Source organism: Vipera ursinii, assembly GCF_947247035.1.
Source record: "Vipera ursinii genome assembly, chromosome: 2".
Lineage (NCBI taxonomy): Eukaryota > Metazoa > Chordata > Lepidosauria > Squamata > Viperidae > Vipera > Vipera ursinii.
In genome coordinates this window covers 109,215,163-109,348,935 of record NC_139513.1, presented here as the reverse complement: position 1 = coordinate 109,348,935, position 133,773 = coordinate 109,215,163, and the positions used below count along the sequence as shown (strand labels likewise).

Genomic DNA, 133,773 nt, shown 5'->3' with positions numbered 1-133,773 from the left:
TGCATTAGGCTTCCATTGGGGGGAGGTGTGGATAGACATGTTTGGTGTTTTTCTTTTTTTTCTCCCCTATGTTGCAGCTGTGGAGGATTCCCAGGGCTTCCTCCCTATGTTGCACAGAGGTAAAACAAATAGTATTGGTCATGTTTCCACCAGAAAATCCCTTCAAGAAATCAAGGAGCCCATAGCTTAAATGAAAAGATGTATAGAATATTTGCAAAACGAATTTGCTGCCACTGGGCAAACTATTTCTAATAAAACACTGCTCTTTTATGTTTTTGACTGAAAACATTCATTTGGATTTTGCACTGCCTGACGAACAATATATATCTGTTTTTTTTAAGAAAAAGGTTTATACTTCCAAAACAAGCTTTTTGTTTGAAACTTACAAAGATTAAACTTAGATTTATATTAATCTAATGCAGAAAATCAGTGGCAGCGCAATGCACGTTCTTGTAATTGCACTGTTAAAAAGACAAAATATGACACTTTCATTTGCAACTTACATAGTGTAGCTGTGTGGTTCATTAGGGGTGTGTGTCAGTTTATTCTTGCAACAGCCTACTTTTATATTTAAACATGATCCGTATTATACTTGCTGAAATTACTGTCCGCCAGCTTTCATACTTTCTCCCTCATTCTTCCCCCCTTTCCACAACATTAAACAAGTCAGCCAATTAAGTCTTCTAAAGCAGGGCTCCCCAACCCAGTCCTGGGCCGCAGCTCATTCACAACTGGGCCACAGAAGTGGTGGGTAAGAATACTTGTGCGTGCGTGTGTGTGCAAAGCTGCATTTGTGAAAGCAGTGTGCATGCAAAACCATCCCCCTGCCAAGCACAGAGTTGTCCACTGTTCTAAAATTTGACAAGCTGAGAAATTCTCCAAATTTTATTTCAAAATAGAAACTGAAAAATCAATTAGATTTTACAAGTAAGCATTCTACATTACTTTGATTTATAAATCAGCTGAGTATAGGATTCAGGGTTCTGCAGTTAATTTTTAGGATATGCAACTTCGTGTGAGAAAGTACAGAAAGACGATAGCAAAGAAAATATGCTCAATCATTGGTACACCTCTGAGGTTGTAATCAGCACCCTCCAATTAAGTAAGGGAATCTAATCAAGTAAGAAACTGATCACATACCTGCTACTTTCTCTTTTCCAACGAATTACATTTTTGACATTGAAGCTTTTTAATTCCACTTCTGTCTTAAACAGAATAGTGAATGGGCTTTTGCGCTTTTGTAAGGAAAGTAAGGCTTAAGTTGCCTAATTGCCAGCACTCTAGTTGAAAGCATTAAGATAAAAGCTTTTCTCTTGTTGCTGGCAAAAAGTCTGCCAAGATAGCTGCTGCATCATTGGTTGGAGAAGAAATTCAACTATTTGTACATATTTTTTAAAGAAACCACACATATGCATTCTTTGGTATGCCATGGCAAGGATGCAGGTCAGGTGTTAAGTGGTGAGGCAATAAACTAACAATAAGACTTGAGCTCAGAGCATGCTCATGTGCCATCATCTGATGCTATGTTGAAGAATACTGAGAGAGAAGACTTTCTTCAACCAGAAGCTGTACACTTGATGAAGATCACAGCCTTCATAATCACCTTCACTATTTTTCTAGGAGTATTTCTCCCTTTTATTGCCTCACTTTTCAATCTTGTTTGGCTTTTTTTTTTAGATGATGGTTGGTTGCACAATCAGCCAGATGTTTAGACTGGATTTGACATTTTTTATCCAACTACTGAACAACAGAATGAAGGCTCTGTTTTGATCTGGGTCTCTTGTTTTTAATACAGCTTTTCAATACAGAAGATATTTTTGGTCAGGGAGCCATAGTTCAGGACTTTAGTTGATCTAGTTAAGTCTTGATGTTTCTCTGATGAAATATAACACCCCTATTTTTGCATACATATATACATCCATATAGGGACGCGGTGGCTCAGTGGGTTAGGACACTGAGCTTGTCGATCAGAAGGTCGGCAGTTTGGCGGGTCAAATCCTGAGTGCCACATAACAGAGTGAGCGCCTGTTACTCGTCCCAGCTTCTGCCAACCTAGCAGTTCGAAAGCACGTAAAAATGCAAGTTGAGAAATAGGGACCACTACAGTGGGAAGGTAACAGCGTTCTGTGCGCCTTTAGTGTCTAGTCATGCCGGCCACATGACCACGGAGACGTCCTCGGACAAATGCTGGCTCTTCGGCTTTGAAATGGTGATGAGCACCGGCCCCTAGGGTTGGAAACGACTAGCACGCATGTGCGGGGGAACCTTTACCTTTTATACATCCATAACTTTGGAACACTTCTAAAGAGGCATAGACATCTTTACTCATAAAGAAACCAAAATGCAAGTTTCCTTAACCGTGAAGAAAACCGGGCTTCTTTTGTGAATAAAAGGCAGATCTTACTTCAGAAATACTGAAAAAGTAGTAATTTGAACAACTGAGTAATTGCTCCCATTCTAATGAAAGAATCTGAAAAGCATTTGTTCCTGAGGCTTATTTTAAAATTTGAGCAACTTGCTGCATCCAGAAACAGGTGAGGTAAAAGCTTCCCCAAACTGTCCATTGATCTACTTAAATAGGCATTGCCTATTTCTCTGCTTTTCTGTTTGACTAAACTGGATAGTCTTCAATATGTTCTATCATCCCTTTTTAAACTACGGTAATTCCTTACTAGATGTCATCCCAGGCCTATTTACTTCACTTTTTAAAATTTTCTTTTTTCCTCTTCCTTGCCACCAGGTGGCAGCAGAGATAGATATGCTTCCAGTTCAGTATGTTTGAACTGATTGGGTTTCATAGGATTTATTTTACACACAACTGTTACACATAGAAATAGTAGTAGTTTTTAATGAAGTTGAATATCTTTCCACCACAAAGAATAAGAAAAGCATTCTGGCCTAATCTGGGAATTCAAAGTGGCTTCATCAAATAAGTTGATAAAAGATAATAGCTACTGTATATTCAATGCAGAGGGATTCAAACAAAAGGAGTGTTAGTTTCTGTTAAGTGAGGCACATAAAGATATTAAAATAATCTACCCACTCATATATTTCAGTTTGGAGGAGATGGATAGATTATATTCAGAATAAATATGGGACTAAAAAGTTCCATTTAGTTTGAGTAGATTTTAGATTGTTATTAATTCTAGTATTAGTATTGATTATATTTTTGTTTAAGTTATTATGTTTTAATAATTTGAATGTATCTATGTTAAAGGGGAGTTAAAGCACATTATGAATTTGGTTAATTTTATAATGGATAATCTTAGTTAGAATATGATTATTATATCTATAACCCTGTATTCAGCTCTGGGAAGTGGGGGGGGGAGAAGGGGGGTGGTTTGGGGTGGGTGGGTTTTGGGGATATGTATTGTAAAAAAAATTTTTTTGTAAAACTCTTTAATAAAAAAATAATAATAATTACCCACTCAGGCTGTTATAATAGTAACAATAATAATTTAATTTATTGGTCTAATCCATAGGTAAGACTGTAGTTTCTCTTCAAATTGTATAAACCATTCACCTTTTACTAAATATCAGTTATGGCTGTTGCTTTATGCATTTGCCCCTCAAACTCTTGTGCTGCAATAAATGGATTCATGTTGGAAGAATGTTTTTATTTTTTTTGCTACAGTATTACAACATGACTTCCCCACTGGAATGCCAAAGTTTGGAAATGAAAGTTTTACGACCTCTAGGGACTAATACACCAGTTATCTCTCTCTCCTTCCCTTCATCTCTTTGCCCTGTTGCAAGCCCCTTGTGTGGTGAAAGCTGCAAGGGCAAGGAATTGTTGGTTGGCTCCGAGAACACTGGCTGATCAACAGCATTTGCCTGGGATTCCCTCAAAATCTGGAACTGACTTAAATATTGTAAGTTATGGTATTGTAAGGATGCCCTACAGTACAGTATATAAAATATGGCAATGGCCAGAGCTGCCATTTTTTTTTAAAGATTCTCATGGTTCTCACCAATTTACCAGGAGGATGAAACTGTTCTTTGGACTTAACTTCCCAGAGATTCTAACTCCCTTAGTTTTATTAACACTGTACCGAGGCAATTTATGAGGCAACTTAAGTCCAGTTCAGGTCTGAGAAATGACTTATTGAAGGAAATAAAGGGAAATTAGGATGTCTAAATGTAGGATGTGGGAAGCTGTAAGCGAAATTAAATATATAAACACACTTGCAGTCTCGCTAATGGTCCTATGTTAAATGTGTGTCTCTGTGCCTGGAAGAGAGCTGATGTAGTTCCCATCTTCAAAAAAGGGAAAAAAACAGATCCAGGAAACTACAGACCTATCGGCCTGACCTCAATACCTGGGAAGATTCTGGAAAAGATAATCAAACAACAAATCAGCGAACACCTTGATGCAAACAAAGTCATCACTAAAAGTCAACATGGGTTTGTCAAAAACAGATCATGCCAGACAAATCTTATTGCATTCTTTGACCAAGTGACAAAATTAGTGGACCAGAGGAATGCTGTAGATATAATTTACTTGGACTTCGGTAAGGCATTTGATAAAGTAGATCACAACCTACTACTTGATAAGATAGAAAAATGTGGGTTAGATAGCATCACCACCAGATGGATTCGTAGCTGGCTGACAGGCCGTACTCAGCATGTGGTCCTCAATGGAACTACATCTACATGGAAGGAAGTGTGTAGTGGGGTGCCCCAGGGCTCTGTTCTGGGCCCAGTGCTCTTCAACATCTTCATCAACGATTTGGATGAGGGGATAGATGGGGAACCCATCAAATTTGCAGACGACACCAAGCTGGCAGGAATAGCCAATACTCCAGAAGATAGGCTTAAAATACAGGAGGATCTGGACAGACTCGAACACTGGGCGCTATCTAACAAAATGAAATTCAATGGTGAAAAAAGTAAGGTTCTACACTTGGGCAGGAAAAATCAAATGCACAGGTATAGCATAGGTGGTACCTTGCTCAATAGTAGTAACTGTGAGAGGGATCTCAGAGTCCTAGTAGACAATCACTTAAATATGAGCCAGCAGTGTGCTGCAGCTGCCAAAAAAGCCAACACAGTGCTACGCTGCATTAACAGAGGGATAGAATCAAGATCACGTGAAGTACTAATACCACTTTACAATGCCTTGGTAAGGCCACACCTAGAATACTGCATCCAGTTTTGGTCACCAAGATTTAAAAAAGATGTCGAGACTCTAGAAAGGGTACAGAGAAGAGCAACAAAGATGATTAGGGGACTGGAGGCTAAAACATATAGGGAACAGTTGCTGGAATTGGGTATGTGTAGTTTAACGAAGAGAAGGGTGAGGGGTGACATGATAGCAGCGTTCCAATATCTCAGGGGCTGCCCCAAAGAAGAGGGAGTCAAGCTATTCTCCAAAGCACCCGAAGGCAGGACAAGAAGCAACGGATGGAAACTAGTCAAGGAGAGAAGCAACCTAGAACTAAGGAGAAACTTCCTGACAGTTAGAACAATTAACCAGTGGAACAACCTGCCTCCAGAAGTGGTGAATGCTCCAACACCTGCCGTTTTCTTGGCAAGATTTTTTAAAGTAGTTTTCCATTGCTTTATTTCTAGGCATAAGAGAGAGTGACTGGTTTAAGATCACCCAGGTAGGGTCATGCCTGAAGCAGGGCTAGAAGTCGCATCTCTTGAAAACTGGACACAATTGAGAGGAAGAATCTCTGTCTCTACCATCTCCCCTGGTTGCTTCAATGCCTTTGAGAAAAGTGTGAATCATGCAGAATGATGCAGGATTAACAATTTGAAACACACTGCAGAACTACAAGAACGCCGTGAAAACACACAGCATTGCTCATTCCTTCTAGAATGAGCTGAACAGCACTGCTGTGGCAATTCAGACTTGTTCTGCCACATGGGTGTTTACATTTCAAGTTAGCTGAGGATGGGACCAGAAATCCAGAAGATCATAAGATCATGCAGTAGCACTCTAGTTTCACAATAGTAGCCAGTCTTAAGAACCAGTCTGTTGGGGAGAGAAGCAGGTGGGAGCCCCTCACACCTTTAGAGATGACAGGCCTTGGGAAATAAGCCAAGGGTGTGCCAGGGTGCACTTCAGGGATGGGAGAGGTACCATTTTTAAGGCCTGCCAAGACCTGTATGGCCCTGAAGCCTGAACAGGGTATGTGCCTGTATGTGCCCAGGTGGAGCCCAGCTGCACGTGTTGGCAAGTGTGTCCTATGTAAAAATTCAGGAGAGTTGCCAAGTAGCTACATTTTAAGCATACTTCTTTAGAATCTCTCATGAGCTCACAAAACAAAAATGCAACAGTTGTCCACCACACCTCATTCCCACTCAGGAAATCTTTCTGCAGCTGGGTATGAGTTCTTTTTAGCTCCACCTATACGTTTCTTCCAAAAATTGGGGAAGCCTAAAATAGGTAGGGCTCAAGACTAAGCCATTTATTAGCCTTCTGGGCTGCAATTCATTAGTGATATATCATCCCCAAAATGACTGACAGATTTTCTAAATTAGCAGTGTGAAAATGTTCTAGATGGGATATAGCTTGAAAAGCCATACAGTATTGTACCTAATTTATTCTATGATGGGGGTCAACCAGGGAATCCCAGGGCTGCAATCTAGGATAAAGAGTTGGGGAAAAAAACATAAACAAAAAACAGAAAGTCAAATCACTTCCACAGCGTTGCTAAGAAAGAACACACGTTACCGGAAGGTAAGCTTGCCTTGTCAGAAATTTTACCTTGGTCCAAAATTGTTTCAAGAAGCAGAGGAAAAGAACTTCCTTGCAACCGTAGGAATCCCAAATTATTATAATAAATAAAAATGGCAGAGTAGGGAATTTGTGGGATTCCAGTATGATTTTTTTAAAAAAATAAATAAATTGTGCTTATAGTAACAGAAGGAGAAAGAGCAAAATTATTTTTCTCGTCTCCTTCGCTTGCCTGTGGCCCTAATACAGGAAAGATGCCCAATGAAAAGCTGCTCCAAGTTTCTTCCTTTTTCCATCATTGTTTCTGAGATTATAGGAGAATACCAGGTTTTGAAGTCTGCTGCAAGAGAAAGCCAGGCATGAGATGACTGGGAAACTCAGCATCCAACTCAGGATCTCCCGGGAATGCAAACGTGTTCTTTTCTTATTTTTACCTCTCAAAGAGAAGTGACAGGGATAGCCTTGAGATTTTTTTAAAGATACATGAATATGCTCAGTTAAATTCCTAAGGTTTCTGTGACTATGGCTCAAAGAGAAATAAACAATATATGCCTTTCAGAGAATTTGCTATAGATGGTGTAAAATTATATTTTCCCATCCAGTGTATGATCTCACTTCAAGGGATACATTTGATAGCCACTTCATCCTAGTCAAGAGGCCCAGAAGCCTGTTGATAAATAAGGCAGACCTATCATTCCATTTTCAAATAAACATTACGCGAAATACAGAAGGGACATAAGGAAGAATAAGCAAAAAAAAGTAAAAGGGAACACAAAACACAGTTAATCTATGACTTGCACCAATATCATTATCTTTCTCCATGCTTTTCTGTCCTTGGAAACCATCTTTGTTTCCACCATGTCTGTACATCACCACTTCATTTTGGCTTTTCTCAGTTTTCCTCTTTCTCTCAGTTCAGCCACTCTTCATGTCACGTATTAGTTTTGCAATTCAGTATTCAGCCAAACCTCTACAATGTCCTTCCCTACAGTACTTTTGTCTTCATACTCAGTCCACATTCATCCAGGGCCTCCTCATTCCTGTTCTGTACCAGCCTGCTACCGGCCCTGCAGAAAAGGCAGGGACAACGGCAAGAGGCTGGAATTATGCCTGCCAAATTTATAGCTACAAAAACAAACAAGACACGAACCTAGAAACAGGAGCTTTAAGAAACACAAACTATCCAAGCAGTTGCCTTCAGCAAACCAGCCCTCCCCACACATTCCCCTTATATAGAGTTCAGGGCGTGGCTTCTCTCTGCCTCCTTCCGAGAAGCCCCATTGCCTTCCTCTGTTTACTCCTAATTGACTGCCTCCTGCATCGGGCGTCCTTGAACAGGGCCAGCTGTGGGTCATCTTCATCCATGCTGTCAGGCTCACACAGCTGGGTCTCTGTGGTGACCAAGTGGGAGGGGCCTGGCTGAGGGCTCTCATCAGCAAGATCTTCACCCCCCTCAGCAAGGTCTTCAACACCCTCCTCCTCCTCCTCTGAGTCGTCCAACCCAACTGCCGAACCCACAGGCTGACCCTGAATCACAACAATTCCTAACCCTCTCTCTTCTGAATAGACTTCCACAAAAAGAAGTATAGGTGGTCGATTTGAATCACAACTGAGCCCAAAATATCCACTGCTAAAGGAGATGGTTGTTGCTCCATTTTATGACCTTTTGTGCCAGAGTTGTTAAGTAAATCACCGCAATGGTTAGGTTAGTAACATGGCTGTAAAGTAAATCTGGCTTCCCCACTGACTACTCTGAAGGGGGGGGGGGAAATGTGATCACATGACCCAGGGACACTGCAAACATTGTAAGTACATGTCATTTGCCAAGCATCTGAATTTCTGATCCCAAAACCATGGGGATGCTGCGATGGTTGTAAGGATGGAAATAGTAACAAGAATCACTTTTTTCAGTGTTCTTGTAATTTCAAATGTTCATTAAACAAATGGTTGTAAGTTGAGGACTACCTGTATGCAGAAACATGTTCTTACATGCAGGTATTTTTTGCTTGAGGGTTTTTTATTATTATTATTATTTATTATTATTAATGTAGAACTTGAACTTGAAATAAGTCCTTCCATTTTCCCTGTCAATCACCACGACATTCGTCTTTGATACATTAATTTTCACATCCATGCTCCTTCTTGCAACATACGCTCTAATATTCGTTGCAACTATTTGGCTTCTCAGCCAACCACACAGCATCACCTGCCTACGAAAGTACACAACCTTAATGTCCCTGATCAATAGCACCTCTAACATTACCATCGGCATTTCTTATACATTCATCCATGTGTATGTAAAACAATCAAAGGAACATCAGCTATTCTTGCCTTACTCCTTGCACAATGATGAACCACTTGCTAAACTTTTAATCTACTCTCACGAATGCTTTGTCTATCATATGTCATTCTTAATCACCCTCAGCAATACAATTTCAACTCCATATTTGCTGTAACCATTACACAATTCAGTTTTTTCCACTTTATCAGATGCTTCATCTGATCAACTAATATGAGATGCATGTACAGCACCTTCTCAGATTCATACATTTCCCCGTAACCTCCTGAAGAGCAAAAATCTAGTCTGTACACCCTTTGTCCATCAAAAAGCTACCCTGCACTTTGTCAGTCTTATCAGGTAGACCAGAGAGGAAACGTGGCCAGATAAGCTAATTCTATATTATTGTAACGCTGCATTAACAGAATCTTGCAACTGTGAAAGTACAGGTCTCCTGCCGTCACCTTTACATTCTGATAACTTAGGGAGGGTTCCTCCAGAGTCTTTTGCTCCGCCCACTATGCAGCTTTGGGCTATGCTCCTTCTTATCTGACCATTCTTCGATGGGTTAATTTAATTTTAATGAAAAATGAAAAAATCAACAAAACATAAAAATATTAAAAATAATGAATTAAAAAAAGAAAGCAAAAAAAAAATCCTCAAAGGGAAGACTTGATGGAGTACTACAGTAGATTTTTTTCTAAGTTTCTGTGGGTCTCCCAAGGTCATTGCCATACACCATTACAACTTCCCAAATTTTGTTATTTGCTACTTCTCACTACATTCTTATTCTTAATAAAAGAAATACTAAACTATCCATATAGTCTTTCGTTTAGGAACTGGGCATGTTCAGTTTTGTCAATTGGGAAGCTTCCGAGATATTCTTGAAGCCAGAACACAATCGAACACTCCAAATCCTTTCTCACCTTACATCTTACTGTAGAGAAGAATTATCAGGTCAAAATGTTAGCAAAATGAAATCAGAAAAATAAATTTTTAATCAATGAAATGCAGCATTAGCATATAATGGAAACTTGTATAAGCCTCCAATACTTTTGATATTTATTTGATTTTCAGAACTCTTAATAGCAGATATAGAGATTCTAAAGTTAAACCAGAAAGGAAAGAAACAAAATGGTATTGTTAATTAGTGCCATAGTGATATTTTTAATCCCAGTGATGACATGCTACTGATGGGTCACATCTAACGACTGAATGAAATTTGTTAAACTATCCATAATAATCAGAATCGTTCAAGAAACTATATCAAAAATTTTCTCAGTATTCTAAAAAACTGATCAACAGGAAAATCATCAGGAACCTTCCCGCTGCCATAGATTTAATACAAGTAATCCTCAATTTACAACCGCAGTTGGGACAAGGATTTCTGTTGCAAAGCAAGGCAGTTACTAAGTGAGTTGTGCCCAATTTTACAATCTTTATTTGCTATAGTTGTTAAGCAAATTACTGCAGTATTAGGTTAATCATTCAGTTGTTAACTCAGAAAATCTTGTAAAATACATGCTAGTTTCCAAGCTTGTGAATTTTTACCAAATAATTGCAGTGATATTGTGATGGTCGTTAAGTGTGAAAACTGGTTGTGAATCACTTTTTTTCAGTCTTTTGTGACATTGAACGGTCGCTAAACAAATGGTTATAAGTCAAGGATTACCTGTAATCATAATTTCCTGATAAGAAAATGTGGTGAGCAACCTGGTTTTTGGTAGCTTCACATTCTGTAAAAAAATAAAAAAATAAAATAAAAACCCTTGCCTGTTGATGAGACATTGTTGTTTAATAGTTCGATTGCTTCCAACACTTTGTGACTCAACAAACTTTGCTTTTCCAGGTTATGTGTCACAAACTGCTTCTCTGAGCTTGTGTAATCTCATGTTTACGTCATCAGTGATATCAAATTGTCTTCTGTCAGCCTCTTTTTGTTACCTTAAATTTTTTCCAAAATTTTCCAAGAATGATGATCTTCTCCAGTAATTCTTCCCTTTACTTTATCTGTCCAATGTATTTAAACATTAGTTCATTATTAATTCTACCTGATTTTACTTCAACTGGTTTTGAATCATGTATTCTTTTTACAGCCCAAGATATTATTTTTAATTCTCATGAGCCATCTGCATTTGTTTTTTTTTAAAAAAAGTTGCAATTTTATTAAAGATTACAAATACAACAATAAAAACTAATACAAACTAAAAAAATAAAAGAAAAAGAAAAATAGAAGGTGCAGAAAAGGAAAAATAGAAAAGAAAAACATATTAGTGGAGAAAAGTGAAATATATAAAAAATTGACTTTCCCCTCCAACACAAGTATAAACAATTTTAGTAACATCACCTTCTCTTAAAATATAACAAATGATCTCTTCTTCCCATATCCCATTTATTATCCATAAACAAATCCATAAAGTCTCATCATTTTAGTCCTGATGTAAGCGAAAATCCATTAAGGGTTATCAGAGAGAAAATATATTTTATCTCAGCTTGATAAAATGAATCAACTTTATATACCTTCTTTTTATTTCTTACAATCTAGATTTTTAGTACCCAATTTATTTTCATTTTTTTCTTCACAAGTCTTTTTTTGTAAGTCCAATATGGGAAAATTATCCAGGTAATCTTGGTTTGTTATTTCTAAATCACTTTTAATTAGGAAGCCACCACCCAGTTTCTTTTTTATGTCCAATGTAGCATCTTTTTTCATATCATTCTTGTAGCCTGTCATTTTTTACTTTTTACTTTCAAATCAGTCTTGATCCTGTCAGGCACAACTTGTTCCTCTTCCCTAACATATTTTAACATCTTTTAAGGATAATCTATTAAATAAAATATATACTATTCAAATTAACTTTGGTGTCCACTGTTCAAATGTAACTTTCAAAATGTCTAATGTTAAAGTACTTTGCTTCATTCTGTAACTGTAGCTCAAGATTACGTGTTTTTTTTAGTTCCTTCTAGTCCCACCCCCCCATATCCAATTTTTAAATTCTTATTTTTAAAATTCAAAACAAAAGCATTTCCCCATCTTTATAATTAATTCCAAAACCTTTATTTGGACCCTTAGTCCATTTGTAATTTTTCAAAACCAAAGTTTTAATCATGCTTTTATTGTTTATTCTCCAATATTTTTAAAATTCTTAAATTTGTAGTTAAAACTTCTTTCACCAAGGAAACTCACCTGGTTTTGTGAAACTTGTCGATCCAAAGATTTGTAATAGCTGAAAAGCAATTAACAATGTGTGGAAAGTTTCATATCAAAATAAATGTTGTTCCTTATACTGTTTCCAACTTCCCCTTAACTATTAACAGAATCTACAATTGACAGACTAGAAACAATGTTGCCAACAAAGATAATACATTGTTGCATAAGATCACTAAATCACATCTCCAATAGATGATTGACAGCTGTGACAAAACAGATTAAATCAAGTGCAGAACATCAAACAGGAAGAATCTTTTACACAAACTTCCTTGACTCTCCAAATAGGTGAACCAGATTTAATCCATGCAATAAGGAAGAATGGCTGTAAATACACATAAAGTTAATTACAATTTTCTCAGCAAACTATAAGTCCACTGGAGTACACATCAAGCAACACACACACACTCAAATAGCATACCCCTATCCAGTGCTTTTTTTGTAAAAGAAAAAGGTGCCGGAACTCACACGTCATACAACCCGCCTTGCTTACCCTACAAGGTTCCATCCAAAAAAGGTGACGGAACTCCGTTCTGAGCGTTCTATGAGAAAAAAAACCCTGCCCCTACCACTTTTTCTATAAATATGTCTAATTTCTGTACGTCATGTGTAGCTACCTTTCAGAGGGTGGACTCTGTGCCCTTTGTCAAGCACCAGAGAAATCAGGAGATTCAGGCCATTCAAATGTGCCTCCAAGAGATTCATTGCAAGCTTAAGCTCTACAAGAATCTGAACTACTAATGGTCGAGGGAATTTAGTGGGAGTTAAGAACAGAAGGAATTCAAGGTGGGTTGGACTTTGGGGCGCAATGGGATTCATGACCGATGAAACATTTGATCCCCTCCCTTGGACTCAGCCTGGTAATCTCCACTCTTGGAATAAACCAACTCTGTTCCACGCAGCATGTTGCTCTTCTTCTTACAAAAGCTCAGCTTCAATTGGGATCCTCAAATTCCTTGCACAAATGATTTTAAAAGGAAGTTGGAAACTTAATGTCCTTTCAAAGGCACCAAGTGAGCAAGATGATAGTCCGTCATGTCCCAGAGCTGTAAACCTGCCAGAGACCACTGTATTGTGGTCTCCTGTTGAGAAGAATCCTTCTGAAGCACTTGTGGGCAATCTCAAGTCCACTCCTTGTTCAGAGAGGAATTACAAAGAGCTGGTATATTTGCCGACTCCTTATTCCACCATGCTCATCAGCTCCACTTTTAACAGATCCATCTTCACTCCACTATTTCTTCTATGGAAGTCCCAGTCCAAGGTATTCTTAACAGATTCCCCCCAGCAGCATAGTTCAAAAGGCATAGATTGTTTGGGTTCCATTTTTTTTAATGGTTAAGCTTTCATAGCCAGATGTGGGAGACACATAGCTTCAACAATGCATCTCTTTGTCAATGTGATGTCTCTATCTAGAACTGCCACCCAAGTAGCAGACATCTGTTTATTTTATATATTAGCAACTCAATACAGACTTACAGACTAGTCCTCGTTCTTTTTAAAAAATAAAATAAAAAGGAAAACAGAAAACTGCAAAGAAAAAACATGCAAAGATAAAATATCAGTGAACAAAGAAATTGTAGAAATTGTACTGTTAGTGCTCAGTTATGATCAGTTGATAAGGAATTAACCATAAAAACAGAATAGGTTGAGTTTTTTAACCAAAGAAAAGGGATTTTAAATATCTTTTTAAACTGAATGTCAGTACACGGAGAGACAAATTCCTTGTGTGTCCAATCACACTTGGCCAATAAAGCTATTCTATTCTGTTCTGTTCTGTTCCGTTCCGTTCTGTTCCGTTCTTTCTATTCTATTCTATTCTGATGGGCATCATATACATTTCACGTATAAATAATAAATATAATTTAAAGATGCATTTATCTTTAAATTATCTATACAGTCACCATTCTTGTAAATGTTAATGCTTACATAATGTCTTCCTAGGTGAAATATTAAATCTGTACAATTTAGTGTAAAATATGAAAAAATAATGGTTGATCTAAAATCTTTAAAAACTTCCCAATGTATATCACAAATAAACAATTACATATAATACTTTAAGTCTAAAAACCAGTAACTTACTGTACTCCTTTCCCTTCTGCAATACAATAAAAATGAAAAGTTTCAGAGATCAATAACTTGTTAAGTGTTTAACAGAGACTAAACAAAAGAGAGAGAGAGACAGAGTGAGAGAGAGGCTATATCTTTGATTTTCTCCTATAACGATTTTACTTTACTTTACTTCCTTATATGAGAAGTCTATTATAGAACATCTACACTATATCCCATTTCAAGACAGTTATGAAACTAAGTCCTCATTGATATGAAAAAATATGAATCCCTGTCTGATTGTTTAATAAAATATTATCATTCAAAGGCTATTTCAAAAGTGTGAATTGTTTTCTAATAAGGCCAAATGAAATAGTTATAAGATCTGTGCCAAAAACCAGGAAATAATGCAAAAGATACACAATTTCTAGGTGCAGAAGAAGATATATTAATATTGGAAAGGAGCACAAGAATACAACTTTGGAATTTGAGAACAAAATTGAAGAGAGTAGGACTTACAATATGAAGAGGCATCTAGAGTTATCCCACAGTCATTATTGTTCTCCAACCTAACTCTGTCTAATAAGTCTAAGAAACCATCTTGATGCCTATCAGATTAATTGTGGGTGAAGTTTTGTTCAAGAGCATCCAATGTACGTCCATGGGTAGAGCTTTAGAGAAAATGAGGGGGAAAAATCACTTACCTTTAATAACTGCATACTATTAGCATGAGAGCTCTCCTGGGGTTTACTTTTCTTACAAAGTCCTTGACTTAATCTTTTCAATGGCTTCAGAAGCTGCTATTGTTCGTTGTTTTCCAGCTTGGCAAGCTACTCTTAGGGATATGGCTTATGGCTCATAATAAATTATAAAACCACAACATTATCATGCTTTATGCAAAAGATTAAACTAAAATACAGTTATATATTGCAAAGCACAAACATACCCAAAGAGATTGCATCAGGTATTAAAAAACAGTAATGGCCAATTAAATGTATGTACACCTATGAATATGGACACAAGCAGCACAATAGAAAAAGGGAAAATTAGTTCAACATCAAGTGTTTAAATGTTAATAATTAATAAATAAAATAAAAATGTTCTTAAAAATCTCTTAAAAGACATTAGGTTCAACACTTGAAAGTCTCCCAGTTAAATCCTCCTCAAGGATACAGGTGAAACTCAAAAAATTAGAATATCGTGCAAAAGTTCATTTATTTCAGTAATGCAACTTAAAAGGGGAACTAATATATGAGATAGACTCATTACATGCAAAGCAAGATAGTTCACGCTGTGATTTGTCATAATTGTGATGATTATGGCGTACAGCTCATGAAAACCCCAAATCCACAATCTCAGAAAATTAGAATATTGTGAAAAGGTGCAATATTCTAGGCTCAAAGTGTCCCACTCTAATCAGCTAATTAAGCCATAACACCTGCAAAGGGTTCCTGAGCCTTTAAGTGGTCTCTCTGTCTGGTTCAGTAGGAATCACAATCATGGGGAAGACTGCTGACCTGACAGTTGTGCAGAAAACCATCATTGACACCCTCCATAAGGAGGGAAAGCCTCAAAAGGTAATTGCAAAAGAAGTTGAATGTTCCCCAAGTGCTGTATCAAAGCACCTTAATAGAAAGTTATGTGGAAGGGAAAAGTGTGGAAGAAAAAGGTGCACAAGCAGCAGGGATGACCGCAGCCTGGAGAGGATTGTCAGGAAAAGGCCATTCAAAAGTGTTGGAGATTTTCACAAGCAGTGGACTGAGGCTGGAGTCAGCGCATCAAGAGCCACCACACACAGACGGATCCTGGACATGGGCTTCAAATGTCGTATTCCTCTTGTCAAGCCGCTCCTGAACAACAAACAACGTCAGAAGTGTCTTACCTGGGCTAAAGAGAAACAGACCTGGTCTGTTGCTCAGTGGTCCAAAGTCCTCTTTTCTGATGAGAGCAACTTTTGCATTTCATTTGGAAACCAAGGACCCAGAGTCTGGAGGAAGAATGGAGAGGCACACACTGCAAGATGCTTGAAGTCCAGTGTGAAGTTTCCACAGTCTGTGTTGATTTGGGGAGCCATGTCATCTGCTGGTGTTGGTCCACTGTGCTTCATTAAGTCCAGGGTCAACGCAGCCGTCTACCAGGAGATTTTGAAGCACTTCATGCTTTCTTCTGCAGACGAGCTTTATCAGGATGCTGACTTCATTTTCCAGCAGGGCTTGGCACCTGCCCACACTGCCAAAAGCACCAAAACCTGGTTCAATGACCGTGGGATTACTGTGCTTGATTGGCCAGCAAACTCGCCTGACCTGAACCCCATAGAGAATCTATGGGGCATTGCCAAGAGAAAGATGAGAGACATGAGACCGAACAATGCAGAAGAGCTGAAGGCCGCTATTGTAGCATCCTGGTCTTCCATAACACCTCAGCAGTGCCACAGGCTGATAGCTTCCATGCCACGCCGCATTGAGGCAGTAATTGCTGCAAAAGGGGCCCAAACCAAGTACTGAGTACATATGCATGCTTATACTTTTCAGAGGTCCGATATTGTTCTATGTACACTCCTTGTTTTATTGATTGCATGTAATATTCTAATTTTCTGAGATTGTGGATTTGGGGTTTTCATGAGCTGTAAGCCATAATCATCACAATTATGACAAATCACGGCTTGAACTATCTTGCTTTGCATGTAATGAGTCTATCTCATATATTAGTTTCCCCTTTTAAGTTGCATTACTGAAATAAATGAACTTTTGCATGATTTTCAAGTTTCACCTGTAGGTCTTTCTGCTGGAGAAGAACTAGGCAAATTGTCTGAAATGGTATAGGGTTTCCTGCCTGAGCAGGGGGTTGGACTAGAAGACCTCCAAGGGCCCTTCCAATTCTGTATTCTATCCTATCCTGTTCTGTTCTGTTAAGGTTTAGCCTAAGCTAAGAGGTCCTTTTCTCTAACCACTAGTAGCCAGAGGGACTGAACAGGAATGTGTTTTGCAACAGGCTGGAAATCAAAACAATTAGACCCAAGGCAAAAATTAGACTAGAATGTTAACCAAGTCCAGTGATGGAAGATTAGAATCCAGGCAGCTGGTCATGGGATAAACATGTTGCCTCAAATCCTGGGTGAGTGCCAAATTACAAACTTTATCTCACAGCTTAAAAACCTCTTTGCAGCAGGTCTGCTTCTACCCCATTTAACACATAGACCAACTCAAAAGCAAGCAGAATTCTTGAGAGGTTTCTTCAAAAGCCTTGCTGGCACACTATGGTACTTCTTAGCCTTCTGAATGATGGTCTGTCAATGCTCTGGAATCCAGGCAAATTTAAATGCAATAGGTGATTCTTCAGGCAATTTGGTCTTACATTATTTTGAGCTTTAAAGGTTTTTCAACCTAGAAAAAAATGGACAAATCAACACAGCTTTTACAAACTAGGTATAATATATTCTGACTGCCTGGAGTAACAAACAATATGGATATTTTATTCTGTCGAAACAAGCATGCAAAGTGCACAATATTCAAAGCAGACTTGCAAAATGGAATACAATAGTCTATTTTCCATATAACTAGAGCAGAGGTCCCTAACCTTTTGGGCACCAGGGACTGCTTCTGTGGAGAGAAGTTTTTCTGTGGACCGGAGGGTGCATGGTTTTGTGTGCTGCCTGCATCCCGCGGATGGGGCTTTGCTTGTTTGTGCGGACCGGCTGCTAGCATGCTGTGGCCCAGTACTGGTCCACAGACCGGGGGTTGGGGACCCCTGAATTAGAGGATAGGTGGTTTGGGCACTATTCCTAGATAATAGCTTTCTCTAAATGAGGCATATCAAACATGTGGCCCGCGGGCCAGATGCAGCCCATGCAGGCCACGCCCACTCTGGTCCCGCAAAGGCAAAAAACATCCCAATACATCACAATATCGCCCACAATGTAATTGGGCTTGACACCCCTGCTCTAAAAATTCAGCCTTTCCTCACTAATGATGTAATGAACCACCAGCTCTTGCTTGTGGTTAAAACAGTGATTGCTATGGTGTGCCTGGCTGAGGAATTTTGGGAGTTGAAGTCCACAATTCATAAAAGGGCCAAGTTTGAAGACCCCTGCTTTACATGGGGAACTATAGCCCTTTAAGTCATAAAGGGGCCACAGCTGCTCACCTCTGGTCTAAAGTCTTGATAAATACCTTGTCCTTATGGGTTGGCGCCAATATTTTCAAGTAAACATTTCTTCAGTGGCAAGATTGACACGCACCATCAGCCAATGATCTAAAGAAGGGGGCACGATAACACCTTCCCACAGCTCACATCCTGCAGTAAGTTACCTTACCTGTCCTTTCTGAAAAAGGATGCTGGAGCACTACACATTTTTCACATTTAAATGTTATGGGCAGCCCCATCAGCTCAAGCAGGAAAACCTGTTCCTTTTCAGGACTTCTCCAGACTCTTTGGGCTGGGAACAACATGAGATCAGCATCATGCAATCAAAAAGCTGCCAAGTTGTTCTGAGACAGAAAACAAAGAAAGGACTAAGGTCAAAATGGCAAATCAATCTAAGTAGATCAAGGCTGCTTCATCCCACTATTGAAGCCATCTCAGCTTCTGCAGAGCTTATTGTACTCCTCCATCCCAAATAGCAAATTATCCCAACCATAGTGTCATCTTATCTAGATATTATTTTAGTTTTTTTATGAAATGGAAATGGACACCTGTTTAAATCCCCATATCTTCCCTGCACTAGTAGGAACACAGAGCTAGAAGTACATGTCATTCATAAGCTGAAGACAAATCAGCTAAAAGTTTTGTCTGGTTTTTATAGTAGTTAACAATATGGGTGGTAAAATGTACCTATAGCAGCTAAAAGTCATCAAGTCATGGAACACAGTAGTCATCACCTTCTTGGTTACAGCCATCATTAGCCTTGGAAAGCCTTGCCAAGCACCATGGGCCTGAAGCTAATTCATTATCCCTTGCATAGCAGTTACATCCGTCAACTCTTACAATCCTTCCAAAGATCATCACCTCCTACAGAGACTTCATGACTCTCCTCTGTAATAACACTATGAAGCTGGATCTCCTGGGATATTTGCAGATCACAACACTTGAGATCATGACATTGGTCTAGTGTTAAAATACCAAGTACATAGGGGAGATTTCCTCTTCATAGCTTTCTCATTTTTTAAAAAAATAGGAGTCCTACTGTATTAGGTGGGACCAGTGGTACCATAATAATTTTCTTCTTTGGGAGAAACTGAAATTTCTTTATTGCCCTTCCCATTTATGTGCATTAAGGAAGGAAAATTATGAAAGAGTGAGCACCCTATCCACTTACACAATGCCATCTTCTCCTAGAGAATGTTCCCTTCCCCTCACTCTACCCAAGAAATCATCCCAAACACATTTCATGTTCATTTTATAAGAACTGAAAAGAGCTGTAGGGGATACATTGGATCTAAACTCCAAAAAGTGCTTTGGAGTGGGGGATGTAACACCAATCAGGGACAGCTAAAAGGAATCTGGAAGCACCTTATGGAGGCTGAATACAAAGTGCTACACAGCTCTGTGACAGAACAGTTCTGATCTTCATTTATCAATATCCACATCAGGGATCTTCAAACTTGGCCCTTTTATGACTTGTAGACTTCAGCTCCCAGAATTCCTCAGCCAGGCATGCTGACTAAAGAATTCTGGGAGTTGAAGTCCACAAGTTATAAAAGGGCCAAGTCCGAAGACCCCTGATCCACACATTAGAGGATGGAAGAAGAAACATATTTACATGGATGAATGGAACCATCTTAAAACAAGTTCATTTTTAATGTGGGTTTGGGACTGCCTCTAAGGACAGAGAATGTTGAAAAGATGGGCCCAAGTTAATTTAGAGCAGGGGTCTTCAAATGTGGCCCTTTTATGACTTGTGGACTTCAACTCCCAGAATTCCTCAGTCAGCATGCCTGGCTAACAAATTCTGGGAGTTGTAGCCCACAAGTCATAAAAGGGCCAAGTTTGAAGACCCCTGATTTAGAGCCTTTCCCCCTTTAGAGTACTTTAGAGAAAGCTGGTCTTTGCTGTGACAAAATTTGCTACAGTATTTGGGCATTGTAGTAAAACAGCCTGAACCTCCTTGCTCTCCAATCCAGCTATCCAAATGTGTTGTCCATGTGGGTAGAGGACAAATAATTTGTGGTTGCTGGCTAGTGAATGAATGCAGTTATGTAAGGTATTATATATTTTACTACATTGTAATACAGGCACTTTTGAAATTGCACCACTGCACAGTATACAGAGTTCACATGACAGAAAAGAAACATAAAGTAACCACACAAGCTACACTCATCACAAAGGAATGGTTCTCAAAGAGTGCATGGTGAACTCCTGGAGAGCCATAGAGTCTTTGCAAGAGTTCTATGCACCAAATAAGGAGATGGTTTTTTTTTTAAAAAAACCCTACTTACACAGCTTTTCCAGGGGCACAGAGGGATACTTCAGTGCCTCAGATGCAGTGGGAGAGAGAGGAATGCTGGGCTGTCCTAAGAGGAAGCTTAGAAGGAACAGGATTCAGTTAATTTGACTGATTCTTCCTTCTTGCCTCCTGCACCAGCTGGGATTTTCCCCCTTCTCAATATAGGCATTACTTTACCCAGGAGGGCCATGCTTCATGCATGGTGCCTGAATGCAATTCCTGTAAACTGGTTGCAACTTCATCTCTAATCATGCACAAAGGGCTTCTCCCCCAAAAAATGAAAAGTGGGGGAGGGGGCGGAATTCATAACAAGGATATATTTGGTTGTTTCTTCTGAACAAGTGTGGTGTGTGAGGTAGGGGAAAGAATGGGGAAAGAAAAATCATTGTCACTGCCTTTTCGGATTATTTAGCAAATTGCCAATGAGATTTGTTTGTGTGAAAAAGACTAAACTTCTGTAGCCTGAGTAGATATTTGTGCATAAATGTGATAGTATTTTTCTGCTATTGCTGTTGTTGTGAATATTTAAAATACAGGCAGTCCTCAACCTATGACCACAACTGAGCCTAAAATTTCTGTTGTTAAGAGAGACATTTGTTAAGTGAATTTTGCCCCATTTTATGACCTTTCTTGCCACACTGCAGTTGTTAAGTTAGTAACACGGTTGTTAAGTAAATCTGGCTTCCCCGTTGACTTTGCTTGTCAGAAGATCGCAAAAGATGATCACATGACCCCAGGATACTGCAACCGTCATAAATATGAGTCACTTGCCAAGGAGCTAGATTTTGCTCACATGATCAAGGGGATGCTGTATAAGTGTGAAAATCAGTCATGTCACTTTTTTCAATGTCATTGTAAATTCAAACAGTCAATAAATGAACTGTTGTAAGTTGAGGACTACCTGCAATTACTCATGATTTCTGAAATCATAGCCTTTTTTGTCACTATGTTTTAATTCAGTCAGCAAAGGACAAGGTGAGAGTCCACAACATTTTTGATGTTTTTAAGAAAAGTTTTTAAAAAATAAAATAAAATAAAATTTGAGAACTACCCACCTAGTTAAAAGCTGACTGATTAGTGTTTTGCCTGAGTGCATCTTGCAAATGCAGCCATACCTTGTTTATTTGAATGGCTGCCTTTTCTTTTTCCTTTGAAGTAAAATGGTTTAGAAATAATTAATCCAAGAAGTCTATTGGAATGCTTGCAAGAGTTGGACTGACTGTGTAACAAAATTGTGTAATTAGCTTATCAGGCTGTGAAATGCACCAGATATTGAGGCGAATAATAACCTGATTCAGCACAGGGAGCACTTTCTTAGCTGAGTTATGGAAATCAGCAGAAAGGTCAGGATATAAAGTTATGATTCACTCTCCACAAACTGCAACCAAATTAAAAAATATTCAAAGTATTTCGAAATCTATCATTGTGCTCAAGAGTCTAATAGTGCTGAGAAGTACCTCATTCAAAATGCCAAGAATAGAAGGGTGTAGTGAACATGTGAAATCAGAAAATGGCAACATGCACCTTAATTGCACTATCCCTACATATTGAGTAGCAGTCCCCCTACTAATAGTTGGACTTATGCAAAGCTGTGTTTTGTTTGTATAACTACACTTGGCTGGTTTCATTGCACTAAGCAACACACTATAAATGATATGCCACATGTCTAGGTTTATTTCACATGCTAAGCCAAACACACACACACACACACACTCCACCTTATTATTATCACGGGAACCTGACCAATGGCTAATTTTTAGCCTATTATGGAATATTAGGGCTAAGAGCTCTCCATCCTTTCATGGATTCTCTCCTCATATGCTAAGTTGCTAAAATATGAATGAACCTATTTGTATAATTCTCTGTCTCCACATCTAGACCACAAGGAAAACAGCATTGCAGTGATGGTTTCTCACTGTCTATAAATACTTCAGACAAAGATTTTTTTCACACACACTCATCTTCCCCAATTTAATCAACTGCAATAAGGACATCTGTTTGTTATTCCATTATTCTGTCATTTCAGCAGACAGCCATTTCCTTGTATTTCTTACATGGATATACAGACTATAGAAATGCCAGTAAAAGATGGGAGTAAAGGTTTTTTGCAAGCAGTTTAACACAGATCAGGTAGTAAGAAGGGAAGGGAAAGGGAAACTTTCTCTTATTGAAGGGAAAGTTCTGGAAATGCAAAGAAATCTGAAATTGACTTGAAAACTGTAGAAGCCAAAACTGCCTTCCAGGTTTTGTGGAAATCTCCACCCTATCACTGATTGATTATTGCTTTTTCAAGCATATATAGATATATTTACTCTGTTTATCTTAAATTTTGCGTATGTGTTTCCTAACGTCAATAACCTTAGCCAGCAAACCACATTTCCACCCCCCCAAAGGCAGCTGAAATTGGTTATGTGATTACACAAGCCATATGTTGCCCCCATCTCCAAAAAAGAGATGAGTGAACACAAGTCACTCCTGTGCTGTGCATCAGAAGTGTTTCCTCATCCCTTGAGTAACATGATCTAATTTCTCTGTTGGACAGAAAATAAACTCTAAACTGCAAAACTTGGTGGATTTGTCAGAAATATTTGTGGTTCCTTAGAACCCAGATGATAAGTGTCAGTTTTGTAAGTAGCCAACACTTGCATTCCAGATCAGTTCAATTTACTAAAACTACTTAAAAATAAAGGAAAGATGAAGAAAGAGAATTATTCACAAATTCTGATCCAGAAAAAGCATAGGAATGTAAGCTGTGGAAGAACATGGCTTACAAAGTACTTCTATCCCACTCACAATATGTGAGAACATTATTTGTGAAATTCACAACTTTCAATAATACTGGAATGCACAATCAACCGTTTTGCTGTAGACACATCGCGAGTACTCCACTCATGCTACAAATTTTACAGGGTTCTGTTCCTACTATCTTCTATTATGTCCAACTCTATTTTTGGGACACAAACATTCACGGTTAACTATATTTTATGGAATTAGCCCAAATCCCTGGGTTGATATATCTGCCTAATAGGTCTAACAAATATGAGGAGAGGTGAATGGAAGGAGACTCATATAAAAGGTCTATCAGATGGAAATCATATGACCTTAGAGATACGGACGGGTAAGTGGGATAAAGAAACAGGAAATCTACCAATCAAAGGTCATTGTAATATTTAGCAGGACAAGCCTTTAATCAAAAGTTAAATCACAGAGCGATCACCTGCATGATGTAAAGTGCTCTTGTGAGTTGCACAAGCAGGCAGAGGCAGTACAGACTTTCAGTTTGGCTGAGAAAAAATGTTGCCACAATGAAAATGCTAAATGTGTGGTTTCCATTTCCTTACAAGTAATGCTAGAATTCAAAATGCCCTTTCAAGTTATCAGTTTAAAAGTCCAGAAATATGTAGCTGTTTATTACAGGACTGCAACTTTTTCTAAATTAGGAACTTCTACTGCAATAGGAGAGTATATAATATTTTCCTAGCACACACATTGCAATACCCAATTCTTAGGAAAATATAATTCTTCCATTCTACACCACATTATGATCAAACATCAGTTCGGAAAAATTATTTGTGAAGGAACTGAAACTGTCCATTTCCAAATCTCACTCTAGAAACAAATCTCTAAGTAATCATGGTAAGCTATTTTTTTTTTAGCTCTTCACTATCAGAAAAGTAATAGTCTGCTTTACTGAGTTTGGAAGGATTAATGTGTTCATGTTTTGGAAGTGCTGTGAATCTTTGCAGTACATTGACATGGCGTCCAAGCCAACACCAAACTATTCTGTCTTGGTGTACTATGTGGGCCTATTTAGCTACTCTTGCACACCAACGAAGAAAGTAATAAAAGACATGGGGGATAGTCACAGAAGTGACATTTTGTGGCTTGTACATCCATTTCTTTTCTTACTTTTGCACAATCTGTGACACTCTCAATTCTTGGAGTTGAATAAGTGTTTGTGTCCAAAGGTGAAACGCCTATTGAGTTTTCACCAAGAGGAAGCTCAGGGTTCTATGTGCACTTTGGAGCAAGCTATTTATACAAAGGGTAGCCTTTGTTCATAACTTCTGTATAATCTGGGAATGGGAGGAAAGCTATTAATTAGAAACAGTAGTTAATCATTTCTAACTTTATTTAACACTGCAATAAACTGATATGTTGCTTTTTAAGGCATCAGTATTTTTAAACATACAAGAAGTTACCAGAACAAGAAGCTTCCTTCTCTCTCAAGATATTAGATTTTTTTTATGATTTAGCACGAGGTGTAAAGTTTTCTAATGACCGTAAACTGCTTTCTACTTCCCACCTCATGTTGACCTTGGGAGAACTACAATTATTCCAGATAGAGATGATTTCCAAACAGGATGGAAAGGTCTAAGGCTAAGCAAACAGGGAAAAGGAAGAAGATACCAGTTAGCTGCAGGTTTTGAAATAGTGGTTATCACATTCTAGTGACTTTGGAGATAGTCCTGTTTGCATGGGACTGAATAGGCACTAATAGCAAACCATGGATGAGATTCTAAAAAGCCTTACTGTACTCCTTACACACATTTGATAGCGTCAGAATTTATTTCAGGCATTTTAAGCTCTCATAGTTATAAGTCATGTCCAAGTCAGTAAAGATGATGTGGATTCCTACGAGGTCTGATGAGCATGTCTTGCTTGCTTTGAGTGACTTCCATTCCTTCTCCTTGCTAAGGCCCCCTTCTTCCTTTCTCAAATGAGAGTGAAATTAACAAGATAGAGCCTCAGTGTCCAAAATAGTTAAGTAGAGGTTTGAAGGAGTACAAGGAACAGGAGAAAGGCTACACGGGAAATGTGAAGATACAACTACTAATTTAAAAAATCTTGCTTCCCAGCCAAAAACAAAACAAACATATCAGCACCCCCCCCCTTTAAATTTACTTTTCAACAAGCATGCTTCCTGGCATTGTAATTTATAGGTAGAGATGTGGTATATTTTAATTAGGGAAGAAATCTTATAACTGGAGATGTGCCAGCTTGGGGAGGTTGGAGAGGGAGACCAAACAGCTGGCTATGACAGCTGTTTGGGCTATTCCAGTCAAATGCCTCTAATACCCTGCAGAAATAGCTAAAATTGATCAGAGTTGAGAGAAGACAGGGAGGAATAATTCACGTGTAATCTTACAGTGCCACAACCATGCTTTTGTGGACTATGGAACTTGTCCATCAATACCAGAGGTGCAATGGGGAAATTTATTCATTAAAATGCTTATATGTGATATAACTGATCATTGCAAGATCAGTTAAAAGAAAAACAACAACAGCAATACTACATAACGTTAACAGGAAAAAAACATACCTCAAAGGTTCTACCAGATTACAACATTTAAGAGAAGAGTCCTGGAGCATGCCCACACTATCAAGTCTAGAGGGGTGGGCAGATAATATCAGGGGGAGGTAGTTCCTCAAATAACCCGGCCCTGTGCTGTTTAGGCTTTATAGGTGATAACTAGCACCTTGATTTGGACCTGGAAAGAACCTGGGACCCAGTGCAGCTTGTACAGCAGCAGTGTAATATGGGCAAACCACAGGACAACCAGAACTATTGCACTCTAAACTAGTTGTAACTTCTGGATGGTCCATGTGTGGAGTGCATTGTAGGAAGAAACCAGGGTATGACTGTAAGGCCTCCCAGTCCAGGATATGCACAATACGAATACCAGATGAATTTGTCTAAAGACTCTCCTAGACACGGCTACCACCTACCTCAGGAGCTGCACCCCTAAATTGTGCATTCGCCCTGACCAGGGGAGTGCTATCCCATCAAAAGTCAAACACAGCATCCAGGAAAACCAAAAACCCAAAGCCACTGCATCTTGCCAAGATTGAATATGAGCTGGTTCTTCCTCATCCCTCCCTCATAGCCTCCAATATACTAATGATACTACACCTCATGCTGCTGAATTGCCTAGTGGTTTTTATGCAGGTGTTAAAGAAGAGTGGGGAAAGACCTAATCCCTGAGGCACTCTCTTCAAACCAGGCCTCTCTCCCCCAATAGAGACTGAAACCAACCATGAAGAAGTCCTTTCCATTCCCTCACTTGCAACTTGGTAAATGTTATTGAAAGCCACTGACAGATCAAAGAGGGGCAGGAAAGATACACATCCCCATCCCAAGCCATCCATAGTCCTCCTAAGTGCTGCCTCAGTACTGTAATTCAGTCTGAAATCTGACTGAGAAGGGAGCAGATAATCTGCCTCTTGGTGGTGGTGGTGGGCAGACCTCCAGGCCTGTTGATTATGTGGTTTTGTCTCCTGCAACCTAAGTGAGAGTTAGGTTAGGGGTAGGGTAGGGAGAGGGTTTGGTGGATGACCATTGATTTATTAAACTTTGTATCCACCCATATAAAGTGGACAGGTGTGATCTGCTATGCTCCTTCCAACAGCCCTGGAGAGACTGATATAGTTCCCATTATTCTTGGCTATGCTCCATATAGTATGATTCCATTTAACAACCTTTGAGAACCACCTATGTCCCCATAATTATTTATCAATATTCAGGATTTTTATCCTGTCCATTTAAGTAATGTTCTGATCTGTTGCTGAGGAAAAGTCAATGCTTGCTAAGACAAAGGAAGCGTCTTGCAGCAGGATTACATGAGTTCATGACAAAGATACTGCAATAAACCTACATGTCTGCTTTGCCCCATATTTATATCAACGATTTCACATAAAAAGCTAGAGGCTCCTTCACATACTCTTCCTCCAATATCTGTCATCAACTGCCAGCAATGTTTCTCTGGATTCTGCATAGGAGAAACAGGCCAGACTTTGTACAAAATTTTCTTTAGTGCAAGATTTGATTATATTGATTGGGCGATTAGTGTGAATCTTGGATTTCAAACAGTTGAGTTGCTAGTTTAGGAAACAAGAACTAAAATGAGAATCTTTTACGTATTACCTTCAATTGACAAAACTTGCTTCTGATTAAGTAACATGTATGCTACGGATCGTACGGCATTGCACTGAAATTCTTCTTCCTGTTGTTCTTTTCCAGTCAGGATGCATCCAAGGCAGAAATTATTACTGCTGGATCATCAGCTCACAGAAATAATAACTGCTGAGGTCATGTGGATTAGACATTGGCAGGATCATTTCAGTGATAAACTATTTACATGGAGATAACCTGATAGAGCAAACATACCCTAACACTGGAAGAAAAGAGGGCTGGGATTGTACTGGTAATTAGAGAGAGAAAACATTTACCCCAATTCCTCTGTCATATCATTCCTGATCTTGTAGGTGTTGACTACGTTAATGTTTAATTAGGACAAATCAAGCAAGATCTTATTCAAGAGAAATACATTGGCATGTGTTACTTGCCTCAGCAAATAGCTGGCAGGTTTCATAGCTCATCTCAAGATAAACAAAGTCACGTTTGAACTCGTATAAGGTAAAGCCAACAAGGGGGCTCAGCCTACAGGTGGTATTGTTTTCAATATTCTTTCCTCATCCCTCAATTGTTCATAATTATCTTAAGTGTATGAAAAAAATAATACTCTTTTTTTTGCCTCTACAGATAAGCTGTGATCTTAATGAAGGTTGGGGTGATTCCTTTCTCTGGGCAGCTGACCGATACTCTGCCCCACATTGTTCTCAAAGCCTTCTAATCTTTCAGAGAATTTTGGGGATCAGTGTGGAGAGATGCAACTGACTGGAGCACAGTCACAAAAGTTTATTCGTGCTGAATTGTCTTAGAACATGTTTATTTAATAAACTTTCTTTAATAATAAATATACACATATGGTAAGATTTTGCAATCAACAGTCAGTCTGATTCAATGACAATTGTACCAAAACTCAGATTAATAACAATCTGCTGGCAGCATGCATTTGGGAACTATTTTAGGATAGAGTTAGAATTAAAATCATGAAAAAGTGGACTATTGGGAAATAATTTACAACCTGTATCAGGTTAGTGGAGCTTCTGAAAAACTGTGCAACCTGGCTAATGTTTGCATGAGATTCATGGGTTAACTACGTAATACAACAGAGTGGCTGCTTAGGAACTTAATAGTTTATCTGTAGCCTTACACAGAAATAAGAAAAATCAGCTTTCTAGTATCCTTCTAAGCATGTTTACTTAGAAATGCTGGGGACACATCTGTAGGACACAGTGCAGGACAGAGTAGATGGGATTTTGGCTATGAAGCAAACCTGTGGAAATTTGGGAAGAGAAATAAATGTGAACTTGGATAGGGAGACCCAGGTTCAAATGCCGATTTGACCACAGAACCAGTCATTCTCTCTCAGCTCAATTTACCTCACTGCTGCTGTTGTAGGAGTAAGATTAGGAAAACCTTCCCCTGTTTGAGCTCTCTGAGACAAAGCAGGATACAAATTCAATAAATGAATCTGGAGCAGTGCCCTGATCTAAGACCGTTGAAGTGAGATTGGCCAGAATGACAAGGAGAGACAATTGCAGGGGAAAGCTGGCAAAATTTGGGAAAAATAAGGCAGAGCAGGAACCAGCATTCTCTGTTTTAAGAACAGTGTTATCATTTGTTGTCTATCTACCGGTATGTATTCTATTCTCTTTATATCTATCTACAGTATGTACGGTATTCTATTATCTTTACTGTTCCCCCCCTACTATATTCCCTATATCCTTTTAAAACTGTATCTGTACCAGCAGAAACGTGGTGTTATGTACTCTCTTCCCCTCCACTGGAGAAAAAGAGAAAATTGCATCAAAAACTCGTCAGCTCTCATTTCTGTATTGAGGAGGAATTTGTGAAGCTTATAATAGAGGATTCAAAGGGGAAACTGGAATAATCTTTATGCACTTCTGAAAAATTCCACATTGAAATAAGCTCCTTATTAAATCTGGTTGTCATGGTTGATGTTAAAGGATAATCAGATCTTAGGAAGAGAGGGAATAGAAGAACATGGCAAGAGCTCTGGGGGATCAGCTTTGAGATTCTTTTTGTTAATTATTGTATTCCCCTACTGGCTTCGGGCAAATTTAAATGCATAACATCTTTGCAACATTCTCTATTTGATCTGCAGGATCTGCTACTGACAGGCAAACCACCTCAGACATAACTATTACATTTTTATCATGGAGGTTACTCTTTTATCTTTCATGAGCCCCAAACTCCCCAAATTGCTGATTACCACTGCATCTTACAAATTATATGATTCACCTGTGCAAATTATATGATTCACCAGACCAATGACAGGGAACCTCTGACCATGTATGAAAAATGACATACCATGTTTTGGGTGACACGCCAAGGTTTACCAACATTGGGCAACTATTATTTAAAGCATACCCTATTCTCACATGATTTTTGGAGGTTGGGTGAGAATGTGGTATGTTCTTGCGTGCCCTCTGGAAGTCACGCAAGAGAGCTGTGCTCTTGTGTAGCTTCTGGAGTTTCCAAGCATTGTGGGTGTGCTTTTGTGAGATTTTTGAAGGTTATAGAGGCCCATGAGATGCGATGTGCTCTTGCGCAGCCTCCAGAGCCTCCATAATTTGTGCAAAAAGGCTGTGCTCATGTGGTCTCTGGAGCCTCTAAAAATCATGTGAAAACAGTATATGCCATGGAAGAGCATTCTCCAAAGTTGCTTCAAGAATGAAGGCCTTGTATGACCTGGAGCTGCCTCAATTTATATTTTTTTAAAAATAAATGGATATGTATTGTTTCTCTTTTTTGGGTGTATATGTGTATGTGAGACAGTAGAGAAGTATTTATTTTTCTTTTCAATATATCACTATCCAGCTTTATTCCATATGACCCTAACCTCTAATATTTTAGGTGCGTGTGTGTGATATTTCCCTTTTTGCATGGTGCATGATTTCATATACCACTTTCATGTCATATATTATTGGCATTGTTGTCCACAATAAAAAGTCCAAATCTTCTTTTTACAAGTCCCCTCTTGATTGTTTTTGTTTTTCAGCTCTTCATGCACCATCCTCTCCCAGATTCTTAGTTGGTGAGAGTTCTGTCATCAATATTTGAATTTGCACCTGCACAAGTGACACTGAAGCTCTGGGTCACTGATTGTGGCAAAATTAAAGACCTGGGTAAATTATGCAAAATTGGGTAAAAATCTTTTTTTTCTTTGGACACACAAACCCATTACCCAATCACAACAGGGACATTTAAATAAGGAGTCTCTGATAAGCGGGAAAATGGATTTTCTGATAAGCGGCTTGGGGTAATGAAGGAAAAGGTTTGGGAAACACTGCCGTAGGAGAATGTTTCAGCTGACTTCTCAGTAAATCTGTTAATCATTTACATACAGAAACTTGCACTGCATTCCCCAAGGGGAGTCAATGTCAGACTTTGCTTTAGGAATTCTGTTTTCCTGATTTAATCAATATGAGAAGTGGAGAATAATGCCAAGAGAAAAAGATTACCTTGGGGTGTCTGTGTGTGTGTGTGTATCTCCACTGAAAGATCAAGACCATTGAACAAGAAAAGCTTCATTATCTCAGACCATTGACTAAGCTGACACTGGTAGGTAGCCTTCAAAGTGACACCATGCTTATGTACAGTAATCCTCGACTTACAACCATTTGTTTAACAACCATTTGAAACTATGATGGTGCTGACAAAGTGCCTTAAGACTTGTCCTCACACTTGACTATTGTAGTGTCCCCATGATCAGAATTCAGGTGCTTGGCAATTGGCTCCTATTTACAACAATTGTGTTCACGTGATCACCCTTTACGACAAGCAAAGTCAAAGCAGGAAGCCATATTTGCTTAAGGCTCATGTAATATTGGCGTCTAGTCATGCCGGCCACATGACCACAGAGACGTCCTCGGACAAGCGCTGACTCTTCGGCTTTGAAATGGAGATGAGCACCGGCCCCTAGAGTCGGAAACGACTAGCAAGCATGTGCGGGGGAACCTTTACCTTTACCTAATATTTTAACAACTGTGGCAAAAAAGGTCATAAAATTGGGTGCAATTCACTTAACAACTGTATCACTTAGCGATGAAAATTTTGGTCTCAGTCGTGGTGTAAAGTAAGGACTAACCTATAAACATCTACAATATTTGCCTCAAACATGTTTCTCTTTGGGGAAGGGATCACATTTTGAATATTTTAGGAGTTGTTTAGGTATCTCTAAGGCATTAAAAGTGGAGTAGATTCTTACTGGAATTAGGTAAAAGCATAGAATTCTAACTGATTTCTCATGTCTAGACCAGAATCTAATAATTCAAGACAAGTGAAGAAGTCCTTCGTTTGACTGATCCTGAGCAATGCTTTTTGGTGTTTTTTTTTCAAAATTAGAGTTTTTGCTTTCTTTTATCACACTAGTTTGAAATAAACTGGCAATGTAGAAAAAAGAACAGAAAAAACCCCCTTTCTGACTCTATTTTTTTTATCCCATTTATATACCGCCCTTCTCCGAAGACTCAGGACGGCTTACAATCTAAGCACAATCAATGTGCTTAGCAATAGCCTTCATTCTATGTATATGCCTGCTTATTAGGGCTTTCGCCCCCCCCCAGCGCCATTATTACAAAGTCAGCTTATTGCCCCCAACAATCTGGGTCCTCATTTTACCTACCTCGGAAGGATGGAAGGCTGAGTCAACCTTGAGCCTGGTGGGATGCGAACCTGCACTAATTGCAGGCAGCTGGTGTTACTTAAGGAGGCATTAGCCCACTGCTCCACCAAGGCTCTTTTGTTTAAGAGTCAGTGGAATTTGGGTTTCTACCCAGGAACTAAAAAGCAAAACAGAAATACAAACAGATACAAGTGGCCTAAAAGAGCCTGCCTGAAACAGGGGGGGGGGGGGGAACAGTTACCTTGGAACTTAACTCTTAAAATTTCCGATTAGCATGGCTAGTGAGTAGTAACTCTGGGAATTGTAGTCATAATGTATCTGGAGGGCATGAGGTTCAAAAGATTTCTCTGTTCAGCTTACATTGATATGGATTCTTTCACTGTCTGCAAACCTTTGTCAATTTAAATATTCTATTGCAAGTGAAGATTGCCAAGTGTACAGGCAGGCACTCTAAATTAGTTGATAAGATCCAAATGCCCTTCATTATTTGTCTGATCCCATTCAATTGTGTCTGATTCTCAAGAGACTGCTGTCCCTGCAGTTTTCTTGGCTAAGTTTTTCTGAAGTGGTTTGTCCTTGCCTCCTTTAAAAGATCCATCCATCCCCATTTGGCCCAAGGCAGGATTAGAACTCAGCTTTCCAATTTCTAGCCTGATGCCTTAACCACAATACTAAACTGACTTTTGTTCATTAGGGTAATGGACTGAAAGTACATTTTGCTCCTAAGTTTTATCTAAAAGCTGATACAGTAGTTGCTTCATACTTTTAACAAAACAATTAATTACATATATGGGGCAAACCCCTTCATGGATTACTGCCTTGTCGTGGCGAAGGGGCTTGTGTAATTCAATGAAGCTATGAGTTATGCCGTGCAGGGCCACCCAAGATGGACAGGTCGTAGCAGAGAGTTCTGACAAAACGTGATCCACTGGAGAAGGAAATGGCAAACCACTCCAGTATCTTTGCCATGAAAACCCCATGGACAGTACCAAAAGGAAAAACGATATGATGCTGGAAGATGAGCCCCTCAGGTCGGAAGGCATCCAATATGCTACTGGGGAAGAGCAGAGGGCTAGTACTAGTAGCGCCAGAAAGAATGAAGCGACTGGGCCAAAGCCGAAAGGACGCTCAGCTGTGGATATGTGGTGGTGAAAGGAAAGTCCGATGCTGTAAAGATTTTTTCTCTATAGGAACCTGGAATGTAAGATCCATGAATCAAGGAAAGCTGGACGTGGTCAAAAAAGAGATGACAAGACTGAACATCGACATCTTAGGTATCAGCGAACTAAAATGGACAGGAATGGGTGAATTTAATTCAGATGACCATCAGGTATACTACTGCAAGCAAGAATCCCTCAGAATGGAGTAGCCTTCATAGTCAATAAAAGAGTAGGAAAAGCAATACTGGGATACAATCCTCAAAATGACAGAATGATCTCAGTTCGAATCCAAGGCAAACCATTCAATATCACCGTAGTCCAAGTCTATGCCCCAACCACCAGTGCTGAAGAGGATGAAATTGACCGGTTCTATGAAGCCCTACAGCATGTTATAGAACTAACACCAAAAAATGATGTCCTTATCATCATGGGGGATTGGAATGCTAAAGTAGGAAGCCAAAAGATAACCGGAATAACAGGCAAGTTTGGCCTTGGAGTACAAAATGAAGCAGGGCACAGGCTGATAGAATTTTGTCAAGAGAATATGATGGTCATAGCAAACACTCTTTTCCAACAACCCAAGAGACGGCTCTACACATGGACATCACCAGACGGTCAACACAGAAATCAGAATGACTATATGCTCTGCAGCCAAAGATGGAGAAGCTCTATACAGTCAGTAAAAACAAGACCAGGAGCTGACTGTGGCTCAGACCATGAGCTTCTCGTTGCAAAGTTTAGGCTTAAACTGAAGAAAGTAGGGAAAAGCACTAGGCCACTCAGGTATGAATTAAATCATATCCCTGTTGAATATACAGTAGAGGTGACAAATAGATTTAAGGAATTAGATCTGATAGACAGAGTGCCTGAAGAACTATGGACAGAGGTTCGCAACTTTGTAGAACAGGTAGCAACCAAAACCATCCCAAAGAAAAAGAAATGCAAGAAAGCAAAATGGCTGTCTGAGGAAGCTTTGCAAATAGCTGAGGAAAGGAGGGAAGCAAAAGGCAAGGGAGAAAAAGAAAGATACACCCAATTGAATGCAGAATTCCAGAGAATAGCTAGAAGAGATAAGAATGCCTTCTTAAATGAACAGTGCAAAGAAATAGAAGAAAACAATAGAATAGGGAGGACCAGAGATCTTTTCAAGAAAATTGGAGAGATGAAGGGAACGTTTCATGCAAAAATGGGCATGATAAAGGACCAAAATGGCAGGGACCTACCAGAGGCAGAAGAGATTAAGAAGAGGTGGCAAAATTACACAGAAGAACTATACAAGAACGAGCTTAACATCCCTGATAACCACAATGAGGTGGTCACTGACCTCGAGCCAGACATCCTAGAATGTGAAGTGAAGTGGACCTTAGAAAAGCTGAGCAACAACAAAGCTACTGGAGGTGACAGTATTCCAGCTGAGCTATTCAAAATCTTAAAAGACGATGCAGTAAAAGTGCTACACTCAATTTGCCAGCAAATTTGGAAAACTCAACAGTGGCCACAGGATTGGAAAAGATCAGTTTACATTCCAATTCCAAAGAAAGGCAGTGCCAAAGAATGTTCAAACTACCGCACCATTGCACTCATTTCTCATGCTAGTAAAGTTATGCTTAAAATCCTACAAGCTAGACTTCAGCAGTATGTGGATCGAGAACTACCAGAAGTACAGGCAGGATTTCGAAGAGGAAGAGGAACTAGAGATCAAATTGCCAACATACGCTGGATCATGGAGAAAGCTAGAGAGTTCCAGAAAAACATCTACTTCTGCTTCATTGACTATGCTAAAGCCTTTGATTCTGTGGATCATAACAAACTGTGGCAAGTTCTTAGAGATGGGTGTACCAGACCATCTTATTTGTCTCTTGAGAAACCTATATGTGGGCCAAGAAGCAACAGTGAGAACTGGACACGGAACTACTGATTGGTTCAAAATTGGGAAAGGAGTCCGGCAAAGCTGTATACTGTCACCCTGCCTATTTAACTTATATGCAGAGCACATCATGAGAAAGGCAGGGTTAGAGGAATCAAAAGTTGGAATTAAGATTGCCGGAAGAAATATCAACAACCTAAGATATGCAGATGATACCACTCTAATGGCAGAAAGTGAAGAAGAACTAAAGAGCCTCTTGTTGCAGGTGAAGAAGGAGAGTGCAAAACTTGGGTTGAAACTTAACATTAAGAAAACCGAGATCATGGCATCCGGCCCTCTCAATTCCTGGCAAATAGACGGGGAAGAAATGGAGGTAGTGACAGATTTTATTTTCCTGGGCTCCAAGATCATTGCAGATGGGGACTGTAGCCAAGAAATTAAAAGACGCTTGCTCCTTGGGAGGAAAGCCATGGCAAATCTAGACAGCACACTAAAAAGCAGAGATATCACCCTGTCAACAAAACTGCGTATAGTCAAGGCTATGGTCTTTCTAGTTGCAATGTATGGCAGTGAAAGTTGGACTATAAGAAAGGCTGAGCACCAAAGAATTGAAGCCTTTGAACTATGGTGCTGGAGAAGACTCCTGCGAGTCCCTTGGACTACAAGGCGATCAAACCGGTCAGTCCTAGAGGAGATCAACCCTGACTGCTCTTTAGAAGGCCAGATCCTGAAGCTAAAACTCAAATACTTTGGCCACCTAATGAGAAGGAAGGACTCACTGGAGAAGAGCCTAATGCTGGGAAAGATTGAGGGCAATAAAAGACGGGGACGACAGAGAATGAGGTGGCTGGATGGAGTCACTGAAGCAGTAGGCGTGAGCTTAAATGGACTCCAGAAGATGGTAGAAGACAGGAAGGCCTGGAGGAACGCTGTCCATAGGGTCACAATGGGTCGGACACGACTTTGCAGCTAACAACAACAATGGGGCAAAATTCAAGTTTGATATCTAGGAAATAAGCTTATATAGACTCAAATGTGACAAACAAGAAACTGGAAAGGCTGGTTTTATACATTTTTTTCTGTTTCCACAGTACTGGAAAAACAGATTATCATTTCCATGTTTCATGTACAGAACTGCCTGCTCCCTGGATTGCTCTTTGGAGTTTCAAGACTATGACATCTGGAATAAAATCAAGACATCTGGAAAACGTGCCCTTGGCTACATGCAAACCTCAAATGCTCATTGAAAATGTGAAATGTCTTGAAATAATTTCATTTCAAATCAGATTTTAGAACTTTAACTGTGCGGGTGTTCATCTTTTGAACAGGGTGGGTTCACTAGAACTTACCTAGGAAGGTGGGGAGAGAAAGGAGTAGCACAGGCGTGTGAGTAGGTTTTTGCTTATATATGCAACATGTGGCAATACATATCAGTTAAAACTATGCTTCATCTACATGTACATACAAGCAAGCAAAGGAGAGAGACCCTGACAAGTCCATTATCTCTCTGCTTAAATAGTTAAACTGGCATTTAGAATTATTTTGCCTCTGAATAAGGAAGCTTCAGATGGCCTCTGTGCCAAGATGTCTTGCTAGGCTTACCTTCAGTCATGCATTTTTCTAATTCCCTTTTAAAGTTTCCGAATTAAATGCTGACCCTTCTGTGATGCTGTATTGGGCATAAACTCGGGCAGTGGACTGAACTATTTCATGCAACGGGGGTGACAATGAACCACAGAAGGAGGTGGTTTTAAAAAAAAAAATAAATAAAATTCCGACCATTTGTTTTTTGTCAAGCGCAGCCAGGAAAATAAATACTGGGCAAAAAACCAATTTCAGGTTGAAAAACTAAGGATTCAAGCCGTTGGTCCCTACGCTATTCAACCTTTAGGTACCACCCCCATTCCCCGGATCAATAGGATTTAGATTGGCTCCAACCTAACCAAATGGTAATTACTTGCTGCAGCCAAAGCCAATGGTCTTTACTGCATCTTTCAGCCGCAAATTCCGCTTGGTTATCGCCCTTTAATCTTCGATTGGTTGCCCCGAGTTAAAGTTACAGGAGAAATAAAACCTCCCCATCAAGGGGCGCTAGATTTCGGTCTTTTAAAGGTTCGTTTTGAAATTCTTCCTTAGCATTTCTTTCAAAATATCTATCTATCTATCTATCTATCTATCTATCTATCTATCTATCTATCTATCTATCTATCTATATCTACCTACCTATCTACCTACCTACCTACCTATAAAAGTGCCTCAAGCCTTTGTGATTACGTCGGTGGCCTTTCCCAGCATCTTTGTTGGCAAAGATGAGAGCGTGTCGGAGCGAGAGGAAGAAGCGTAATTCTACTGTTTTCCAACCCAATGCTTTTCCCACAAACGCCGGGCGCAAAGCCAAAAACTCGCGCTGCGTATTGGTGACGGAAATGAGCCCAAGGTCCGAGTTGGGTTGGGTTGGGGTGCGCTCCGAGGGACAAGTCGCTTTCCTTCGGGGGAGGGTCATTCACGGTTGACTGGCCGCTCGCAAACATGGTGGAGGTGTGCAGACGAAAAGAGCGAGCGCGCGCGCGCTGGCTCTAGCCCGAGCTGCGGCTCCTTTGTGTGTCTGTGCGTGCGTGCGTGCGTGTGTGTGTATGTCTCTCTCTCTCTCTCCCCCCTCCCCTCTCTCTCCCTCCCTCCCTTTCTCTCTCTCTCCCCCCTCTCTCTCTCTCCCCCCCTCTCTCTCTCCCTCCCCCCTCTCTCTCCCTCACTCTCTCTCTTTCGCCCCCTCTCTCTCCCCCTCCTCTCTCTCCCCCTCCTCTCTCTCCCTCCCCCCTCTCTCTCCCTCACTCTCTCTCTTTCGCCCCCTCTCTCTCCCCCTCCTCTCTCTCCCCCTCCTCTCTCTCTCTCCCCCCTCCCTCTCTCCCTCTCTCTCTCTCCCCCTCTCTCTCCACCCCTCTCTCTCTCCCCCTCTCTCTCTCCCTCACTCTCTCTCCCCCCCTCTCTCTCCCTCTCTCTCCCCCCCTCTCTCTCCCCCTCCTCTCTCTCTCCCTCCCTCTCTCTCTCTCTCTCCCCCCTCTCTCCCTCCCTCTCTCTCTCTCTCCCCCTCTCTCTCTCCCTCCCCCCCCTCTCTCTCTCCCTCCCTCTCTCTCCCCCTCTCTCCCCCCCCCTCTCTCTCTCCAGTAGAAGGACTGCCGTAGTCATTTCCAGCCTACATAACCAGGAAGGGGGAGGGAAGAGGAGAGGGAAATCCCGATCTCGTTTCTCGTCCCTCCCTCCACCACCCTCCGCCCGCCCGCCCGCCCGCCCTCCAATCCCCACTGCCGGGAGAGCGCTGGCAACAGACGCTCAATGGACTCCAAGCGGCCCCCGCCGGCCGCTTGGTGCAAGGCGCGCACGCGTCCCACTCCCCCAGGGCTGCGGCTCCCAATTCATCCAACCCACATTTATAAAGCAGCGCCTCCTTTCGCCCCGGGCAATTACCTGTCTGGAAGCTCCGCCTCCCCCCGCCCTTGATTGACGGCCGCGATCACGTGGCGGCGAGCGGCTGCGGGGGGGGGGGGTGGGAGGCCGGGAAACTGGGACGACTGGGCGGGCGCTCGCACCTGGAGCTAGCGGGGAGGGAAAAAAACCGGACGGGGATGCGCTCGGCTGGGGCCGCCGCCGCCGCCGCCGCCAGCTTAGTCTCCGTTGCCGTCGCCTTAGCCGCCGCCGCCGCCGCTGCCACACCAGGCCGAGTCCCCTTCTCTTTCCCGGTGGCGGGGCCATGGTTGCCGCTGCTCCTGCAGCCGCCGCGGCCATGAGGAAGAGCTTCCTGGTGCCCGAGATCAAGCCTTTGGATCAGTACGATTTCCCTCGGGCGCGGAGCGCTGCCAGCTTGGCCTGGGTGCTTGCCAAAGCCTACGGCGGTGCAGGTACGGCCGGCGGCGTGCAAAGGGGGTTTTGGTACGGCGTTGGCCGATGTCCTTTATCTTCTTTCTCGGGGTCTCTTAGAGAAGGCGGTAAAGGAGCGGGGATTACCTCCCCCGGGGCGTCTATTGTGACCCGATCTTTCTCTCCCTCTCTGGCAGCTTACTGACTCCTGGGTTTTGTGTGGTTTTTTCTTTTCTTCTATCTTCAATGGAGCCGCAGTTTTCTTTCTCCCTCTGGTTGGCGGCGGCTGGGAGAATATGTCAGCCTAGCCCTCCTCTCTCCCGGCTTCAGGGATGCCCCACCTGGTCGCATCGGTCCAGGGGTGCGGTGGGCTGCCTTGGCAATCTTCCTTCCATTCCACAAACACACAACCCCCATTTTTTCCCCTTTCCCCGGCGCTAACAATGAGCTCAGCTCGCTTGCGCCTTCTCAAGCAGATAGTAGTAGCCCGGGTGGGGCTGGCAGAGCCAGCAGTGGGTCGCCTTGCACCTAGGAGGATTACTTCATGTCTTTTTTTTTCCTCGCCAAACAGGTGTTTGCTTTTCTCAGATGGACAGGTGAGAGAGGTCTGGGAGATAGACTCGGATAGGTAGTAACAAGCGTGTGAGGGGGGGCCGTGGGTAGGGGCATTTTGCCATGTCTACTGCAGCTCCTGTCCTACACTGCCCCGTGTAAATATTCTCAGTCGCTCCAATTCCTTATGCTGTTGTAGCTTTGTGTTGGCTTTTGTTTCAGCCTAATCTTCTGCAGGGCTAGCAGGCTGCTAGGTGAGATCAAAGGCTTAGCAACACTCTCTTGGCTGGGCACCCCGAGGACCACATTCTCCAAAGCCTGATGGTATCATTGCTGCCCCACCCTAGTTGGTGGCACTGACAGATCCTTGAACAGGAAGGCAGCATTGGGTGTTTACTTACCTTTGTTCAGCAATGGAAAATTCTTTGGGGAAAAGGATGCTACCAGCTTCAGCTATATTGCTTCCCCCTCTCCCCATTTATTAGCTTTTATAAGCAAAAAGGATGTAATGAGTGCTTGATCCTTTGCTAGTGCCTTGGCAGGGTGTCTAAAGAAGTGCTATGGAAAGGCCACTGCCTCTTAGCATGGACCTCTTCGGTCCTCTGGCAGTGCCAGGTGGCAGACTTTGCACCCAGGCAACCCCCCTGGGCTCTAGCTGCGGTTCCCTTTGTCTCTGCTGGGCCTGGAATTAATGTTCTGTGAGGATTTGCAAATTGGTGGTACACAATGAAGGGGAAAGGAGGGGTGGGGGAAAATCCCTATTGGGATTAACCTCCTTGCTGTTCCTCCAGAAAATTGGGTGTCATTGGCACTTCTCTCCGGAACCCGGATTTTGCTTGCTTCTTGGGATGTCATCCTTTCATTCTCTTGGTTGCAAAAAAATAAAAATAAAATAAAAAATCCCACCCCAAAGAGGTGAGCTCATAGACACCAGTCTCTCCTGTAGACCATTTCACAGTTATCATTGTGTGATTGCAGAAAGTGATTTGAATCATAAATGGCATGTGAAGTACTGTTTAATTTTGAGGATTTTCAAAGTTATGTGTAAAAAATATGAGGTGCTTACTGTCACCAGTGAATCTCCAACCAGGGTACTGGCAGTGGACAGACCTTCCTCCTGATATCTCTGTGTATGTATTTGTGTTTGCGTGTATGTGAATGAGGGGCATTCCTCTGAGGCTGTTGACCTAGAAATAACATAATAGGGTTTGAGTCCTGCTGGGATTCAGGCCAGCCTGGAAGTAGGAAAATGGCTTGTGAGTCAATTAATAATTTTTCTCCTCTTGGTCCAGGGCTTTTGTGCCCAGAAGCTGTTCTCTCCTCAACTCCTGGAATCATGGATCTTCTCTGAGTGAGATGCAACAACTATTCCATGGAGCAAGGAGAAGAAAAGAGTAGAGTAATTGTAACTCTTTTTGAAAAGCCATGTGTGTGAGTGTGTGTCTGTGAAACGTCTTCACAAGGGGTAGAATTGGAAGAACAGTTTTCATCTTTGGAATTAGTTCACATATCTGGTCAAACTCAAGTGAAACAGGTTCCCCTTGTCCCTACCCTTCCTTGTCATCTTGATGACACACCAACAACACACTGTGATGGAAGTGAGAGAGAGACTTGTCGTTTGCTTTGGACTGAGGCCAGAGTAATCAGGCTTGCTAAACCAGTGCTGGGTTCAGAGTTCTGTGGAAAGTGGAGAAGGTGCCTCTTGGGACTGGTAGAACCTTAAAGCACAGTCCAGTCTGGCAGTCAAGTCCTTCTGACCCCCAAAATAAACATGGCACAGTTGCTCCAGAAATTGGCTATTAGTGAGAGTCATTAATAGTTGAAAGCAGGATATTTGGGGGATTCACACAGTTGAAGTAAAATAAAATAAAATAAAATTTAACATCCTTTTTAAAGATAAGTATTAGTAAGTGATTTCATCAGATACCTTGTTGTCTAACCTAATGCGTGTTATATTATCAGAAATATTTTTGCATGCACTTCCCCCCATCTATATATAAAAATCTGGAGGTGATTCAAGAAAGGGGCCCAGGTTCTCCTCAGGAATGTCTCCAAGTCTGGCACGATCGATGGATACAAATCCAATCATTCGTATGGGTTAGACCCACTTGATTTACCCATCCTGTGACTGATGCTTTTCCTCTAAACTAGCTATCCCCTGACAGGTTTCCTGGCTGAGATTGCTGTTGTATAAATGAGAAAGTTGGTTATAATTACGTAAATTAAGGTAGCATGCTGAGATTAATTTCTTGGACAAATTTTGGCCCTTGTATGTTAGACCACAACTTGGAACCTCCCATACCTTTGAAGGATTTTGGCAAAGGGATGGTAGGAATGGGGGAAGATATGGGTGGAAGTGACTGGATCAAAAATGACCAGCAGAAATTGACCAAAAATTTCAACTGTTTGCCTGGCTGACTGATTGGATGGGCTTTGCAACTCTGTTACCACGGTTTTGGTATTGTCATACTCTAGATCAGGCATGTTAAACTGCTGGCCCGCGGGCCGGACGCATCACCCTGAAACCGCGCCCACTCCATTGCCGGAAATGGGGAAAAAGTCACGATACATTGTGCGATGTCATGAGTTTCACATGCCTGCTCTTGATCCAACAGGCAGACTGTTTGAACATTAGCACCTTAATCCAGTATGATAAACATATTCTTCACTGGCCCAGCTATTTTTTGATAATATAGGAATATAAAATGCAGTTATGGTTTTTAATTTGTTGACTTGGGAAATGAAATGAAAAGAGAAAAATGAACTCCACCTAGCTTTTATCCAGTCCTTCCCCAAACTATCAAGTTGAGCAAAACTACCTTGTTTAAAGTGTATGTTTCAAATGAGATGTGCAGAGCCTAATATGAAGCTGGTGAAAAAAGAACAGAAAGACAGTTGGTCTGTGTATAAACATGTATATTATTATCTATTTCAGTCAATGTCAGTTTTATTTAAATTAACTAGACTCCTTGCTCTGTGTAGTAGAATCCTGTTTAAAGTAACATCACTGACTCATTACACTGATGTAAAAAAAATGTTAAGGTATTTATTAGAGTGTACTCAGTTTTTTTTAAAAAAATGTAAAGAAATGTGAGTACAGATCCTACTAAATTGTATGGTGTAACTGTATGCCTTGAGCTGTAATATAGATTCTCATCAGCATCAAAAGGCACATGAAGATGATCTAAACTACCGGTAATATGTTTTCCTCTAAATATGCTGGGACCACAATTCCGAAATTTCTCAGCTATCATGATATTGAATTACCTCCACCTCAGTGCTTACTGGGTCAAAATCACTTGCCATGCAAACTTTTATGATACCAGCTCCCAGATTTTAAGTACCGTATTTTCCGGCGTATAAGACGACTGGGCGTATAAGACGACCCCCCAACTTTTGAGATGATTTTCATGGGTTAAAAAGTCATCTTATACGCCGGAAAATACGGTAACAATTTAGTCTTTGTTGCTCACAATTTATATATTATATTTTACTTTACTTTATGGAACCTTTAAAATGTCCATTGGAATTCCATAGAAGTTTTCAATGGAGCCTGCTTGTTCAATAATAATATTCGTTTAGTCTAGTTTTCTTCTTCATGCTTAAAGGTTTTGTTAGTAAACATTTGTTTTGAGTATTTTAAAGATAGAAACGAAACTAATTTTCTGAGGTTTGTGTCCTTTTTGCTAAATACGACAACTGCGGCTTTTTTCTTGTCTGCTGGAATTTTGTATATTTTAAAGATTTCTCCAAAAAGACTGTTAGTGGCTTTGTTTGTTCCTTGATTCTCTAACATTTGGGAGTATAGTTGGTTAGGAACTAGGTTTTTTTAACCATAGGCCCACCTTTCCTGCATAGCTATTTGATCAATTTATTGAACATCTGAGCTTTATTATAAGGAAACTGCACTGAGAAAATCCATACTGAAAAGCTATTGTTCTTATTCCTCTTTGACACTATATAATTCCTCTTGCTGAGTATTCTCACCTCGAATCAAGTCCTTGATCCATCTGCCTTGTTATGTCAACACTGGACGTTATGCATGGAATTCTCAGGAAAGTGCTTGCCATGGTAGCTTAATTGAACGCTTGCTGTTGATAAAAATATTAATGCCTGGTCTCTTCTGGGTATCTTTCCAAGCTCTTCCTGCTCTTTTTACCTAGGCCAGGGGTAGGCAACCTTGGCTCTTTTATGACTCGTGGACTTCAACTCCCAGAATTCCTGAGCCAGCATGGCTGGTTCAGGAATTCTAGGATTTGAAGTCCACGAGTCGTAAAAGAGCCAAGGTTGCCTACCCCTGGACTAGAGGGATGCATATCTCTCTTTAATTATTATAATAGCGACTGTATGGCTGATGTAATGATTCCTGTAGTAGTTTTGAGAAGGCTGCTGACTTGCCTTGTGATTTGGAGGTCTTTAGGGGGTTGCATTTTTCATCTTGGCTTCTGAAGCTGAACTATATTAGTCTAAATACTACTTGGCTTAAATTTGAGATTGTGGGTGCACATATATATTGGTGTGTGTATGTGTGTGTATACACACACACACACATATACACACACAAATATATATATATACACACACACGCACACACAGTAGGAGATTTAAAACTTTTTGATTGTAGGACCTGCCTTTAGGTTTATTCTGTATCATAGGATTTTCTTTCTTATTTCCTCACTTGCCTCTTGCTGATTTAACTGTATATTGGGTTTGAATGCCTGAATTTTCTGTGTAAGCACTTTCTCTCTGCAAACTGGAAAGTCCAGAGATTGTTGGTAGAAAAAAAAGGTGCTGTTCTTAGCTAGGGATAAGTGTATCGCAGGTAGGAAAATAACTGAGTATTTTTCTGTCTTACCAGCTACAGTGGAAAGAAAGTTTATTCTGAAACTCCTATCCTTGATTGTGTTTCAACCCCAGAAGCTGACATTTCACCCTTTGGTTATTTATTCTCTGCATCTGTAAAATAGATTAGTTTATTTTCTTCATAGTGACTGAAAGATTTCAGAATTTTCTTTCAAAGAAATAGTCCACACCACGTTGTGTCAAGTTGCCCAGTGTGGAATAGGCAATGTGCATAATAATACTTTTGCAGTATGATAACCATCACAATAATATTACTATAAGTAAAGGAAACCTTGGAACAGAGTAGAAAAAACTTCTTGATAATCAATTAAAATAGAAAATTATTACTGTAAAAAGAAATGTGGGCTTCTAAGGTTGTATAAAAATTTCAGATTCAAGTTCTGACTTTACAGGAGTTGTTCTAGCTTTGGAAAAGTGTTATGATCTCAAAACTATTTTACACTATAGTGCTTAAAAGTGTTTTGTACCCCCTTCCAACTTCAGTGGTTTTAAAAATGAAATGGGATGGATCTATGAATGGTGAAGATTTTAGAGGCCATTTGCTGTTGCCTTCATCTCCTTCTAGGCACACGGTTATCTTTTGTGCAGAAATCTGGTGCTGCTTTGTATATAGACCTTTAATCCCATCCAGAAAAACTCTGCCTTATGAAACAGAGCATGTATGACCAACCAGATCTCTGTAGCATGGATATTGTCTTATACCTGGCACATCTCTGGGGCCCATTAAATTTGCATTAATAGACTTCTACTTGCCTCCCATCCTCGACTATAGCCCTAAATCAGACATGTCAAACACAAGGCCCGGGGGCCGGATTCGGCCCGCGAAGTGGTTTCATGTGGCCCGCAAAGCCTTCCTGGAAACAGTGAGGGAATGGCCCCCACTGCCTTGGCCCTGGCCCAGAAACCCTCCTTCTGCTGTAGACCCTCAGATCTGTCCTACTCCTGCCCAGGCCCCCATAGGCACCCTTGATGCGAACGATGTAGAGCTGGCCATGCCCACCCAGTACGCCATACGTGCCCTAGCCCCGCCCACCCAGTAGGCCACGCCCACCCTGGCCACACCCACCTGGCCCCTTGAGGGCAACTGCAATGCTGATGCGGCCCTCAGTGAAATTGAGTTTGACACCCCTGCCCTAAGTGGTGATCTTAGCATTGCAAGATGGAGGAGTAGGTAACTGGCTAAATTGCTCGTTTTTGTCTGTAATCTGGCTGCTTTGCTACAATTCCCACATGTGATTTTACAAAACAGTTTCCTGGCTTGAATTAAACTCCGGTGCCTTGAGGATATATTTCCATACGTTTGTGGCACAGTTTAGGATATTTGGTCTTATCTGTCTGTCTCTCAGAAGGCCTGGGATCCTAATATAAAAACTGTCTATGAAACTGACTTTCTGGACTCAATAGGAGTAACTCTGATTCGCAGATGTCTTGGGGGCAAAGGCTGTTTGCTATTTTAAATACTGCAGCTTCTTCCTTTTCTTCTGTTCTAGTGACCACCAACTGTATGTATGCCTGGGTATAGTTGTTCCCTCCCTGATTCAATCACAATCCTGCGACTGCCAGAATTCCTGGTCATTGTGCAGTTTCTGGAGTCTGGGAGATGTAGTCCAAAAAATCTGGACAGCATCCAAATGGGGGAAGTTCTAGTCTTAACACATTTGGGAAAGCATTTGACTAGGGATGGCAGGATTTTTAAATTCCTTTAGGAACTTTGGTTTCAGTAACCAAGAATCTTTTTTTTCCATGTAATTAAATTGTGCTGGTCATATTTACATGGACAGCAGGCTTGGACTATAAAAATAAATACATAAATAAATTACCACCAGGCTGTGCTGATAGATATATTTTTGAGTATTTTCTCATATTAAAAACCAGCAACATCTCCCACCCTCTCCAGATATTCTGATAACAGGCTCTAGGCTATATTCTCACTCACTCCGCTATGACATAGTTTTTTTTTACTTACAGGTGTGTCTGTGCATGCATATATATGTATAAAAGTATGTGTATATATTATATAAGGGACGCGGTGGCTCAGTGGGTTAGGACGCCGAGCTTGTCAATCAGAAGGTCGGCAGTTTGGCGGGTCAAATCCCGAGTGCCGCGTAACAGAGTGAGCGCCTGTTACTCGTCCCAGCTTCTGCCAACCTAGCAGTTCGAAAGCACGTAAAAAAAATGCAAGTAGAAAAATAGGGACCACTACGGTGGGAAGGTAACAGCGTTCCGTGCGCCTTTGGTGTCTAGTCATGCCGGCCACATGACCACGGAAACGTCCTCGGATAAGCGCTGGCTCTTCGGCTTTGAAACGGAGATGAGCACCGGCCCCTAGAGTCGGAAACGACTAGCACGCATGTGCGGGGGAACCTTTACCTATATATTATACGTTTGTAATAGCTGGAGCTTTTTCCTCCTGAAGATAGAATAGAAGATCCTAAGTTAGACCTTGATAACTTAGGACACCCTTTGCTACGTACAGGGAATATTTGCAACCCAAATCTAGTAGCTTTATCCACATTGTAGAAAAGGAAAGGACAGACCAAAGTCTACCTGCAGTCTTTGTATGGAAAATGAGCAGCTGTTGAAGTTGTAGAAGCCCCTAGTGCACTTTCTTGCTTACTAGCAGGCCAGAGCCCTGGTTTTCTTCATTTAGTGGCCGTGATGAGAAACTAGCCATCTCCAGAAGAATTTTCTAATTTCTCTGAGTGATCTTACCCAAGATTGATGGTTTCCTGTTGCCAGTGGCAACCCCAGAACTGAAAAGGTTTCCCATCTCCTGCTGTTACAGTGAAATTGTATGCGTTTGAAGGGGAGGAGCATTTAACTCTTCGCCCCTTGCTGTATTCATATTAGAACAAAGTCCTTTTTTCCCCTTGCCATGGCCCCATCAGCCATGCAGGTCTACACCTCATGATGAAAGTCATATCTAGTGGCACCTGAGTGCTTGGATCATGATCACACAGCCATAGAGGTGCTGCATGGCTGGGACTTTGAGGGTTGACCATATATCCATTTTTTCCGATATTGCCATAACTTTGGTTGTTGAACGAATGGATGTAAGCTGAGGACTACTTCTACTAAAGAGATCAATGTGAAGGAGAAGAATTGTTTTCTGCCTTCTGACTGGATGTCTGCAAAGTCAGGGCTTTCAGTCATGAATTGTTAAGCAAGCTATAGTGGCTTGGCTCTCACACTAAAACAAAGAGCCTTGGTGGAGCAGTGGGCTAATGCCTCCTTAAGTAACACCAGCTGCCTGCAATTAGTGCAGGTTCGCATCCCACCAGGCTCAAGGTTGACTCAGCCTTCCATCCTTCCGAGGTAGGTAAAATGAGGACCCAGATTGTTGGGGGCAATTAAGCTGACTTTGTAATAATGCTGCTTGGGGTGTGTGTGTGAAAACCCTAATAAGCAGGCATATACATAGAATGAAGGCTACTGCTAAGCTTGTAAGCCGCCCTGAGTCTTCGGAGAAGGGCGGGATATAAATGGAATTAAAATAAAAAAAATAAAAAAATAAAAATGATTGGATTTATAATCAGCTGAGCAAAAAGAAAATTGCCTGATGGTTATATGTGAACCAGGCCATGGGCATGCCTACCGTGCTGTAATATACTTGGCATTATGACTAATCTTCCACTGGTTCACTGTGAGGGCAAAGGTAATTCTAAAAAACATTTGCTTTGGAACTGAGCCATTTAAAAATGGACTTGCATCCCAATCTTTGCTGTTTGCACCACACCTTCTGAATCAGCTAAGTGGCCAGTTTCAAAATTGTCACCTTATGGCCAACTGCGATCCATCTTGAATGATAATGGGCTGTACAGAAACTGAAACCTACTCAATGAATTAGATACCTGCCCCATCAATGGCAGCTGTACTTCAAATCCCAGGATGTGAATCATGTTAGGATTTCCTGGCTTCAAGGAAATGGGTGTCCTTGTGTTAGTGCAACCTCAAGTGGGGCTTGGTTTATGAGTTTAAGACTTTGGAAGCAGTATCCTAAAAGCTTTCTTGTTGGACATGCTTAAATAAATAGCATTTACTGCTGAAAGGTTTGTGAATTTCAGATGCAGAACGGGTAAGTTTTCTTAAGCGAGAATTCTACTTGGCCAGATTTAAGCTTGTAGATTTTCACAAAGCTTGTCCTGGGAAATGATTGGCCCATGAGGTCAAATAGCAGATGTGTGCTGTAATAACTATCTGTAAGCTTAATTTTTGCCCCATGGGGGGCTTTTTCTGATAAAGTTCTTACCGTATTTTATGGCGTATAAGACGACTTTTTAACCCATGAAAATCACCTCAAAAGTTGGGGGGTCGTCTTATACGCCCAGTCGTCTTATACGCCGGAAAATCAGCAAGCTCGGGAAGGCACGCCCTCCCCTCTCACTGTGGAGGAAGCAGGGCAGGCTGGCGTCTGGCGGGAGCCGGCAGGGCAGTCCTCGGGGATGCTGCCTCAAGAGGGAAGGACTGCCCTGCCGGCTCCCGACCGACGCCGGGCGGCTCCGCCGATGCTGCTTCAAGAGGGAAGAGCGTGAGGCGCCTGCCATGGCTCTTGAGGCAGCATCCCCGAGGACTCCTTAGGAGCTGGGGAGCGATGCTGCCTCAAGAGGGAAGAGCGTCGGGCGGGAGCCGGCAGGGCAGTCCTGCGCGCGCGTGCGTGCACAGGACTGCCCTGCCGGCTCCCGCCAGACGCCAGCCTGCCCTGCTTCCTCCACAGTGAGAAGGGAGGGTGTGCCTTCCTGGGCTCGCTGATTTTCCGGCGTATAAGACGAAAAATCTTGAAAATCATCTCAAAAGTTGGGGGGTCGTCTTATACGCCCAGTCGTTTTATATGCCGGAAAATACGGTAATATGGAAAGTGTAAGATCCATTTTGGCCTGTGACCTCTTTCATGCTGTATCAAAGCATATTACTTCCTTTACTTATATATTTCAGTGTGAGGTCCCTTCCTAAAGTTAAGCTGGACTCAAGAAAATATGGGCATTCCTCAACTTACAACAGTTCATTTAGTGACAGTTCAAAAGTTACAACGGCACTGAAAAATGCAGCCTCGGAGGGGGTACAGTGGGCTTCTAAGCTAAGGTAGATCTGCTCCATTAGCTAGAAGGAAATGGGCTTTTAGCCAAGTTTTCAGCGGTGGCTGTGATCAGGTGATGCTGAATCAGCTGGTGAAGCTGTTCCACCTGTTCTTCTTCCCTGCTGTCTTACTCAGGGATGTCCCGTCCCTCCCAGCCAGCTTACTGGCAGGAGCTGACAGGTAGATCCTGATCCTGATCCTTGTGGCCTCTTGAGGAAGTAACCAATAAAGCATGTGAATATCAGCTCTAGCCATTTTTTTCCCAGAGTAATAAATTACGATTTGCTTTGTGATACTTAAAGAGTAGCAGAGACTCTGGGGAATAAAATTTCATTGTTCTCAAAAGAAGAAAAAGAATCCATGAGTGTTTTCTGATCTACTTTTTGACTTATTTGCAAACCCACACCTTTTCCAAACTAAACAGGTGAAACTAAAGGTGAAAATTGAAGTTCTGACTCTTTCTTCCCTTGTACTTAGATACTGGATACAGTATTCCTAAACACTTTTATTACATTGTAGCTATAGCTCTGTAACTTTTCTTCATCTAGGACAGGGGTAGGCAACCTCGGCTCTTTTATGACTCATGGACTTCAACTCCCAGAATTCCTGCTGACTCAGGAATTCTGGGAGTTGAAGTCCATGAGTCATAAAAGAGCCGAGGTTGCCTACCCCTGATCTAGGATGACTACCTGGGATAGCTGCTAAAAATCTTACCAGGTATATATTCAGTTGTTACAACTGATTATTACAACAGCTGTTGTTGTAACTGTATTTGTTATTTAATGGAATGTGCTTGTGTGTCAATCTCACTTGTGTGAGGCTGGTTTTTTAGACTTATTTTTTTTCCTTCCCCATCCCCTTTAATATTGATCATATAATCCTAAGAGTACATTGCATAAGTCAGGGGTCTTCAAACTGAGCCCTTTTATGATTTGTGGAATTCTGGGAGTTGAAGTCGATGAGTCATAAAAGGGCCGAGTTTGAAGACCCCTGGCCTAAGTAATTACCTGGCCATTCTCTTTGCTGCTCTATTTCTCCTCTTATCTTCTTCTTGCTATATGGAAAATATTCTAAATAAGAATGATAAACTGTTGCAGATGGAGCTTCTGCAAGGAAGATGAAGATGGGGGGAAAACTCCCCAGCTCCAAATCTCAGACATTGCCAAGTCACCTGTATCTAGGAATGTTGAGCCAGCATTCGCACATGTATCTTTGTGTATGCTAGAAGCCTTGTTGGGCCTGAACAAATTGACTTTAATCTTTTCCTTGCTGTCTCCATCCTGTAAAATATATTGATTAGTGATTTCTTGGTTATCAGTCTGAGGAACAGAATGTTTTATTCTTATCCCTGTCATTCTGAGGACTGCAAGATTCCTCCCTCTTAATAAGAGAGTTGGGACAAGCAGCACTTTTTTTCCTTTCTACGTTGCTGTTGATCTCTTTATGGTTTTATCACGGAGAAGGAAGTTTTGGAATGTGAGGCAAGTTTTCCTTATTTGTGGGTAGGAACCCAACCCTTGTCTCCCTCTATCCAAATCTGATGTACTCCTGGACACAGTAAAGGAATAAAAGTTTGCCAGGGATGGAATCTAACCACATATCTAAAACTCACCGTAAGCGTACTGGTTTATGACCACAATAAACTGAAATTGATTTCTTTTTTTAGAAAACCTCAACAGTATATGTTTAAGAATACCGAAAGTGGGCCTAGAAGCATATATTTTGAAAATGCAGATTGTACAATACTTGAACACACACATTTGGGAAGTACTATTCACTAAGTAGATCCTCTGGTCTCATGGGCTGAGAGTGCTAGGTGCAGCATTGAGCAAAATTGCAGCTTTCTGTCCGATTCCCATTCACTCCAGGCTCAGAAGAGCAAAGAAACCAACTTCCATTTAAAAAACCAAAACCAAAAACCCTCACTGGGTTCTACAGCGGGAAGGCTGCACAGTTTCCTCTTCTTTATACGCAGTTAGGCCAGGAAAAGCCTTCTGCAGAACTCTCTTAACTATCTGTAACTATAGTAGACAAATCAGTGGAGACAATGGAAGATAAAGTAGACCCTGAAAGGGTCTGGAGGACAATATAGCAACACACCTACACCTCCTCCTCCTCTCTGACGCCAGTTACTTGTCACTGTATATGAAGCCCAAGCTCCACTGAAGGGTGCAATCTGTATTATTTCTTTTCATACAGCAAGCTTCCCTTCGATCCCTGACAGATGTATCAAGCTATCGTTCTCATCATCCTAGCCAGGGGAAAGATGGATATTGCAGTCCAAGATATCTGGAGGCCCTCAGAAAGGAAAAAAAAATTAAATATGTGGAAGGAAGTTAGATTGAGAGTTGATAATCTGCCCTGGCAACCTGTTGTGCTTCAGAGGGACTTGAATCTAGTTATTCTGTGGCCAGATCCAATGTTCTCATCTCTGATTGCAGCTCACTGAACTGGGGCTACGGGCCAAAGCTAATGGAGCATTCAAGGTAACTAGACATGGGCACCACATTTATAGGGAGATATATTCAGCATGACTGCTTGCTTCTCTCTCTTACAGAACACATCCCCGCCGAACTGCGTGAGCCCTTTTATACAGACCAATATGAACAGGAGCATATGAAGCCTCCTCTCATCCGCCTGCTGCTGTCCTCCGATGTCTACTGCCGTGCCTGGTGCCAGACCATGCCTTCAGGCCCTGATGGTGCCCTTCCCCCAAAGGATAATGCTGCCTTGCTGCAACTTTTGGGACATCGTGGCTTGGTCCCCACCTTTCAGGACAAGCCTGTTAAGGAAGCTGATCTGCATCACAAACCAATCAAGCTGGTAAGTCTGGAGGCAAGGAGGTGGCTGTGCTGCTAGAGGCAGCTTTTGTTTGGTGCTACAAGAGGGGAGATTGTCAAATTGTGCAGTGAGATGAATGAACGAGTGGTTCTCTAGATCTTTAGTTGGAGCAGGTAGTAGAGTACCATCTCAGAATTCCTTGAAGGGTTAATTCTGCTAATTTAGTCAGACCTCTTGGGTTATCCATGGACAGAAGCTCAGAAATCTTGATTAGCTTGCTTTTATTTTGCTTAGTTCTGTCACTCCTCTGCCCACCACTACATCATCATAAAAAAGAAGCTGCACTTTTTTAAAATTAAATACATACTTTAAATTTGGAATAGGGTTGTCCTGTACAGGTGGGACATAACATCTGGGCATTTAAGCCCTTTATCTGTGATATTGATGAGAATGCCTCCCAAATGGAGCATCTGCCAAATCAGGCATGCAGGAAGAGGAGATGGTTTTGTGTAAGGACCCCTCCCAAGGGCATTCTGGTAGATGTCCTGCGGAAGTGTAGGGCTACAACTCCCATCAGTTGTAGCCAGTAACTGAAAGGCATTAGCTTGAGAAAAGGATGGAGAAGAAAAGTTTTAAGTGAACTATTCTTCCTCCTGTATGCATGAAATCTCCCGGCAGCATCCTGGGTGACGGATTAGGTAAAGTCCCCAAGGATGCCAGGCTGGATCCCAAATCGCCCTCTTTACTGTGTTTCCCCTGTCTGCTGAATACCAGGACTGTCCCATGTGGTGCCTCAGCTTCAGGGTGGGGCCTTTGCAGGCTTAGATCTCAGCCACCCCGTGGGAACCCCTTCCCTCCTCTTTTTCTGGGTGGGAACATTGAGGTGTAGGTAGAGCCACCCCAGAAGTAATTCTCCCCCCCCCAGGGCTTAAAGTACCTGTTGAGATTGAGGATCCTGTTCCAGCTCCCTGCCGCCACCATTTTTCAAAGGCTGATATTCCTAAGGGCTAAGATGGATGATGAACAGCCATAGTTTTGATGGTTAGAGTTGACAGATGTACATCCTCATTTTGGAAGGATAAATCAAACACCTCTGTTTAATAAGGAAAATATATGAGAATTCAGGTTTTGTTTAATGTGGGCACCATTCTGGCAATTCCCATTATGGCTAGAATGTGTAGAGAAAATACAAGAGGGAATAAATGTCTTTTTTTCTTCAATGCTGCCCAAATCGGGACCGAAGGAAAAATGGCTCTATCTCTTTTCTATCATTAGAAGTGTGGTGGGAATTCTCTCTCTCCCTTTTCCTTTCTAATGATATGTGTGGACACAAGTCCCAAAGTTGCTTTTTTCTTGTGTTTTTTTTTCATTGAAATGTTTCACTTCTCATCCAAGAAGTTTATTCAGTTCTTTGCCTTTTGAAAAAAAGACCTTTGGGACAACCATGACCTGGAGGATTCAGAATCTCCTTAAGACGTGTGGACACAATTTTTTTTTATAAAATAAAAGGAAGTAGATATGTCAATAGCAGTGGAAGGCATCTGCAGAAGTTACAAGATGTTCAGGACTTGATTCTGGAAAAGTTGGAAGCCCTGTAGATTGCTAAAATTCTCTTCTTTGGCCTGATCACTGTTGATGGAAGTATCACCAAAAGAGTGGCTTCTCCCAAGTTTTCTGGTCAATGCTAAGATGTTTCAATTAAACCTTGAACCCTGATAAATTTACTAACATCTTTAGGAATGGGGATTTCTGTTCACTGCCTCCACGTGCCAGCAGTTATCATTCTTCTGGCTGGGACTCAATATGTGAAAGAGATAAGGATCACTCCAGCTGTTGAGGTTCTATCAGCAGATGTCTAGTAGGACTGGTTAGCCCTGAGCTGATCTCACAGACTTGATAATTGATTCTGCTTTGGGATTTTTATCAAGACTGGAAGGAGGGATGTCAACTGCAAGTAACTGCTCAGGGATGCTCTTCTTCCCTTGCTCTCTTTTGTGAGATACTCTAGCAGTGGAGGAAGTTTGAAGAAATTATGGTGTTTTAATTCTGGTGAGATCTTGGGAAAGTTCTCTCTCTCTCTCTCTCCAATACTTTGCTTTGAACTTGATTCTGAATAAATGCTGTGGAAAGCAAAAGCAAGTCAATACAAATTGTTACTCATTAATGCAGTTGTGTGTTTTTTCAGCATTATGAGGCTTGTGTGGCCTGCAATTCTGGAGTCCTCTTCAAAAATGGGTTAACAAGACTGTGGATCAGCAGCTCTTTAAAGGGAATCACATTGGCTCATTGCCAGCAAAATGTGTCACAAAAGATGTCACTTGAGAGTTGAAAATGGCCATTATTCTACTTCCCTGGCCTGTGTGACACAGTTTTCATGCATTTATCCTGTCTTACCATGTATTCAGACCTGTAGATCTTGGCTTGGGCTAGGTTTGTGCCTTTTCCTTGCGGGGAAGAGAAACCCAATGTTTGGAGCAAAGGAGGAGTAACTGGGGAGCAGAGTAGCCCTTTCCTGTGCAAGATGTTATCTTGCATCCAATCTCTTGAGGTTTGTTAAAAACAGCTTTTCCATAAAAAAAGAGAACTTGTTTTCAGGTTTTCCTCCAGGCTTAAGGAGTTCCTTTTCTGCTTTCTTCCTCCTTCCAATTAACACTCTCCCGGGGTTTATTAATTACCTAGTGAATTTCTTTTTTGCTGCTGAAGTTCTTTTTGCTGTGGTATTTGTCATCTTAGGAAAGTCTTGAGTGTGGCATAAATGTATTTAGAGATTCAATATAACCCTTATTTGTGTTTACTGAAGATGAACCAGGTCAACCTCAGGACCAGCACAGCCCCTCAAGCCGTATCAGAAGTTGTTTTTGCATAGTACAAGGGAGATGCTATGAATTTGATTTTTTTTCTCCTTGTCTTACCTACTCTGTTCTGGCTTTACTCCCATTTTAGAGTGTTGTCATTAGCATATAACTCAAAGTTCAAGTGCTGGTTCCCCCCCCCCTTTTTTTGGCTCAAAAAAGATTACAAAGTTCTGGCTTCTAAGATCTAGTTGCTGCCAGGCATCCACTGAATCCACATTCTCTAGTGGATTAAAATATAAAACCCAAAGGCCTTTCTAATCCAACCAGAGGCCTCGGAAATCTATAAGCTGGACAAGAATGGATAATATTCTCTGCTTATTTTCCAAGGAACCAGTAGCCCATAGCACATGGCCTCCAATACTGGAGGTAATATATAGCCATCATGAATAATAACCATTAATTGCCCTGTTTTTCATTAATTTATCAAACCTATTTTCAGACCCATCCAGGTTTGAGGTCTCACCTTGTATTAGTGAATGGTGTCGTCATAAGTGGAAGCCAGACCCATCCAGTCTTTGACTCACAATATTCTCTCGCACGTTCTTATGAATGAAAGTTCCTGCTATGGTATATAAATTGGGACTTGGTTTTGTTAAAAAGCCCTGGGCAAAAAAAACCCGAGTCCAGTTCTGTGGGTAATCAATAGGCAAAGGATGTTCTGCTGTCAAATAGTTCAGTTCCAAGACTTAACATCCAGGACAACTGAATGTTTTGTGGTCCTTTAATCAACAGAGATCTTCCTTGGGACTGCCGCCTTACTCCTAAAGAACCTGTCTTGATAGGATTTATATTGCTTAAATTCCCAGGTTTACTGGCTGGGGCTCTGGTCTGAAACAGAGATAATAGTGAAGAAATATGTACTGGATTTCATTGTGCAGATCTGCAATCCTCAGTGAATGGAGTTGTATGTATGTGATTTGGGAAAATGTTTACACAATACTCATCTGGTTTCACATATGTAAAATTTAAAGCTTTGTTATATGCCCTAGATAAGAAATGCATCATCTGCCCTATGATGTCCTTCCCACCCTTGTTACCCCAGTTCTCTTTTTCCCATCAGCCTTTTCTTTCTCATCTCTCCCAACAATTCTGGCTCTTTTCTTGATACTGTATTTTCTCGCTCCCCAAAGAAATTATTCAAGGGTTTACACACCATATTTTCCATTTCCTTTTTTCAGGACAGAATCATATAGACACACACACACACACACGCAAGCATCTGTTCAGAGTCACCCTTATTATGAGACCTTACTCATTTGATCCCTGGTTTGCATCCTAGGACTTAGGTTATGGGATGAAGTCACCCACCCAGCTACAAATATAGATTGACTTCACCCTTCTCTTTGAAGAAAACTGTTTAAAGATACAGATGATGATGATGATGATGATGATGATATGCTTCCCACTTTTAAGACTATCTGCATTCCTATTTTTTAAGAAAGGTTTTCTTGGAAAATTAGATTTGCAGAGAAGAATGAAGCCTAGGCTTTCCCTATATGCAGAAAGCATTTTTGGTGGAAAAGCAATAGATTTGGTATGAGCAAGAAAAACTTTGTCGTCTGATTCTGTTGTTAGCTTAAGTTAATCTACCGTGTGAACATAGAGTAAACCAGGATCCTGCTATTTTGTTCTTGTTACCCTGTTGCAACTGAAGAAACTCCAGTAGTGCTAGATATAGGCACTGCTGTAGATAAAGGTTCTCTGCCTCTCCTTAAGTAAATGCAGTTTATTGAGCCTCTAGTTTTCCTTTTTAAGTTAACATTGAAGGGTGGCTGAGAAATTAGCTCAGTTCAATTTTTAATTTAAGCTTACCTAATTTGCACTTTCTGAACCTCTGTGACTTAGAAATGTAATTGTAGTTGATGTTTGTCTTTTTTTAAATTCTACAGTACAATTCAAATTTAAAATTCATGCAAATCTTCATACTCATTTGAAAAAAATTGTTGATGCTATGCTTCTAGGTTTACTGGCAGCAAATTTGTTTAGTCCTTTACATCGTGTAGATATTGTAGTGGATATTTTAATGATAGGAGCTATAATATTTGAGAAATGTTGTATTCGTTTACTTTAGAGTTGCAGTGAGCAGCAAAATATCCCACCAATGATTACCAGTCTTTCACGTTTTCCCTTAGTAGAATGCCTTTGGCAATTGGATTATTTGGCTAAAGTTCTCACTGAGGCTTTGAAGAGTTGTTATTTCTGGATCAGCAGTTCTTGGATCTGATATTTTGTTGAGCGGTGTTGAGAGATTTGGTGCTGAAGATTCTGGAGGACTGGCAGATGGCATATGTAATGGTTTACCCAGGTTTTTCTTAACAGCATTTAAAATCTTAAAATGGCCAATCTAGCTTTAGGTAGAGATGGGATTAAAGTGGAAATTAACTTCTTCAAATCAAACAGAAAGAACTGTGTTGTCACCATACTTTTGCCAAGATTTGGTCCTTTGCAATTTATGCCTGATATGTTAGTCATATTTGATGTTCTAATAAACTTCTAAGCATTTTTGAAGTTCCTTACCTCAGTTAATTTTTATTTATGGTTGGAAAATTCTATTCAGATAATTTTGGGTGATTGGCTTAAAACATATGATTTTAAAATGAATAATTCAACATAAGATTATTTTTCAAGTGTATACTGGTTAACGGGATATCACATCAAGGGCATCACTGGGTTGGTTCGGGGTGGAGATGAAATTTAAATTAATTTAATTTTTATTTTAACTTCTGTATTATTGTATGTTATTGTTGTTAGCCGCCCTGAGTCCTTCGGGAGATAGGGCGGCATATAAGTCCAAATAAATAAATAAATAAATAAATAAATAAATAAATAAATAAATAAATAAATAAATAGGTTTCACCCTTTTATCATTGAAAGGTGCAGTACTTTGGAAGAATGAATCTATTTTTGGATCTGCTGTACATTGACACCTTTTGGTTTAATATTTTTATGGTGATAAATAGGGTATTTGGAAAAAAGAAATAAGGTTCAAAGAGGCGAATGTGTTGTTGAATTACATTCTGAAAATTTGGAACCTATTGAATAATGAAGCATTTTGAAGGCTATTCCTGCTCCAGATTTACATTCAGTTGAAATATGGAAGAACAGTGTGATAATGAGAGATTAAGCTTGCTTCTGTCTACTCCATCGTTGATACTAGTCCTTGTGTCATTTCATACTCTGGAAGATAGTGCCAGATATGTATGTGTATGTGACTCCCATTTGCAGAGTAGGGATGCCCTTATGAGTACCGTAGCTTTTCTGATTCCAGTTTTCTTTTTTCCTGCTTGACTTGTAGGGGGCACACCTGGCATTAATTGACTCTCTGATGACAGCATTTGCATTGGAAGCCACCGGTTCATTAAATGTTGCATTGGGCATTGAGCCAGCAGCCATCTCTTGGGACCAGAAACTCCTACGCTGGATAGATATGGTATTAAATGTTAATTCATTTACATTTTCTCTCTTTTATCTCCATCCAAGGAGCTTATGCATGGGAATATCACATTTTCTGCACATACCAATCCATGTGAGAGAGGCCAAATACAACAAATTTGAAATCTGCCTCTTTAGCCCAAGTACATGCTACTGATGACATATGAAATACAATGCTGGGTTAAGTGTGGTTGGGTTACTTAGATCAACTTCCCCACCTAATCCTATCTAGATTTGTGAGATTAGAATTATTCCCTCCCCGGCCCCCCATTTCTTCATCCCAGCCTGGAAGTTGAAGAAGGCTCAGTTTGTGAAGGTTAAGAGCAGAGGAATGAATAGTGGCAGAAGACCGCAATTCATTTCAAGGGTAGAGAAAAAAATGCAATATTGTACTAAATTATTCTTAGAATATGTCCTCATGAGAAAGATGAAAAAATGTGGATGACCTAAAGCAGGGGTGTCAAACTGCCGGCCTGTGGGCCGGACGCGTCATCGGGAAACCACACCCACCCCATTGCTGGCAATGGCAAAAAAGTTCCGATACGTTGTGCGACGTCACGTGACGTTGCGCTTTAGGTCATAAAGCGTGCAAAACTCACAAGGGCCCATGGTTTAGGACCAGAAAAAGGAGATAAAGGGATGAAGAGGGAAGAAAACCGCATCTGGCCCAATGTTTGTCTTGCATGTTTGCAAATGATTTCTTGTTGCCGCCCTGCAGATAATTCACAAGATACAACAGACCGCGGATCAGGAGTCCTCTCAGCGTTCAGCTCCCGGAACCGATGGCCAGACCCCAGCTTCCTGTAGTGGTCCCAAGGTGTGGGTGCTTTCCTCCTATGGCTATCCTCCTGAGAGGAGCAGGGGAAGGGGGCATGTGAGAGTGGCGTTCAGAGTTCAGACCGGTTTAATTTGGGGGTGGCAGCAATTAAGGGTGCTGCTGCATTCATTGAAAGAGCTTTCCCCACACTGGCTTTGTTATGTTTACAAGCTGCCCCTTTCCCTCACCATTGCCTTGGAGGATAAGAGTTTGCTTCCTTCCACCCTCCCTCCTCTTGGGAGAAGGCCTCTCTTTCACTTGTAAAGCCAAGGCTACTCTGATTGGGCTAACTTCCTGTCTTGCCCTGTGGGTGGCCCGCTTGACTGCCAGCCAATGCTGACCATTTATTTCCCCCCCCCCAAGCTGTTCAGTGGGGCTGGCTGGCTCTGCTGGGCTGACCTATTGAGCAATGGGGAGTAGATGAGGGGCCATCCTGTTTCCATTCCTGGTGGCCTCAGTGCCCCTGTCCCAGCTCAACGGCCTCTTTGGTTGCCTGTGCTGAATACAGTCGAGGTGTGGTATGTGACCGAGCTGTCTTTTTCTGCATCTCTCTCCTCTTCTCCCTCTGGCCTCTCTCCTTCCTCTGCTTCAGTGTCCCACCAGGTGGTACTGGAAACTGGTTCCTGTAAGTGGGTGGCTTTATTTATTATCTCCCTGCTGCCTTGGCTCCTGTGCTGCATGCCAGGGGGACCCAGAGCAAAGGATGCTGGGGGTTTAGGACCTTGGGACAGAGGTCCCTGCGTAGCGCCTAGATAGAGCTTCCCTTGGAGAAGATTTTGGGTGACTTGGTTGGTCTGTTTCAACAGGCAACCAATCTCCTAAACTGAGATTAGATGGGGGCAGAGGGAATGCCTGTGGCAGAGACTCAGAAGGTTCCCATAGGAGACTCCAGCTAGCTGGGATGCTGGTATATCCCAGCATCCTTTGTTCTCTAACCCTCCTCCTTCCACTCACAATCTGTACCTGCTTTGGTCTCTCTTAGCTCCCTGCGTCCTCCTCTGGGGGCATCGGAGGAACAGGTTGTTCATTGCAAATATAGGTGGATTCGTATGTGTCTTCATTGTCTGCCTTGATTACACAGCCTTCTTGGGATTAGAGGCATTTGGGTGGGGAGTCTAATGCACTGTTTTCAGAAATCAACAGAAAGCCCACTCGTTATTTATAGGGAGGGGTTAAGAGACAGCCAGAGCAGGGCAGTTCATGCTTGGAGCTGCCAGTAGGAACCGCATGCTAGTTACCTGGCATGTCGTTATCCCTTTTCCCCTTTGTGTTGCCTTCTGCCCCCTCCTCCCTTTGCTTGCTGTCCTGCTGTACTTGGTGCAGCTAAGTAAAGTCTTAGAGCAGTCTTTTTCAAACTTGAAATCTTTTAAGATGTGCGGATTTCAATTCCCAGAATTCCCCAGCCAGCAGTTCCGGGGGTCAAAGTCCACACATCTTAAAGTGGCTAAGTTTGAAAAACAACGGTGTAAAGCAGGGGTGTCAAACTCGCAACGTCACGTGACGGGTTGCAACGTATCGTGACTTTTTCCCCATTGCCGGAGCTGGGGTGGGGGCGGTTTCGGCATGACGCATCCGGCCTGCGGACCGGCAGTTTGACACCCCTGGTGTAAAGGATCGTCTCTCCAGGTCTGTTGAGATCCAGTGTGTTGGTATTTAGGAGATGGGGTGATCCAGAGGGCAGAGGGGTTCTCAAGATTTCAGTGCATGCTGGGAAGCATTCCTCTAGTTCAGGCCTAAGTTAAGTACTGGTGGCCCCTCCCCACATCCGGGACTCCCTCCCCCAGCCTTGCAAGGCAGCAACCCTTCTTTTTCCCTCCTGGTGGGTGCATTGACCAGGCTCTCTCTTTTCTTTGCTATTGCATCCAGCATGCCATCGCTTTTTGTTTGAAGGAGTCGGGGAATAAGCCTCCTGTGGTAATGTATCCATCGGCGTGCTCACCTGCCCGCCCACCTCCCCCCCTTTGCTATCCACTTGGGTTGCTGTTCTTGAACTTCTGGCTGTTCCTGCTGCAATGGGTCTGCCCTTTTCCCCCATGTCGCCCCAACCTGCTTGGGTTTCTCAAGAGGCGAGCTGTCCCCTGCACCCTCCTACTCTTTTTTCCAGCTGTTTTTATCTAACAGCTTCCTTTGTCGGGTGCAGATGCACATGGCACTTGAGACCATCCATCTCTCCGTGGCTCTTTGGCCTTATGTCCTTGTTGGAAGTGAGGACTGTAACGATCTCGCATCTCTTTAGGATGAAAATGCAATGAATGCGAGTTGGGAATTTTGGGGGTGCATTTTCATTGTTCAGTGAGATGCCTTATTACTTAAGACTACTTCTGTATTCTCTCCAGAATTATAAGTACAGTCAAATTTTAGGAAGACCACCTACAGGTGTATCAGTTTAATCGTTGCGTACTCTAGCTCCCACCCCACCCCTGTACTATGACCCCTTTTGTCCTTGGTGGCCAGATGAGATGTCTCTAGTTTCTCCCCATCTTTTTCCCTGGAGGAGATATCTAGAAAACAGGTTAGAAGAGGGATTTTGTCTCTGAATTCTGAATTCCTTGATTCTGCAGGTTATGGAGAGCAGGAGGTTGTTCTCCAAAGCTTGCCGAGTCTGGCCAATTCATAGATGCCACCCAGCAGTTCCTATTGATCCTCCCTCCAGCTCATTTCAGCAGGAATGGAGGTGTCCCATTTGCTCCCTTTTATTTCTCCTCCTCTTTGCTGGCCTGCTCAGTATCTGTGTCTGCCTGTCTGTGTCCCTCCCTCCCTCCCTCCTTCCCCTCCTTGCCATGTGCACTCTTGATGTGTGGCCTGCCCTGCTCTGTGTGTGTCTCTGCTGGGAGTGCTGCCTTTTTGTCTTGTGTGCTGTGTCCTGGGGTTGAGGACAAGCATATACAGAGTGGTAAAGGATAGTTTATAATTTTTTTAAACGGGTGGTGGTGGTGGAGGAACTGACAACTGGATCTTCCACCTTTCCATTCTCTCCAAAGCCAATCCTTCCAGTTGGACTTCCGTGGGGCTACAGGCTCACCCTGTCCCAGCCTAGAGTCACTCTGATGGTTAGCCTTGCTGCCTTGGAATTTTTAGTGTTTTAGTGTCCTGCAGATATAGGGCATCTGCTTGCAAAAGGCTGATCTAGCCTGCGGGACAAAGCCTGGGATCTGGCCTCCCTTGGACTAAATAGCAGGGAAAGGATTCTTGCTCTTCAGGATCATTCAGAAGTGTTCCTGAAATGACCTCCCCCCCCCCCAATTATGGCTTCGTCCTCCTTCCTGCTTTCCGCCTCTGTTGCCTTTCGAGGGGCTCCTGCAAAGTTCTTGCTCACCCGTCCCTCCCTGCTTTGATATCCTGTCTCCTTCCCTGCATGCAGTTTGCTCTTGGCATCCAGAGGAGGGGAGCACTGTCTTGGAGGGAACCGGCTGGATCTCAGCGGGTCCTTTGCCCGCTGGGGAGCTCTCCCTGGTGGTGTTTGTGAGGGCTGCTGCATGGGACCGGAGGAGCTTCGAACATTGGGCATGGAGACGGGAGGGCCTCGTTCCAGCTTCTCTGGCACATGGGGGCCAAACCCCACAATCAGGACTTTGAATTCTCCTTGCATTTTTTGGGTTTTGTCCGGCTCAGATCCGCTATCGCAAGGATAAAGCACTGCCCAAACAGACACCGTGTTTCCCGGCCATCACGGGAGTAAAGGACCTGGCCAGTGGAGGGGCCATTGCTGCCACAATCCACTACTACTGCCCGCAGCTCATACGCCTTGAAGGTGAGCCTGTGCTCTGGGACCGAGTGGGAGGATGGGGCAGCCGTCCAGAGTCACGGCGAACGGCCCTCCGTTCCTTTTGCCACTTACCTCCTTGTGTGCTTTCTGGTAGATGTGTGCCTGAAGGAGACGATGTCGGTGGCAGACAGCTTGTATAACCTCCAGCTTATCCAGGGCTTTTCTTCAGATTATTTGGGTGGTTCCTGTTTCCTCTCGTTGGAGGACCTGCTCTACATGCCCCCACTGCTAAGGGTGAGTCCTGGGACTGGCTGGAGAACGGCAGGCTCTGCTACTTGAGAGGCAGAGAGGTGCGGGAAGGAGCCTGTCTAACTGAAGGAAGAGGAGCTCCCTGGAGTAAATGGCTGCCCTGGCACGATGGGGAAGTCTAGTCCCACATCCAGAAAAGTTCCTCCTGTGGAGTAAATAGGGATTATTGTTTTGCACCAGCACTCAGCCTGTCTTGCCCTAATAAGTCTTGGCTGATGTCTCAAGCCACATTAATTAAAAGCTGACTGTGCAGAAACAATGAGGCCCTTTTAAGATAGAGGTTGGAGTGATGCTGGAAGGAAAAAGAGATTTGGCTGCGAAGATGGAATTGTTATCCTGTTTGCTTGTTGTATTCTGAGAATTGCTGGGACGGTATAGGGCAGAGACCCCGGTGCTTCCCTCCTGCTCAAATTCAAACCAAGGGAGAGACATGTTTCCCCCCACCCTCTCCAGGACCCTTGGCTCACTCCCTGCTTTGCTTCCTCAGGTCAATGTCGGCGTATTCCTGGCTGAATTGTTTCTGTGCTTTGAGGTAGTAAAGCCAGATTTTGTGTGTCCAAAGGAACTGCCAAGAGTTCAAGGTAAGAAGATAGCATGTCCATTCGCCACCATTCCTGGGCCTTATAACAAAATATCTTCACAACTGTCAGGCCGTTGCTGTCTTGTAATGTAGAAGCTGCTATTAGGCAGGGCAGGTTATGCAAAATGAGATACTAGATGGGCATATTAGGTTAATGTGCCTCTGAATATGAGGAAGTGGATATTGAAGAAAAAAAAGGTAAAGGCCATTGGGCAATAAAGGAGCATGTGCAGACATCTTTGCTGTAACCATCTTAATTTTCAATTGTATATTTTCACATTTCTTGCAGCTCTGCAACTAATGCTGCTCCTTTAAAAAAACAACAAAATATTCAGGCCCTCACATTTTAGGGGAGTCGATCACAGATTGCATATTTTCTAAACCTGAAAACAGTCTGTTAGGCTGTTTTCTAACAGGAAGGCCAAAGCGCAGCTTAAGTATCCCAGACATCCCAGATCAATTTCATATAATTTATTAACTAAAAGAATTAGTATTTTCCTTCGTATAATTTGTATCCATTGTAGATTATTCTAGGTATTTTTTTCCCCTCAGAAGTTTGCATTGATTACTGAATCCTTGTTAACATCCAGGTTCTTCCAATTTTTTAGAACTTAGTGGCAAGAGAGTTGGAGTTTGTACATTACAAACACTTCTGTCTTCTTTTCTCATGAACATAGGATTTTTCTCATTTATTTGGTATACCACATGGCTAATCCCTGTCTAACTGGTCAAACGGGAGCAATCTGGTATATAGCCAGGGCTTTTTTTCTCATAGAACGCTCAGACCGGAGTTCCGGCACCTTTTTTGGATGGAACCTTGTAGGGTAGGCAAGGCGGGCTGTATGACATGCGTGAGTTCCGGCACCTTTTTCTTTTACAAAAAAGAATATAGCCAACCCGTGTACAGGGTATACATGCACACCCACACAGCTATACTTTGGCATTTGATAGGGGACTATCACTGTTGCTCTTTATGCCAAATCCACATCCCAGCTAGCGAAGCTGTGGAGCCACAGCAAAGTCTGAGGTGATCTGGCACGGCTCCATTCTGGAACAATGGTCTCCTTTCTGAGCTGAGATCAGAGCAGACTTCTTTCCTGCATCTGGGTACAGGTGGCTGATAGTTCCTCCCTCTTCTGACCTTCCACCAGCATAATTGCCAGTTTGAAATCTCTGTTTTTCCCCCCTTCCCTGCTTTTGTAGTAAAGCTGCTGATCTCTTTCAGATTCCCCTGGCCTGAACGATGCTTCAGCACCAAATAGTGGGAAGACAAGGTGAGTGAGTTCTTGATATTTCCACCAGAATTACCCCTGTGGTATGTGTGTCCTGTCTCCCTTGAGCTGAGCGGGGGTGGCTAGGATTCTGTGTATCAGGAAGCAACACTGAGGATTTCTAAAGACAGATAATGGATTGTATCTCATGAAAAGATCCTTTCCTGCAAAGTAGTTGTATGTCTAATGATTAAAGGAACTTAACAAAACGACAGTTCTTCCTTGTCATCCCCTGCCAAGGGTTCTGATTATATAAAAAAAACTGCCTTACCTTAGTGAGGGTTGATTCGGCCATTTTATGTGTGACATTACATGGAAAGGTAGAGAGCAGGCAAAGTGTGTACATACTTGGTCTGCCCCCAGACCTTCCCCCCCACCCACTTACCCAGTGCAGTGGAGGGAGTTTTTGCTCTATCACCACTCTAATCCAAATGCTAAGTTGGTCTCTGGGAACCATGGAACATGTATTGCATGTTGCAAATGGTGCTTGTGACTTCCTAAAGTTAAATATAACAGGCTTTACATTAAAAGGACTTAAAATGGCTAAAATGTGATTAGACTTCCAAATCTTGCCAGATTTTGGCCTTTAATTTTTCTTTATTTTAGTACTGGGCCAAGGACTCCATGCACTACTGGTCCCTGATGATTCTCCTTTTGTAATATGTCCCAAGTACCTTTTGGGTTGTGTCTATTTCAGAGCCTGATTTTTTCACTTCAGACACAGCACTAATCCAGGGTTCCCAAACTTGACTTTCCTGCTGATAGTTCAATGCTTGCCCACAGGCCTTTTTAGATGCTAGAAGTCTCTTGAAGTAAACTTGGATCTGGAAGGAGTTATTCCTGCTATTAGGGTGGGGAGAACTCACTGTGTGTGTTACGGTGTCTTGGAAGCCTCCTCATGTTTCAAGCTGTAGAACCTGCTTTTGCTTCAGGGGAAAAAACTTGAGTCTGGGCTGTTCTGAAGTAAGAGCAGAGTGCTACTTGTTCTCACAAGATCTAACTCTTGATCAGGAGAGCCTTCTTGATATACCTGGATTGAGTTGCATGTTTAGAGGAAAGATTCTTGGCCAACAATGCAGTTCCCAAATTGCTTCAGGCTGTTAAATATTTTTTTTTGGAGGGACAGAGAAAACCTTTGATCTTATTTAGATCTCTGGCACAGCTCTCCTCTCATTTGCAAGTTATGGGAATGCCCGTAGGCAGCAAATTAGAATAACTTGTTTCCACAAGTCAATAAATATACATTCATTTTATCTACCAAATGAATGAACTGATTGACTCTTCACCTTATATAGACATATATCATATTTGTATTTTTTTTTTATGCGTCTGTTTGTAGCAATTTTATGATTGTATAATTTCTTTCCGAGTTTTTTTCATCCCTCCTGCTTTCTTACCTTCTCCCATCCTAGGGGACAGAACTATTTTAGGGAGATTTGTTGTTTATGGATGCAAATCCTGGTTATTAGTCCTATAATATTCAGGCTGTAGTACTGTCTTTCTTGTGTGCAACAACCCGAAACATTATCCCTGTTTTGATCCAATCTTTGCTTTTTGCTCTTGTTTTGTAGTAGCTCCCCTGTGTTCAGTTTGCGCCACCCACTGCTGCCTGGAGGACAGTCACAGTCACCGCTCTGTGGCTCCTTAGGTAAGATCCGGCTCCATCTTGCGCTACCAAGTAACTTTCACATAGATATAGAAAAATAAAAGTTTTGTTGGAAGCCACTCCTATGTGGCTTTTGGAAATCTAAACGGTTATCTTGAACTTGGCTTCCAGCATTTCAGGGTGGTTTTGAATGCTCAGTGCTGGGTACCCCTCCAGTTTTTCTGGGCTGTGACTACACACGTCAGGGAAAATAGAGGCACATTTAATTTTGTTGGTTTAGTTGTGTGATAAGGATGTACTCCACCAGACGTGTTCAGTTATGTAAAGCAATTGTGGCTTACTCCCTTGCACACTTTCTCACTGAGTCCAGTGACACTTCTAAACCTACACGCTTAAGATTGTACTGTATGCAAATCGACAGCCTTGGATTTTAATGAAATTCTAACCTCAAAAAATAATAAGGTAGATTAAAATGATCAAAGATTGGCCAGTCTTAGCATAATTGTGAAAGATACTTCTGCTAAAGTGGAATATTGTTGCTGTTTCTCCATGTTGCTGGTTTCTCCTGATCTAATGTGGAAATAACTGCCGTCCCAGTAATAACCCTCCTGAGGTGCTTGCCATTCTGTTTTAAAGCAGGCCTTGAATCCTGCTACTTGAGGAAACCACTGTGTGATCATTTTGGGTTTGTGCTTTGTTGTGACTTTCTGTCTTTATGCACGTAGGTTCTCTGCATCATTCCACATCCATGTCCCAAGTAGAAGGCTTTGGCAAATCATGGAGCAAGAAGCAGCTCAGGTGAGAGGGGTGGGGGAGGAGGAACCGTGGATCATTTGCTGACACTCCTGAAAAACTAGGAAGAGCTACCAGGAACCTTTTTCGGAAGAATGGAGAACTGCTGTTACGAAAGCCCTTGGGATTTTAGCAACCAGAACTTTGTATAATGGAGTGGCAAAAGTTAGGTGAGGCAAGGAGGGAAAGAATAAGAACAGTAAGGAAATTACTCAGAAACTAAGATGAAATAAGCTGGAATAATAGAAAGGAACTAAAAGGCTAAATTACTAAAATGGACACAATAATGTGGTTTTCTTAGCAACATATGGAAGTGGTTTTTCCATTTTGTAGTCTAGCCTAAAGTCTTGGCCTTCCCCGATGGTCTACCTTCTGCATACTAAGTAGGAGTAATACCAAGGACATTAATTTGCCTTAAGTAAAATTGGAGCCAAAAGGCATAATTGAATAATTGGCAGTTAGTGGGGTATCTGTTTACATTTTTAAATAGTATTTTAACAGATGGTAATAGGTTAAGATTAATTTGGCTCAATCGCCAATAGAATTTTCTGCAAATTGTAATTTTGAACATATTGGCCTTCTGACCCAAAATTCCCAGCTAGCATCTCTGTGATTATTCCGATCCATCTGGAAGTGCAGGGAACTTCAGGGAAGGTGCAGCAGTACATTTTGTCTGAGATGGAGCAGAAACCAGAAGTATTGTTCACATGATAATTGTGTTGATTCAACCTCAACAACATTAAGATGTGTGGACTTCAACTCCCAGAATTTTCCAGCCAGCAATCCGCTAAGGTTGAGAAACTTTGTGGTAAATACTGAACATGTTCAGAAAACTAAATAATAATAATTCTTGGTTAGGCCACTGAAAGAGTAGAGGTGGCACAGACCATGCTGGCAAAGAATTAGGGACATCAAACTCCAAAATGGTTAGACATGAGTTTGAACAAAGGCAATCTAATTAATGTGGTTCTAATTGTTCCAATTGTAACAATAATTGCCTTTGTCGTTTTTTAAGAAACAAAAATTACTTTTGTCTTTTATTAAGGTGGAAATAATGTAAATGATTTTTTTAAAAAAATCAGTATTTTATAATTGTATCCCAGTTTAATTATTAAAAAAATGGTTTTCCTGTTTTCCCATTTTCAAAGTTGTACTTGGGATTGGTTTGTATCTCTTTAAACTTTCATCAACAGTTAAACAGTTCAGTTAATTAAAAATAATGCAAAGCAAGATGCCAAATAATTAAACGTGAAAAATATCTGCCTTCCACTGCTCAACGAAAGCTAAACAAAATATTCTGCATAACTTGTTCTGCTTTCTAGTTAAGATAATAAACAAAACATTGGGTAGGACATTGAAATTTCTACCTGCCTCTGATACCAGAGCACCTGACCACCACCACCTCATTTCTGTGGCTTTTTAAGCTCATTAAAAATCACTTCCAAGACTTCCAAGTGCTTCTCCTTAAGTCCAGGAACTTTAAAAATCTAAACTGGAATTCCCAGGAAGTGTGAAGAATAAGTAGATGTTTAGGTTAGAGTCTTGTAGGATGTTGTAGCTGTAGGTTTGGATATAGAATTGTGAAAAAGAAGCTAGACGATGCTGGGGTAGAAGATGAAGTTGGGTTTTCTCAGCCAATTAATATTCTGTCCCTTTCCCTCTCTTTTTCAGCCATCCCTTGTCACAGGCAGTCTCGTTCAGCATCCCTTTTGGCCTGGACAGTGATGTGGATATTGTGATGGGGAACCCCGTGGGCATCCTTCGTTCTGTCAGTTCTGACAGCCTGGCACCGACCCTCTATTCCTCCTTGCCTCGCTCCACCCATCCCTGGCCTACTGAGGCTGCTGAAGCCCCCAACGGATTAGTAATGCCGTCACTCCATGGGGCTGGACACAAAAATCAAGAAGGACCGACTCTAGAGAATGGCCTAAATGATGGCTACACTGACTTGCCCACCATTGAGGAAGCACTGCAGATCATCCACAGCAGTGAACGCCTGGTCCCCGAGGGAGCCCCAGATGGTTTTTATTTGCACTCACCAGAGCCTCCTAAAACTTCTACGTTGGAAAAGACTCCCCTGCCCACAGTTTACCGCTGCCATAACGGGCCCCCCAATGGTGCTGAACCCGCGCAAGAAGGTAGTCTGGACTCTGATGCTGAGGAGCCCCTGCGGCTTGCAGGAGGCCCAGACGATTCCACCTCGTGTGTGAGTTCCCTGAGTTCACAGCCAGAGAGCACTGCCTCCTCCGCCTCTGGTGTGCGCATGACCAGCTTTGCAGAACGCAAGAAGAAACTGGCAGCTACCGATAGCAAGTCCAGCGGGATCAGCTCTGAAGGCTCAGAGGCTGGTCAGGTGCCATCAGAAGAAAGCCCTGCCCAAAGCCCTGCCCTTAGCTCAGAAATGAGCCAGTTGAGTGCCCGGTTGGAGGAGAAGCGCCGGGCCATTGAGGCTCAGAAGAAACGCATAGAGGCTATATTTACCCGGCACCGTCAGCGCTTGGGCAAGAGTGCCTTCCTACAACTACAGAAGGTTCCTGATTCTCAGTCTGAGGACAGCCGACTTGCCCTGGAGGAGCGGCTTGCTCAGCTAGAGGCCGAGGAAGAAGCTGGAAGCCCACGTACCCGTCTGGATAGTAAACAGGTTACTTTCTCTCCTGATATCACCAAAGGCGGAGCGGTTGATGAGAACCTGGGTGATTACAACCGGGCAGTGGCCAAACTGAACACGGCTTTGAGCTCACTGCAGATGGACATGCAGCGCCTGAGTGAGCAACAGCAACGCCTCATGCAGGAGAAGAAGCCTAGCGCACAGGCCTGGGTGATCCCAGCCCCGAGGACTGGCCGTGAGGGAGCTCCTCCTCGCTCTTCACTGGAACTGTCCTCCCCTTCTCCTTCCCCTTCCCGCAAATCTCGCTCACCCCAGCCCACACCCAAGAAGTCCCCAGCCCCTGTGCCTCCCAAGAGTCCCAAGCACACCCGGCCAGTTGAGCTAAAGTTGCCGCCCCTCACACGAGTCCTGACACCGCCTAACAACGTGGACAACCTTCCACACCTCCGCAAATTCTCCCCGAGCCAGGTTCCTATGCAGACCCGTTCCTCCCTCCATTTTGCTGAGGAGGAGGAGAAGCTGCCTGTGCCAGAGGTGGAAGCCCAGAATAATCTGCGGCCGGTGGCCTCTGTTCCTCCACAAGGAGGCAATGCTCGTGTTTCAGGCGATGGCACCAGTGATGTCTCCTCACCCAGTGATCGACATAGTAGCCTGATTGAAATCCCTCTGTCTAGCTTAAAAGGAGAGGATGATGAAGACATGGATGGGGATGACTCCCTGGAAGAATCAATTGCTGAGACTTTGGATTCTGAACCCCGTACAGGTCTGGGCTTCTTTTTTAAGGTGAGGATTTAATTCTTGGCTACTAACAATATTCTTAACTACCTGACAGAGCTTTCTGCTCTCTTAAAGACCTTCTGGGGGAAGGGAAGGAGGTTGGCTTGGGCTTTGGATGATCTGTAGACCAGGAAACATTTCTTTTCAATGCTAGTTGGGTAAAACATAATAGAAGCAGGAGGAATATCAGATTCTGTCAAGCAGGAAGTGTGTCCCAAAGTGCCGCAAGCTTTTTAGGAACTTGCAGATGGGGATTGTCAGCAAAGGATTTAAACTGTGTGTGTGAATACGTGCAAGCAACTCCTGTTTGAGAAACATAAGGCATAAGAAAAATATTTTCAGAGAATTTTTTTCTATCTTGCCTAAATCACAGCAGCAGCAACTTCTCTAGCAATCACTGCGCTTTTCTGTGGCCTCTAGAATTGAAACTACTTGCACACCTCGTGTTATGAATGCTGGAGAGTGAAGATCCTGAAGTGCAGGCCATGTGTGCACTAACCTTCGTTGCAACTAAAACCTGTTTTAATGACTTCTATTTGCACGACCCCTTTCAAAACTTGATAGTAAGCCTGCGGCCCCTGGCATAACCGCACTGTAGCACTTGGTCTCATCGGTTTAAAATATGATTTGGTTGAAGTCTGCTACAGACAGAAACGGGCACGAGTAGCCTGAATAGAAGCGTGCAAGCCCTCCAAGATGAGTGGGAAATGATTGTCAGAATCTCTAATCTGAAGCCAAAACTGATGCTGATGCATTAGGACAGTGATGGTGAACCTAACCCTAACCCTAACCTTTTAGTGACCGAGTGCCCAAACTGCAACCCAAAACCCACTTATGTATCATCGGGTGCTGGGCGGGTGTGGCCCATTGGGTGGGTGTGGCTGTGGTGGCCGCCCTGAGTCTTCGGAGAAGGGTGGGATATAAATGGAATTAAAATAAATAAAAAAATAAAAAAATAACGGCAGACTGGGTGGGACTAAAAAGTTCAATCAATTGATTTCAACTTTGTGAGATCTTTTTTCCCCCGTGAGAAGTTGAAATTGATTGAACTTTTTTTTTTTGCACACGGTGGTGGAGGCCTAAAGTGAAAAGGTTTTACAAAACCCAGCTGAAGACCTAGGACTGGGGCGACGGCGCGCATGCCCACATAGAGGGCTCTGCGTGCCACTGGTGGCACGCGTGCCTAGGTTTGCCACCACAGCATTACGGTTACTCAGCTGACATGTTTTTTCATACAGGATGAGGATAAAGCTGAAGAGGAAATGGCACAGAAGCGTGCCAGTTTTTTAGAGAGACAGCAGCGGCGCAGTGAAGAGGCGCGGCGCCGAAAACAGTGGCAGGAGGCAGAGAAGGAACAGAAGAAAGAGGAAGCCAGGTAAGATGGGATGAGCTATCATATTGTTAGGCCTATATTCGCCACTTGGCCTAGTGGCATGGGAGCTGCTTTGATGTAAGGAGGCATCACCTGTCATATGCATGTGACTATTAGAACCAAGCCAAAGGTGCCAATTTACACCTATCTTCTACCTGGCCAATTACTGCAGGGTGGGAGAGAATCATGCAATTGGACAATTAGATGGATTTCCATTTGATCAATATCCCCTATGGAATTCTGATTCCTTTTTTTCCCCCCAGACCTCAGACTGATGAGCGGGCCCGAGTAGAGGAAGAAGTTGGGCCAAGGCGTGGCGACTTCACCCGCCAAGAGTACCTGAGGCGTCATCAACTCAAATTGATGGAAGATCTAGATAAAGTGCTGCGTCAGAAGCCCACAACCGTTCGTGCCCTGAAGAAGGGACGGCCCAAAACTGTCTTCTGCGATGATTCTGCCCTTGCCCGCAGCCCTGTCAAAGGACTCCTGGGTAAGAGTTATGACAGGAGGGAGGGAGGAAAGGGAAAATAGTCCAGTTCAAGCAAGACAGGAAAAAGTCTGTAGGAGGCCATGGTTTTTCCAGAGAATTGAGACTGAAGAGTCCTCTGGACCAGAGGCCCCCAACTTTTTGGGCACCAGGGACCGGTTACATGGAGAGAGGCTTTTCCACGGACCGGAAGGGGCCTGGTTTTGTGTGCTGCCTGCATCCCACAGGTGGGGTTTGGCTTGTTTGTGCAGCCCGGTTGCTGGCATGCCGCGGCCCAGTACTGGTCCACAGACTGGGAGTTGGGGACACCTGCTCTGGACTGTGAGGAAGGGATTTCAAACGCTGTGATTATGTTGCTCTATCATGATGTTATCGTCTACTTGTATGCCTATCCTTTAGTCCCCAGGATGATTATGAATTATTAAAGGTGGAGGAAGTCTTAGTTGGTTCTCCCTTTGCCCAAGCTGGCTAGGTTAATCTCTTGTGTGGCTTTAGGGATTTCCAGACGATTATTGCTGGTTAAGGTTCAGGCCAAAATCCTTAGAATAAGTACAGTTCTGTATTTCATTACTTTTTATTGATACCTGATCTTATTGGGTACATTCTGGGCTTTCTTTAACTGCGGCATAGATAGCTGGTAGTCTTATCGAGTGGTGGGGATTAATATAATTTCTAAACATAGATTGTCAGACAATTTTCAACATTTGCATCAACACTCTGGAAAAATAGTTTGGGAAAGGAAAGTGGGTTTTTATCAGTTTGATAATACTTAGCTCCATTCTCTGTTCTAGAATCAGGTCTTGCCTTTATGGTATCAGCTACAGTAGTATCTTTGTTTCTAAATGCAGTGCTGGTTATCATTTTAAAATTCTTGGTGACTTATCAGAGTGCTTGTGGGATTTTCTGATAGGTGATATTGTGTCATCCATTAAGATGAGATTTGTACAGTGGTGGGATTCAGCCAGTTCGCACCACTTCGGCAGAACTGGTAGCTAACTTTTTGTTGCCCAGGCCCAGAATGGACTTCCAGAAGCGGCATCCACACAGAGAACGGGTTGTTCACATATTTGAATCCCACCACTGGATTTATACGTAGGTCTGCCATCATCGCAACACACAAATGATTTTTTTAAAAAAGACGTTACAAAGGAGTCAGTTGAGCTCTGCTGACAATGGAGGGTATTTCTCCTTTAAAGCATTCATTTTATTCTTTAGTTGCTTAATTGGATGTGATGGTTAATTTTGATTTAGTATCTTTGGAAGTTGCTTCATTGATTTTTTTTTCCTAGTAACAAAAATCAAGGTCTGCCGAACTCTCAAAATAAATGAATGAGCTTCTTTCTTAGCATTATAAATGAAAGGCTACTATGCCAGCTCCTATTGGTATCCATTTTTCTTAGGCTCCAAACTCAGCAAAGTATACTCTCAGTCAACTCTGTCTCTTTCGACGGTGGCCAATGATCCGGGCAACTCCCTCTTCACCAAGAGAGCTTCGCGGTGAGTAGGCATTGCTTCTCTATATCGCTGGCAGGTGGGTGAGGAAGGTTTAGATCTGGATCCATATCCAAGAAAATGCATTTGTGTAGAAATGATTGCAGTTCTTTTAAATCCAAGATTAAATTATTTATCTGTTCCCCAGAGCTGCATCACCTTCTGGGCCAATGTCTCCCAGTCGGTTGCTGCCAAATCAGAACCGGGAACGTGACTGGGAAAATGCATCGACTGCCTCCTCACCAGCTTCCATTCCAGAATATACTGGTAAACCTTATTGTTATTCCACAGATCATAGCTTTGCTCTCCTGGCGTGGTAGAGGGTGATTGGCTAGACCCCACATTTCTAAGTGCCCCTTATTGAAGTGGCCTTGGCTATGTGTAAGACCATTCCAGTTCCATCTTCTTTCACTGCGAAGTGTTTATGAATGCCTCTATTTTGGTCTGCTTTCTTTCAGACGGGGAGAAATATAACCTACTTTCTATGCTATCCTCATTGTATTTCTGCAGGCCCCAAGCTGTACAAGGAGCCCAGTGCCAAGTCCAATAAATACATCATCCATAATGCATTGTCGCACTGCTGTCTCGCTGGCAAGGTCAATGAACCCCAGAAAATCCGTATCTTGGAGGTAAGTTGAGACCCGGTGAATATGAACCATGGAAAAGATGCAGTCCTTCTTTTTTGCAATGGGCACAGCATGCAGATGTTGGTATCAAATCTAAGTAATTGCCTTAAAAAATTGGCACAATTGTGTCTGCAGCTCTGCATCAATAGCTTTGGAGCTACAGGCAGTCCTCGGTTAATAACCACTCATTCAGCAACTGCTTAGCACAGCACTGAACATCTGGTCCTCAAAGTTCTGGCCATTTCAGCACCTCCATGGTCTTGTGATCCCAATCTGGACACTTGGCAACCGGCTTGCACTTATGACAGCTGCAGTGTCCCGTGATCACACGATCGCTGTCTGTAACCTTCTCTGCCAACTTCCCACAAGCAAAATAAATGGGAAAGCTGGCAGGGAAGGTCACAAGTTGCTCTGAAGTTACCCACTTTGCAGCAGCTATCACAAACCTCACTGAGGCATGCCAGTTCCTTGTGTACCCTCCTCGGCCTGGAAGCAGCCATCACAAGCTGTACTTGTACTTGCGCCTCACTGGTCCCTCACACACCCTCCACCGTTCCGTGCGCCCTTGGCGTCTAGTCATGCCGGCCACATGACCACGGAGACGTCCTCGGACAAGCGCTGGCTCTTCGGCTTTGAAACGGAGATGAGCACCGGCCCCTAGAGTTGGAAACGACTAGCACGCATGTGCGGGGGAACCTTTACCTTTACCTTTTTACCTGTAAGTATATTTGCATTGGCTTAATTTAGTAGGCTGGATGCTTCCTCTACATCAGCGTTTTCCAACCTTAGGAACTTGAAGATGCGTGGACTTCAACTCCCAGAATTCCCCAGCCAGCATAGCTGGCTGGGGAATTCTGGGAGTTGAAGTCCACGCATCTTCAAGTTCCTAAGGTTGGGAAACGCTGCTCTACATAAACAGATTTTCCTTCTGATGTCCTTAAGTATATGAACTGTTGACACGTACTATCATGGCATGGAAAGGCAACTTGATCTCTAGAGATTTTGGACTACACTTCCCATACTCTCTGGCTATTTGATCGTGCTGACAGTATGAAACCTCCGAAGAGCCCCAAGATTTAAGGCTCACTGCAGTTACAGAATAAACAGAAAGCTCCAGCTGCATTCTTTAGTCGTGATGAAAGGGAGAAGCACGAGCAACTCAAATCATTAAGAAATGTAAATAGCTAAGCTTTACTGTGGAAAAGTTGTGGAGTCATTTTAATGGGTGCAAGATGTCGATAACTATAAAACAAGGTCAGTCTTTCCTCTTCGTGGGAGGAAGAAAATAATAGGGCATTTAGTATTGCTCTCCTAATTTGTTTTGATGAGCATCTATAACTTAGAATTCTGGTTCTTCTGGTTCTTCTGTAGTTTAGGAATTGTTTTGTGTTTTACACTCTGCCCTTATCTAATCTTTGATGACATGTTTCTTTTCTCTCAATCTTAGGAAATCGAAAAGAGCAAAGCAAATCACTTCCTCATTCTCTTCCGTGATTCAAGTTGCCAGTTCCGGGCGCTCTACACCTTGTCTGGAGAAACGGATGAATTGACGCGTTTAGCAGGCTACGGGCCCCGCACCATTACCTTGCCCATGATTGAAGGCATCTACAAGTATAGCTCTGATCGCAAGCGTTTCACTCAGATTCCCAGTAAAACCATGTCCATGAGCGTGGACGCCTTCACTATCCAGGGCCATCTCTGGCAGACCAAGAAGCCAAGCACCCCCAAGAAGCCAAGCACACCAAAAGAGCTGTGACCTGAAGAATGTGGAGTCATTCCTACTCTCTGCCTAGACTTAGACCCACGACATCAAACAGCTGGCCTTCTGCGTTGGATGGCTTGAGTCGACGAGGCTGTTAGGCGTGGATCTGAGACCGAGTCCTGGGCCAGCACTCTCTCTGGCTGGATCAGAGTTACCTGGGAAATTCTTCTGGTGCCTGCTTTGAAGATTGAGACTACTGTTGGCCGCTTTGGCTTGTGGGACAGGATGGTGTTGGAAGGCCAGGTTCTGGTCCCGTAAGCTAAAGTCTCCAGAGTTGCCATAGTAATACTGCCCTAAATAAGGGTTTGCTTCTTGCCTCTAACCACTTACCTGAATGTTAATGCGCGGCCAGAAGGGTGGGTCTATTTTTCAGACTCCTGCTTGCCTGGAAGATTCTATGTTGGTTTTTTTTTCATTTCTTGGGTCTCCCTGTTTATACTTATACATACTATACATACACACACAAACATATATATATATATATATATATATGTGTATATATATATATATATATATATATATATATATATATATATATATATATATATATGAGCTATTTAATGATTTTTCAATTATTTGTATATAAAAAAGAACAAATTTGGAAGAGCGGGTAGGGTGAATTTGTATATGAAGTTGGCATGGGGGAGGTAGTACAGAACAAGGTGTGTATGTATGTATGTTCCTTCCTTCCTTTCTCCATTGAACATCTCCCTTTTGTCTACTCCCTTATTTACAAGGGCTATTGGGTGTACAGCTGAGAAGGAGCTGTTAACAGGATCTCTTTTTCAGCAGCTGCTATCGTTGACATGTTGAGAAGCTGGTGGCTGCTACAGTCACAGAGCAGGTCTCTGTGTACCCCGAGTTGAACTGCCAAAACAGACTCCAACCACTTTAGGGAGGAGTGTGGTCCATCTTTCTTTCTCTCTCCTGCCTCCTTTCTTTCTCCAGACCCTGTTTACCTGCTTCCAAGGCTATAGGCTGGGTACGCAGCACTCCAAAGAGATACGGGGAGCCTGGGCGCAGAAATGGAAGTAGCCCTTGATTATGTGAGCCTCATTTGCCATCCAACCTTTATGCCTCTGGATAGAAGTTGCTTGCAAAGCAGAGTAGGGGAAGATGTGAGGGAACCAGTCTTAATTCAGCTTGGATACTTCACTCTGATTCTGTCTTGTTCAACCTTATTCTGGTCACTTGTGGCTGACTGAGTGTCATGTAGGCGTCTGGGGGTATAGCGTAGGGCTGAGTTGATGTAAAAAGTGGGTTGGGATTTTTGTCCTTCCCACTTAATAAAGTAACTTAAATGAGCTCTTTACTGGTCATTACTCAGTGAATGTTTGAATCTTGAAGCCTGTACCACCGATAAGCAGGCGAGGCATCTTTGCTTCTGTGCAAGTCTAGTGGATTCTGAAAGTAGAAAACTGAATGCCACAGAGTTCTAAAAGGTGCTCATTCACCCCTACTTTCCATAATATATGGCAGAATATTTTAGAATGAATACTGCCCCTTGATTATTTAAAGTAAAAAAAAATGCAGGCATACAGGGGAGGCTGCTGAAGTCTACACAAGTGGAGGAGAAAAATGCAGATGTCTGTGTACAACAAAGAGTGAACTCAAGATGGGATTAGCTCCCATGTCATACATCTTAAAAATATCCCTGCCAGAGCTTCTTAGTGGAACTGAAAGTTATTCCGTGCTCGATGGACCTATCCACTTTTTCCTACTTGTTCAAATACATTTAAGCTGTAAGGTGAACATACCCTTCAATTTTCTAAAGGTCAAAGCTAATATGTAATTAGTTACAATTTGTTCCTGGCAAATAAGTATCAAAATGAGAGGGAGAGAAGGCTTAACTTCTATTTCTCCTGTACCTGACCATACTGGCTGGGAATTCTGGGTGATTTTTAGTTCCAGCATACTTTGAAGACTCTAAATTAAACAATGTCAGTTTAAGGAAAGCTGTCATTTAAGGAAATCTGTAGCCTATGTTTTTGTATTGCAAAAAGAAAATGTTTAAATCTGCAGTTCTTAATGTTTATAAAAATATAGGAATATTCGTTTTAAAAGTTCATTTCTATGAATGAAGGCTAATTTTACACAGTAAACAATTATTTCACTTTGGAACAATGGTACACATTAAGCTCCCCACTCCCCTTGTTTCCATAATTGCCTTGTTTGTAATTTTAAGATTTCAGCCCAGGCAATAATAAAGCTTTTAGTGATAATGAGGTTGGTTAAGAATAGATATCACCGTATTTCCAGAAAGATAAGCCTGAAGTTTAAGAAAACGCCCCATGAAGAAATCGTGTCTGCATTCATTACAATCCTTTCCACAAATCTTCCATTTTAAAGGTAAATTGTTTGGGAGAAAAGCTTCTTTCCTGTTGGTTAAATACAACACAATGATCGACAAGTGTTTTATAAATCACTTCTTCTCTCTATTATTATGTTGAGTTGCCAAGAAGGAACAGCAGCTTACACAATCACAAAGAAAGGCTTTGTGGGCCACGCTGCTTAGCCAGGAAGGTGTCGTCTCTGCTCCAGCTTAGAGCGGTTCATTAAAAAAGCTCAGTCGTCTTTAAGGCCGCCAAACACAGCCGAGGGGACACTCTTCTGTTCCAGCTGCACCTCTGTACAAGAAGAATCAGAATAGTTGGTACAAAAAGGCCAAGCGTTGTTGGCGTTTCAAAAACGGGAGTTCCCATTCACCAAAGTCAACAGCCCCAGAAGAATGCTGCTGCTGCACTCCCGTCCACCCCTCCCCCCCTCTTACCATCAGGCTCATTGTCTTCACTCTCATCGCTCTCATCCAAATCAATGTCTATCTCATCCGGGTTGGCCTGCTTGGAAAGTTCAGCCAATTCACTGCGGGAAGCATCACTCCTGAAAAACAAGCCAAGGAAGATGAGTGAACGGACAGCATGATTCTGACTGGAACGGTCCTGTACTTGATCCTTCCCTAATTAAAAGGAACTGCCTATCCTTTTGCCCTGACTTGCATGTTTTCAAAAACCAAAAACCCATTGAAAAGCGTCGCATTTGAACATCTAAAGCAGGTATATCCGTAAAGGTAAAGGTTCCCCCGCACATGCATGCTAGTCGTTTCCAACTCTAGGGGCCGGTGCTCATCTCCGTTTCAAAGCCGAAGAGCCAGCGCTTGTCCAAGGGTGTCTCCGTGGTCATGTGGCCGGCATGACTAGACGCCAAAGGCACACGGAACGCTGTTACCTTCCCACCGGAGTGGTCCCTATTTTTCTACTTGCATTTTTACGTGCTTTCGAACTGCTAGGTTGGCAGAAGCTGGGACGAGTAACAGGCGCTCACTCTGTTACGCGGCACTCGGGATTTGACCCGCCAAACTGCCGACCTTCTGATCGACAAGCTCAGTGTCCTAACCCACTGAGCCACTGCGTCCCTTCAAGGTATATCCGTACTGTCATATAAACTTTCTAATATGTTACGAGTGAATTCATTCTTTGGTTGAGCGGGATGATTAACTAGCAGTATAATTTGTGGAATCCTAGAGTCTGATGCCCTTTGACTGAAACTTTCACAAGTCCCAATAAACCTAATTAAAGTTCTGGGATGATGGGAATTTTCGAAGCCCCCCCAGTTATCTTCATTGCCTGGAAGAATCAGCTTCACATCTCTGTTTAGCTGTGATGATTGCAACTTGTCCTTTGGAAAGTCATTCTCTTGGTCTAGGGCAGGGGTAGGCAACCTCGGCGCTCTTATGGACTTCAACTCCCAGAATTCCTGAGTCAGCATAGCTGACTCAGGGATTCTGGGAGTCGAAGTCCATGAGCCATAAAAGAGCCGAGGTTGCCTACCCCTGGTCTAGGGCTATCTTGGTACAGTAACTGAGGTAAGGAGGAAGATAACTTTTATCTTCCAAAGGAGCTTCTAAGGATGAATGTGGAAAGAGTTTGCCAGAGACCAAGAAAGAGAAGAAACTAAACTCTGGAAATTGCCAAGAAGAAAACAAACCCAAGAAAAATAAGAATCAAAAGCTTCAGACCACCGTTAGAAGAGACAAGAAGCAATATTATAACAACATTTATAAAGACACTGAGGATGGGAACACATTGAAGATGGAAAAACAAGGAAAGTTTCAAAATATCTCCGAGCTCAGAAGAAGGTCCCAACCTCAAACTGGTATGCTAAAAGGAACTCCATGGACAGAGAAGTAACTGATTTAGAGGAGATCAAAGGAAATGGAAAGAATACACTGAAACATTGCACAGTAGAGGTGGTCGTTGTCCATAAAAGATATTCCTTACTTACGAGAACCTCTAGTACTAGGAGTTAATTATTGCCAAATTGGAAGACTACAGAAGCCAATGGAATACCCACAGAAATAGAGTCAGCAGCAGAAGAATCGGTAAAGGTTCTAACCAAGCTATGGAAGCGAATCTGGAGAATCATATAAAGACCAAGATATCGGAAGAGGATGATTTACATTCCATTCCCCCCCAAAAAAGACTTTTTAAAAAAAATTCCATTTATATCCCGCCCTTCTCCGAAGTCTCAGGGCGGCTTACAAGCTTAGCAGTAGCCTTCATTCTATGTATATGCCTGCTTATTAGGGCTTTCACACACACACACCCCAAGCGGCATTATTACAAAGTCAGCTTAATTGCCCCCAACAATCTGGGTCCTCATTTTACCTACCTCGGAAGGATGGAAGGCTGATAGAATGTGCAAACTATCATAGAAAACGCTTAATTATACATGCTAGCAAAATAATGCTTAGGATCATATAACAATGAAATAAGAGTTTTACATGGAAAAAGTAATGCCAGATTTCAAACTAACTTTAGAAAAGGCTGACTAACAGGAGATATCTCAGCAGAGGCAAGCTGGATGATTGGAAGAACCAAAGAATACCCCAAAGAAATCAGTAGAGTCAGTCCTTCCTTACCAACTGCCTCGTTTAGTGACTGTTGGAAGTTATGACTGTGGCCAATCCTTTTATATTTACACAGCCACAGGACTGCCATTCAGATGCTTTGCAATCAGCACACATTTACAACTGTCACAGCATCCCACAGCAACAGAATTATCATTTGCGTGCTTTCCAACCAGCTTGAAACAAGCAGTTAATGGAGATGCAGAAGTAAAATCGCAAGTTGTGGCCGTGTGATGTCTCACTTAACTGAAAGTCCAATTCTGCCATCTCTTTTACAGCCCGGATGGTCCGTTCTGAGCTTCTTGCCTAGCTCTTTATCCAGCCGCAGGCTGTGCTGTCTCTTACCTGATCATTCCCGAGGCAGCATCCCTTTATTCCATCACCCAAGATCTTTCTCACATACTATTACATCATTTGAAGATGGAGCTTTCTGGAAAAAGCTGTAATACCGGGAAAGGCGGAAGGAAAGAGACCAGCAGCAAACTGGATGGACTCAGTAAAACAATGGCATTGGGTGCACTGGTGGGAGACCGGAAGCACCTGGTTAGGGACAGCACCATGGAGAAAATCTAACGTATAGGGGTCACTAAAAGTTGACATCATCTTGATGACACATAATCAAATAATGAAATCAGAAAGCCAAATAGTACTCTCTGCTGCGTTCCCAATGGGTCATAAATCATTCAGACCACACTGTTGAAAAAGTACCAAAACTGTAAATGCGAAGAAGGCTATCCTCGGTAATACTTCGGTGTCATCTTTCCCTAGAAAAATACATCTGATAGCTCGAAAGCTGAAATAGCCATTTGGTAGAAAATTGTACTAGTTTCTCAAGACAACACCACAATCCTGTTCTCACTCGAGTCACGTTAGCAGCTCGGGCACTATCCAACCGTTTGTTCCCGATTCTTGATGGGTTAAAATAATATATATTGTCTTGAGTTCCTGAATACAAATCAACTAATCACTCACATTTTTCCCCATCATGGTGTTTGGTTTTTTTTTTTGGGTGATGTTACGAATCCAAACAGTCTTCATCAGTGCTTTTTTTGTTTAAAAAAAAAAAAAGGTGCCGGAACTCCGTTCTGGGCGTTCTATGACAAAAAAAAAGCCCTGGTCTTCCTAGGGGGAAAAGTGAGCAAGTCGTCTGCTTATAGTACCCTCACCTGACAAACAAGATCTTCTCCTTAGCTCGAGGCTGATCTCTTTCTGCTTCGGCTGCCAGTTGTTCCGCTCGCTGCTCTAAGAGCTTCATGTCATCCATGCCGCTCTGTCCTGGTGCTAAGTCAGACACTGAAACAAGACGACGTTAAAGAGGAGGATGAGCAGGAGGGTCAGGGGGTGGCTAGAAGAGCAGAAGATGTAGCTCATCTCCGTCTAAGAGAAGGCAAGAAGTACCTGTGCCTGTGGCATTGCTGTAAACCTTTAGCATCTGAGAAGCCATGAAGTTAACCTGAGTATTGTAAGTAGCCTGCACACTTCGCTTAATGCGTAGCATTTCTCGGATAGTGTCTTCGTTCCCATGCCGAATCTCAAATTCTTTCCACGTCTGCCAGAAGTTGGCAGTAGTCTGGGAAGGGAAACCAAAAAGATGTGTGTTTTGAGGACTGCTGGGAAAGAGACAGTGGCAAAATTCAATAGACAGTCGATTCAAAGACTGCTGTTTCTACTCTCCTCTGAGCTTTCTGATATATATATATAAAGGAGAGATTTAATGAGGTTAAGGGGACAGAGGTCAACTATTATTGAGCTCTCCATCTTCTATATCAGGAACAGGCCATCATAAACAACAGAGACAAATCCATTGCATAAGCAAAGAAACACAAACACACACCTTTATTTATCCATCAGGTGGCAGATGGAAGAATCCATCCTTAAGTTTTTCCAAAACTACATACAAGATTGTTGTGTCACAATACATATACAATGGTACCCTTGTACTCAACTGCTTCGAAACTCATTGAATTTGGTACTCAATGCATTCTGACTCGAAAATTTTATGCCGGTACTCATTATTTGTTTAGTGCTCGACGCACAAGCTAGAACTTGATGGTGTCAGCTGCCTTGTGACTCACTATATTATTCCTTATGGGGAAAAAATTGTTTGGTACTCAGCGCACCTCACAGATCAATTAAGAAGTACCTAGGTACCGCTGTATTTTGAACTGAGCAGGAAGTGATCATTTCTGCTCTTTTGGCAAAATGAGGGGCTTCTTCCTTCCTTCCTCCTCTCAACTAAATATTGCCACAAGCAGATTAGGATGCTAGTTCTCCAGTACACAGAAAAAGCCACTTACTCGGGGGTCACACATCTGTGAACAATAGGAATAGATTGCCCGAGCTCGGTCTATTTCACCCAATTTGCATTCCATATCGGCAAAGCGCAGACACATCTCCCGAGCGTGTTCATCTGATAGCACCTGAAAAAGAGGATGGATATTTAAATGTACTACACCCTTCAACATTTCAGCTTCTAGGGTGGTATGAAGTAATAAATCTAGAGCTAAGTAGAGTATGTAAGGATTACGATTACCCAGAGGGCTTTCAGAATATTTTAGTGATTGGAATATATGAACTGATCTAGGAGTTTTGTTTCAGGAAAATAAAAGCAATTTGAACAATAGTATTCCCTAAGGTGGGCCTACAAGTGTTATAATACTTTCTCCAATATATTGATCAAAATCTCATTTGAGAAAGCTTCTGCAAATCTGTTTGAGGCAAGTTATATGTGTCAATGCAGTACAATCTTAGTCAGCATCTTAATGGTGGAGCCACAGACCTGCTTAACTTGTGCTGCTGGTTTGTACAGATAAAGAGACTGCTGGGTGCCTGGTTTCAGTGAATCCCAAGTATCCTGCAAATATTTAACTTGCTGAATATTTTGCTTGCACTGGATGTATCTGAGATACAATTGGGCAACACAATCACTTAGGAATAAAGTTACCATGCCTATGTGGGAAACCCACAAACCTTGCTAGTGTCTACAGCTCCTCCACTTTCCTGGCTGACATAGCTACCAGGAACACTGCCTTCTAAGCTAATATTTTAGCTGGAATCTAAATAATAGCTCTGAACTAAGAATACTTACTTTAAATCCGTTGTAATTCAAGAGATTCACAGAATACCTTCCCCTCATTAAGGGCTTGCGTATGGCGGTCTATTCACAGTTACCTATTCCAGTGTAAGGATCTTTATCACTTTGTCCTGTAATACTGTGCGTACTTTTAATGTGAAGTCTAAGTTAGCTAGCTGTGCATCCCCTCTAAAAAGTTCCTCCTCCTCCTATTCTACAAAGAACTGCATGTCTGAATGGGGCGGGTGACAGACCTTCTCCCTGCAGAATCTGTAAGATGAGCAAGGTCACAAAATAAGTGAAATGATGCTGAATCAGCATCCGACTTTTATGGAGACTGCTGCCTGGGCCCTGGTGCTTCTTGAACCGGTGATTTTTTTTTTCCTATGCTATTTTGACTCATCTTATGATAGTGGCTTTCTTTTACTTCTCCTGCTCCGGCAATGTGAGGTGGGAGAAAGGAGACAAAGTAGTTGAGGGCCAGATGGAAGAAGGAATTTGTGACGAAGCAGATGCCAGAGCAAAACCCCAGAGAGACAAACGATTCCTCTGTTTTGCCAGGAAACTCCTCTCCTTTAATTGTGAAGTGACTGTGCCCATAGATCTTACATGTCCACTTTCTTGGCTGGAACTAGCAAGTCTGGCATCCTCCTTGGTGCCTGGTTTCTGTCGTGGGCTACAGTGTTCTCCTTCAGGTCCCCTTCTTGCTTTAGTGGGAGAGCTAAAGCTATCTGAGCACCGGGTGTCTCTCTTTTTTTTATACCCAAAGCGGCAGGTGCAAAAGGGCTGAGGATTCCCATATTTGGGTCTCCATGCCTACCTGACAAGAGTACTTCAGATAATGGATTCCCTTTGTACCCCTGCTGGTATCTCATATCAATGGAATGAAAAGCTATGGGAAGAGTCTCAATCTATCACAAAACCCCATTTTCCCCTCTTCTGGAATTGCTTGTTCTCTAGCTTCTCCGTGTCACTCTTCTGTTGTCCCAAAGAACAGTGAAGCTGCTACTGCTGCATGGAGTCTGTTGCAGACACTTGGGATTAACATTGCTGTGTAGTAGTCTTAAAGGCGTCTCAGCCGTAATGGAAATTCACACTCCAGTCTTCGAGCAACTGACCATGAAGTGGGATAGAGGCTGTCAGCGTTGTTATGACTTCGATCTTTTATCCTGATGGCTGGTTTCTCTCCCCCCCCCTTTTTTTTAAATTTTTCTTTTCTTGTCAGTCAGCTCCAGAAGCTGCAAACGAAAAGGGGACCATTTCCTGCTTGACAAGGCCTAGTCGAGAATAAAAGCAGACTTCTCCCAAGGGAGCAGGCACTTCTTCCTGGCCTTTCTGATCAACTCGACAAAAACCAACCCTTTCCTATTGGGTCTGATTTGATAACGATGACCTCAGGATACCTGCAGATTTATATAGCAGATGCGCGTGCTCTACCTAATAAGTGACCCACATTTTAAATTCTGGTCGGCCAGCAAGAATAGATTAAGCCTCATCCTTCTGTGAAGGAAGCTGAATCATATTGGTTAGGATGGCAAACCGATAGATGCAATTTAGAGAGAATCAACGAACCTCGATCGCCTTTTCATAGATGCTACGTGTGTGGGTGACGCCATAAATTTCCGCTGCTCTCTTGATGTAGATGTTGTACATATCATGCTGCTCTGAAGGCAGCACAGCCTGAGTAGCTCGCTCATATACTGCCATGGCATGGCGGGCCAGCCCATATTCCTCCTCCAGCTTGGCATATAAGAGATAGATGGCTGCAAAAGGAAAATTAGAGCCAGATTTCATCTTCTTTCAATTTCGGGTCAACAGTTTTCATATCCAGACGTATTGTTACGTAAAAGCACAAAAAATAAGTTCTTGTTGAGAATGTGCTTACTGATTCACCTTGCTCTCCTCCACTAAATGATGAAGAAATGAAGAGAAGTTCTACGTGTATGGAGATTCTCAGTCATCCAGGTTGCCGTTGTCCCAAAGCTGCTTTTTCAAAAGGCAACTGGACTTTCCTTGTTTTCGCTTGAAGATGTTTCGCTTCTCATCCAAGAAGCTTCTTCCGTTCCGAAGAACTGAACTAAAGAAGCTTCTTGGATGAGAAGCGAAAAGTCTTCAAGCAAAAACTAGGAAAGTCCAGTTGCCTTTTGAGAAGTCCTCTTTACCCAATTTCCAATGAAAAAGGCATTTTTGAGTCCTCAAGATCACCCATCTGATCCTTTTCAGGCCAATAAAGGGAGTCCATCCAGAAGGGTTATTTTTTGGGCTAGGAGGTTTGCTATACAAAACTACTGTCCAGATGACATGTCCCATCCAACTTTTCTTGTAATCAGAATCTGACTGAGTAGGAAGAGTTTCTGACTCAACTTTCTGCCAGAGCGACACTTAATACATACTTTTTGCGTATTTCTGGGGACAGCCATCCAGCGCCTGCTCAAAAAGATCCCGAGCACGCTCCAACTTCTTGCCACCATAGCGGTCAATGAATTTGGTTAGATAGGTGTTCCAGATATCATAAACATTTGGCCATCTAAACAAGGAGATGCCTCTCTCATATGCCTGCCAAAACGAACAGAAGGTACGAACAAAACATTCAGACTGCATTGCAGAAGGCTCTGCCCTATTCCCTACTCGCTTAAAATACCATCTGGGACTGTCCTGCTTTGACTATAATGACCTACGTTTTAAAGAATAGCTTTTTTCCTGCAAATTGCTAACCAACCAAGAACCACTTTAATCAGAGATCCTAGGACCCTTCTACTCTAATGGGCTGCTAATTCTACCTTAGTTACATTTCTGTTTAACATTTTCCAATTAAACAAAAAACTGACAGCCATACCAGAAGAAAACAAACAAAAAAATTGGATTATTATAAACAATAGCTAAGGGCAGCAAAGATGCATGGCAATTATAGTGGAAAACACTTACTCTGTCCCTACACCTAAGCTATAGTTTGCTCTGAAACACAAATTATTTCAACATAGAATATATCGGCTAGTTTGTTCAGAGGTTTGAGAAAGAGAAAGAGATTGAATACAGTAATTATCCTTTGCTACATACTGTACATAATAAGGTCCTAGTGGCATCTAGTATACCATCTGCACATGCGGTCTACTTCTGTACACTGCACGTACCATCTGTAACCTGCCATGTTCGAGGTTCAATGACTTCTACACTGATGCAGACCCAGATGGCAGAAGGAAGCCTTGATGAAGCCAACTCACCTTGAAGCTCTCCTCAAAATATTTGTGCTCCTCCAGGAACAGACCATAGTTAATGATGATTTGTGGGGTGGCAATGCGTAGATCCAAAATGCGATCGTATACAGCCTTAGTAGACTAGGAATGGCAAAGCAGAAAAGCTTTAATACTAGGCTGGGCCAGAACTCCAATCACAGGCGCAGACTCTTTATTACCCACTTCCCAACTATGCCCAGATTGAGAGGAAACATTTAAATTTGATACTGAATGGCTTTAGCCAGTGTAACTTGCTGGGCTCCAACTCCACCTTTCACACTTTCTATCAGTAACATGATAGATGAACAGAAATACAGTAATGCACTTATGGGAGACTATAGTTACCATTCTTCTTTAGCTACTCAGGGGAAGGAACAGAGGGTTGTGCCAATAATTCTGTTCTGGCCCTACTGCTTCAATGCATTATTTCCAAGCCAAACTCATGAAATAAGAGGGCAAGGATGCTTGGATTCCTTAAAGAGGAAGAGGAAAAGAGACTACCTTTTATTTTGGATGACTTCTTAGTCACTTGCAAATTAAGAAGGGTAAGAAATATCTTGATTTGATTCTAAGCTGGGGGAACGTTATTTTTAAAACATTTCATCTGTGCTTGGTTACAATACTTTGTCCAACCTCATAAGGCCTAAAGAGACAAAAAGGGGAAGTTTCTTCTCGATGCCAAGCTTAGGCTAACAAATCTCTGCCTGGCAAGATGGCCCATTGTAAAAATTGCCAGGAGAAATGCCAGCCGGGGTAAGCAAGCATGGAAGCCAACCAAGACCACTCACTTTGAAAGTGCCGAGACTTTCTTCCAAGTCAGCCAGCATGGACCAAACCTTGAGGGACTTATATACACGGTTCTGCACAGGCTCTGTGGAATCAAAATATTCTGCTTTCTTGGCTGGGATAGCCGTAGCTTTCTGGAGGGAGAAGAAATGCTGATGAGAACAGAGGAAGTAGAGCCTCTGGAGCAAGCAGTTTAAAAACTCTCTGTGTGTGTGTAACCCTTAATTCTTTGTCAGCAATTTAAAATTTACACAAATATGAGCTGTCACCGGTGTGACTACTGCCTGTCGATGGCAGGATAGGCTGACACAGGAGATAAAGATTTGTCTCATGTTTGGGGCCTAGCAAGGTAATCTAATAGTTAACAATCATTTATCATATATATATATATATATATATATATATATATATATATATATATATATATTTATTACCCCCCCGTAGATAAGGCTCGCAATCTGGGTGTCCTCTTGGATTCACAGCTCTCCTTAGAAGATCATATAGGAGCTGTGACTAGAGGGGCCTTCGCTCAGGTTCGTCTGGTGCGCCAGCTGCGACCCTATCTGGACCTGGATGCCTTGCGTACAGTCACCCATGCACTTGTGACCTTTCGTCTTGACTACTGCAACGCTCTTTACATGGGGCTGCCCTTGAGAACTACTCAGAAGCTTCAGCTGGTGCAGAGTGCAGCTGCACAAATGCTTTTGGGGGTCTCCCGATACTCCCATATTACACCTCTGCTCCGTGAGCTGCACTGGCTTCCAGTTGCCTTCCGGGTGAAATTCAAGGTGCTAGTGATGACATACAAAGCCCTACATGACGTGGGTCCGGATTACCTACGGGAGCACCTGCTGCCGGCGTCAACACCCCTCCGTCCTGTGCGCTCCCACAGAGAGGGCCTCCTCAGGGTGCCACCGGTCAGAGAATGTCGGCTGGTGACCCCCAGGGGGAGGGCGTTCTCGGTGGGTGCGCCAATACTTTGGAACCACTTACCAACTGAAATCTGGATGGCCCCCGACCTTCGCTCCTTCCGGCGTGATCTAAAAACTTATCTATTCCAACAAGCTGGCCTTGCCTGATGGATTTGGGTTTTAAATTTTTCTCACTCTGTTTTATTGTATCTTACTTTATTGCTCTGTACACCGCCCTGAGTCCTCCAGGAGAAGGGCGGTATATAAAACATATATATATATATATATATATATATATATATATATATATATATATATATATATATATGTGTGTGTGTGTGTGTGTGTGTGTGTGTGTGTGTGTGTGTGTGTGTGTGTGTGTGTAAATTACTAACAAAGAATTAAAGGGAAACTGAGATGCATTTCTGACTCCTTAGTCGTCCTCAGTCAGCTATACCCTTCTGAGATTCGAACCTGGGCTGATTGCATACAAGGCAGTGTTATTTACACAAATATATGAATTGTCCGGTGTGACTACTGCCTGTTTGATAGCCTTCAAGATAGGCTGAAAACAGGAAATAAAGATTTGCCCCATGTTTGGGGCCTAGCAAGGTAATCTAAATAGTTAACATTTGAAATATATATATATATATATATATATATATATATATATATATATATATATATATATATATATATATATATATATATATATATATATATATATATAATTATTCAAATTGCTAATAAAGAATTTGGGAGGCTAAGATGATCATTTCGAACTATTTATGTTCTCATCAGTTAGTCATACCCTTTATCTGAGATTCAAAAAACCTTGACAAATACCGTATATACTTGAGTATAAGCCGAATTTTTCAGCCCACTTTTTGGGCTGAAAAATCCCACTTCGGCTTATACTCCAGTCAACAAAAAAAAACTTACCGAGGACTTGTGCGCGGCCGAGGCTTTGGTGCTTCCGGGATTGCGCGCACCTCTCCCAAGCCACCGCCGTCCGGAGACCTGCCGAAGTTTGGGGAGGTTTGGGGAGGTGCGCGCGCACCTCCCCAAACCTCCCCAAACGTCGGCAGGTCTCCGGATCTCCGTGCCTTGCCTGCCTGCTTCTTTCCGCTGCGGAAAGAAGCAGGCAGGCAGGTCACGGAGATCCGGAGACCTGCTGACGTTTCGGGAGGTTTGGGGAGGTGCGCGCGCACCTCCCCAAATCTCCCCAAACTTCGGCAGGTCTCCAGACGGCGGCGGCTTGGGAGAGGTGCGCGCGATCCTGGAAGCACCGAAGCCTCGGCCGCGCGCAAGTCCTCGGTAAGCTCCGGGCGGTCACTTGCTTCGTGTCTCCTGAGGGAAGGGGGGGCGACTGGAGCGGGCGTGTTTCCTCGCCTGCTGGGTGCCGTGATTTGCCCGGGGAACGCGCGGGCCCCGAATGGCAGCGTGGAGTGAGGAAGCGGACAGCCAGGGCTTCCCCGAGAGCCGCGGCCACACAGGGTATTCCTGTGTATTCAGGCTTGCAAAATGGCGGATCGAGCCTCTGCTGGCGGCGGAGGCTTGCAGAACGGCGGATCGGCTTATACTCGAGTCACGAACTTTTCCCAGTTTTTGGGGGTGAAAATGGGGGTCTCGGCTTATACTCGAGTCGGCTTATACTCAAGTATATACGGTACTTAAACATATATATATATATATATGTATATGTATATGTATATGTTAAATGTTTGTTAAGCATTCAGAATACACTTGCTTAGTCCCAGACATGGGACTAAAGCCATGACCCTCTTATTGTGGAGTAAAAATAATCTTTGTCAGCTTCCCAGTGATCAGACTCTTTCAAGAAGATACAGACCGTCTGTTCAAACCTAATCATTTGGAAAATAATTACAATCAAGCAAGTTTCATTATTAACACTCCCAAATGTACTCTTCCCTTTTTGTTTTGCTTCTTCTCACCCTCAGGATACGCAGGGCTTGATCGTAGTTCTCATGCCGCAGCTCCATCTCACCATACTCGCACCAGACGCTGGCCAGTTCATCCACCTGCTTAAAGTTCACTTTAGTGGCCTTTTCAAAAATTGTTCTGGCCTGGTATAAGACAGGGAGAAAAAAAAATCAGAGAAAAGCTAGGGGAGAAAAACACTCACCCTGTTTTCTCTTTGGACTCTAGTATGTAATGCAGCTGAAAAACACGTCCCTCACAATGTCGCTGGGGCCCTTTTTAGAAATCCTACAACATTCAAGTACTGATTTGGAATGTTTTCTTACGGCTATTGTGAAAAGCCCGTAGTTAAACTCTTAAGAGAGTGGCTAGGAAAAAGAAGCAGGAAATAGGTTAGGGCAGTGTTTGCCTCTGCCCAGTGCATCACTCACATCTTCTATCTGTCCATTGACCTCGTAGAACTTGGCGAAAGAAACCCACAAAGTATGTGTTTTTCCAGTGGCTTTAAATGGGTCGACAGTCTGCACTGCTTCTGTGTACGTGTTGATGATCTGGAAGGAGTAAACAAATAAGAAAGAACTGGGTGAGATACTGTGAAACATAAGACTGAGCAAGTGAGAAGAAGAAAAGGCTTTTTGTGTTAACTCAACCTGATGAAGAGACGTAATTTTTTCAGCTGCTTTGAGATGCAAGTACATGAAAAGAAGCCCCCATATCTCCTATTTTCACAGACAGACCTAATCTCCAAGGACTGTCTCAAACTGGGTGGCTAACTGGTTCAAGTGAACTGCTTGAAAGGCATTTCCATCCATTCCAGTTCCCAAAATCAAATCCAGTATTTAATAAGTGGGAACAGTGTTGTGGGTTACTGGCTTGGGAACGTGACAGCTCTAGCCGTTCAAAGAGGAACATTCTCCTACCTCCCAAGGTTTGCCTTCATACAGCTTCACCCGCTTGTGCCACTCATGGACATTGTGAGGATTCTGGCGTAGGAGGACACTGTTGAGAAGCAGAGGCCGGCGTGCGATCAGCTGCTCAAAGCGTGCCAGTCGCAGTTCCAGATCTACATCATCTATTTTCCAAACAGAAAAACAGCAAAAATGAAATCATACTATTGGACCACAGTTCTTTTCTACTCAACTATACAGTTCTCCAAAAGCGTGGCAAGAAGAAAGAAAGTAAGAGTTGGGTAGCCTACAACTAACGGACGGGATGGATAAAAAGAGAAAAGCAGTTTTCTATCAACCTAAGGTGTTATCTGTAATAAAACACAGGGAAACGTCCGGCATCATGTAAAAGTTGGAGAACTCCAACTTCCATCAGCCTTAGCCAGCATAGCCAATAGTGAGGAATGGTGAAATGAAGGAGGATTGTAAGACCAAACAATCTGGGAAGTCCTAATCGATGGAATTCGGAAAGCTTTAGAAGACTCAAAAACTGTGGTATACATGTTCCCCTAGATCAGGGGTAGGCAACCTTGGCTCTTTTATGACTCGTGGACTTCAACTCAGCTGGCTCAGGAATTCTGGGAGTTGAAGTCCATGAGTCATAAAAGAGCCGAGGTTGCCTACCCTTGCCCTAGATGCACCTTCGAGAGAAAGAGTAACATTTGCTTTCTCACCCTCCTCCTCACGTCCCATTTCAGAGGTGGTCTCCATCTTGGCAGCAATCATGCTCTCCTCAAACTGGGCGTAGCTGTCAAACACTTGAGTGAAATCCCGTACTGTCATCACTGTTTGAATTGCTTCTTCATATACATCACGAGCCTAAGACAGAAACAGTAATCACCGAGACTGCTCCAGGACACAACCTGTGGCCTCTCTTCTTCAGCCACCTAGCGGTTTGCGCTTCTCTTCAAAAGGGATTGGTTTATAAAAGCACAGTCAATCTCTCAGGATGCAATCCACCTTTAGAAAAACCAGGTTCTCATTTATGTGGGTCAGCCAAAAGGCAGCTAACTGGAATGAACATGAGCTAAGAGAGGAAATCTCCCTGTAGCAGTTGCTGCTAAGAAATTATACCTACGTCAGCTCAAAGTGATGGTTGACAGTTATGCCTAAATCTACTCAAAAAGCAAACTTCAGGCAGGCAACAGGAAATTGTACCCATAATTTGATTTGCCCATCAAATCCAAAGTCCAATAACTAAGAGTATTTTTTGATTCGTATCTGAAAATGGATGAAGTTTCGGGCTCATCCGACACAACCAAAGATAGGAATTTCCAGCTTCCTCTAGCTGTTTTCTTCAGGAACACCTGCTGCCGGCATCAAGCTCCCTTCGTCCTGTGCGCTCCCACAGGGAGGGTCTTCTCAGGGTACCGTGGGTAAAAGATTGCCGGCGGACAATACCCAGGGGGAGGGCCTTCTCTGTGGGTGCGCCTGCCCTCTGGAATCAGCTGCCTGTAGAGCTTAGGACTGCCCCTGACCTTCGCTCATTCCGCCGGGACCTGAAGACCTGGCTCTTTGAGCTTTCTGGCCTGGACTGAGAGTATTAACTAGGGTTTTAATTGTATTTTAATTGGGGTTTTTATTTCAAGGTTAATGTAATCATTTTAATTGTTTTTAATTTTTGTATTTGCTGTATTGTTTTTAAAAAACCTTGTGAAGCGCCCTAAGTCCTACAGGAGAAGGGCGGTATATAAGTCTAATAAAATAAAAATAAAAATAAAAAATCCATGTGCTACCAAACAGAGGTTTCTTAAAATCTATCTGGCATTCCCTAAAGGCTACCCTCCAGTTATACAGAGAGTACTAAAATTTTTACCTATGAAAAGTATACTATAGAATTCAAAGAACCCCCAAGAGTATTTTTCTGCCGCTACCCTGGAGAAGCTCACGATCCAGAGAAGATCCATGAGAAGAACAAACTTAATAATACTGGCTCCCCTTCGGACCTGAAACAGGCTAGTGATCTAATGGCATGTGTTTGGTTCTTCAGATTTTCTATTCCAAGGGAAGTTCTCTCTCTCTCTCTCTCCCTCTCTCTCTCTCTCTCTTCCACTTCACAGGGTTGTTGTGGTGGGGGAAAATCAGGCATAAAAAGACAATTTGGTGGCTGCGCTTCAGTGCCTACCTTCTCAAAATGGCCACTGCGGATGTAGTAATCTGCCAAAGAACACCACAGCTTGCCCAACTGGTCTGTGAAACGAGTCAGGCCGCCTCGGATGATGGCCCCCACATTGAGTGACTTCACCTTGTCTGGGTTTTGAGAGATGAGATCACAGAGCTCGTGCCATAACTGCAAAAAGAAGCCCAAGGTGCCAAACAATTAGAGGCAATAGAGAACTCAGAAAAGCTTCTGAGAGGCACAGGAAACGCATGCAGACAAAGGAGATTTGATAGGCAATTCTGGATGGTAGACACGACTGTCTACTACCGAAACCTACCTGATAATTGGATTTTCCCTCCTTGGAAACAAAACGCTCATCGTTCACCACAGCTGCAAGACGGACAGCGGCCTCATCCAGACGGTCAATGGAGTGCAGGTACTCAATATATTCCTCTGCATTCTCAGGGCTCAGCTGCAACATAAAAGGGAAACCATACCTGTAAACCCCATATCCAGGGCTCAGAGCACACAGCCATTTAGAGCCTTTAGAGTGCTGATGGAAATGCTATTCTGAAGGCTAGTCGAGCACAAGGTCCAGCCTGCCTTCATCAGCCTTCGTTATATGAATGTATTAGGCTGTTCAGTTTATGATTTTGCTTGGGAGGCAATCAAGGAACAATTAAGCTGTACTTTGACTATATTATGTAACAGATTGAAAACACAAAGGGGGGCAAAACTCGGGAACCCTGAACTTAAAACTATTTCTGATTATTAACATATCTAATTATCACACTCTTTCAGAAAGAAAAGAACCCAATCCCCCAATTTTCAGGTCTCCTTTTTCCCCCCCTGTGAATGATGTGAGAGGTTCTGTTTGTCCACAAATCCTGTGCCAGAGGCAACCTAGAACTAAGGAGAAACTTCCTGACAGTTAGAACAATTAACCAGTGGAACAACCTGCCTCCAGAGGTGGTGAATGCTCCAACAATGGAAGTTTTTAAGAAGAGACTGGACAGCCATTTGTCTGAAACGGTATAAGGTTTCCTGCCTGAGCAGGGGGTTGGACTAGATGACCTCCAAAGCCCCTTCCAACTTTATTATTATTACTATTAATTAATTAAGAAAGAATAGGCTTAGGAAAGTGAGACTGCTAACAACCAAGCCACTGTAAGGCATCCTTAGATGCCTTAGCTCAGAAACTTTAACCATCTTTTGAGGTCCAGTTTTATCTTAAACTTGCAAATGGGATCAGGTATATTTATTATTCCCCAACTCTAACAACTTACAGATGTGTGGACTTTACCCCATGAAATTCTTAGCAACGGTCATGGTGGTTTATGAAATTGTGATAGTCTATATATCTAGAGTCACATATTATGTAATCACTCCTTCCTTTTATGTACATTTACAAGATTCCAAAGAAAAAGGACAAAAATCTTTATTTTAACCGTTGCATACAAGGAGGAATGATAGAATATTAACTTGGCATATATGGACACACAAAAAGTATGTCCATGCTGGCTTTACATATTAAAGCTGATGATATCTGAACATAAAGGTAAAGGTAAAGGTTCCCCCGCACATGGGTGCCAGTTGTTTCCGACTCTAGGGGCCGGTGCTCATCTCCGTTTCAAAGCCAAAGAGCCAGCGCTTGTCCGAGGACGTCTCCGTGGTCATGTGGCCGGCATGACTAGACGCCAAAGGCGCACGGAACGCTGTTACCTTCCCACCGTAGTGGTCCCTATTTTTCTACTTGCATTTTTACGTGCTTTCGAACTGCTAGGTTGGCAGAAGCTGGGACGAGTAACAGGCGCTCACTCTGCTACACGGCACTCGGGATTCAACCCACCAAACTGCCGACCTTCTGATCGACAAGCTCAGCGTCCTAACCCACTGAGCCACCACGTCCCTACTGAGACCTGATTTTTAATCTTAAACATGCAGAGAACAAATAGAAGCCCTTATAACAGACCACAATCAATCAGCTGAAGATCACAGGTACCTCAACATAAATGCCAATTTACGACAGAATTTTGTGCCTTTTTTGTCATAATTCACATCGCTTGGATAAAAAAAGACATACAGCAATCAAACAAACTATGTCTGTTTTCAGACTTTGTCAGAAATAGTCTTCCTCAGGACAAAGTTTGCCAACCAAAGTCTCAAGAAAAGTACAAATAAAAATAGTTTCTCAATAAGTTCCTGATCTATGCCCGTAATAAAAAGTAGTCTAAAGGGGAAGAACCATGGTATTCCCTGATGGATGGCCACACACTTTTTAGAGTATGTAACCACTTCAGAGAGGGAAGTTGTAATAAAATATATGTTACAGGATTTACTACCACAGTTGGGACCAGAATTTCACATTGCTAAACTAGGCAGCTGTTAAATGAGTTGTGCCCAATTTTATGACCTTTTGTCGTGGTTGTTAAGCAAATCATTGCAGTAGTTAAGTGAAACATGTGGTTGTTAAGTGAATCTGGCTCTTCTCCCCCCCCCGTCCCCCCCTCCAAAAAATTGACTTTGCTTGTCAGAAGCCAGCTGGGAATGCCGCAAATGGCAATCACATGATCCTCACATGCTACAACTGTCATACATACATGCGGGTTGCCAAATTTTGATCGTGTAGCTGTGGGGATGCTGCAACGGTTATGAGAGGGTCAATTGTGACTTTTTTAAGCACTGTCGTAACTTCAAGCGGTCTCTTAAGTGAATGGGTTTTAAGTCAAAGGATACCTATAGAGGGAATGGGAAGCACCCTCACCTTCAGGTACCTACGGTAGACCCGTACAGCTGTCTCAGGTAGCGGATAGAGTCGCACAAACTTCAGGTAAAGCGGCCAGATACGATGATGCTGTGTAATGGGCAGAGCTCTGAGTGCCCGGTCAAAGGTCCTGCGGGTACGGGTAATGCGACATTGGTCCATGAGAAACTGGCAGTAATCTAGCCATATGCGGGGCATCTGTAGGAAATACAAGATAGCAAAAATAAGTAATCCCTTCACTGAACCAGACAAAAGTCCATATTGTCCGACTCTCTGATCGCATCGTTGGCTTGTCTTCAGCACCAGCCTCATCCATACAGTAGGACCACCTTTAAATAAAAAGGTTTCATCTGTAATTTCGTATTGGAATGGCCTACAGGTTTCGTTTAACGATTGCCAACAGGCTTTGTCCATTAATTTATCTCATTCTTTCTCCAAGTAACCCTTAAAGGAATTTTCTAATCTTACTACTATAGACTTACGTCAGTTTGCTTAGTGCAGACATGTCAAACACAAGGCCTGGGGGCCGGATCCGGCCCATGAAGTGGTTTCATGCGACCCGCGAAGCCATCCTGGAAACAGTGAGGGAACGGCCCCCACTGCCTTGGCCCTGGCCCAGAGACCCTCCTTCTGCCAGAGACCCTCAGATCTGTCCCACTCCTGCCCAGGCACCCATAGGCACCATTGATGCCAACGATGTAGAGCTGGCCACGCCCACCCAGTAGGCCATACACACTCTAGCCACGCCCACCCAGTTGGCCACGCCCACCCTGGCCATACTCACCCGGCCCCTTGAGGGCAACCGCAATGCTGATGCGGCCCTCAATGAAATTGAGTTTGACACCCCTGGCTTAGTGACTGTTCAAAGTTACAATGAAAACAGTGACCTATGACCATTTTTCACACTTATGACCGCTGCAGCATCCCCATGGTCACGTGATTTACATTCGGACGCTTGGCAGCTGGCTCATATTTATGACGGTTGCAGTGTCCCGGGGTCACGTGATCCCCTTTTGTAACCTTCTGACAAGCAAAGTCAATGGGGAAGCCAGATTCAGTTAACAACTGTGTTACTAATTTGACAACTGCAGTCATTCACCTAACAAATGTGGCAAGAGAAGTCGTAAAAGAGGGCAAAACTCACTTAACAAACTTTCTCACTTAGCAACATAAATTTTGAGCTCAATTGTGGTCATTCACTTGAGGACTATCTGTATTCAGTTTTACTAAGTGGCCCAAGCTCAGTTCTTTTACAGAAAGTATTTTATCTCTCTCCATCATTACCTCCAAACAATCATAATCTTATAAATCTTTCAGTCATTTTTTAAAACTAAGAAAAACAAAACACTTTTCTTAAGATACTCCACAACTGCTCAAATTGCTTTTCACCAGCTGTATTATATTCGTCTATAGATGGGCATCTGAATTGTATATAATGGAATGATTGTTGCCTTCAGACCCCTTTTTCACTATTGTTACCATTGGTCAAGACGTTTTGTTATGTTACATAAGCTTTTCAACAAATAGCAGGATGAACAGAAATATCATTCAGTTGATATATATATAAAATGTATAATTTTCAACACTCCCAAAACTAAAATTGAATTTGCTTTTTTCTTAATATTTCCAAGAATATTTTATTAGTTACAAATTGTTTCTGTATCTGAGGGGCTGCCACAAGGCAGAAGGGGTCAGGTTGTTCACCAGAGCACCAGAGAGAAGGAGGAGAAACAATGGTTGGAAACTAATCAAGGAGAGAAGCAACTTGGATCTAAGGAGAAACTTCCTGACAGTGAGGACAATCAACCAGTGGAACAGCTTTACCCACAGAAATCGTGGGCACTCCATCACTGGAGGTTTTCAAGAAGAGACTAGACATTCACCTGTCTGAGACAGTATAGGTCAGTGATGGCGAACCTTTTAGAGACTGAGTGCCCAAACTGCAACCCCAAACCCACTTATTTATCGCAAACTGCCAGGGCCGCATCAGCATTGTGGTGCTCTCAGGGGGAGCGGGGGGGGGGTGTGGCCCACTGGGTGGCATGGCCGCTAGGTGGGCACAGCTGCAGTGGTCACAGCAGACTGGGTGGGCGTGAGCGGGATGGGCAGGCCGGGACAAGGGTGACAGAGACCAGTCCCTCGCCATCCCCCGTGCACCCCCAGGGGGCCAACGCTGCTTGCTTGCTCACTTCCTGCCCCGTCGCTTCCAAACACCACGTACTCACTACTCTGGCGAACTCTGCTGGGCCGACGGCACGCGTGCCCACAGAGAGGGCTCTGAGTGCCGTCTCTGGCACATGTGCCATAGGTTCACCACCACTGGTATAGGTTGTCCTGCTTAAGCGGGGGGCTGGACTAGAAGACCTCCAAGGTCTCTTCCAGCTCTATTCTATTCAAAAGATTGATTTCTATCAGTATAATTCATTAAAAGCTTTATCTTGTAAAAAAAAATCTTAAACAGATTTTTTTACAGCCTCATTGGAATATAATCCATCTCAGAGAGCCGTTTTCAGTCTTTGAGATAGACAGACATAATAAAAATGCAGAATGTGAAAACAAGACCAAAAAAGAGAGGGAGTCTTAATTGAAATAAATTCAAATATTTTAAATAAGAACATAAACAGCTGGACTGGACCTCTGGCTCATCTAGTCCAGCTGTCTGTTCTCACAGTGGCCAACCAACTGTACAAGGAAGGCCACCAGTCTTCCAGTGGATGGCCTTCAGAAACAGTCACATCGTTATCAAGATTAATTGACAATGATCACCCTGACTTTCAATGACATTTTTGAAGTCAGTCAAGCTAGTAGCCAGTAACACATCTTCAGGTGGTGAATTACACATTGTTTTTTTAAAAATATTTCCTTTTTTTCTGCCCTGATTCTTCCAAGATTCAATTTCATTAATGACCTCTGGTTCTAGTTTTTTTTGGGAAGGAGAAAATAGATTCTCCTTGTCCACTTTGCCTACACCATGCATAATTTTTACACCTTAACTATGTTTCCTCTTATTCACCTGGTTTTTTTAGGCCCCAAAGTCCCAATACAGCAACCTTTCTTTATAGAAAAGTGCTCAAGCCTCTTAAAAAACCTTACATAGTCCTTGAATTACAGCCACAATTGAGCCTTGAATTTTGTCTGCAAGTCACTCTGGTTTTAAATGTTTTTCTTTTTGCTATTTGGCATTCCCAAACTGCCACCTCCTTTTGATTTATAGGAGATGTTTTCCTCCCTGTTTTATTGCCTTAGTCCCCCTTTTTGTTTTCTGAGGGCAAAGCAGTGGAAGAAGAAGCTTTAGTTTCTTTACAGATCCCTTACCTCCTATGGATATGTATGCTTACTTCCTATGTTACTCGTGTCTTAATCTCTCACCTTTCTGAAAAGTATAAATATGAATGCATCCCTTTATCGCTCAATTTCTTCAGAGAGATCCCACCAGCACGTGCTGCCTAATAAACACTGCAATGAGTCTTGATTTTTCCACAGTAAGCTGAATCATCAGATGACTAGACTTGACTTGACAACTTTAGTTTTACGGTGGCCATTAAGTTACACCATGCTTGTTAAACATATCATGTGGTATAAGTTTGAATCCAGGTAATCCAATTGGGGTCTTTTGCTGGAAAACAGCAAAAAAAAAAAAAATTGCAACAAACGATCATGTGACCATGAGATACTGCAGCCAGCCATAAATGCAAGTCAGTTCCCAAGCAACCAAAACGTGATCACACGATCACGGAGGGTTTAGGAGCCATATCTCTCAGGATGGGTTGCAACTAAGTAACGTAGTCACATTCTTTTCCAAACAGAAAACTAATTAGCAAGCGTCTCAAACTGAGCACCCTTGAGCATAAAGCACAGGCCAAATATTTTCCCTATCCATGTCTTCCTGCTCCTCTTGGGCTCTTCCAAATCCTTTAAGTTTGCAGGTTAACACTGTACCTTATGCATGAAGACCAGGGCACGCTCATGGCAGTTGTTCACTTCTTCATAGCAGGCATCTGTTACACATTTGGTCTTCACTTGTTTCCGTCGCTGCTTAAGATAGTTGTACCACAGCTTGTAACTGCAAGATACAACAAAAGCGACCATCAACATCAAAATAATTTTGATCTTTTCCAACTCGGCAGCAAACGCTGAACCACTCTCTTCACACTGCGTTGGGAAGTCCCCTATCTACCCTTTGCTGATCTTCTTTCAGCAAAGACAAACTTGGACAAAAAAAGGGGGGGAGGGGGCAGAACAGGCATCCGAGTTATTGACTTTGAAAAATCAGCAGCTTCAATGAAAAACTGCGTGTTAAAAAAATAATGTTAGTATTTGCAAAAATGTAATTTTCAAAACACTCATAATTAATGAAAGATAACTATACCTTCCTGGCAATTCCTTAAGAGCTCTCTCATAGATCAGGTTCAGGATATGTTTAGGAGCATTCTGCTTGAAGTCAATATAGCGGATCCAGCACTTGACAGAGAACGGGTTGCGCAAGATCTCTTCTTCATACTGTAGGTCTTCTTCCTCCTGCGCAAATAGGAAACATAGGTTTGGACAAAAAGTACTGTTTTCTTTCACTGAATAGCCCTACAACTTCAATAGCTCAACAATATTATTTTCAGGTATAGATTACAGTGTTATGTAGTAATAAAATAAAATACAGTGGGGGACTCAGAAAATCTAAGCATTCATCCAAATGTCAGTATCATTAAATAGCTATTGGTACATCTCTGTAATGCTCCCGTTGTCTCTATCCACACCACTACTTATGGGAATAATAGGTTAATAAAATTATATGATTATGTTACTAAATGTTGACATAAATGTTGCAATAGATTTGGAAATAGTACTATTCTAATTGAAATATTAGATGTTATGAACTTTCCTGCCCAACTTAAAATCACAGAGAAATTGTAGCTACACTTATCTTAAAATGTGCTTTCAAAAGTATTGTGTGGTTTTTTTCATCCTTTAATCATATACTGTTAGAAGGAAGTTGGCTATACAAGTCATTTTAGGGTGCCTACATGTTTCCCAAAGTGGATTGCTCTTAAAGATTAAATGTAGACAGTAGTTTCAAACAGACACTATTCCGTTCTGATATTTATCAGAGCAACTGTTATTCCTTTCACTTGCAACTATGGATTGCAATTCACAGTTGACAATTAAGAGGCATTAGCTTTTTCCCACGAGCAAAAATCCCCATGATATATTCACAATGTTGTAAAACTGATCCACTGCAACTACACTTTTTTTCCTGTTCAAGATCGGGTGTATTTGTCCAAGTATATACTTGGACCAATATAAGTATATATGTATATACTTAGACCAACATACTTACACTTAAAAATACTTAGATCAAAGTATATTTACCCGTGTTGTATGGCTGTAGTAGTAGTATTACCCTTCCCATCTTTTTCACTACCCCCTCTTATTGGTACCATTATTATGATGATTATTACTCTGTTGCTTTGCAGCTTTTGCACCGGAGACAAATTCCTTTTGCGTCTAATCACACTTATTTCTATTTTTATTTATTTTAATTCCATTTATATCCCGCCCTTCTCCGAAGACTCAGGGCGGCTTACAAGCTTAGCAGTAGCCTTCATTCTATGTATATGCCTGTGATTGGATTCAAGACTTTCTTAGGGATCGGGTACAAACAGTGAGGGTCGGGTCTGCTTTGTCCACCCCCCTGAAGCTTTGCACCGGCACGCCACAGGGCTGTGTGCTTAGCCCCTACCTGTACTCTTTATACACTTATGATTGTGTATCATCTGACCCATCCACTGCGATAATCAAGTTCGCAGATGATACAACTGTGGTGGGTCTTATTACAGGTGGGGATGAGACAGCATATAGGGTGGAGGTACAAAAACTATCCATATGGTGTAGTAACAACAACTTGCACCTAAACATCAGCAAGACGAAAGAGATGGTGTTAGACTTCCGGAGAAAAAAAGAGGAACCTGCCCCACTTTACATCGGGGAGGACTGTGTAGAGAGAGTTCCCTCCTTTAAATTTCTGGGAGTCTACCTCTGTGAAGATCTGACCTGGAAAGTTAACACAACCCAGGTGGCTAGAAAGGCCCAACAGAGGCTTCACTTTCTTAGGATCTTGTGGAAGAACAGGGTAGAACAACAGCTAATGACCCTCTTTTACCGGTCTACCATAGAGAGCGTCCTCTCATATGGTATTGTGGTTTGGTATGCCGGTCTGACAGCCGCGGATAGGAAAGTATTACAGAGGGTAGTGAGCACAGCACAAGACATTGTGGGCTGTCCCCTGACACCACTGGATGACATCGCCAGGGCTCGTTGCCTTGGAAGAGTGAGGAAGATGCTCAGGGATGACTCACACCCTGGACGGTATCTCTTTACTCTCCTACCATCCGGTAGGAGATATAGGAATATAGCCAGCCGTACCAACAGGCTGAAGAACAGCTTTTATCCGTGGGCTGTTAGGCTTTTGAATGGGATATAATCTTATGCAGAGTTGACTTGGGAGGCCGGTGTGTGGTGTAGCTGGTTCACACAGTGTGGTGGGATGGAGGGTTTGCTATCACTGTGTGTTGGGGGGAGAGAGCACAGGGGGAGGCTCAGCTAATCTCAATGTACACATGTTGTACTTTGACAATAAAGGTTTATTATTATTATTATTTATTATTATTATTATTTCACACACACACACACCCAAGCGGCATTAAAGTGCAGCATTCTATTCTACTACCCCATTAGGGAAAAAAAAATCTCGAAGCAAGCCTCCCCTTCCGATTAGTCTCTACCGAGAAAAACTCTCGTAACGTAAACGTCGACGGGAGCCAAACGTCCCGACCCAGGGACCCAGCCTCTCTCTCTCTCTCCCCCCCCGCCACAAGCCGTACTCACGAAGAAAAGCTCCCGCTTCCCTAACACCGTCTCCGACTCCGGCATCGCGGTCTTTCCCTCCCGAGGCCCAATACAGCGCGCACAGATGACGTCACTCCTTCCTGGAACGCGACGTCGAATCAGTCGGACGTCTTGCATTGGCTTGACCTGCCATTGGCCGTTCCTTTCTCCGTCGCCAGGCATCATGATATCGAGGAACCAGCTTGAGATTTTTCGGGTCTGTGATGTTAGGGCGGCAGCGGCGGGCTGGTGGTGGTGGGGGAAACATTTCCGTTTCTTAAAGCAGCGTTTCCCAACCTTAGGAACTTGAAGATGCGTGGACTTCAACTCCCAGAATTCCCCAGCCAGCTATGCTGGCTGGGGAATTCTGGGAGTTGAAGTCCACGCATCTTCAAGTTCCTAAGGTTGGGAAACGCTGTCTTAAAGGGATCGATTTGGAATGCGGAAGCCTCTCGGCAAAGGCCTCCCCGCCTTTGGGCGCAACGCTTGGCGGCTCGCTAGATCCCGGGGCGGGTTCCCTCGCTCCGCTTTGGGGGGGAAGGGTCAAGGTCGGAGAACCTGCGACCTCAGTGGAGAGAATTCGGGAATTCTTCCTTTGGACGGGAAACTTAAAACTTGTTTCGGTTGTCCCAAAGGCGCTTTTTCACTAGGAAACTGGACTTTCTTGTGTTTCTCGGAAGCCGTTTCGCTTCTCATCCAAAAAGCTTGCTCAACTCTGACCTGGATGGTCGGGAAGGAAAGGATTTATATATAATATACTCCTTGCAGACAGCTGGCCATTTGCATTCTTTAGGCAGGGGTAGGCAATCTTGGCTCTTTTATTTATGTATTTATTATTTTATTTTAATCCCATTTATATCCCGCCCTTCTCCGAAGACTCAGGGCGGCTTACAATCTAAGCACAAATCAATGTGCTTAGCAATAGCCTTCATTCTATGTCTATGCCTGCTTATTAGGGCTTTCGCCCCCCCCCCAGCGGCATTTTACAAAGTCACCTTATTGCCCCAACAATCTGGGTCCTCATTTTACCTACCTCGGAAGGATGGAAGGCTGAGTCAACCTTGAGCCTGGTGGGACTCGAACCTGCACTAATTGCAGGGAGCTGGTGTTACTTAAGGAGGCATTAGCCCACTGCTCCACCAAGGCTCTTTTATGACTCGTGGACTTCAACTCCCGGAATTCCTGAGCCAGCATAAAAGAGCCAAGGTTGCCTACCCCTCCCTGCACGTTAGTGCTACTTGGAGGCTTATCTGTGTCTTCAGGGTCACCTGAGTAGTGCAAATGGGTGTGGAGCCTTTGAGAGAGAGCATTTTGGACAGAGAGGACCACTGGTTTGAAAGAGGGGTCAAAGAGGCCATCTGTGTCAAAATTGAGCAGCCCTCTCTCAGCAGAGGGGGAGGGATAGACATCATCTATCTCCAGTCTACAGCAAAGTTCTTTCAACAGTTCCAAGAAGGCTCCACGCCCATTTGCACTACTTAGGTGACCCTGACTACACAGATATGCTTCCAGACAGCATTACTGACTTGCTAAAAAAAAAAAGGCAAATGAACAGCTGTCTGCAGGAGTATAAATCTTTCCATTCCTTACCATTCAGTCAAAGCTGAAGAAGCTTCTTGGGTGAGAAGCAAAACATCTTCAAAGAAAAACAAGCAAGTCCAGTTGCCTCGTGAAAAAGTATCTTTGGGACAACCTTGACCTGGATGACTGAGAATCTCCATAGACACGCATTTCAGTTCGTAAATGCTTAAGCTGCACTTGTTAATAGAGTTTGCGAGGAAAGCTGTCTCCGCCGCCTTTCATTCCTTTCCTGCAAATACACCTTGGGGCTGAAACTTTGAGGTACTCACTGTTACCCAGAGATCAGAAACTTGAAGCTATTGAGGAAAGAGATACCGGTAGTTCTCGACTTACGACCTCAAGTAAACCCAATTTTTTTGTCGCTAAGTGAAAGAGTTGTTAAGTGAATTTTGCTGCATTTTACGACCTTTCTTGCCACAGCGGTTAAGTGAATCACTGCTGTTGTTAAATTAGTGACACAGTTGTTTCCCATTGACTTTGCTTGTCAGAAGGTTGCAAAAGAGGATCATGTGATCCTAGGATACTGCAACCATCATCAATGTGAATCAGTTGCCAAGCATCTGAATTTTGATCACGTGAGGATGGGGATGCTGCAACGGTCATAAATGTGAAAAGCGGTCGTAACTCCTTTTTTTCAGTGCCGTAACTTCGAACGGTTACTAAATGAACTGTTGTAAGTCGAGGACTACCTGTATTGAGTGGAATTGGCTGCCTTTTCTTCCCCTAGAGCAATGTTTCTTAACTTTGGCAGCTTGAAGATGGGTGGGGAATTCTAGAAGCTGAAGTCCACATATTTTCAAGCTACCAACATTGATAAACTTTGCCCTACAGCAGTGGCTCTCAAAGGGTGGTCTGGGAACCTTTCAGCAGATTACAAGGTCAAAACTGTTTTCATGATAATACTGGTTTTTTCATTCTTTCACATTGCAATTAACCTTTAAAACGTGTTGGCTTTTAATATGGGGTCAAAGCAGAATTTCCTGAAAAGGCTGCTAAAATACTGTACTTCTTCCTTTTCCAACCAAGACCTGTGTGAGGCCAAATTTTCTTTATTTATTCCATCCAAAATAACAGATTGTGGCAGACTGAATGCAGAAATAAATAGGAGAATTCAGCTGTCTTCTATTAAGCCAGATATTAAAAAGATTTGAAAATACTAAACCAATGCTACTCTTCTTACTATTTTGTTTTGAAAATGTAGTTATTTTTATACTAAAATATTTATATTGACATGAAAATAGCTTTATTTGCAAATAGTTTTATTATTAACAATACATGAATTATAGGGAGCGGGGCAGTTAAGAAATATGAAATATAAATAAATTAAAATATTATAAAATATCTATTTTAATTTCTAATATAGTAAATATTGATAGATACAACCCATGTTAATAACAATTCTTTGGCATCTTCAATAATTTTTTAAAAAATGTAAAGGGATCCTGAAACCAAAAAGTTTCAGAACTGCTGTGATATTAGAAGGTAATAAATAATATTAGAAGGTAAAAAAGGAAAAAGCTCTGGATATCACCAGTGGCCATTTCCTTTTTTACCATCTAATATTAAAAGAAACATTAGTCTGAAAAGTACAGACCCTTTTCCTTTTTGCCATTTTGTAATGTCTGCCTTTTAACTAAAAGAGGCAAGGAAAATATATCTAATATAAATCCTGTAAAATAGTTTCTTTTCTTTGATTCAACCAATGGCGTTTGGCTTTTTTCTATCTCTTTCAGATGATTTTGTATCTGACTTTTCCGGTTGGTATATTCTGGATAGCAAATCAGACAGAATTTTTTGAAAAATATGCGATTGCAGTAAGTATTCTGTAATTAGATGAGAAAAATTTGTGCTAATACATTTATTTCCAAAGTTTCCCTGATGTGCATCTTTAAAAAAAAAAGGGGGGGGGAAGTGGATCCAGGAAACCACAGACCTGATATCAATACCTGGAAAGATTCTGGAAAAGATAAGCAACAAATCTGCAACACCTTGAGTAGGGATCCCCAACCCATGGTCCCCAGCCTGGTACCGGGCTATAGCCCATTGGAAACCAGGGCACGTAAGTGGCGGGCAAGTGCACACAAAGCTGCATTTGTGCAAGAAGTGCGCACTCAAACCATCCCCTCTCGTCCACCTACCACTGCCGGTCCACAGAGCTGGAAAGGTTGACCTAGAGGCAAACAAAAGTCATAACCAAAAGCCAACGTGGGTTTGTCAAAAACAAATCATGCCAGACAAATCTTATTGCATTTCTTGACAAAGTGACAAAATTAGTGGACTATGGGTATAATTTACTTGACAAAATAGAAAATTGTGGGTTAGACACCATCACCACCAGTTGGATTTGTAAATGGCTGTTAAACCACACTCAATGTGTAGTCCCTAATGGAACTGCATCTACATGGAAGGAACTATGCAGTGGGGTACCCCAAGGCTCTGTTTTAGGCCCAGTAGTCTTCAACATCTTCATGAATGACTTAGACGAGGGGATAGAAAGGAAACTCATCAGATTTGCAGATGTCACCAAGCTGGCAGGAATAGCTAACACTCCAGAAGATAGGCTCAAGATACAGAAGGATCTTGACAGATTTGAACACTATCTAACAAAATGAAATTCAGTGTAGAGAAAAGTAAGACTTTATATGTGGAAAAGAAAAACCAAATGCACAAGTATATAATAGATGGTACCTGATTCAAGAGTAATAACTGTGAGAGGGATCGTGGACAATCACTTAAATATGACTGTGCTACAGCTGCCAAAAAAGTCCTAAGCTGCATTAATAGAGGGATAGAATCAAGATCACATGATGTGTTATTACCACTTTATAATGCCTTGGTAAGACCATACTTGAAATATTGCATTCAGCTTTGGTCGCCATGATATAAAAAAAGATGTTGAGACTCCTGAAAAAGTGCAGAGAAGAGCAACAAAGATGATGAGGGGACTGAAGGCTAAAACACATGAAGAACAAGAATTGCAGGTTACAGGAATTGGGTATGTCTAGTTAAAGGGACGTGGTGGCTCAGTGGGTTAGGACGCTGAGCTTGTCGATCAGAAGGTCGGCAGTTTGGCGGGTCGAATCCCGAGTGCCGCGTAACAGAGTGAGCGCCTGTTACTCGTCCCAGCTTCTGCCAACCTAGCAGTTCGAAAGCATGTAAAAATGCAAGTAGAAAAATAGGGACCACTACGGTGGGAAGGTAACAGCGCTCCGTGCGCCTTTGGTGTCTAGTCATGCTGGCCACATGACCACGGAGACGTCCTCGGACAAGCGCTGGCTCTTCGGCTTTGAAACAGAGATGAGCACCAGCCCCTAGAGTTGGAAACGACTAGCACGCATGTGCGGGGGAACCTTTACCTTTACCTTTACTAGTTTAATAAAAAGAACAAGGGATGACATGATAGCAGTGCTCCAGTAACTAAGGGGCTGCCACAAAGAAGAAGGGGTCAACCGATTCTCCAAAACAACTGAAGGCAGGACAAGAAGCAATGGATGGAAACTAATCAAGGAGAGAACTAACTTATAACTAAGGAGAAATATCCTGACAATTAGAACAATTAATCAGTGGAACAACTTGCCTCCAGAAGTTGTGAGTGCTCCAAACTGGAGGTTTTTAAGAAAAGATTGGAGAATGATTAAGGTATAGGTTTTCCTGCTTGAGCAAGGGGTTGGACTAGAAGACCTCCAAGGTTCCTTCCAACTTTGTTTTTCTGTTATTCTGCACTTTTTCTATTTTGATTTAAATTGAACGACTTGCTCAAGCACTGGCTGGACTCAATGTTCTATCATGCTAAAAATAAATTCACAGTAGTGACAATAGGATATTCATTAGAACATAGCAGTGCATCTTCCCTCTAAATGATTAACTTTGATTCCAGTTTCCCTTCAACTATTTCTTTAAAGCACAGCATTTTACTTGCTCATTGTTCCATTTTTTTCCTGCTGGCATTTTACATTCTGTCATTGTTATGTTATTTCTGACACTTTTATTTGCAACCCCTAATTGTTTTCTTGCTACTTTTTCTACAGAGCAAGATCTTTCAACCTCTAAATGAAGAGCAGGTAAATCTGTTGCTGCAATAAATGTTATTACTGTACAGTTTGGAAGGGAGAAAAATCCATGGTGAAAATTGCATTTCTGTCTTCTCCAGAGAAAAGATCTAGAAGCCTTTAGAAAAAGGCTGCAGGAGATGAATGAGAAGAAGATGCTGGAGGCGGCTAAAAAATAATGGACTGGTATCCTTCCTTTAATTCCAAAAGATTTGGGGCAATAAAATGAAGGGGTTTGTATTCCACAATAAAAGTTCTGTACATATCTTAAGATATTTTGGGGGGTAAGAATGAAGAAAAATTTGATTTTGCTTTTTTTCAGTTGTGATCAGCCTCTTGCAATGTATAATCATTAAACTTAATCATTAACTTGGCAACTGCCTCATGTGAATCACCTTGACTAAAGCAGCATACAGTAAAATTATATTACACAGCACAAGTGCATATAGTACTTTATTTGCATCTCTCAGACTGAAGTTCAAATTGTGATGTTTTCTTAAGTACGTTTGAATCAGAAGTGCAGCACAGCCCTAAGACTTAGTTAACTCATAGGAGTACAGTAACTCTAAAGGGGAACTGGGTTGGGGAACAGTGGTATATGGGATTAGTGGTCTATCAACCTCTTCCAGTAACTGCTGAACAAGGTTAGTCTTGGTTTGAAAAACTGGAAACAAAGGAAACAGTAGGTGGAGAACCTAAAGGTGGTTTTCCAAAAGATAAGTAGACTTTCTTGGTTTTTTTCCTTGAAAACATTTTGCTTCTCATCCAAGAAGCTTCCGTTTTCAAACCAAGGCTAACCTTGTTCTTGAATGGAAGAGGTTTGACAACCTTGAACTTCCCTGAGCACTCCTATTGCTTGGATTTTAGCTCCTCTGCACTTTTCTTCCTGTTTTTAATGCTCCTTTAATATATGATGAATACATGAAAATGTATGCAGATTTCATGTGGAAAGCAGTTATTGACTTGTTCCAAGTCACAAGGATTGTCTCAATGATAAAATCTGCATTGAGACCTAGTAATTATTTCCTTTCAGACCTGCCTCAGGGTGTTACATGCAATTGTGTTGCAGGCTGAGCTTACTTTTCAATGTGCATTTAGTCATTTGTGCCCACTAATGCCCTTGCAGATAGCACTTAGACTTATATACCGCTTCACAGTGCTTTACAGCCCTCTCTAAGCGGTTTACAGAGTCAGCATGTTGCCCCCAACAATCTGGCTCCTCATTTTACCGACCTCAAAAGGATGGAAGGCTAAGTCAACCTTGATCCGGTCAGGATCGAACTCCTGCCAAGTCGGCAGAGTTAGCCTGCAATACTGCATTCTAACCACTGCGCCACCAAGGCTTAGTATGCTATTCCTTCAGTACCCTTTCTGGTTCTTTTCCATCTAATAAGAACAGGTGTCATTGCCCCATCTAATACAGGGAATTTAAATCAGGACTCCAACAGGGCTTACTGGGATCAATTTATTTGTTTTCTAGGCTATGACATGAAACTGAACCAGAGGCGTCATTTTCTTTTTGATGGAATTTGGGTCCAATTATCTAGTCCAGCAGCAAGAGCTTTTTGTTTAGAGGGAGAAAGTGGGATTCGGAATTCTCGTATGTATTCTTTACCATTTCCTGAGTTGCAGACAGAATTAGTAGCAATGTTATCCACATTTTTGCTTTGCTTATACATATGGGTAGCAAGAAATAGCTATCTTCTTCAAGCCACCAGTAGTGGCTTGCCCATCCTGGGCAAGGAGGATGGGCTAGGAGGTCTACTAAGGAAATCAACAGGGAGGGAGCGGTTGGACGTGTTTATTAGAATCACAGAGCATGTGCAGTAAATGCGCAGGGCTGATACAGCAGCGAGGGGATGATCTTGGGCGAGGGGCACAGCACGTGCTTAGCGGCATCACACTGGTGTCTCTCTCCTGCTTTCCCAAGGAGGGCTGGGGAGGATCTCTCATTTCTGCAAAGAAGAAAATAGACAGGATGATATCACACAACAAAAGCCAGGAGAATTTTCCTCTGCAGAGAGTGGCCGGACTAGGCAGAAGCAGACACAAGCATAGGCATACACAGATAGAATCAACTCAGATCAGAATTTTGGGAGGCTATGACTGGGTGCCATGAATCCTCTCATATTGATAGTTAATGCACATTTCTCACTAGAGATTCTCGTGCAGCAAGCACATTGTGACTTTTATGACAAATACACTTCCCCCCCCCAAAGAAATTTACCAACATAATTTTTTTTTGCTCAAGGCACAACTGTCTGTCCCATTGCCTTCTGGGTGTATTGACTTAACTGAGATCAGAGTGTTGATGCCCACTTCAAAGGGAAAGCAAGCTTCTTGATAATGTGAGGAAAAGAAAAAGAAACAGTAGTTTGATCCCCATAGGTGCTAATGAAATGGTAACACTATTTGGCCAGCCCTTGAAGCCAGGGTTGCCAAGAAAAGTTTTCGAAAATAGGTTTTCTACTCTATGGGTCAGACAGGAAACACTCATGAATTTTAATGCATGAATGCGAGGATGGTGCCAGGAGGAAACATTAGTTGGGCACCGGAGGGCTTTTTTTTAGGTCAAGCCAAACCTGTACAAAAAAAAAAGACTTTGCATTTGAACTAAACTGCAGATTCCTGATGTGTAACTTTACAAAGGTAGAGAACAACTTTGAAATGATGTTGGAGGGAAACCCATCCATTAGACCAGGGGTGTCAAACTCAATTTCATTGAGGGCCGCATCAGCATTGCGGTTGCCCTCGGGGCCGGGTGGGTATGGCCAGGGTGGGCATGGCCTACTGGGTGGGCGTGGCTAAAGTGCATATGGCCTACTGGGTGGGCGTGGCCAGCTCTACATCGTTCACATCAAGGGTGCCTATGGGGGCCTGGGCAGGAGTGGGACAGATCTGAGGGTCTCTGGCAGAAGGAGGGTCTCAGGGCCAGGGCCAAGGCAGTGGGGGCCGTTCCCTCACTGTTTCCAGGATGGCTTCGCGGGCCACATGAAACCACTTCGCGGGCCGGATCTGGCTCCCGGGCCTTGTGTTTGGCATGTCTGCATTAGACTGTCCAAAAAATTCAAGATGGGATATGTTGTGATCAAAGCCTTGCTCCTTTTTACACATGTACTACTGGTATCTTTTTACACACATACAAAATGCACATGTGTAAACATGATGGCTCCATAGATGAATTGCTGTTTCTTATACTATTAGTGTCTTGAAAAATATATTAAGTTTCTGTCATGTTTGCTAAATGATGGTGGGGAAAGAGTGTTTCCATTGCTTTTTTTGCTGCAAAGGTGTGTGCTTGTCCTTCTCAAGATATTTTACATATTTTCCATTACATGGCCCATCCTGAGAGTTTTGCAGAATTAGGGAACACTTTAAACAAAGCAGAAGAGATACCGCTGTACTTAGGATTTCCTTTGCCTGTTTTCCAGACTTAGTAAGAAAAGTCTTCTGAGAACAGAGTGTGTGACCTAGCCCGTTAGAGTGATTTATCAACTCTGCTTTTTTACTGTCTGGGCAGGTTTTAATGGCCACCCTGTACCTCCGTCCACATCTATTTTTGGAGAGACTCACCTTGGTGGCTCCGGAGCCTGATAGGCTGCTGGTGTTACTATTCTGAAAACCAGGAAGGTAGTTGAAACTGACCCTCTGATCGTCCATCCGTCGGCTCTGTGTATGAGCCAGCATTTCCATTAAGTTGTCCATCTCGGGAGGTGGGCTTGGGCTGTTCTCTGCAGGCCCAAGAAATAAAAGTAGGTATCAATGGATGGCACATTGAAGGACAGCAAGACTGGCATTCTTTTTTTCATTTTTTTAGATGCCACTATTCTGCAGTATGTCAAACATTGCCATTTGTCCATTTAGCATCTTTGCTGCTTACATTTGATGGATGTGAGAATTCCTAGCTAACTTTGGCTGATTTTAAAACCACAATGCAGGGTTAAATGAAGATTACCAGGAAAATAATCATCATGTCTCAGAAGAAGACAACGGTAACCTACTTATAGATTAAGGATCTGAGGAAGACGGGCGGTTCAAAATGTGAAAAATAATACATAAAAAAATGAAAAGCAAGCAAGCAAACAAAACACCCCACATGGACATATCCATATAGTCACTGAAAGCCAATGAATCTTTATTTATCGGATGAAATGCCCAGGCAATGTTGGAAATGGTTTCCCTTGAAAAACAGAGCCAGTGGTTAGGGGATCTCAATTGCACTCAAGACCATGGACTGGTACCGGGCCGCAGCAGGCCAGCAACCGGGCCACACAAGCAAGCAAAGCCCCATCCATGGGATGCAGGCAGCACACAAAACCACACACTCTCCGGTCTTTGGAAAAACCTTTCTGAACCGGTCCCTGGTGCCAAAAAGGTTGGGGACCTCTGGCTTATAGAACTCACTCTTTTCAGGATCTGAGCCACTCTTGCTATGTACAATTTGAATGTTACAGCGTTGCTCATCCATACGTCCTCCCTGCACATGAGTCAGCAGATTGAAGAAGCCTTCTTGTTCCGGAGACCCTGACTGTAACAGAAAAATAAGAATTATTATCAGTTGGTTCCAACCTTACCTATCTTAATTTCACAAAAATCTTTCCACAGGCCAGTCTTTGTCATCAACCTCTGGAGCAAAGCTATGTAGCTTTCTAACGTTGCTCACTTCAAGGATTCAGCTAGGAAGACAGAATCATACATTTACTGATGTAACCTTTTGATATGATATTGAATTACAAAGGCCATTAATAAGAGTTTTGTGCTCATCTGTGTATTCTTCCTTTGCCTTTTCAAACTTAATGAATGAGGAGTGACGATGACTTCTAAAGTACTAAAATACCGTGCCATCTCTGGATGGAAAGATCACTACCATTTATTCAGAAGGAATCTGGTAGCACCTTTTCTGTCTTAACAACTTTTACTAAAAGGTATGAGTTTTTGTGAGCTTTGGACTTTGCATATATGCACACTGCTGTAGTGCATTTGGGTATTCAAAGCACATGCTATAGACCACTGGCCTCATAAATGTGACTAGATCACAACTCAATAACCTGAACAGCAGGGCTAATGGTGACCAGAACTTTTAGTACAGCACACAGCAACGTCTAGATGGCTGCAAGCTCTCTACTGCTGGCAGAAGCCCTTGCCATACCTTTGCAAGTATGGCAAATCTCATGATTCATATGATACAAATTAAGGTTGCTTGTCTGTAAAAGGTGAGACACTGGCTCGCTCTTCTATTTTATTATGTTCCTTATGTTAATAATGTATTAAGTACTGTAAACCTTTGACTGAATAACCCTCCATTCAGCAGACTTTGGATGTAATGGACAAACTTTCCATCAGAATACTTTCCTGAGTAGCCATCAGGTCAGATGCATCCAAAGTAGTTGAAATATGTATTAGTTTTCGTTACATCGTTTGTGTAAATTATGCAGATGGTATAGGTCAGGGGTGTCAAACTCACAAAGTCACGTCACGTGTCATGACATATCGTGACTTTTTTTAAATTGCCGGCAACAGGGTGGGCGCAGTTTTGGCATGATGCATCTGGCCCACGGGATAGCAGTTTGACACCTGTGGTATAGGTTATTGCAAGTGCATATTTTACAACATTTCCTTAATAACGTCATTACTGAAATTATGCAGATTGCATAGATGACATACTTTCTGATTCTACTGACATTTGGAAGTAAAACACAAGCCCTTCCCCCCCCCCCCCCGCCAACTTGGTCCTTATATGGAGGTTTTACCCAAAAGTAGATTATAGAAGATGACTCATCTCTTAATCATATCCCTTTGCAAAATGTAGCATCAGAAAAAAGGCTCACAGCTCTTTACAAAACAAAGCATGGGGGAAAACCAAGAGTTTGCTTTTAAAACCTTAGGTTCAAACAAGCAAAGAAAAAAATAAAAGCAAAGGATGTTTTCATTTGCTCATTAAGTGAGCTTTAAGCTTTATGTTCGTTGTTCAATGTCTGGAGACAAATGGCGAAGCAAAATAAACTGGGATCAACTTAATGCTATTATCATCCCCTGGACAATAACTAAAGCAGATGGAGCATGATCTTCTATGAAGGAAGGGGTCTTTTATATAAGGCAGAGCCATCATTCATTGAGCTGCCAGTGGGAGGAGGACGAGCTTAGAATGAATGATCTTCTGAAAAAGGGCCAAAGATCCTACTTGAGTGCCCTTTTGACTTAAAACAGCTGGACAGCAAATGGGAGACGCGTGGCAGGAGACCTTGTCAGAACCAGAGTAACAAACATGTCTGAAAATACTGGAGCAAGGGAAGTAGATACACTGCCTTTAGAATAGAAATATGGAATACTTTTTTGGGAATCAGTAATGTTTCTATAATATTTGTTTTCAAAATGGTATACAATTGGCCATTGGTAAAGTTGTATGCTTTACTAATAAATAATGGGCTTGAGGTGGCTTGTTAGCCTCTGTTTATACTGTAAATCCAGAAGAAAGATTAATTTGGGATCCAGATTATGTGAATTTAACAACTGTGTCTAGGAAAGAAGAAATATTAATTCTTAATTTGAAAAGTTTGAATGATGGTGTACCTGCTTACCTCCTCCTTGCACAACTACAACCATGAATTATTTCCAAATACTATTAAATACCAATCAGTATTGATGATTATTTGATATTTTGTTGATTTAGGTTGGAAAACTCTCCCATCATATAGTGTCCAACTGAAGGTTCTTACTTCTTACTGCAAAAGATGCAGATTTTTGAAAAACAATGGTCAATTATTTTTTATTTTATTTATTTTTATTTTTATTCCATTTATATCCCGCCCTTCTCCAAAGACTCAGGGCAGCTTACAAGCTTAGCAGTAGCCTTCATTCTATGTATATGCCTGCTTATTAGGGCTTTCACACACACCCCCCCAAGCGGCATTATTACAAAGTCAGCTTATTGCCCCCAACAATCTGGGTCCTCATTATCCTTTACCATAAGCTGTTTCTTATCCTTCCTCATATCTTACCAAAATGTATGAGAAAGGCTGTGCATCAACTCTGGCGGAATCCCAAATGCACAATCAAATCTGCCTTATTGGGAAAAATCTACAAGATGTTAGAATCAAAGCAAACCTACATATGAATTCTCATGTATTTTAGCCATTCAAAATAACACAAGACATCTCCCCATAAAAATAGGCATCTTTCTCCCCAAACACTCTATGTTAGAATCCAGATCTGACTTGCAGGGGATGGGGTGGGGGCCAATCTACCATGTTCAGACATATCAGAATTTATTCAGAATTATATAATTGGAATTTAATTTTTGATCAAGTGTGTTGAAGCACGAGTGAGATGGTAACCCTTTAATGGCTTCAACAAATTATGTTATGTTCTAAGTGTTTAGAAGCAAGGTGTAGCTGCTACACTTTCATTTAGGTTTTTTCGCAACTAATAAGACCATACAGGTAGTCCTTGTGTCGTGGTTCCGATTAATTGACACCTTGACTTAAAACAACAACTGGGGCCCGAATTTCTGTTGCAAAGCAAGGGGTTGTTCAGCGAGTTGCACCCAATTTTATGACCTTTTTTGGCAAGTTGTTAAATGAATCACTCAACTTCAGTGAATTGCATGGTTGTTAAGTGAATCTGACTTCCCTCGTTGACTTCTTGTTGGAAGCTGGCTAAGAAGATCACAAGGGCAATCTTGTAACCCTGGAACTGTTGCATATAAATGCTGTTTGCCAAGTGCCCAACGTTTGATCATGTGATCTTAGGAATGTTGCAGTGCTTATAATTGTGAGGACAGGTTGTAAGTCATTTTTTTCAGGTCTGTTGTAACTTCAACCAGTCACTAAACAAATGGTTGTAAGTTGAGGTCACAGCCTACAAATGAATTCCAATGACGGAGGTGAATAAATGAATAAGGATCCTTTTTGCCTACCCTGATCAGGCACATCAAGGTATATCTTCATTTTATATAAATAAAATTATTATTATTATTATTATTATTATTATTATTATTATTATTATTATTATTATTATTATTATTATTATTATTATTATTCAAATGGCCTGGTCTTTCTCTTTTAGACTATGAACTTTGGGATGTCCATGGATAAACCGTTCATTTGAATAAGGATGGAGGAAGAGGAGGTGGAGGAGGAGGAGGAGGAGGAGGAGGAGAAGGAGGAGGAGGAGGAGGAAGGGTTATCCTTCCTGCTCCTGCATCTGCATGTACCCATTTTACACGTTTACAGAATTTCAGGACAGTTCCCTGTCATAATAAATAACAGATTTTTTGCCATAAACAATTGGTGCCAGAGCTGTGCTTGGAGACAAAGGTTGATGTGATAAGTAACCTATCAAGATGACTGATTTTTATGAAGAAATTAATTATGGATAGAAGAAATTAAAAATGAGTCTACTGGTTTTGAGTAATTTAATAAAATAACACCAGCATTTATTTTTACCCTTTGACTAGCCCCTATAGAAAAGAGATTTAAAATGATTCCTAGCCTTTTTTTGTCTAGGGATTATGGAGTGTATTAGACAAACCTAAGTGAGCTGGTATAGTTCACAGTGACTTATCATTTATCTTAATAGCCTATCCATGTTTCATCTGCCAAAGGCTTTCTCTGAGAACTTAAGCTTTTACAGGACGTTAAATTGCATATTTACAGATCAATGGGGTTTGGGTTTTGTATTTTTTAATTTTCCATTTAACAATGAAAAATTATGTGGCTGAGGTCAGACGTCACTTACCTCTCTCAAATGATAAGCCCTTTGTTTGTTTTTTTTGAATTATAAGAGACAATTTAGAGATTCATGGAACTACTGCTTGATCTGAATGATAAAAGCACAAACTTCCTGTAATTAAAACAGCTGCTGAAAGCATGGATTAAAATAATAGAAAGTAACTATGAATTTTAAAAAATGTGTTACCAAGTACAACTTGTTTCATAGTTCAGATAAATACAGGTGAAACTCGAAAAATTAGAATATCGTGCAAAAGTTCATTTATTTCAGTAATGCAACTTAAAAGGGGAAACTAATATATGAGATAGACTCATTACATGCAAAGCAAGATAGTTCAAGCTGTGATTTGTCATAATTGTGATGATTATGACGTACAGCTCATGAAAACCCCAAATCCACAATCTCAGAAAATTAGAATATTACATGCAATCAATAAAACAAGCAGTGTACATAGAACAATATCGGACCTCTGAAAAGTATAAGCATGCATATGTACTCAGTACTTGGTTTGGGCCCCTTTTGCAGCAATTACTGCCTCAGTGTGGCGTGGCATGGAAGCTATCAGCCTGTGGCACTGCTGAGGTGTTATGGAAGACCAGGATGCTTCAATAACGGCCTTCAGCTCTTCTGCATTGTTCGGTCTCATGTCTCTCATCTTTCTCTTGGCAATGCCCCATAGATTCTCTATGGGGTTCAGGTCAGGCAAGTTTGCTGGCTAATCAAGTACAGTAATCCCACGGTCATTGAACCAGGTTTTGGTGCTTTTGGCAGTGTGGGCAGGTGCCAAGTCCTGCTGGAAAATGAAGTCAGCATCCCCATAAAGCTCGTCTGCGAAAGGAAGCATGAAGTGCTCCAAAATCTCCTGGTAGACGGCTGCGTTGACCCTGGACTTAATGAAGCACAGTGGATCAACACCAGCAGATGACATTGCTCCCCAAATCAACACAGACTGTGGAAACTTCACACTGGACTTCAAGCATCTTGCAGTATGTGCCTCCCCATTCTTCCTCCAGACTCTGGGTCCTTGGTTTCTCATCAGAAAAGAGGACTTTGGACCACTGAGCAACAGACCAGGTCTGTTTCTCTTTAGCCCAGGTAAGACGCTTCTGACGTTGTTTGTTGTTCAGGAGCGGCTTGACAAGAGGAATACGACATTTGAAGCCCATGTCCAGGATCCGTCTGTGTGAGGTGGCTCTTGATGCACTGACTCCAGCCTCAGTCCACTCCTTGTGAAAATCTCCAACACTTTTGAATGGCCTTTTCCTGACAATCCACTCCAGGCTGTGGTCGTCCCTGCTTGCTTGTGCACCTTTTCTTCCACGCTTTTCCCTTCCACATAACTTTCTATTAATGTGCTTTTGATACAGCACTTTGGGAACATCCAACTTCTTTTGCAATTACCTTTTGAGGCTTTCCCTCCTTATGGAGGGTGTCAATGATGGTTTTCTGCACAACTGTCAGGTCAGCAGTCTTCCCCATGATTGTGATTCCTACTGAACCAGACTGAGAGACCACTTAAAGGCTCAGGAACCCTTTGCAGGTGTTATGGCTTAATTAGCTGATTAGAGTGGGACACTTTGAGCCTAGAATATTGCACCTTTTCACAATATTCTAATTTTCTGAGATTGTAAAATGCTTCCCCGTCCCTTTTCTTCCAGTCCACCAATCGACAATGGTTGGTGATCTCTGCTCTACCACCTCCACTCGAGCTTGCTAGTTGGCCATTCGCCTCCTTTGTGCTGAGCGGGGCTCCTGCTCTGGGTGGTGGTGACACCCTGATGGACCTGCTGCTGGTGGTGGCGGCGCATGTGCCAACAGAGAGGGCCACCTCTGGGACGCATGCCATAGGTTCGCCACCACTGTGCTAGTTGCTCTAAATCATGGGTGTCAAACTCGCTGTGTCACATGATGTGATGTATCATGACTTTTTTTTGCATTGCTAGAGCTGGGGCGGGCGCGGCCTCCACATGATGCAACCGGCCCATGGGCTGGCAGTTTCACACTACTGCTCTAAATAATAATAATAATTAATAATAATAATAATAATAATAATAATAATAATAATAATAATAATAATAATAATAATAATAATAATAAGTTGGAAGGGACCTTGGAGGTCATCTAGTCCAACCCGCTGCTCAGGCAGGAAACCCTATACCATTTCAGGCAAATGGCTGTCCAGTCTCCTCTTAAAAACTTCCAGTGTTGGAGCATTCACCACTTCTGGAGGCAGGTTGTTCCACTGGTTAATTGTTCTAACTGTCAGGAAGTTTCTCCTTAGTTCTAGATTGCTTCTCTCCTTGGTTAGTTTCCATCTGTTGCTTCTTGTCTTGCTTTCAGGTGCTTTGGAGAATAGCTTTGACTCCCTCTTCTTTGGGGCAGCCCCTGAGATATTGGAACAATGCTATCATGTCACCCCTCACCCTTCTCTTCGTTAAACTACACATACCCAATTCCAGCAATCGTTCCCTATGTTTTAGCCTCCAGTCCCCCAATCATCTTTGTTGCTCTTCTCTGTACCCTTTCTAGAGTCTCAACATCTTTTTTACATCGTGGTGACCAAAACTGGATGCAGTATTCCAGGTCTAGCCTTACCAAGGCATTGTAAAGTGGTATTAGTACTTCACGTGATCTTGATTCTATTCTTCTGTTAATGCAGCCTAGCACTGTGTTGGCTTTTTTGGCAGCTGCAGCACACTGCTGGCTCATATTGAAGTGATTGTCTACTAGGACTCCAAGATCTCTCTCACAGTTACTACTATTGAGCAAGGTACCACCTATACTATACCTATGCATTTGATTTTTCCTGCCTAAATGTTGAACCTTAGTTTTTTCACCATTGAATTTCATTTTGTTAGATAGCGCCCAGTGTTTCAGTCTGTCCAGATCCTTCTGTATCTTAAGCCTATCTTCTGGAGTATTGGCTATTCCTGCCAGCTTGGTGTCGTCTGCAAATTTGATGAGTTCCCCATCTATCCCCTCATCCAAATTGTTGATGAAGATGTTGAAGAGCACTGGGCCCAGAACAGAGCCCTGGGGCACCCCACTACACACTTCCTTCCATGTAGATGCAGTTCCATTGAGGACCACACGCTGAGTACGGCCTGTCAGCCAGCTACGAATCCATCTGGTGGTGATGCTATCTAACCCACATTTTTGTAACTTATCAAGCAATAGGTTGTGATCTACTTTATCAAATGCCTTACTGAAGTCCAAGTAAATTATATCTACAGCATTCCTCTGGTCCACTACTTCACCTTTTCAGCACTTGCTATTTCTGTCGCTCAGCAAGAAAGTCCAGACAAGAAGTACACTGTCAGCCTCACAAAAAGACCAGACAGGACACACAAGATTAGCCAGTTCTACTTTATTGTAAGGCTACATTAACAGAAACTTGCAAGTCTGAATCTCCTGCTGTCTCTTTTTACCATCTGATAAGTTTAGTTTGTTTCTCTGCCCATTATTCAGCTAAGGGCTCCTCCCCATCTTTTATCTGATTGTTCCCTAGATGGCACCTCTTCCCGTCTACTCTCAAGTTCATTCCCACATTCCCAGAACTATTAGCTCTGACTTTGTTGAGCATTGCAAGTCTGAAAGTACATCACTACCCTTTTTGCCTTTACCATCCAAGAAATTAGGAAGGGTCCCTTCTGAGATATTTGCCGCATTATCATTCCTTCTGTGGAGTCATTTGTTTCTTATCTGACCTTTGTCCAGCTCTTGTCTCTTCCTCCTGTCTTCCCAATCATTCCCACATGCCATTACATTTCCTAAAGTCAAGAGCTATATGCCTCACATTTACATAAAAAAACATAATATGAGGTGCTTGGGACGAGTCTCTGAGCTACAAGTGTGTCTCGGAAAGAAAGTATCATTGCTCTACTTCATACATAGTTAATCCTGTCCCAGGAACTATAAAAAAACTAGTCCAGAATATTGAGGTAAAACTCTAAAAATTGCTGAAAGAAAGTGAATGAATGAGTTCCTGTATTCCCTTTATATACAATACCTTCTATTTTTGATTTCCAGCTGCTAAGGGGAAATTGTAAAGCACTGAGCAGCTGTGTATCTACAAGAATAAGGACACGACTGCCTAAGATGAAAAAGTTACAAAATGAATGAAGAGAAACAAGCAAAAGCAAAAGAGAACAATTTTAGGGATTTGAGGGGGAAGATAGTTGAAGTGCATTCTTCCCCTTGAGATGTCAGTAAGGAAAGCGGTAGAATATATTTTCTGCCCTTTGAGTATCTTGCAGTCATAATGGACCTGAACAGTGTAGGTTGATCACCTTACTCAGCACTGCCTGAAATGCTCCAGTAGGGAGGTGAGACCATAAAGGAAGACATTGCTAGAATTGTTTTCACACTGAGAGCAAATTCAGGAGTTCCAAAGTACATCTTGGAGACTTTACAAAATAATTTGCTTGAAGTAGAATGGCAAACAATATTTCCTTTTCCTCCCTAAATCAAGTGACCTGAGGCAGACTAGTTATTATGGTCCCTGGAAAGAAAAATGCATGGTGTTTTTTTTTTTTTTTGCCTGATAGTATAAATAGAGCAAACAGGTAAACCAGTTCCGTTTTCCATCAATATTCCTGTAGAAAATTCAGAGATCCACATCTGTTCATCATCGAACACAGATTCCTAGGTGTGCTAGTTGCTTCCAGGGAAGAAATGGCAGACTGAAGGCAGTTTTGCTTTTTATGGAGATGATGATTGTGGCAGAACAAGGAGCCGGCGAACAGCCGGGCATCTCAAAATTCCTATCCGATTGGGTTCATCTACCTGCGTTCCATATACAGTTCTAGTAGCTATTATTGAGAAGATATTAAACATATTGCTGATTTGTTCAGTGCTCTGAAGGATTGTAGGCAATCAATGCAGATGATTCAGAGTCATATATAGTAGAACAGCATGCTTCACTTCAAGAGGTAGAGTTAATTGTTACAGAAGGTTGATCGGTTGGCTGAACAAATGTAAAAGTGATCTGCATATATGTTCACCAGATTTTCCTCCCTAGCATTGTTTAAGACTGGTCACCTAAATCAACACTTACCCAGTATTACAGTTGGGAAAGACATCTTAGAGCCTGAACTGCATATGGATGTGAGCTCCACTCAAACACCAATAGATGCCCGATGTATATTTATATTTATTGTAGAAAAACTATTGTTCCTAAAGAACTGAAGAGGGCAAAAGGAGTGAAATAACTAAGCTTTGGGCAGTTAACGTTTCTTCTGTTCCTTTCCTGTCAAGATTTGACCTCATTTACTGTAAATGTTGAAAATATAGGAAACTGGAAAAGTCCCAGATCACCCAGTTAATGTAGATTTCTCTACAACCAAGTACACACATGGAGAGATGTGCCCATGGCTCTGTCCTAGGCCCCGCGTCTTTCAACATTTTCATCAATGATTTGGAGTATGGTATTGGGAAAACTCTTATGAAATTTGCAAATAACACTATATTGGAAGGAGTAGACAATGCCTTCGAAGAAAGAGAGAAGTGTCAAAAAGGTATAAACAGTCATGAACAATGAAATGAAATGAACAGAATGGAACTGAACAAGGACAAAGTGTGATGTTCTGCAACCGAGGAGGAAAAGTGCAAAACACAAATGTGTACAGTATGAGAAAGAGCTAATTTATGGGTAGGCTGGAGAGACATTGCTTAGAATTGGGGGGAAAAGGTAGTCATTCCCCCTTGTCTTCTGTGATCCTTCTTGAAAAATTGCTCTCCTGCAGGGCAGTTAAAAGTTTTGGAGCCAATGAAAGCTTTTAAGGCAACCCAGTTGGAATAGGAAGGGATCTGTATATATTCTATAAGCAGCCTTTTGGGAAAGCAACATTTGGATTCCTGCAAGAAAAAGGCCAAAAATAGCTCCTTCCAGTTCTGTGATTTTGTGTATGAATATTTGGTACCCTTATTTTGGGGTGGAAGCTATGAAAATTTCCCTGGGGAAATAAATATGACACATTTAGAAATCATTATTCTAAATTAAAATAGAGATACTAGGCACTTTCCAAATTTCCCTGAAAAGAAATATGACACATTTAGAAATATTTATTTTAAGTCAAAATGGAGATACTATGCACTTTCCAACTGTGGGGAGCATAGAAAACAGATAACTGGGTTGTCTGTTTTCCTCTCCAAATGCTGCCGGTTGATGGCAACTTTGAGCCTCTTCTTCCTTGAAATTTCAATCAAGATTGTGACTGGATAGCAAACTCTACTGGAAGAGACATAACCGCCCTCATTAACTGCAGAAATCACATTCTGGTATTTTTCAGCTATACCTCCTTCACAGTTACTTCCTGGATTTGTTTTCACACTCTTTTAATTTAAAATGCTGCAACTGAAAAGATGGTCTCAGAGAAAAGCCTAGAGTATGTAGGTGTCAATCAGTATTCCCAGAAGAAATCTATCTGCATGGATGACATAAACAGACCATTAGCTATTGAAGATTAAGTTAGTGGTGATGTAGTCATACGTATTGAAAGAGGACCATGAAAACCAGTATTCTATTTGCAGGGAATGCTGATGAACAGGATGGGAATTCTGGAGGCAACTGGGAACGCAGAGTAGGGAGAAGGGCAGAACAAGCAGCAGTTGAGAATCAGCTCAACTGGAGATATCCAGGGCTTCCAGACCAGGACTCGTGATGCATCTTTTTTCCCCCCAAAAAAGATTTCAAATAACCACTTCTGCCTTCATCCAAATCCTGCTCTTTTGAATTCTGCTCATGGCCTTGATACATGGCACTTGTCCTCCCTCAAAGCCCAACCCTAACACTGACCAGCCTCTGGTCCCAGAGCAGTGGGAGAACTGGACAGACTCAAATCCTTGCACAAGCGTCAACCTTACCCTGCTTGATGAATCAGATGCTGGCGGGGTTGCTGCCTCTGAAGCAGGATCTGACACGGAGTCTGGTTCCTTTTTGTCCTCCTCTTCAGGTTTGGCTTCCACTGTTGTCATTGTGAGGAACCCTTCTTTCAAATGACTGTTCAAAATGGGCTCCTTCCCTACCAATGAAGCTCCTTTGCTCTGGTGTTGACTGTGTGGAATGTCTCAGCACATGGACTTTGCCTGTCCTCTGGCTGCCCTGATCCTGCTTTAGTGATTTATATGGAGTGGCAACACTAAGCCCCCTCCTTGGCTCAAGGCCACACCCCCAGAACGATCCCACTCTCTCTGCACAGGATCAAAATTCATATTTAATAACACAGGCATCCAATCTGCTTTGTCCATCAGGCCCCGATAATCTGCATAAAGATTATCCTGAATAATTGTAATATTCTTTATTAGGGACTGTGGATCTATGTGCAGGAGGATGCATATCTCTGCGCATAGTTGCGTCATATTACAAAAGGAGTACTCTTGATTTGTAACACTTCCAAATCTTATTTTGCCTTGGTCCTGTCCTGATCCTAAGAGAGTCTGAAGGCATTCCTTGGTGGGAGATCCAACAGATTTGGTTCCCAAGTGAGAAAATTCCATTGCCCTGCTTTTGGGGCTTGTTTGTTTGGCTAGCAAGCTGTAAAATCTGGCCCTCAAGCTGACTTATAATCTTTGGCTGTACCGCCAGGTATCAAGTCTTATGATTCCATAATAAAGGGCTATGTTTGTAAAGCAAAGATAAAATTGCCAACTTCCCTAAAGGTGTAAAAAGTCACTGCCAACTTTTGTTTTGATATTTGGCCTGGTATGTTAACAAATCTTTCGCACAATCATAGCAGGAAGAAGTAACTGGCCTGGATTAGTTGGGTGGCAATCAAACAGACTCCTGTTTTCACTTGGTAATTGCTTATCAGCAATCTGAACATGAACAGGTCACTTCCTTCTTCCCAAGCTTACCCACCTTCTTTTCTCCTACCCATCTCTATTATATATTAAATAAATTAAATTAAATTAAATTAAATTAAATTAAATTAAATTAATGAAATTAAATTTAAACATTTCACTGGAAATACAGTAGGCCAGCAACACTGATGTTGCTCTGTCAGATTTAAAGCCAGAGCATCTTCTGAAACACAACCTTCCCTGTCTTAGGCAGTAGAACCATTCGGTACTTCCTGCCTTTCCTTAGTGGTGGTGGGTGGGAGGGATATGGGGATAAATAAATCTAGAGGAGGAAATTTGTAGAACCAGCCCTGTACTTTGTCACGTATTTGCAGACCAAAAACCAGCATCAGAGGGAAAAAACCCCTAGCAGAGCGGGTGAACTACATGCCCACTGGGTAAAGTGGACAATACCCAGGGGGAGGGCCTTCTCTGTGGGTGCACCTGCCCTTTGGAACCAGCTGCCTGTAGAGCTTAGGACTGCCCCTGATCTTCGCTCATTCCGCCGGGACCTGAAGAACTGACTCTTCCGAGCTTTCTGGCCTGGACTGAGAGTATTAACTGGGGTTTAATTGTATTTTAATTGTAATTGGGGTTTTTAGTTCAAGGTTAGTGTAATCATTTTAATTGTTTTTAATTTTTTGTAACTTGTTGTATTGTTTTTAAAAAACCTTGTGAACTGCCCTGAGTCCTACGGGAGAAGGGCGGTATATAAGTCCTAATTAAATAAATAAATAAATAAATAAATAAATAAATAAATAAATAAATAAATAAACGTTCATTTTAATTGTCTTCCATGATCTTGAGATGTTTGTGACTGTAAGAATTAGGGAAGATCTATAGCAGCTTTTCCCAATCTGTGTCCTCTAGATATGTTCTAGTCCAGGCTGAGGAACAATGGTCTATGGTGGGGAAACAAAGACAAGGACAGAGGAATAGAACAGAGGAGACTAGAGTTTTCTGCTGCTGTTGTGTGAAGAAGTACTGGTGAGCGTCAAAAGTCGATTTGCTCAGTTGGTTGGCTCCAGAGGTCAGCAAGCGGCAGTTAACCTTGAGGGCAGGGAGATGCCAGAAGATTAATACAGCTTTGCAAGCTCAGGAATGGGACCTGTTACTGCCTCTAAATTAAGCGGAGCATATTGCAACATAGGCAACATGCCCAGTCAATCTTGGCATCAGAGCCCAGGACAGGTTTCCATAACTGGGATGGGGAGCGGGGTGCTTGCCCTAATGGCAACCTGTTCAGGAGAGTGATCAAGATCAGGTTCCACTGAGATACCACAGGCAGATTTAGATGATGGAAAACCCAGAAATGTCTGGGAGGTGCACCATGACTTACAGAAGAAGTCCCTTGGGTGTCCTGGTGCCGGCGTAGCGGATGCTGCTGTCATAGTCTCCAAGAAAGGAACTGGGAAGAGCCTGGTAAGGCCGGCCAGGCATGGAGAGGGCCCTGAATGAATAGAGGAACAACTTCCGTGGGACACTTTGCATTTCCAAAGCTGCTTTTCTTCTTCATCACCTAGGAGAGGAAAGCCAATGTGGAGGGGTGGTTAGAGCACTGCAGCCTGAGTGAGGAGACTCTGCCAGGAAAACTCAGGCTCAAGTCCCTGCCCTGCTAGAACTCTCACGGGATAATTGTGAACCAAATCTGCCTTGAAAGGTAGTGTTCTGGCAGAGAAATGCAAAGGGCAAAGAAAGAAAAGAAGAAATGGAGGGAGGGAAGGAGGGAGGGAGGGAGGGAGGGAGGGAGGGAGGGAGGAAGGAAGGAAGGAAGGAAGGAAGGAAGGAAGGAAGGAGGAAGGAAGGAAGATCAAAGTGTCAGCTGTGAAAACAGAATTGGTGAGAGTTGATACCTGCTTACCTTACCTCTCTCCTTGAAAACCTATCTACCTCCTGCTCTTTCTCCAGTTAGAAAAACCTCTCCCTCTTTCAAACTGTCACTGAGACGCCATCTTATTATTCTGCCATTGTGACCACTGGTGATAAAGAACGGCCTTTGAAATACAGCTCTTGCTTTCTGCTCCCTGGTAAAGCACCTGCAGCAGTTGGTAGCCAAATCTCAGAATATAATCCGAGTGGAGTGACTCTGGAGTTGCTTCCTCTGTGAAAAGCTTTTGACCAGATCAGATGTGGATGGGACCTGAAGACCTGGCTCTTTGAGCTTTCTGGCCAGGACTGAGAATTTTAATTGTAATTTTATTTAATTGGGTTTTAATTGGAGTTTAATAGGGGTTTTATTTTATTCAAGGACTAAATTTAATTATTTTAATTGTTCTTAACTTTTGTAATGTGTATTGTTATTTTAAATTCCTTGTGAACTGCCCTGAGTCCTACGGGAGAAGGGCGGTATATAAGTCCAATAAACACAAACATAAACATAAGATGTGGCCTCACTTGATAGTAGATGATCTGACTCTGAAGTGATGGCCTCAAAAAACAAACAAACCATGGTTGAGTAGAGACAGATCAGGATTAAGAGCCCTGCTCAGTCCTTCCAGGCTTCTTTCTAATGCCAACCTCCTTGTCTTGGATATTGTTTCAGGGGATGAACCCAACGCACCTGACATCCCTGGAAAACTGCAACATGTAAATCTTCCTTTCTGAGACCAACTGGTTTCTTGTGCACCATCTGCAAGATGCTCAACCCTTTTCTCCCTTTCAGTATCTGCTACAGATGGCGGATAAGTCATTGTGCCAAACGAAAAGACCTATCGGATTTGGCCCTTCTCCTTACGCCAAGCATAGAAATTCCCACTCCAACACCCCCCCCCGTCGACGTGATCTGCTCCCTTACCTGAGATGCTCCTGACATCCACTTCCTGTTGAAGAGCTTTCTTCTGAAACTCCTGCTTTCTGCTCCTTTGTAATGTGCTCTGGATCCTTTCTTTTACACTAGCAGAAAACCAGGGCCCTTGGAGTTTTGTGGGCCTTGGAGCCTTGTTAGCACAAGCTAGTTTTGGCCTTTCCCAACACAAGTTTCTATGACTCCTAACTTCCTTGGGGAGAGGCAGTAAGAAAGAGAGACAATTGCAATTAGATTATACTATGAAAAGTAGCACCTGTTTTAAGTGTAAGCGCTCAGTCACGCTTGCTTCTTTTGCTGGGGGTGGGTGGGTGAGGGAGCATTAGAAGTAAGCTATGAAGGATCTAAAATCCCCCAGTTGTTACCCTATGCAACAAAGAAAAAGTCAGTAGAAAAAGACTGGCTTTGCCTTGAGGAGAGCAAAGTGTGAGTGCATTGCAACATTGGGGGGGGGGCAGACTTGGTTTGGCATTAGAGGAGTTAATCTGAAGGGGTTGTGAAAAAGTGTGAGGAGAATGGAAACCCAAAAGCAGAACCAGATTAGCAAATGTTCAGATATTTGCTTTTTTTTAAATGTATCTACCACTATTAGCAGTGTTCTGGTGCTCATATTCTGCTTGCTTGCAATATGCCTTATATTTTGTACAGGTTTGCCCGAATGTGTCCATAATAACCACCTTGCAGAATGACAGAACAGAGGGAGGCATCTTCACAGAGATTTCAACAAGTAAGTCAGATGGGTCCACGGATGCCTGACTGTTTACCCCATCCTTGTTGGCTTCCTCAGGACAGGAACGATGACCCTGTGTTCTCAACATTCTTCTTGATGTGCGTGTGAGATGTTCTCAACAGGTTGTCCTTCCTTCTCTTGGCACCAAGCAAGATGTGGGCCTTTCACTTGTTTCTTACAGATAATGAAAACCTTGACTAAATGGACAGGCACGACTCCAGAGCTGCTTTCCTGAAAGGTCCATGCAGAAGGTGCTTTCACCCAGGAGCAATGCCCAGGCCTACAGAAGCCCACTTCAGAAGAGCAAAGCAAATGGACAGTTGCCCTTAAAAGTGATTCTGAGGAAAATGGGGGCCGCTTTTTCTGTCTTCGCATGCGGTAACTATAGGGGCTTTAGGGCAACTGCCACACTTGTAGGTGTTAACACTCTGTTCCCTTTGAGTGTTCAGCTCAAGAATCAGTTTTGTGGTAGTCCCTTTTGTAAGTTCTAAGTTAAAGTGCAAATTTTGAGTGCCAGGGAATGTCTCACAAACAGTTCACATGTGTGTTAAAGGGGACTTCAGGACAAATAGTGCTTAATACTACCCATACACTGTGCAGCATTTCACCTTTTCCTATTGAATGGATTTTCTGTGAGAATTTAGCTCTTCCACAGAGGCATCTCTCTCTGTTCCAAGTACAGCAGGGTAGCCTAAAAACTCTAGGGCTGAAAGCTCCAATTCAGATGATTCCCAGCAGTTCAACTCACATCTTCCACAAAGTATCTACAACTTTGCAGTGATGTGCAATGCCTCAAGGTTAGTTCCATTTAAAAAATGGCATCAGCAGCTGACCATTTTACTGCAGTGTGACCACAACGTTTTGATTCATTTAACAATTTAATAAAATAAATAGCAGTTTTGTTCTTCTGAGAGAAGCAAGAGGTCCTGTTGTTGAAGTGGCCCTAAATGATGAGATCCATTCAACGTTCTTCAGACATTTGGCTTGAATCAAATGGTGTCCGGTTAGGAAAATACACAGAGGGTAGAACTATCAATGGCTGGTTACCAGTCATGATTGTCACGTATTATTGCGATATCTGAGGGAATAGGTATGCAATGCTAGTTGCTGGGCTTGTGATTAGGAGGTTTCTCAAGGGAACTGGTTGGTCACAACATAGAGCAGGAGACTGAACTACATGTCTCTATGGTCTGATTTTAGAGTTACTCTTATGATTAAAAATATCCATTATTAGTGAGCAATGCTAAGATAGTTTTATCCAAAGTATTTTCAGTAAGTGCCTAGTGGTTTAATGATTATTTCAAATGAATGTGTGCTTAGTGCATAATTACATTTTATTTTATTTATTTTAATCCCATTTATATCCCGCCCTTCTCCGAAGACTCAGGGCGGCTTACAATTTAAGCACAAACCAATGTGCTTAGCAATAGCCTTCATTCTACATACAAATTTTTTATAGATTTTTCCCCCCCAAGACATCAGGAGTGGGAACAGACATGTTCCTTGCCCTCTCTATGCAGTCACCCCCAATCTACTTCATTCCTTTGTATTCTATGTAGATGCAGAAATCAGGTGTACATCTTAGAAACAGGACCAACCTATGGAAATCCTATTTATCAATGAATGTTACCATCCGGCTATCCTTGGCTGCAGCATCTCATCAAGTTTGCTGCAATGTAATAGAAAACTTCAGTATGTTGAGGTCAAGCTCTGGGAAATCCGGTTTCCATAATTCCCAATTATGGGAACTGAAGTCTAAAACCAGCAGAGGACAATAGACTGGAGAAGCATGTTGCTGATGAAACTAACTCAGTTGCCTGCGCTATAGTTTATCCTGCAGATAAACTCTTTTGCATTTACCATTTCTGTAAGTACGTACTTACTAAAACAAAATAAGTATGTTTAGATTATTTTATTATTTTTATGTAGGCCCTGAATGCAACAGAAGGACTATCTCATTGATTCAGACACATAGGCCAAGGGGTAGTACACTGAGTAAAATCTAGGAAGGAGGTTTAAAATTTCCTTCCATTTAACAGACTCAGTATGCAATCCTTTTAAAGTAGCTTAGTTCCCTTTCTGTAACAATAGAAACTCTAACATTCACAACTGAAGACTATAAAGTATTTTGATAATATTTGTCAAAAAATACTAAGCGCTGTGTTTCAACTGACATTTTATGCCCCCTTCTCGTTTAAGCCACTGCAATATTAATTTAAAAGGGGGCGATCAAGCAGGGCTTAGTTCACCTGCTATAGCCTACTTAAAGATAGTTAAACAAGTGATATACCCATTGCACTGCTTCCTACATAAAAAAAATAGAAGTGTTATTATTTGTTGGATGTCACCTTTTCTCCAGCACCAGCAGGCTTAGAATAGATTGGTTCAAGTGGGGTTGCTGGATCTTGTCCAGTAATTAGGAAATGAGGTTTAAAAGCTCAATTCATGCCATAAACAGATGGGATAAGGGTTGCTTGCTAAATTTACAAGGGCACTAGGAGCTAATTGCGTAACTCACAAAGGTCTTCCAGCTACTCTATGCTGGCATCTGTGGGAGGTTTCAAGAAGCATAGCCAGGGCTACAGAGCCTCACTATTACTATAAGACAGTGAAATTCACCTGTGTTTTTCTGCCAGTTTTTCATTTGGAAGAGAATTTCTTTTAGAAATGTTTTCAAAGGAGAGGAGTATTTCGGAAAAGGATTTGAAGAAAGTATTTCTGTACTTGTTTAGGGACAAAGTGGGACGGATATTGTGCCAATGTTTCTTGGTGCTAGAACCTTCCCTCTAGCTGTCTGGTCTTGGTTAATCATATAGGTTTCCTCCTACTGAACCTTTCCACAGCGATATTAAAATTACTAGCAAAGGGAGTTCAGCTCTTGAAAATTTGCTTGACTCTTTTCTTTTCTTTGCAAAATGTCAGAGGAATTGCCTACTATCAAGACATTTGAAACTGTGTGCCCAGCTCTACTGTGTAAGTTTTCCCCTCCAGTGAAGTATGAAACGACAGGAGGAAATGGAACCAAATTAAAATGGCAAAGGCATTGCTCCAAAAAATATACTGCAAAATTGTGTGTGATTGATCACTGAAGCGCTTTTTAAACAAATGACTCCCATTTCCCCCAGAACAAAGTCTGGGGGGTTTGGACTACCACCACCTATCCTACTGGTAATCAGGTTACAAAAATGGTTATTTATCCTGCCCTAGAGCAAATTTTATCAAATTGCATCATGTGGAACCTAAATGGGGTTCTGTGAGAGACTAAGAACCAAATGAAAAAGAGGAAAAAAGTTCACTTTGATTGCAACCGTTCTCCATCACCAGAACTTTTCCTCTTGCTCAGGGGTTCTTAGGATTTTCTTTTAAACAGGTTCTGTGGCCTGAAAAGTTTGAAATTCCCTCTAGCATTGTATATAATTTATGGCCATCATGGAAAAATAATACCTTCATCTACAAAAGATGCTGCAAGTGCGCAAATGAAAATCTATAAACGTGTTCAAACGATTTAAAACCAGCTCGTTGGGAAACAAATGTCTTCAAGCATTTCCATTTTGCTTTTCACAGTCATTCTCTTTTACCAAGCCAGAAGGAGAACTGGAAAGTATATCTGGCTCCTGCCCTAGAAGCTTTCGGCAATTTAGGTACA

General features: G+C 42.2%; 4 protein-coding genes across 6 annotated transcripts; 2 read left to right on the top strand and 2 right to left on the bottom strand.

Annotated features, from left to right (window-relative positions):
• Positions 1-38,819: 38,819 nt before the first annotated feature.
• On the top strand, positions 38,820-77,346 carry CAMSAP3 (calmodulin regulated spectrin associated protein family member 3). Of its 3 annotated transcripts, none has more exons than XM_083357067.1 (17): positions 38,820-39,134; positions 52,140-52,405; positions 58,514-58,648; positions 59,369-59,467; positions 63,080-63,218; positions 63,328-63,467; positions 63,970-64,063; positions 65,288-65,336; positions 66,908-66,981; positions 67,665-67,737; positions 69,403-71,122; positions 72,355-72,491; positions 72,752-72,978; positions 74,376-74,472; positions 74,615-74,733; positions 74,977-75,095; positions 76,540-77,346. In XM_083357067.1, exons 1-17 carry the CDS (start codon positions 38,987-38,989, stop codon positions 76,846-76,848), a joined length of 3,945 nt encoding a protein of 1,314 aa, XP_083213193.1. In that variant the 5' UTR covers positions 38,820-38,986; the 3' UTR covers positions 76,849-77,346. The 3 variants fall into 3 exon arrangements, with proteins under 3 accessions (XP_083213193.1, XP_083213192.1, XP_083213194.1); XM_083357066.1 differs by having other exon boundaries at positions 66,905-66,981; XM_083357068.1 differs by lacking the exon at positions 38,820-39,134 and adding an exon at positions 51,356-52,068 and having other exon boundaries at positions 66,905-66,981.
• Positions 77,338-104,477, bottom strand: XAB2 (XPA binding protein 2). The gene is made up of 19 exons (XM_083357069.1): positions 104,396-104,477; positions 101,886-102,034; positions 101,456-101,579; positions 97,517-97,714; positions 95,090-95,224; positions 94,777-94,941; positions 93,326-93,470; positions 92,625-92,776; positions 92,136-92,255; positions 91,719-91,850; positions 88,855-88,986; positions 88,055-88,168; positions 87,227-87,389; positions 86,406-86,596; positions 84,058-84,180; positions 83,159-83,330; positions 82,927-83,053; positions 79,625-79,734; positions 77,338-79,481 (listed from the first exon to the last, which is right to left on the bottom strand). Exons 1-19 carry the CDS (start codon positions 104,438-104,440, stop codon positions 79,420-79,422), a joined length of 2,559 nt encoding a protein of 852 aa, XP_083213195.1. The 5' UTR covers positions 104,441-104,477; the 3' UTR covers positions 77,338-79,419.
• Positions 104,478-104,491: 14 nt separating this feature from the next.
• Positions 104,492-110,455, top strand: PET100 (PET100 cytochrome c oxidase chaperone). The gene is made up of 4 exons (XM_083357070.1): positions 104,492-104,612; positions 107,710-107,790; positions 110,005-110,037; positions 110,127-110,455. The coding sequence occupies exons 1-4, from the start codon at positions 104,580-104,582 to the stop codon at positions 110,202-110,204; spliced, it is 225 nt and encodes a 74-aa protein (XP_083213196.1). The 5' UTR covers positions 104,492-104,579; the 3' UTR covers positions 110,205-110,455.
• Positions 110,456-111,880: 1,425 nt separating this feature from the next.
• Positions 111,881-125,821, bottom strand: PCP2 (Purkinje cell protein 2). Its single transcript, XM_083356882.1, has 4 exons — positions 125,620-125,821; positions 114,430-114,553; positions 113,599-113,756; positions 111,881-111,980 (listed from the first exon to the last, which is right to left on the bottom strand). The coding sequence occupies exons 1-4, from the start codon at positions 125,728-125,730 to the stop codon at positions 111,975-111,977; spliced, it is 399 nt and encodes a 132-aa protein (XP_083213008.1). The 5' UTR covers positions 125,731-125,821; the 3' UTR covers positions 111,881-111,974.
• Between the last annotated feature and the right edge of the window lie 7,952 nt (positions 125,822-133,773).

What these genes read in the sequence shown, in the direction of transcription:
- CAMSAP3 (XM_083357066.1), top strand. Translation starts at nt 38,987, where the DNA reads ATGGTTGCCGCTGCTCCTGCAGCCGCCGCGGCCATGAGGAAGAGCTTC. An exon ending in GCAGCTCATACGCCTTGAAG is followed by an intron (nt 63,219 to 63,327) that starts GTGAGCCTGTGC and finishes GCTTTCTGGTAG; the next exon opens with ATGTGTGCCTGAAGGAGACG. An exon ending in ACATGCCCCCACTGCTAAGG is followed by an intron (nt 63,468 to 63,969) that starts GTGAGTCCTGGG and finishes TTGCTTCCTCAG; the next exon opens with GTCAATGTCGGCGTATTCCT.
- XAB2 (XM_083357069.1), bottom strand. Translation starts at nt 104,440, where the DNA reads ATGCCGGAGTCGGAGACGGTGTTAGGGAAGCGGGAGCTTTTCTTC. An exon ending in CTTAAGGAATTGCCAGGAAG is followed by an intron (nt 101,580 to 101,885) that starts GTATAGTTATCT and finishes TGTATCTTGCAG; the next exon opens with TTACAAGCTGTGGTACAACT. An exon ending in AATGGGACGTGAGGAGGAGG is followed by an intron (nt 92,777 to 93,325) that starts GTGAGAAAGCAA and finishes TTTGGAAAATAG; the next exon opens with ATGATGTAGATCTGGAACTG.
- PET100 (XM_083357070.1), top strand. Translation starts at nt 104,580, where the DNA reads ATGATATCGAGGAACCAGCTTGAGATTTTTCGG. An exon ending in ACCAGCTTGAGATTTTTCGG is followed by an intron (nt 104,613 to 107,709) that starts GTCTGTGATGTT and finishes TATCTCTTTCAG; the next exon opens with ATGATTTTGTATCTGACTTT. An exon ending in TTGAAAAATATGCGATTGCA is followed by an intron (nt 107,791 to 110,004) that starts GTAAGTATTCTG and finishes CTTTTTCTACAG; the next exon opens with AGCAAGATCTTTCAACCTCT.
- PCP2 (XM_083356882.1), bottom strand. Translation starts at nt 125,730, where the DNA reads ATGACAACAGTGGAAGCCAAACCTGAAGAGGAGGACAAAAAGGAACCA. An exon ending in CATCTGATTCATCAAGCAGG is followed by an intron (nt 114,554 to 125,619) that starts GTAAGGTTGACG and finishes TTTCTGTTACAG; the next exon opens with TCAGGGTCTCCGGAACAAGA. An exon ending in TGGCTCAGATCCTGAAAAGA is followed by an intron (nt 113,757 to 114,429) that starts GTGAGTTCTATA and finishes TTGGGCCTGCAG; the next exon opens with AGAACAGCCCAAGCCCACCT.